General features: G+C 37.1%; 1 protein-coding gene across 1 annotated transcript; it reads right to left on the bottom strand.

Moving 5' to 3' along the window:
• Nucleotides 1–21,003: 21,003 nt before the first annotated feature.
• NETO1 (neuropilin and tolloid like 1) lies at nucleotides 21,004–94,686 on the bottom strand. Its single transcript, XM_075142177.1, has 11 exons — nucleotides 94,155–94,686; nucleotides 90,242–90,295; nucleotides 88,494–88,631; nucleotides 79,037–79,285; nucleotides 54,044–54,085; nucleotides 53,800–53,927; nucleotides 40,455–40,683; nucleotides 28,188–28,301; nucleotides 25,339–25,897; nucleotides 24,107–24,181; nucleotides 21,004–22,877 (listed from the first exon to the last, which is right to left on the bottom strand). The coding sequence occupies exons 1-10, from the start codon at nucleotides 94,180–94,182 to the stop codon at nucleotides 24,121–24,123; spliced, it is 1,602 nt and encodes a 533-aa protein (XP_074998278.1). The 5' UTR covers nucleotides 94,183–94,686; the 3' UTR covers nucleotides 21,004–22,877; nucleotides 24,107–24,120.
• Nucleotides 94,687–144,179: the final 49,493 nt, after the last annotated feature.

Here is a 144,179-nt window from a genome sequence, read left to right on the forward strand (position 1 = left end):
GGCCATAATACATGTCTTTCCATTAGGTTCGAGACGATGATAGTATGACACTGCAGTTTGTTGACATGGCAAGTGTTCAACAGCAACAATATGTAAGCCTGCTATAGCAATATACATACGTACATTGGTCTATCACTGAAACAGAAATTAAAAAGAAAGCTTGCAGAAATTAATAGTACACGCTGTTAGCTGGGATAATGGAACTATAAAGAGTTAGTGTTTTTCTCATCATTATGAATTCTAATGATAAAATTAAATACTTTAAAAAATCTTATGGTAAATTTGTAAACAAATGAAACTGCTGTACATGGAAAAATTCTAAGGATTGCCTTGGAAGGCAATTGCATTCATGGCAATTCTAAGGATTGCCATGAATGAATATCATGGCGAAGGAATCACATAATCACTTAATAGACACCCTATCACCTTCATTAAATCATAGCAATCAGGAAACAATTGTCTCTGACCATTTGATCTTAGAATAGTCAAATTCAGAAGCATAATCTTTGAAACAATATTCAAGGGAAAGTTTCTATATGTCAGTGATCAGCAGCGTACAAGTTTGGGGATAACACAGTTGTTGCCTAAACTTTTAAATATCTATATTTTTATGTTACACACATTATCCAAACAATTTTTTGTCAAGCAACACAAGCAACACAGCAAAGTTGTTGCCTTTGAAGCAGTCCCCTAAGGGACTGCAGACTGTGGATAAATCCAAGCCGATGCAGGGGCAAGGTGAGGAGTTCATTGCAATGTTAAACCTGATGGTCTGGTCCAAAGGGACCAGGGGTGGAGATTGTAATGGAAATACGTTTAAATTGTTGTAACCCATGATTTGAGTTGCATGTTATAGGAATTACTATAGCAGGAACCACCTGAACCAGTGGAGAACAAGCCTTACAAGAAGCAGTGCAAGTCCAGCAGTGACATGACCTTAGCTGGCTTTGGTGCCCAGTAACTCCACGCAACACACTAGCTCTCCTGACCTCAGTGACCACCTTAACAGATAGAACCCTAAGTCACGGACTAAATGAATGCAGTGGACATTTTGTGGACATTTATGGACATTTTACAGGGGTGGTCCATAGACTAAGGGCATGATATCTGTGTATTATACCAAACGATGAGAAGGGGGATGGTGGGTAATGAGAATGTATTGGATAGTGTGGGACCTGAGCATGATGTAAATGGTATGGAATAAGGGGTGGATACTGTCCTGGTTTTGGCTGGGATGGCGTTGATTTTCTTCCTATTAACTGGTATAGTGCTGTGTTTTGGATGTAGTATGAGAATAATGTTGGTAACACACTGATGTTTTAGTTATTGCTAAGTAATGTTTACGTTAGTCAAGGACTTTTCATTTTCCTGTGCCCTGCCAGGTGCCCAGGGGGCTGGGAGGGAGCGTGGCCAGGACGGCTGGCCCAGCTGGCCAATGGGCTATTCCATACTATATGACGTCGTGCTCAGCATATAAAGCTGGGCGAAGAAGAAGGAGGGGGAGATGTTCGGAGTGATGGCGTTTGTCTTCCCAAGTAACCGTTACGCGTGATGGAGCCCTGCTTTCCTGGAGATGGCTGAACACCTGCCTGCCAATGGGAAGCAGTGAATGAATTCCTTGTTTTGCTTTGCTTGCGTGCGCGGCTTTTGCTTTCCCTATTAAACTGTCTTTCCCTATTAAACATGAGTTCTCTCACTTTTACCCTTCTGATTCTCTCCCCCATCCTACCCGGGGGGAGTGAGCGAGTGGCTGCGTGGTGTTCAGTGGCCGGCTGGGGTTAAACCACAACATCTATTTATGAAGTTAATCTGCACTGCATAGAATTTATTTTTGAACCAAAGTTCAGTCAACTTTAGATGAAATGCAATAATGATTCTGCATTGGCAGTGCTATGATGAAAGCTTTACATAAACAAATGGAAATTTTTTCTTTGTTCTAAATAGAATGAAGATTTTTAGGCACAGTACCTCTAGTACTTGGAAGTAATTCACTTCACTAGGGAAGACTGTATTAGCCCTGGGAAAATTATAATGAAAAAGATGTAGGAGGTGGTCATGTTAAAGGTAGAGGTTTGTTTACCGAGGTAGTGGTGGGAGGAGCCCTGTTCTGAAGAATGAAGTAAAATGTAACTAGTCATCACACTAGAGCCAAAGATATTTACCCCAATCTGAAATGTTCATTTTCTAGACAGGCAGCAGGCTAGTAGCTACTTCAGCGAAGCTGCTGTATAGAATTGGAGTGTACAATTGTGTCCCTACTGACAGCGTATTGTGAAGCTATTAATTACATCTGAGAGCCATTTAAATGCAAATAGGATGTGAGTTTGTCAGTGACTAAAAACAGTCTTCCAGGCAATGGCCTTAGTAATTAGAAGCCATCTGGTACCATGAAAGCATACAATACTTTCAATATTTCCACAGGCCAAAAGGATGCATTTTATCTCCTACAACAACAGAAACACCTATGCTTATATGTTAGAGCTCTGACAATTAATATGCAAAATCAGATCCATCTGCTATTTTTCCTCTGGGTCACTCCTGGAAAATAAATAAATGAGAAGCCTGGAAGAGAGAGTGCCATAAACTACAAAAATGAAATTTAAGAAGAACACACACAAACAGATGAGTACCTGACAAAATGAAGGAGCCTTGTTGAAACCTTTACCTCCTTTTTACCTGGTAAGATTATGAAAGACATAAAGCAAAAGATAAGTTTGGTAGCTCACCTGTCAGATCTCCTTATAAAATTATGTTCTGTATTTTCAGTGTGTGGTATGTAGAAGTGGATTCAAAATAAAGTAATTTATCTAAAACCTCTCTCTTCTCTGGCCCTTAGAAGCTCGGGGTTTAGGATTTTAATGCTGCAGAGACTGTAATGAAAATACTCTGGGCTGTCAGTCTAAACTTAAACTACCCTTCATCATCTTTGTTTCCAGGCTAATACACACTAGAGAATATATAGGCAGGCTATTCTCTATTAAAAAAAAAAACGAAAACATCACACCTTCAGTGCTAGTTTGGGAGATTAAGTGATAGTTGAATACTGACAATAGATAATTTGAAATTTAAATTAATAGTTGTAGTAATTGTCGTCTTCAACATCATATCCACATGACATTTACAATTCTCAACTTCATTTGGCAGTTTGTAACAGTTGACAACAATACAGAACTTCAGTTCCAGAATTTATTAGTGATAACAATTTATAAAGGATATGGAAGAAAGTAATATTAAGATATTTCATTTTGAGAGTTTCAATAGTTAGAGGAGTAATAGGAGAGGCTCACTGTAGTCACACAAAGGACACAGTTTTTATGCACAGTGAAACTGTTGAAACATCCAGGTCTGTGTGTCTATCAAAAAAAAGAGGTGGTGGTTGATCCACAGTAGTTCTGATCAGCTTGCATGGAAAGATTTAATAGAGCCAACAATGCGGTTGCCAGGCTGAATAAACGTCTTCTGCAGATCATCATAGAGCCTATACTATCACACAGCTGTGTTTCAGGGACTGAAGCTATTACTACACCCTATTGTCACATGTGCCAAAATCATATGTTTATTTGCTGTTCATATAATTCACGGAAGATCTTCTTTCAAAAACTTCTCTCAAAAATAAAACACACCAGAAGTACTGAATCTGAGTCGTCAAAACAGTGAATAGCAAATGTATCAACTGTGTGTCAAGAGGGTGTCTGAGTGTCTATGTGTCTGTCTGTGTCTGTGTGTAGCCCATTTCCATAGCTCAGTTAAAGAACAGTGTTTTTTCCTTGCATAGGTGAATATGGCAACAGAGATTTTCTTTCAAGCTCTCAAGACTCGTGATTCCCTACATAATAGTACTTTGGGATACACCAGCTCTGAACAATGAAACTAATTTCCAATGACATAAATCTATTTGAGACTATCAACTGTGAATCAAAATCATTATTCTAATTTCTGGGTGTAAACTCTCAGATTGAGAGGCATTGATATAGTTTCTCTTCTAACATGCATGGCTTTCGTACAAAATCACTCTAGCACTCATAAAAGGTGTCTCTCCACATTAATGGATTGTTTTATAGCCTTATTTCAATCATTACATGCGGTATAAAGAAATCAATACTGTTTGCCAACAATGCTTCATTCAATATCCCTGTGTGTAATAGCTATTTAAGTAATTAATTTTCATATCAGTGTCCATTTGTTCTCTTTTTGTATATGAGAGGATGAATTATTTTTCTGTATGCTTTTGAGTTATTGTCCTAAATAAACCTTAATCAATGAGAAAACAAACCTATATAGATGTTCAGTTCCCATAAGTTTTGGTCAATTTCCTTTGCCAATTTGCTCGTCAGAATGGTTTTCTAATATTCAGCCATTTCACCTCTATTCTCAGCTAATGCGCACACATTAATTTGATATGATAAACTAGCAATAAGATATTCCTGATGTATTTGAAACAGTGACAGTTTCATAGATAGCTACATAACCAATATCACTTAAAAGATTCTTAAAAATAAGGCTGCGGCAATTCTTAGGTGGTCTGTAGATAACATAAAGTTCTAGAGATAACATGTAAAGTTTCTGCAGAACACTCTGTCTGAGCTGGGTCAATATGCAATTTACCACAGCACACTGGCAGACTTGAATGAATTCTTGCATTTCATATTTCTGTGTTATTTCAAAGAAGAAAAAAAGAAAAAAAAAGTGATTTGTTTTAGGTAGACAACAGAAAAGGAAGTTTATTGACATCTCTGTAATTTGGTCACTTTGAATTATCACACTCTGTAAAACATATGCAGATTCTTTTTCAAACTGGAGATGTAAATCATCATCCATAATACTAAATACAGTCCTTCTTTCATAGGACTTCACTCACACAGCTGATCCTCCAAATTCCCATTCATACATGCACATGTATTTTCCTTGCATGACTTTTCTTGCCAAAGCTGTTGAAAGGTTTATAGTCTGTGTCCTTCACAGTTTGTTAGATCAGCTTTACTGAATTAAAATCTAATAACATAGATGACAGAAATAATTTACTCAGTATAAAGGAAAACAATTCCAAAAATTTTCGGCAGTGTTATCATAGTATTTTTCAAGCATATAAACAGGCATGCTACCAACATTCTCTTGCAAGTTAGGAAAAGAGATTCCTTACAGCAGGCAATATATTAACAGTTTTAATTAGTGTCTTTACATGAAGTCTGAGAATTAGCAATAAGAAAATGATAAACTGAAGAGACTATATCAAATAAAAGAACAAGTGAGTGTAACATTTATTAAGAAACTATACAATATAAGAGTAACCTTCAAAAACCAGTAGCCCAAAGTCAACCTCAAGACCATATTTACAATTTACATATGCAGATTTACAGTTTGGTTGCATTATAAACTACTAGTCATGCCAATCTGCCCCACAGAATATAACTTGGTAAAACTTTATAGTGCACCTTTCCAGTGTTCGAAGAGAATTTTTGCCCTATACAACATTGTAAACTGCACAAATGAGGTCAAATAGGGTCACATCAATCAAGGGAGATATGAACTATGACAAGAGTTACCTAGTAAGAAATGTAGCTTTTTATAAGAAAAGAAATTATCAGGTGGAATAATGATCCCAATTATGATGCATACTTTGACCACAAAGTTTCCTGTAAAATTCGCATTAACTGACAAGATTAATGCATTCAATTTGTAATGGGAAAAGAAATTTGGATTAGATATAAAAGCAAGAATTTTTGAGGAGTTCCACTATATCATTCTATTTCCAAAACAGATTTTTCAAGCAGCTCCATCTCCATTTAAGTCCCGTTGCAGTCAGCCAGGGGACTCTACTTTTACAAAATTATTGTAGAGGATGGAACAGCCTCAGAAGTGCCAACAATCTGCCCCTTACTATTTGTTCACTAGAAATGATTAGTTTTGTCAAAGATTATGCTAATTAAACACTACAGATAACTCTTTTCAGAGGTGCCAGAGAGAACAAAAATTTCAGAGACATTTTATTTCTCTCTATGCATCTTATTATGCCTAGGAAATGAGGACAGAACTCTCTGTTAAAAAAATGATTTTTGACTGAATTTTCTACAAAGTACCAGAAAGTAATTGCTTCAGGCTGTTGGCCAGAAATGGAAGATATGAGCACCCTCACGTGGAAGGATAAAAAGGAGAAAGAGGTACCAGGAGTGTCTGGATTTGAGATGTCTCTGAACATCTGGCAGAAATCTTTCAGGCTCCCTCTTCTTCCCTTTGCAAGTCACTTCTTTTAGAGCTGTGGAAATTGCAATTTGCAGTGTCCATGTCCTCTCACTGTTACAATAAGGATTGCTGGAATTCCAAAAGCTTTCTCAGCCACTTCACTCTTGAACCTCTAGCCTTGATTACAAGCTTTTTGTTGGTCCTGATCACAAAGTTTTAAGGTTCTCAGTTTGTATCAACTGAGGAGGGAGGCAGAAGCAAATTATGTGCTCAAATGTATACATGTATTTTTGAGTCGTTATATTTATTCCTTTCATAATGAGTGGAGACAGAGAGGCAGTTTTGGGGCATAGTTCATCAGAATGACTTTAAACAACTGCATGAGCATGATAAGATTTCTGCTACAAAAGTACTATCTGTAGAGGAAATCTTGAGCAACTAACTCAAACATAGAGACAGTCCTGCAGATGGTTGTCAGACATCATGTAACTAATAAAGACTATGAAGCCAAAAGCCTTGAAGCCATTGCTCAGTCTGTGCTCTCAGGCATTCAGGATTTCAGATATTTACATGACTTGAAATAAAACATTGTCCTTGGAAAGTACATGGGTTAAAAAGGTAGGGGAGGATTTAAATTTTCCCTACTTGTTCTTCAATTTAGGAAAATTTTTTAAACTTATTCAGGAAAAAAACCACAACAAGAACAACAACAAAAAAGGAACTTTGTAATCCCCTACTATTTGTTCTTTTTAAAGAAATCCTTTAGTTTCCTTCAACTTTGTAGCATATTTAGATCCCTTTTATAGAAATTTTGAAAATGGTCACTCCTTATAGAAATATCAATGATTTTGTGTTGGTACTATGAGTTTTCATTACAGTCATTGTGACAGAAAATGAAGTCTCTAGTGATATCATTGCTTTTTATTTCTGAATATCAAGGATTCACATACTAGAGTTCTGGGAGTTTTAAACTTAAATTCTCCCCTTTCCCTTGGGAACTAAGAAACACTCAGAAATTTATCTGCATTGTTTCTCATAATTTAACAGTTTATTATATGAACATAAATCCCTGTTTTCTAGATCAGGTATTCTGAATGTGACCAGCAACACTTAGATTTTAAGGGTTTTCTTTACTTTTAAGATACACTGGGTGGTCCCATGAGCAGTGAGCCATACATATAGCCACACTTAGGCATGAAGTATGAGTATACTATCGTCTTCAGTATCTTCTAAGATCTTAGGAAAGGATGCCACTTGCTTAAAGCCGACTTTCGCTGGGAGTCTATTCATTTTAGGAAGTAAAGGCCTGATCCAAACCCCGCTGAAGTCAATGGAAAAAGACTCCCATTGACTACAATGGGCTCTGGATCATGCCCTAAGTCCAATCTCTTCATTAATGCAGGATTAATAACAAGATGTCTTTCCAGTAGCCTGAGTACCTAAGGTCCCAGAAATTTCAGCTGAACAATTTCACTTTAGATTGCTGTCCACTGGAATTTGAAAGGTGAAGCCGAGGTCTTTTTCAGTGACAAGAAAACCTTAACTGGGGGCATTTTCAGTTCCTAGTTATATTCAATCCCACCAGTTCAGTCAAAATCCTTAGGCAGCCTCATGAGAAAACAGCAAGAACAAGTGAAGCCAAAGAAATATATGTTGTTCAGTGCATGCTTCGGAAACACGGTGTAGGCTCTGATTTGATCAATGAACAGATGCATGTTGATGCTTTTGGAGATATCTGCATAGAGCCTGACTGCACAGGACAAATTAAAAGATCATAGCACAGTTAACTATATAAGATTTTTGCTTGTATTTCTTTTTAAACTAACAGACAAAGCGAGATACAAGGTTTCTCAAAGTGTTTTCTCAGTTTGCACAACAAAGCACAATCAGTTCATAAATAATGAAAAGTGGTAGAAAGATATTAACATTGCAAATAGTAACAACACCCTTAAGTTCTCAGAACTTGCAGATGTGAATTGTAAATGTTATATTAGTACAAACTTTGACAGTCAGACAGAAAATGGATAGAATTACTGTAGTATTATTAAATCAGATACAAAAATATATCTGTATTATGATCAGTTTTATATAAAATAAAAATCTGAAACAAACATAGTTTGTGCTTTTACTGTTTAAAATTTGTATTTCTGATAAAACATTGGACAGATCAGCCATTCCAAAAGATCTCTAGCATTATTCATTGCTCACATTTCATTAAATTGCCATTAGCAGTACTTATTATGTTACCTTCGTTATTCATACTGACAAGAATGGCTCAAAAGTTGAAGGATTTTCTTTTTGTAATGATTACTGCTTGTTCCACTAAAAAATATCATCCAGGCTGCCATGCACTTTGTAATAAATATCTTTCTAAAGTTATATTCTAACGCTCAAAAAAAAAAATCAATGTAAGTTTACCATAATTTCAATAGGATTTACTATTAACAGATCAGCACATTCACTGATCTATAAATGCTTGAAGACATGTCACCATCCTCTCACTAAGCCAGTGAAATAGATCAATTTAAGCTAAGTTTTGAGCTGAAGAACTGGTTTTGCCTTCACTTTTACTTCCGATATTTTAACAGAGTCATTTCTGCAATACGTTTGACCACTTAGATTTAGCTTTAAGCAACACAAAAACCTGCTGACAACATTTATATTAATTAATTTTAGACATAAAGGAAGCAGATCTTAAATCTCTACATCAAAATGCCAGTTTTGCAGAGGAACAGATTTATTTTGCATATGCATCAGTACAAACTTGCTCATCCAAGGACTCTCCCAAAATACAGAAAAACCTCAGGTTTGGATTCATGGTATGAATCACCTTAGAGTCATGTATTTCTCCCCCAAACATTATAATAAAATGGTGTGTGTTTTGGATCTCTTTCTTTTCCTTGTTCAATCAAGGAAAAAAGATTACCTGATTATTTTTCTGTAAAATAAACATGTCATTTTACAAATCTTGCCAGTTTCTGGCAAAAGAAAATTTGCCTTGCTCTACAGCATAACTTTAATCACGTCTAAAACTCACATAGTCATGAATGACATCAAAGAACATCTGATTTGAGATAAATGTCTGTGACATTTATTTCTTTTTCTTCTTCATCTAAAAAGTTCTGGCCATATACAGTACTTCAGCTTAGAATCTAGTATTTAATAATACAGAAGCTAACCCAAGTGCAAGCCTGTTGAACAAATTAAGTACAAGACCTGTTTTCAGTTTGACTCAATATCTTTTTCCATTCCTTGATTCCTGTTTAAATTGATATCTAGTCAGTACTGTTTCGTTCAAACCATAGTCCTATGACAACCTCCCACCACCTGGATCAGCTGAAAAAAAAGAAGAAAATTCATGCTGTTTATATGCTGTTAACTGGAGCCAATATAGACAAAATAAAGTTTCACATTTATTTTTTTAAATAAAAGGCACTAATTTGCTTTGATATGGTTTTCAATTTATCCAAGGATGTCCATTTATCATTTTCCAAATGAAAGGTATGGCTATAATCAGCAAGATCAATAGACATTAAAGCTCTTTAAGCAAGGTTTAGAAACTGGTTGCTCAAGGCATGTATAGCTTGGCTACTAAAATTAGCCTGGGTCATTGGATTATAAATAACATCTTGATCTATGGCTCCCATTTCATTTAACTAAACAAATGTTAAATTCCTGCCCCTAGAGTCTCACAGTGACACGGCCAAAATTCAAACCCTGGAAGCTGTCCAGGATGTACAGTGCATAGAAAACATTCCCCATTGATTTTCAGACACAATGAAAAGTTATTAGTCAAGATAAAATGCTTTGCTGGAGAGGATTTCACAATACAATGCTGTATTGAGAAAAATTCTTTTTTGCCCTTACATCTACAGCAAGGAACTTAAAACATGCAGGAGGATGCTCAAACATCCTAATCGGTGGGAAAAGTTAATGCCATGATGACATCCAATACATTGTTTAAGCTAGTTTTAAAGTCAACAATTAGACGAAGGTATTTGTACATTCTTTTCCGCAGTTCTAATTCTTTCAATATACATCTGAGACAGAAATTTCAGATCAGTGTGTAATGTTCCCTAGAGACCTAGAGAAATCGATAAACAAGGCCATAATGAATTCACAAGACAGTTTGGTCATTAGAAAACCTTGTAAGCAGCCAACAGTTTAATTCTTAAAAGGAGTGGGAATCACTATCATGCATCTAACACCCTAGACTGTGTAATTTAGGTTTTTAGAATAAAAAAAGTTAGTAGACGTAATTACATTGCACACCATTAGAAATAACTTCTTACTGACTTGACAAGTCAGTAGATTGGGTGGGATTTTACTTTCTCCCCTTCTATCCCCCTATAGTTATTAAATCCAAGTAAAACTTTAATTTTTCATTAATTTCACATGCCCTACAAAGGTCTTCAACTATCGTCTTACATATACCAATATGCTGTCTATACCTGCACAGAAGAGAGATAACTAGTATCTTTTTGGCCTCGCACATAGGGCCTAAGTCAGTAACTGTATTGCAAAATCTTCACTTAAACCGAAGTTATGATTTTCAAATATTTACCTGAAAGGAGGGCAATATACATTCATTCAAGTATTAGCCAGGCAGTACTACTGGTTGATACACTGCAACCCAACAAGTACATGGTCACTAGAACAAATCTGAATGAAAATCAAGCAAAACTATTCCCATTCTCTTTCCCTTCTTCTCTCCACCACCCAAGTAAATATATTCCTCCTTTATAGAAGAACATACCAGCATTCAAGTATGTTTTTAGAGGTGTTGCTTTGCCCACATGTCTTCCTTCATGCTCTTATCTGAATCTGTAGTCCCCGAGTATCACATTCTTTTCACCTGTATTGTCAGGCATAGCAACCAATGCCACAGACTGGATCAAAAGGCATTACTTTTAGTTGTCACTGATCTAAAATAATAAGCACTGATCTGACAGGTTTAAAAAGAAGAATGAATGGATATGAATGTAATGAGGCTTCAGAAATGAAACCAGCTATCAGTAATATTAATCTTGTTTTCACAATGGGTGTTCTGTGAAATAGAAAGGAGGTTTATTTTCTCGGGAGAGCCTTGGTGAGAACAAGGATTCTTATTAATCAAATGATTATTTTTTTTTTTAATTAAAAGAGGAGAGAGAGTGCATGCTTGCTCTCATATCCCTTATTTATAATCTCATTTCCCAATTCATCCTCATGCAAGCACATTTGGTAGATTAGGCCTCCACTAGAAAATAATCATGTTCATATTTTTTCTCTCTTTAGAAACTATCAAAACTGAAGAATATCCTGAAAAGTTTTAAAATAAAACACCCCCCCTTTACCTACACACAAAGGAATTCTTAATTAAAACTTAATGAAGGACAGAAGAAAAAGCAGTAACACAATATCAAGGGACAGGTAGACGAGAAGGAAGCATTCACCCTGAGATATTTAATATTTTAATTGGTTATCTGGAAGAAATAAGAAACTGCGAGTTATGAGTCTGATTCTAACCTTATTAAAGTCAGTGGCAAAAAGCCCGGTGAGTTCAATGAGGCCAAGATGAAGCTCTAATTGAATTAGGAACTGACTTCAGATAAAATATGTTATGTTCTTCCCTTCATCTTCCCATTTTAGCAGAAAGGAGTAAGAAAGATTTATTGAAATCTTCACAGAGGCAGGTAATTGAGTTTGTTTTGACCTGAATCAAGAGAAATAAGTACTCATGAGGAAAGTAACTTTGACTATGAATTCATTGAAATAACAATGCTGGACACCGAGCTTTCCGATAGAAACTGACTGCCCTACTGAAGCGTCTAAAACCTGTCCTGCACTAAAACCTGAGGTGTCTAAACACCTTGTTGATAAGGTAGCTCTACTTAAGCACAATAAATATTGAACTTTTCTCTGAAAAAAAATGTGCAGAATTAGTTGAGGGAAAAAGGCACATCCCCTTGGGCTTACAGTCCCTTCAGCCAGTCAGCACTTTTGTTGTAAGTTCACATAAGGTGTAAGTTCACATAAGGTGTAAGTTCATATAAGGAGGAGCTGCCCAAAGAAACCTTCACTCCCTTTTACTGGATGCAAGACAACTTATCAGTTGTTACTGGTGAAAGGGCAGTAATAATAGACCAGGAAAAGACCTCCATTTCCCTTTGCCAACAACACCACCTCAGGGTCTCACTCCTCCAGCTGATACTGCTTGCTGCCACCTCTTTGACCTTGGTCATCTGTGGGAGTGACTGAGCTGAGAGGAAGGGGAGTCTCGGCTATCTAAAGCATATGTTGGGGAGCAGCCCTTCTGTAGGGATTTTCTTCCAGCCTTCAGAAGAGCTGAAGCTTCCAAATTCTACTGGAATAGCAGAACTGAAACATGGAAAGACAGATACAATATCAGAGCCTCCCTTCAATTGGAAGGTTTCAGATAGTGTTACCTAAAGCTGTGAATTCAAGTAACTTAATGGAAATAATTCTAAAACTAATTGCCTGCAAGTGCAACACTCTCCCTGTTCTTGCATAGTTCTCTGTTAAATTACTCTTGTGAGAATTATTCCTTTTCTGTTTAAAGACAACTATTCATTAGAACAAGAGGGAAATTAAAGGGAGAGGAGTAAGGAAGAGTCCAACTCCTTGGCCCAGTGTTTAGAGGCCATTTTCTTTCACGTGGGAGACTAAGCTTGAAACCTCCCAGATCAGTTTCAGAAGGAGAGACCAATTCTACTTCATGAAAACTAATGCAGAAGAGCAATCACCTAGTAATAAATTAGAAGAATGTCAGACAGCTTGAATCTGCCTCTCATATTCTTTCTGATAGCAGCAAAAGAAGTACTTTTACAGAAGAGGGACTTTATTTACAGTGCTTTGGTTTCTGATACATTAGGGTTAAGGAGTCCAACAAACCTCTAGAAGTTTTTCAGACAAGGCTGTTTCCTTCCCTACTCTCCCTGCAGTGGCACAGGCTTGGGGCAATGCCAAGTACCCATCATTCCCTTTGGCTCCTGCTGCATTTATCTCAGTAAGGGTTCAACCCATCCAAGATCATCTTGAAGTAAGAGTCGGCTTTGAGACATTACGTACCTTTGACTAACAGCTTTTAACATTCATTAAGAGTGACTGAAAGACATAAAAACCAATAACAAAACACAAATAAAGTAAGTGTGGAGTTTCTTTAGTCATGATCTAGTAGAACAGATGTTTTCTAAGCATCATGACATTTTAGCAGCATCTTTTTTCCCCCCAGAATAAAACACTACCAGCATCTTCAGAAAGCGAACTGATAAATCTTTTTAATTTATGTTCATCATCATAGCAATTGAAATACATTTTGTAATGCCAAGCATGAAATATTCTGGAAATGGATGAAAACCTGCCTTTGTATTTCTCTGTCCAACCTGTTTCTGCAATATCAGTCCAAATACTTGCAGCATTAGCTTGGGCACATTTGCAGTTTTCAGCAATCTGATGACTGCTTATTGCTGTCTGGGGACATATAAGCTCTTGTGTTCATAATGGAGTACCCACGTACCTGGGACATATGCATACTAAGTGATGGAAAGCATGCCATGTTAGAAAATTGATTGCATATGTCAGAATATGCATCACATTTTTACAAATTAGTCTGCATTAAACTCCACTATATGCATGACTGGGCGGAGGGGAGAGATTCATGGCTTTTGTTCAAACTTGAGCTTCCTGCAAATTTTTAATCTAGAATGTATTTCCTGTTGAAAACAGCAAAAGGAAAATGCTGTAATATTCTCATATCATGTTTATTGGATTTATGCATTTTATGAAACTTCAATAACGATCTTGGGGGAGGCTTGCGTAAGCATCAGCATTACATGTTATGATTGAAAGCCTGTATCAGCACAGAATTCTGCCCAAACAATACATCACCGAAACAGTAGATGTAGAAATAAGCATTACTATTATAATGAAAGAAAAAAATCTGGATTATGCTTTTGTTCTCCCTTTTTCCTTCACAATACTTGTTATCATTATAGACATCAGCATACGAAAAAGGACAAATTCAAGCTCCTCAGAAATAACTCTGCACTGCCTTTTCCAGGGTTCTGTGGATTGGGTCCTTGAATGTGACTTTATATTACATCATTACATTTTTCCCCATTTTCCAAACAATGCACTATTGATTGCAGTACGGGCTAGATGACATAGCTATGCAATGTTTTGCTAGGCTCAATAGGAATTCCATAGAGTAGTTCCTGTTTCTAAATGATCTATAAAATACGTAGAGCAGAGGAAGGTGTTGGAACTGTCTGGCTAACAGCTTTCAAAAGTATTTAAGAATGTAAAGAGTTCATAATTCTTAGAACTAGATGAAGCAAACATATCTCAAATGTTAGCACACAATGCCTGATCCATGTCTAAAAACTAACCCCATAAACTCATTAGAGGATTTGCAAATTGTCCAAAAGGAACAGAAATGGCTCAATCCATGGTATGCTGTACATTAATTTTATGCACAAGTGTACAATGATTTATTTACTTACCACTCTTGGTGTTTTGGATGTTTTCTTAGCAGCATCCTTCGCTTTCTACTTCCTCTTGTATGTACTTTGAAACTGAGGATAATAAGGACTGCTTTCACACGGCAAAAATACAACTATGGCATAAACCTAGCTAGTTGGAACTTTAGGTTTTGTTTCTCCGTTAACAGTAGAAGGATCCATGTGGCTATAGTACTCAGATTGTTCTTCTCATTGAGAAAATGTATTAGCAATCTTCAGATGCAAAGATTTTCTTCTTTATTCTGACTCAGCTGGTACTCATCACTAACAAAAGTCAGCTCCAAACTGGATAACAGTTCCTGAGAGGCTTGGAGAGCTTTAAAACTTTAATAAATGTTGGGTGGGTGCAGGATACAAAAATTTAGATCTTCATAGCTTCATGATCAAGCTAAATGTCATTTGAGCCATAACATTCAACAAGAAATACTTCAGATAAGTGTTTATCAATGAACATGTCTCAAGAATGCTAAAGAAAACCCAAACAGAGTGATAGAATGTGTTTTAAATTAAATTAGCTACCCTGTTATTTCTACTTTGACTGCTGAAATATACAGACAGCTACAAACAATATAGATATAGATATATAGTTAAGGCTTAACTAGACCAAGTTCTCCATCACCCACTAACTTCTGTTATTATCATCATAGTTGGAGGTGGGATTTGCAGTGCTAACAAAAATGACAACAGGTTTGTCACAAAAAGCATATCCTCTGAATAATCAGCCCATTTAGTATCATCAGCAACAGAGGGTGGTGAGCCCACCCTCACAGACTGTATGACAATATCCTCATTCAGGAACTAGACAAGAGCCTCAGTAAGAAAAGAAGTTTCCTAGTGACTTCATTGGATATTACCCCCTTGGTATGTAGCAGCTTGAAACCATATGCCTAATAGTAAGGAAACCAAACGGAGATGTTAAGTTTTGCAGTATTTCAGGGTAGTATTTAATAGGTTCAGAATCGCACACAATACTTAAAAACATTTTCAGTACCATGATCTACTTCTGTTGCTTCTTAAAGATTGCATTTTATACCTCCTATTTAAATGTTTTGTTCATCATAATGCACAGATTCTAGAGAAAGGAGCTGTGCAAAGTCTGTTTGACTAATTCGGAGATAGAAGAACCACTCATTTGTCAAACCATTAAAAAAGTTCCTAAATGTTCCCTTTCTTTTCTCCATATACTCCAAACAGATGTGTGTTTAAAATTTTATGCTATATAAAGTTTATGTCCCTGTTGAGATTTCCATAAGAGTTTATGCCTGTTGCGATTTCTGTCTTTTGATCAAAGCCAGTTGAATAATAAAATCTTAGAGAACTAAAATCATGCAGAGCTTCCAAAGTACTTTCCTATTTTTATTTTTATGCATCTTGGATCTAATAATTTTCCAGAAGCACATGAAGTGATTCAGCTAAACTCTAATGACATCTGATAGCCTTTTTTAAAAAAGTTGTATATTATATGTTATCACAGCAAATATTTTTTCCTTTTGAGTCCCCACCAAGGTAAACTACTAAATTTCAAAAGAGATGTTCATCCAATAGACATATACAGAGTACAAAGTTTGCATTAAAAAGAGGGAGGAGGAGTAAAACTAAGAAGTCTAGCTGAATTTAAGAAGAAGAATCACAGATCTGAAAACCCTAGTGTATGTAATAATAATGTCACGTTATCTTTGCTCTCTTCTGCTATGAACTGAAAGTTTTCCATGTTAATATCACTCTCTTTTACAATCACCAATGTGATGGTGATATTAACAAATGGAGATGCCATATTCATATTATTTCTAATAATTTAAAATTTAAGTTATTACTAGCTAACTAACATTCAATATTTGCCTGGATTGGTGTAGACTTTCCACCAACACACTAAAAGTTAACAAGAACCTTTATGTCACTAAAGTTACTCTCAAATGACAGCACAAGTCTCTGGGCTTGGATCTTTGCCATGCAACTTATATAACAGTTGAAGAAATTCCTCCTGCAGGCAAAGCTGTAATGTACTCTTTCATTACTAAGGAGGTGCCAGATACGCTCAGAATATCAAACAAAACCACCTCATGGGTGTTTTCTACACCAAAACAATCAGTAGAATGTGGGTGTGAAAAAGTTGGAAAGGAATTAAATTTTTTTTTTATTTGGCAAGGAAAACTCAAAATGCAGAGACTTGGCTCTGAAAAAAAGAAGACAGTAATTCTTTCTGGCCAGCAAAATCAGTTATATTTTAAATGTCTGTCCAAAAATAAAAGATATCATCTCCTTGTTACAGATTTTTAAATGTTAGATTTATAGTTTTAAAACGGTATACAAATATAAAATTGTTCATATTCCTCAGCTGAACTCCATTTTATGATAATATGAAATTTGTTACAAAAATGGGGGTTAGGATTGGGTTTGTATAGTAACCAAGTGTTCAGCTGCTAGTCTTGTAACTGTTAAAAATATTATTGCTGCATTGATCATTGTGAAAATATGCTTACTTTAGATTTCTGGTATTCTCCTTCATTGTTTTACTTCGTTTTCTAACTTACATAGATCAGTTAAGTATACAGCATTAAGTTTGCTTTGAATCACTGATTTGTCAAACAAAGGGAAAGAGCAACTCACCTATATTTTCACTGATGTTGAAAATTCCTGTAGCACTAAGGAAGAAATGAACTCTCCTTCCCCAATGTAAATTGTGTTCTGTGTTTCACTACAGACGGTGAAAGTAATTTGCTTTCAACAAGCTGATTTTTCCTAATTAAAATTTTCACTGAACGCAGAAAAAAGCAGGATCTAAAGGGATGATGTTAATAGAGCCCTGCAGTTTTATTAGCAAAATCTCAGATGGAAGGTGTCTTCATTTACTGATGCAGTTGATGGAGCTGAATGTTTCGTTTAACCCAGATACATGTATCTAGGATTTGTGCAAAAAACCCAGGTTTTTTCTTTTTTTTTTTACAATAGCTGCAGCAAGTGCCATGGATGCCTTTCACATCCAACTAAATTAAATGTGAAATAATCACTTTCCAATGAAGCCACCATTTTAGAAATAGTTGAGTGCATTCACTATGTCTCTCACTGGACCTGGAGAGGACAGACTGAAGAATGGCAAACTTAAAAGGTCTAAGTAACTAGGTATTGCAGAGCTGTCCACTGCATGTGGCAGCACAAGGCTACCCCTATAGGCCCACTAAGTCCTTGTCTGCCTACATTTGTGCAAGCAGCTGATAAGTCCTTCCAGAGCCCTGAACAGAATTGGTACTCACAGTTGTGGTATCCTCCTCCCTGGGATAAAGAAGAATTGCACTCCAGTCTTCCCTTACCTGAGAATGAAGAGATGCAATGCTGCTGCACCGTGTTGGTCAAGCCTGTTATTTTGGTAATGAAATCTAAGCAATCTTGTTCTTTCCGTTTTTTATCATGCGTTGCTTAGATTGTCTCTCTACTCCTAGTTATGGTTTGTTGTTTGAAGGGGATGGCAGCTTCCCTTTTTTCCCATAGTGACCTTGTTGGGAGATTGTGGATCAGCATGACTCCTTTTCCTGGGAAAGAAAAAGGAGGGAAGAAGCACCTCCTGCTTCTACTGGTAGCTGGTGTTCTTACCTTGCTGATAATAGCTCTGCCACACCAGTGGCAGGTGTTTGCCAGGCTATGCAGCTCAAATGCATTTTAATAAGCATATGAAGGAGGCTAGGACAGGGATTTATGTTGTGTGGAGGGACATACTAATATAAATACAGCATAGGAGAAAACACAGAAGTGCTTGAAACAAAACTTGGTTTGACAATGATGCAAGTATCACTGGGAGAAGAAAAGGGGTGGAATTGAGTTTCTCTTTACAGCACACTGAGGTATGACTATAGCAGGAGCAGGCGTGCCAACCCAGAGGTAGATGGCCAAGAGAGCACTGATGCACAGTCATTAAAATACAAATCCGGTATCCCTAATAAGCCTGTACTCCAGTCCATTCCAATGCATCTTCATAGCTTTTGTTGTGCTGCATAAATTAAAGGTAATTAAGATACGCTGCGATCACATGTTTTCATTTTGCTGCTTATAGGTAAGGTAAGGTTAGGATGGCTCTGAAGTGATAGATGGGAAAGAGCCAGTGGGTGCAAGGGTAACACATGGTCAGTGAGCTGGTAGGATTTCAACATTTTCAGTGAATTTGGAGGAGTGAAGGGAACAGAACTAAACTCACTGTGGACAGAAATGAAAAGCAGCAGTGATAAAGATGTAAAACGGTCATCAAAGAGTAAAGAGAGATGATGCTAAAGTAATGATGAGTGGAAGAGCAGTGGAGCCATGAGTCCAGGACTTCACACCAAATGTTGAGTCAGGAGTGAGGACATAAGAGACCTCCAGATCAGTTACAGACTTCTGTATTAAAAAGAGTTTCGAATGGTGCAGCTTTCATCCTTTGTATCACTTAGCTCTTCAGCTGTGCTCCCTCAGCTGGAATATCTTTGTGGTAGCAGGGAGATTGCACATAAAGTAGAAGACAAGAAAACACAAAAGGCCAACTTCTTGTTTGCAGGACAGTATTCTGTAAAGCACAGGTATTACAGCTATCTTTTGGAGTTGGACATGGACAGTACATTTTTGTTGGTGGTTAAGGAATTTTTCTGTCCTAACTGTGTCTGTAAATTTGTGAATGGGTATGAGCAACAATCCTTCATACTCTTCTTCTAATTAGCATACCTTTCTTGGTTTCTTTTCTTTGTCTGCCTTTTTTGTGTGTGTGGTAACAATTTCTTTTAAGCAGGAAACCTTTCTACTTTCTCTTATTCCCTCCCATTTGTTACATCATTGCTAGGTTCAAGACAATATCTCCAGCATAAAAATGGAGAAATATAGAAGGATGAGGTACTAACATTTCTCAGAGCCTTTTTTTTTTCTTCAAGCTATTTTTAGAGTTAGGAAGATAGAAAAGATTTACACTGGGAGGGTTTACAAAATGGACTTCCTGAGATTTTTAAATGATGCTGCAGAGAAGACTTCACAAACTGAAAAGGCCGTATTTCCTGGAGCAGAGAAAAATGGTTGGGAGTGGTTGTTCACACTATAATCTAAAAAAAAGTATATACATAACACTACACCCATGGGAATAAGAAAAATAAAAAAAGCAAAACTATGAACAATACGGCAATGCACTGTGATAATAAAAACTCATCTTTAAAAAATATGTAAGAAAGAAGCATACTGTCAACATGGCTATACATCACACATATTGCACCAGTCAAACCAAAATGGTCTAGTAACTACCATTCTTAGTTTTAGCTTAAGGCAAACGTGAGGTAAAATGCATGAAGCTAACACTACCAGCTCAGCTAATCCACAGTAATTTACTAAATTGTTATACAGAATATATGTATCTGTGTTAATTTAACAAGCCAAACCTTCTTTCCATAAAATGGAAAAGGTGTAATAAAGTAGGTTAAATTTCATTTATAGTATGTGGTCAAATACCAGTTTTGAGTATTCTCTTTATAGCTAATTGAACTTGTGTGAACTTGAACTAGCTAACTTGAACTAGCTTGTCTGTTTGAACTACCTTGCTTGATCTGCTTTCTGTTTTTAAAAAAGTGGCTTCATAATAATAAAAACTACTTATAGGAAAGGCAAACTGTTTACTTTCAACAACAACCCCTTTTATTTTAATATTTTGAGTTTTATAGATCACATTAAGATATCCTACTATTGTGTGATACCAAACAAAAGTTATCTTTACTGTTTGCAGTATAGTGGGCTAGGTTATTATTTACACTGACTATATACAGAATATAATTACTTAAAATGAAATATTTCAATTGTAATATTTTAATTGGGTTTGAATTTATTGCTGTTTATTTTTTTAATAGATAATTTTATAATTTGACCCTGTTCCGCCAGTATATATATTTTGTTCCTTACAACGGTGTTTTTGTTTAAGAGTATACCTAGCTATTAGACAACGTTTCTAAAGGAGTTTCCAAGGTCGAGTAAGCAATACCATTTTCACTTTGTTTGACCTGCTCTATTTACACAGGTTTTTATGTTTCTCACTCGTTTTCCCTGACGCGATTAAGTTTTTTTTAAGAAAGCAAGGATGTGCATGCAACATAATTATTCATACCCATATCTTCTCCAGCTAAGTTCTCTCAGTCAACACCTCACTGGAAAAATCATAAAATGGATTTCATTGTGTGCTTGTCAAGGTGGGACTAGACCAACTCTATGTTTCAGTGGGATTTAGGCACTTTAAATATATAGCAACTTTAAAATCCAAGGCTTCAATATTTTCCTGAATTCATTCAAAGCTAAATTCACATATTTAGATTTCTCCTTGTACATTTATTTATACACTATCTCCATTAGCAAATATTTATAAATATACATAAATGTGTGTGCATGTATATGCATTTCTTTCAGCAAGTCTTTCATTCTTCCTTGATTTTATAACAGATGCATGGATGCATCCATTTTAAGCATGGATGCGGCAAATATCTTAACATAATATACTTAAGAAAGGATCATGAGATAGGACTTGGAAAGATTAAGGAAAAAAAAAGTGATAAAGTATATGAACTTGGAAAAAGATGCTGATATGGAAATAAACTGTTAGTGCATGCTAAAAATCGATGCAACTGAGAGATGACTCAATGACTCTCCTCAACTGCAGAGGACAGAGGATTGTTTTTTGCAGCTAATATGTGATAACAAATAAAATAATCAAGGTAAAATCAAACATTCCAAATACAGTGTACAAAAAAGGAGGCAAATACCTGAAACCTTTCTTCTTGTGTAATTCCTAAATCACATTTTTAGAAATTGTTTTATAGAAATCAGATTTCCTGTATTTTTAATTATGTAAATTATGTGTTATATATTTAGATAAGTGATATAGATCACTTTTTTTTTTAATGTCAGTCTTTCAGGTTTTCTCTTTTCCCATCTATTTATACTTTGGGAAGATCCATGGAATTCTTCCCACTTTTTCAATAAAACTAGCAAAATTTTTGTACAGGAAAACCTAACAACCATGAATGAAAATGTATGTTTAAGAAGGAACTGGGGTTTGTTTTGAAACAAAATTTGGAAGATTACACTTTAAACAGATAATGAAACTATGATTTTATACATTGAGTTCTTAAATGAGGGGCTTTTCAACTTTACATAATTGTGGCTTTTCAACCTCCAATAATTCCTTAATAACTCAACCTCTCAAGCTTGATTTTGATGTTGGTTACTAATGTTTATAGCTTGAATTATGAACATCATTTTAACTTGCATAAGGAAGTGGTTTATATCTGTATCTCTAAAGTTGGAGCCCAGCCATAACATTTGTATAACTGATAAAAATCTGCTACTCTGTCACACTGAAGCAAACTTCTTAATAATTGTCATGGAAATAAATTAATTAAGAGTACAGAATTGAACACGAAGTTTATCAGAAACCTTTTAACTGAAATTAGGTGATCAACTTTATGTATTATGAATTCATTTAAATCTTAAAAAAAAATGTATTTTGCTTTTCAATAAGTGAGGGATGAGTGACAGCTGATTCTCTGATGTATCTGGGTTTCAAGTTCCTAGAAGCTAGATTTTGAGCTTAATCTTCCTAATTACACAGGATTTGTAAATTTGGTAAAAGAAAACGTTGCCATTAAACTCAAGGTAAGAAATTATTATACATTGTTTTATGTATCTTTATATAAAAAGTTACAAGTAGCAAGCATATGACACAGAAATGGAACAGTAACATCAATAATCGTGAATGCATGCTTTTTACAATGTATCTAGTAAAGGGATTTTTGCCAACTCAAATATTCAGTAACATACATGCAGATTATTTTCTCAATGTCAAATTCAGTCATATTGCTAGATGCTTATCCAACAAACATTTCTATTGAAGTGATTATGAATAGCTAAATACCTGATTTCAATAAATTGTTCCTGAAACTGGGAATTTAACTTGCAATGAAAAGAAGAGAGAAAAAGAAAAAGAGAAATGACCGATAAGCATGATAACCAGAGTCTTATTGCCTTCTAGTAATTTTACTCAACACTGTTTGCTGAATTTTGTCATGATATGAGAATAGCTGGTCAGAGAGTCCATAAAACCTCTAGCTGGTGTTTCCAAGGACGATAGTTTCACATTTCATTGTAGCATGTTCAAAATCACCCAGGAGCGCACTATTCTCAAGCAGTCTATATAATGAAAACAACGTACATATAACAAAAGTTCAATGTAAATCTTCTTCCACATATCACACAACATACAAGTAAATAACAGACATAAAACATATTAACTGAAATAAAACTAAGATTAAAAAAAAAAAAAACAAAAAACGGACAGTCTCAGTTAGGAGCTAATTTCTTCTTCAAGTTTGCAGCAAATCTCCAAATGTATTTAAAAACTAAAGAGCACTTGGTGGCCAGCAACCAAATTACAAAAGAAACATATTATTATGCAATGGGATTATCTTGCTAAGGAAGTAAGATATGGCTGTACTTCTTAGGTTTGGATAAAGGCAATGAAATGAAATTAGAAACATATCCACTCTCTCTTTCAGACAGCCGAAATAATTCACTATAGATTTTTCCATTCAGAGTTTGCATGACTGCATGAATAGTTGTCTGAAAGCAAAACAGAGTTATATTATGTTCTCTCTAAGAGGAAAAATACAGAAAAATATTTACCTAAACTATCTAGAAGCAATAAAAGTGGATTCTTTTCCAGTAAAATTGATGTATACATATATACACATATAAACATGTATATACCCATAATCTATGTTTATATTATATACACATATATAAATTGACAGACTAGCAGCTATCTATAACTTCATTATAAACATCTGAGATTATGTTTATTGAGATTAAGTGTTGATAACAAATTACACAAAATGAGAAGCTTAGGAAAAGACTCAAAAAAGGAAGATGATTTGCAAACATTAACATTAGTGCTACAGAATCTCTACATTTATCCATACTACCGCATACCCTTCCACTGACACTTCACAAGGTTGAATGAATAAAATGAACTGAAAGCATAGTTGCACATCTTACTGGCTTGGGTTAGATTGTCAAGTTTTACATACTGTTTCACATGCTGGGACTCTCAATTTTATTTTCATAAATAAAAAAATAAATGAAACACCAGAGCCATGCAAAGCATCTGTCTTTATAATGTATTTGGAATGAAGATTATATTTAGCTAGCAGATTATTATAGTGCTGTCAAGAATAGGAAATAATAGATTTTGCTTAGTTTACAACGTTAAAGTGGTCATCTGTCTTTCAGTTTTCTCAGTATTCAAACCTGGCTCTCTCCATACAAGGGACATATAACTTGAGAACATGCATTTTAGCAATATAACAAATAAAATGGAAAGCAACAGACGGTTCAATTGTTGTATAGGTATGTTTACTTACCTCAAGTTTGTCTCTTAGACCCTAGTTGTGTTGTACTCAGACTCATGTTTGCTTAGAGACCCAATGAGGCAGAACCTGGAATGTTATGGCTATTTCATTCAAAATAATAATGTTTGCATAGAAAAAAAGAAATATATGCATATAGATACTTAATAAACAGTACACCTTGATAATCTGATCAATATTCACGAAGTAATTTACAATGGCATGCAATTAGATTAAAATAATCAGATAACTTTTTTTTTTTAAGAGACAGAAATGCCTTAATGTGCAAAGAAAATATGGAGGGCATGTAAACAGTCACAAGAAGTGCATAAATAATGCATGCAAGTGGAAACAAATAGATATTAAAAGCTTCTGTGTTCTTTTTCAAATAAATTGTTCATAAATGTTTCTGCTTTTCTTTTTCTTTTACTTGTAAACTTTTAATCATTTATATTTACAGTCATTCAAAGTGCAATACACAGTAGAAATAGCTTTTTTATTAAAAATATCATGCTTGACTTTACTTTTTTATTGATTAGAAAGATTCCTTTTAACTACATTCTTATATGTAAATATATGAGTATTCTCTATGAACTATGCTGTCTTATGTTCTAATCAATATATATATATGTACCTTAATATGACAAGCCAAGATACTGTGATTAATAATGGAACAGATACAGTAAAGTTTTGCAAATATTGTCATTCATTATATAAAAGATAATGTTTCATGAGAAAAGGGGTTTCCTACCCCAGGATTGTGTTTCTCATTATTGTGCCATGCATGAAAATGGATACATGCATTTTTTATTTATTGATGTACTGATTTAGAGATGTTAGACCAACAGTGGATGATACTCAAGGCCACCTCAGTTACAAGGAAACCACAGGTATGTGGCTCTTTCAAAAACTAGATTCACACAAAATCTTCTTTGGTTTTTAAAAAGTGTGTCTTTTCTCTCTTGACCTGTGTGGGTATGCATGTGGGTATGTGTAAAATAGTAAAAGAAAAAGAAAGATATAAAGGTAAAACTGAGATACAGGATTCTTCAGGAAACAGGAGCAGAGATGAGAGAAAGAGAGACAGGAAAAGAGAGATAATATAATGGTATGTGCTATCAGGAAACAGAAATTTAAACAACAAATAAAGAAGAAAGAAAGTATGTCTTTACTGAATAAAGAGTGAATATGTTTGGGCAATCAAGTCCTTACACAATAGTCTTCATCAAAAATCTATTGATACTGACCGCTGAACAGCTTTATCATGTCTGGACAGCCTGTGACTTGTGGTTGGTAGCTCTTCAATTTCGTCTATCTCACACGCATCTGCAGCATCTTGTGAGTAGCTATGCTTCATGACAAGGATATTTCTCCTGTTCATGGGCTGAATGAGTGGTTTTACAGGCTGGGGTTGTATTTCTGTCAAGACAGAAGCATCTCTTGTGCTGAGGTTACTACGGCTGCCCTTAACGCTAGACACTTGTGATCCACAGTGATGGTCATGAATGCATTTTGAAGATGATCTCCGCAGTTTATGATAATTTTCAAAGTCATCTGCAACATCAGCAAGGTCAGCTGTAGGCCCTGTCCCTCTGAGAGTGCATAACTCGTAATGAGGAGGCTCAAATACCTCCTGGAACACTGTTTGATCAAAGTCTGTTTTCCTTTGGACAAATTTTTTACGAGGCTGCTTGATCTGTACTATAACAGAGATAACAATGAGGATGATCACAATGCAAGAAGTCACCCCAATTATAGTCCCACTGGTATTGGTAAGTTGGTCCAATAAGTTAGCTTTTCTTTTTTCTGTGTGACAGGAGAAAAAAAAATAACACAGTGTTAGTTCCAGTTCAAGAACAAAAACAACCGTGATGGGTTCACAGATTACTGCAAAGCTGAGCCTAGTCTATGTCTGAGTTCACTTAATCAATCTCACTGATAAAAAGAAAAAAGGAAGAAATCAGGTATTTGTGAAAGCCAAATAAACAACACACAGGTTCTCTGTGTGCCTATTCACTTGGAAAGTGATTTATTCAGGGTATATTACAAGCTTAATTAAATGAAAGAATTATTTACATTTTTTTATAAAAAGCAACCCCCATAACAAGCAGATGGCTTTAGTGTCACCTCTGAACTGTGTTTGCCTGCTAAACCCCCCAAGATTGTTACAGATGTTCTCTTCATTATCTTCTGTCTCTTCCAGTAAATATATGCAACTAGGACATTAGGACCAATGAAAGAGCAAGACTTTACAGGATTTAAAAAGAAATTCTTCTTTGCATTGGGAACTTCGGTGAAGTCCTAATATTTATGAGCTGACTGGGACTGTTGACAGTATTCAATGAAAAAGCTAAATCAGGAGAAAATAGAAAAGTTATTCAAATTGAGATTTCAGAAAGGGAAAAAAAAAGTGTGCAAGTTATTTCTTTTGTTCCTGACCTATTAATTACCACAACTTTTCTAAACACCCATGAAAATCCAAAAGCTGATCCTACCTACTATCCTTTACTCAGGGGCCTCTAGGAAGTTAGCCAGCAAATTCAGCATTGTGAATGACGAAAAACAGAAAATATGCAGTAAAATAATAAAAAGAAAACCAGTTTCACCCTACTGTTGCGTATATTTCTCTGTGATTTGCTTACAAGTGGCTGCAGACATGAGACAGTGACTGAGCCTTATAGAAATCCAAGCTGAAAACATTTGCATCAGTCTCTCACAGGCATAGCAAGAGCTAGCACATTGGCAACTGTGATTAAGTTTCAACACCCAGTTTAGTGTAATTTTTCCTGGTAACCTAAAACATATCAAAGGACTGAATAAAAAGCCTTTGAAATGAAAGTTATTGGCACCAAAACAATAACATCCATCTCTTCATAATCTCCTAAATACCAAAAATGAACTTTTCAGTGCTCCCCACTGCCTACTCTTGTAGATTCACCTGGGGTTTCTCTAACTGACTGACACAGACTCTGGGGAGGTAGGAGAGTTGGAAAAAGCAAAACAGCAGCAAACCTCCTTTTTCTACTCAGAAAAACAAGAGAGGATAAATGCACAAGACCCAATAAAAGATATTTGGCAAATGAAAGATGAAAATCATTCTGGAAATTAAAGAGTGGGGGAGGTTTCCTGTTTTCTGCTGTGCTGAAGAAGTAGAGAACAGATAATTATTTCCCAATCGTATGTTTCTTTGAAGAATACTATGCCATGCCACAGTTTTGCTGCGTTCTTTTGGAGTATGTTTTCATTTGTGTTTTACCCTATTGCACTGCTTGTCAGGATTTTACAGGCTTCAGCAGACTTATGGGCTGACTGCTAATCCACCTCATTCTGAATTTTTTCTCGATTGGTTCCTAAATTTGGCATATCCCATGTTTCCAGGAACAAATCTGCAGTAATGGGGGGGAGGGGCAGGAGGGAAACGAACTGTCTCCTTAGCCTTCAGTGTAAGTTAGTTAAGCTCTTTTCCCTGAAGAAAACACAGATGCTGATTTTTTTTCCCAGAAACAAAGAGCAATATTTAGAAACCGTTGTCAGCATCTGGTTAGGAACGTCAGTCCCTACCTATGAAATAGACGTTATGCCTGATTTCCTGTGCTTGTTCCTTGCTCTTCAATTTCACTTGATGATAGGTAGATTTGGTTGCTTTCTTACAGTGTTAATTCCACTTCACATTGGCTTTTTAGCCCACCTGGGCTATTATAGGCATGGCATGCAGCTAGAAGACACCTGCTACCCATATCTTACTCCACTACAAAGGTAACTATGACAAAGGAACCAAAATATGACTTTTAATTACATTTTAAATGGTACGGGAAACAGAGACCAAGTGATCAGAAAGCCTGCCAGAAGGACATAACCAGCCAGAAGGACATAACCAACACAAATCCACACCAAGCAAAACAAATGCAAACACTGAAAGTAAAATCCATCGGTATTTTTACCTCTCTTCATTTTCTCTTTTGCTTGATGTATGCTCTCCCTGAATTACTCTTCCTGAGCTTTGACCCATCTGGTGCATACTTAACAAGAACCTAAGGATAGTATGCTGTATCCCAGGCAGTCTAAATGATTTGACATTTCCAATTCTACACATTACCTTTGCAGTGGTTTTCATCCCAAGGATATACACAATTCTGGAGTCCATTGCAGACCAACGTATTATTAATACACATATTACTGTGGCAAAAGAATGTGTTGGCTTCACAAGGGGCTAAAAACAAGAGAGAAAAAGCTGATATTAAGTAGTAAATCATTCAGCTCTTCGCAACAAACACATCTAGGAGTGATCATAGAATCTGTAATAGGAAAAAACTATACAACACAGGTTCCTTGAGCATATTTAATATTCAACATGCAGCATTGAGAGCACTCCAGTCGCACACTGTTTATTATTCTGTGGCAAAAGATTTTCAGTTCTGTCTAAGATGATGGACTTTCCCATCATCTGACTCTCATGGTTGTAGTGGGTTGGCCCCCCATACATTCGTGGGGGGTCATTGGTGTGTTACCACCAGTTTTAGCCACAGATCCAAAACCCTATGGGTTGCTATGAAAAAGTTAAATGTATCCCAGCCAGATCCGGTGTATGGGAAATAATCTGTTTTAAAGTTTGTTGCTGAAACTCCAGTTTTATAAGAAAACTTGTGTGACTCAAAGAAGATATGTACTTTAGTGCCTATATCAATGGTGCCTGAACAGAGAAAATAAAATTATTTTAAAAACCTTTTGGTCATAAGAAAGGCTGCAGTAAAAAAGTACTCCTTGGATCACAAGTGTGAAGATTAAAAAAAGCAACAGTCTTCAGCGTCTCTGAAGCCCATGGTCTAGGAGAATCATGCAGATTAAAGCTGCAGGATGAAGGCTTTACTGAAGGCCATATACTACTACTGTGAAGAAGCAGCTTGGAAGCCATCAGAAGGAATTGCACATGCTGCTAAACTGTGCTACTTACTCAAGTGTTGGGAGATCCTTAGGTGTTGGGGTTGTAAAGATATTACTCCAAAATTATATAACACAGTAAAGATGAATTACTCCTCATATTTCTTTTATAAAAAGCCAAACCAGAAGATCTTCCTCTGTTTAAAAAAAGAGCTACAAACTTTATCAGTGTTAAATCAGTAAAAATGAACGGTTTATGTATTTTTTTAGCTCAAACAACCCAAAAGCATTATTGTAATTATTTTTAAGGGAAAGTTAAAAAATAAACTAAGACCCTTAACTAATCAGAAAGGAGTTATGATGCTTATATTATTGATACTTAGAATTTGATGTTTCATGGCAATTTTTCTCCTCTGCAACTTTAAAAGCAGTTCCTATGACAACGTATATGCATAGTGCAGAGACTGGCTCAGAGCAGATGACTGCTTCAGTGGTTCGCTAACTAAGGACAGTACAAAGGATTTATACTGTAGAACTTAATGACTCCATATATCATGTCAAGAAATCCACTTTTCAATAAGTGCTTAAGTTCAGATATCCATAACTGACTAAAATGGCTTCTTCAGAGCAGTTATGGTCTGTTAAAGAAATAGTAAATGCCATCAAAACTTGTACAGACCCCCAAATACGCAACCATCCACTCAGATATAACAGTATATACGTAAACTGTATCTCTTGGGTCAATGCAGAAGACTGATCAGCCAGACTGGTTCTGCCCACTGTTCAAAATCTGGTATACCATCTCCTAAGCTGCAGTGACTCTGGTCAGGTGTTAAGTTTGTTAGAGGAAGGATTTTACTTTAAACTGGACAGAAAGAGCGGAACCGCACTTGTGCATATTAGCAAGGGAGGGTGCTTTGGGACAGTCCATATCTACCTGTTGCTGTCATTTGGGGACAGTGAGGGCTGAGCCTGGAGAATACTGTGTCACATCATGATGTGACACATCATATAGGGAACCCACCAGAGACACTATCATCCTTTCACACTCTAGCTGCAATCTCTGTTTCTGGGCAAGGCGAGGATCTTTTGGGACTGGTTTTTCCAACACACAGAAAGAGTCTCACTGCCTGCTCTAAGCAAAAAAGTGAAATAGAGAGGGAGAGAATTTACGAAAGGGAAACCTAAGAAGACCTAGCCACCCATTCAAAATACACGGTAATAAGTAGGAACTGCACAAGAAAAGACGACCCAAATGACAAATGGAGAAAGCACAAGGGGTGACAGGGGAGCAAGGAAAAAAAAAGAAGTGCAGGATTAAGAAACTTATGTTAATAAAACCATAAAGAAGAAAAAAAAAAAACTACCAAAACACCAAAAGACATGCAGAGTGGCATAAAAGGCCTTGGAAGTGAAGTGGTGAAGGCAGAGTGCTGTGTCTGAGCAGGCAGAACTGCCTAGACTTGCTCTTGCCACTTTAAAATCAGCCTGATTTAATCCTGAAAGCAACAGCAAAGAAAGGATTAATAATCAAAAAACAACCCCCAAAAGAATAGAGAACAATTTAAAGGAAGGAACAACAGTTGTGAGAGGCAGAAATGAAGGAATTTAGAATAGTGGTGGTAAGTAGCAAAGGAGAACCAGAGGAAGGTAGTAAATGACATTAAAGGAAGAGGAAGAAAGAGAGAACTGCACAGCAGAAATAGATGACACTTAAGGCATTCTGCACTGAAAGGAATGACAAGAGATTTTATATCAAATGAAAAATATTAGGAAATGTTTCAGAAATAAGAAAGAAGAAATAAGAGCAGTACAAAAGATATTTTTTGCAGATTTAAGAAGAAGGGATAATTATGCAAAGTGATGGCAGGGAGATCTGGAAATGAAAGGCAAGAGAAAAGAAGAAGAAAGAAAGAAAATTTCAGTTTCTCTAAATTGTGCTGTTGAACTATGGAGGAAAGAGATGGTATGTGAAGAAACGTCAAAACTAGATGAATAGTGAGGCAGAGCAATTTCAGAGTAAGTACAGCAAACTTAGCGTGAGAGAAACCCAAGTGTAAGATTAACGCTAATGACAAACCGCCCCCTCTTGTTCATGTTTAGAAAATTAGTATCGTCAAGTCCTCTCTGTGATCCCTTGGACCTGGATTAAGCTGGACAAGAAATCAATATAGTTTCCCCACTCTAATGAAGGGTTTTTTTGGAATAAATGAAAGCATCAAGGGAAGCTGAAAACTTCTCAGTCCCATTGTACATCAGAGGAATTTGGGGTTTTGCCCTTAAAGAGGCACAGCAAAGGGGTCTTGGGATGCTGCATCAAGGACATTCTAGTAACAGTAAAAAGATAAATGAACTGGTAGCAAACACGATTCTTTCACAGCAAGATGGATCTAGTCCTGATGCTTTCCTGAAGCTGTTACGGAACCCAAGATGGGAGTGGAATCAAGCAGACAAGGTATGTGCCAGCAACACTTGATAGCTTAACCTAAGTCTTGAACATCATCTATGGCAATTCCTCAATATGTAAACATTTAAACCTGAGGAAAGGTTGTGGATGTTTCCACAAAAAGAAGCTACTGCTATCATTAGCTTCAACTAGATAAAGCAGCACCCAGCAGAAGCCCTACTCTATCAGTCTACGGTCTTCCCCATGAGTATATAAATGCCCTTTATATGAGAGAGCAGCAGGAATGCATAGAGCTCTGCCTTGGGTTGGGCGATGAGCCAAATGAGAGATTTTGGGTCAGGATTAGTGGGCAGCCTAGTGTTGGCCCACAGGTACCAATATTGTAGTTGGTGTCTGTCTGATACAGACTACCTGATCAGGGACCAGAAGCAGATTAAACCTTCTTCAGACAGTTGGGAGAAGCCTCACGTTCAGAGGCCCTGGTCCTTACAGGGGATTTTAACCACCTGGTATCTGTGGAGGGCAACACAGCAGGGCACAAGCAATCCAGGAGGTTTCCAAAGTGCATTGATTATAACTTCCTGATACAGGTAATCAAGGAGCTGAGGAGGGGAGCTCTGCTGGGCCTCATGCTTTTATAAACATGTGAATGTCAGGTGCAGTCCTGGCTGCAGTGATCATGAGGTAGTGGAGTTCAGGATGCTGCAAAGAGGGAATAAGACAAAAAGCAGGATCACAACTCTGGGCCTCAGGAGAGAAAAATTTCGCTGTTGGTGGGTCTGCTTGGAAGAAGGCCATGGGAGGTGGTCCTGGAAAGATAAGAGTTCCAGGAAAGTTGTTTGATTCTGTTAAGATCACCTCCTCCAAGCTCAATAGTTGTCTATCTAGACAAGCAGAAGGCAGCAGTGAGCCTGTATGGATGAACAATGAGCTACGGATTAAACTCAAACATAAAAAGGACACATACAAGAGGTGGCAGGAGGGACAGACGACCCCAGCAGAAATATAGGGGCACGGACCAAAGATGCAGTGATACAGTTAGGAAAGCTGAAGCCCACCTGGAGTTGAATCTGGTGAGGGCTGTAAAGAGCAACAAAAAGGACTTCTACAGGTATGTCAGCTGCCAAAGCAAGATGGGAGAAAATGTGTGATGCTGAATGGGGCAGGGGACTTTGTGACAAAGGACATGGAAAAGGCTGAAGTACTGAATGCCTTCTTCTCCTCCATCTTGTTTTTGTGGGATTTGCCTTTTGGAGTTCCAAGCACTTGAGATGAGCTTGTTTCTCCAGGAGAAAGCCTGGAGCAATGAAGACTTACCCTCGGTGGAAGAGGACCAGGTTAGGGAATATTTAAACAAACTGGACAGAAATGAGCCCACGGGGCCTGATGTAATGCCTCCAAGAGTTGCTTAATGTCATTGTGAGGCCACTCTTCATTATCTCTGAAAGGTCATGGTGATGGGGGAAGGTTTCCAAGGACTGGAAGAAAGCAAATGATCCCCCATCTTTGAGAAAGGCGAGAAGGAGAATCCTGAAAGTTACAGGTCAGTGAGCCTCATCTTGATCCCTGGGAAGGTGACAGAGCAAATAATCCTGAAAATCATTTCCAAACACATGAAGGACAAGAAGAGTGTTGTCTGCATGGACTTATGAAAGGGAAATCATGCTTAACCAACATGACAGCCTTCTGCGACTGGATGACTGTCTTGGTGAGTGAGGGGAAAGCAGTGGATGTTGTGTTTTTCTACTTAAGAAAAGCTTTCAATCCTGTTTTCCCTAACATCCTCATAGACAAACTGATGAATATGGGCTAGATAAATAGACAGTGAGTTGGACTGAAACTGCCAAGCTCAAAAAGTTGTCATCAGTAACGTAAGTCCAGCTGGAGGCCCGTCACTAGTGATGTACCCCAGGGGTCAGTACCGAGGCCAATACTCTTTAACCTCGTCATTAATATCCTGGATGATGGGACAGAGTGTATCCTCAGCAAGTTCACAGGCAGTGCAAAACTGAGAGGACTGGTTGATAGATCAAGTGGTTGGGTGGCTGTACAGATGGACCTCAACAGGCTGGAGAAACACGGACTTCAAGCAGATCAACAAAAGGAAATGCAAAGCCCCGTGCCTGGGGAGGAATAACTTCATGCACCAGTACATGCTGGGGACTGACCATCTGGAAAGCAAGTTTGCAGAAAAGGTGCTGGTGTGCAATAAGCTGACCATGAGCCAGCAACGTGCCTTCGTGGCAAAGGTGGCCACCAGTAGCCTGGGCTGCATTAGAAAAAGCATTGTCAGCAGGTTGAGAGATGTGATCCTTCCGCTCTACTCAGCACTGGTGAGGCCACATCTGCAGTGCTGTATCCAGTTCTGGGCTCCTCAGCACAAGAGAGTCATGGATGTACTGGAGTGAGTCCAGCAGAGGGTCACAAAGATCATTAAAGGCTTTGATCTGAAATATGAGGCATCTGAAATATGAGGAGAGGCTGAGAAAGCTGGGACTGTTCAGCCTGTACAAATACCTGATGGGAGGGATTAAAGAAGACAGAGCCAGGCTCTTCTCAGTGGTGGCCAGTGACATGACAAGAAGCAATGAACACTAAATGCAATACAGGAAATTCCCGTTAAATGCAAGAACAAACTTCTACTTTGAGGCTGACCAAACACTGTGCAGGAGCTGGTTTCGCAGAGAGGTTGTGCAGTCTCCATCATTGAAGATATTCAAAACCCAACTGGACACAGCCCTGAGCAATCTGTTGTAGCTGACCCTGCTTTGATTGGGCTAGACCACATCCTAGAGTCCCTTCCAATCTCAACCATTCTGTGACTCTTGGAAAAGATGGCTTTGTAATTAGATTAAAAGTAACAGCTGGGAACACACAGTTATGTTATTTCTCCTGTGTCCCAAAGCTGCCTTGAGTCAAGCTCTGCCAAGGTACTGGCCTAGAAATAAGTGAGATGATAGTGTATTCAGCACAATGAACAATTCATAATGATTATAACACAAGCCAGCAAATTAGAACTATACATATAATTCAACCTGATGTATTTTAATAACTTTAAGTCTTTGATGAATTGTTGGATTTTTACAGCATGAAAACACTATCATTTAAATTAAATCACCAGTTAAAGAAAAAAATTATTATTAAAGGTTCTTTTTCCAGTTTGGATTTGAACTAATAATTATTTTTATGTAAAATTATAGTTTATATAAAATAATATATACAAAATAAAAGAATTCAAACACTTTAATTCTACATTATTTTAATGATAATATTTTCTTTTTAAAAATTTTTGTGCTAAGTGTAGGTTTACCTTGTATCTTAATACACAAACAGATTTTATTGAATTAATTATAATGTAATGTCCTTTGCAACAAGTATTTATACTGAACACAAGATGGTGCACTTATCCTAGAAGATATATAAGCAAGTGAGTTAACAGGAATAGACATGATATCCCAGAGTCTTTTCAAGTTTAGGAAAGCTATACTTTAAAAAATCCTATAATAATAATCCTATTTCCTTTATCTGGCATGTAAATATATTTTGTTGCTAGTACAAGTTAGGAGATTGTTATAATGATCATATTTCCAGAAGGTTACCATCACAGTATTCAAAAAAGCCTGAGTTTAGTATTCAAAGGTTACTGCTTTCAAAATTTATAAAAATTGAACCAATGGGGTTGTCTATGTTTTCTTATTATTGGAAGGTTTTGGGAATGCACATGGAACAAATAATCTATACTTTTTCATTTATTAATGCAAAATGATCATAAATTCTTTTAATCCTGAAGAGCCCTAAGGCAGAGAAACATAAAGAACATTAATAGTTCTTCCATATGCCATGTTTACAAAGTAACGTGAAATAAAAGCAGTCATATTTTATATTTAAAAACAAAATACTGCTTTCACTGAGACAATAAAATAATCACAAGTAATACATGCACATTTATACTATAAAATAACAATATTTATAAAGCACCATAGCAATTAAATATTCTGTGTGTTATTAATAATTATTATACTATTGTGATGTTATGACATTAATAATAAAATACATTATCTGTGTGTGTTGAGCATGATTTTGTTGGGCATTACAGGATACTTTGGGTATAAAATGCAAACACGACCAGATCAAAACATTTTTACAAGATGAAGTCAAAAGCTGACATGTTACAGACCTGGTGTGAAGCCTGGCTGTCCCACTTCAATGCGGTGCTTTCCCCAGTGTATTTACACTGTTTCTCAGCACCACGCAGTTAGTGTAACTCTTTGCTTCTAGGGTGTGAACTAGCTCTGAGCAAGCTAGCTTGGGTGTCGACATCGTACTTCATTGAACCGTGTGGATTTACCCTTTGAGCCTGTTTCAAGACAGGGATTCAGTCCGGGACTCCTTAATCTTAGATGAATGCCCTACCCTACTTGCTATTTTTAGGCTTCTCTCTCTTCCCCCCTTCCCTTCTTGTCATAACATTTTTGAGAGGTCTTGCTTTCTCCTGAAGGTGAATGGGAAAATTCTGAAATCTTAACAATGGTTAGATGTGAGAAATATTTTACACTGAACTCGTTAGATATTTCACACCTACTCCTCACGTACTCAAGATAGCTCATTGCATCATGCTCTGTAAGTGAATTCTTTTGGATCATTTGGATTTTCCCACTGTTCCTTACTGAAAAATAAAGTTTTCTTTCCTTCACAAGAGAGAGAAAAATGAAATTCTTCAGATGTTCCTTGAATCGCCCTTGAAACAGAGGAAGACGTTTTCTCTCAGCCTCTCCAAGAAACAGTTCATCAGTCATGCTGAGAGACTGTTTCATATACTTTATTAAAATTATAATATTATTAAGATGGTTTTAGTACTGTACGCTACAAGTATATTACCTAAAGTAAAATTACTTATCTTTTCATTTGCCACTAATGAAAAAAAAACCTTATTAAAAAACAGCTATTAGAAACTTGAAAATGAAATGAATTTTCTTTCTCAGCCACCTTCAGACAGCTCTGTTCAAGATAAATGTAACTTTTGTGGATAGTTAATACCAGATACACATTGATAATCTAGTCTTTAAAAAACACATCTCTGTGGTTTCATGGGGTTTTTTTGATATACGAACTCACAAGAGAATGGCAGTTCAGGAGCATGTGCTCAGAGCTCCAGTCTGTGTTCAGTGTATACACTCTAGGCACCACAAACAGTTATTTTGTTCAGGGTCAGAAAGTCATTGGGGTGCTTAGCCAGTGAGGGTTTTTCACTAGAGAGAGCTGCAAATAGCACAGAGGGGAAGAAAATCACAGGTGAGTGCTCACCAGTAAGGAGGCAATCCCAAAGTTTTCTCTTTTATATATTAGTGTGGAAGCAGGGAGCAAAAACAGCAAAGCTGAAATCTATTTACACTCCTACGTTCTTGCAAAGGAAAACCATCTCTTCACATGTGTTGCATTTATCACTTTGTTGTTCCCTTTCTCAGTAGTTCCCTTTGCATTACCACAATAAACACAGTCATTAATACTGCATACCTGCAGCGCCTTTTCCCCATTAGAGAGTTGCCCATGCTGGGGTGACGGTTGGACTCGATGATCTTAGAGGTCTTTTCCAACCTTAATGATTCTATGATTCTATGATCTTCAGGAATTCTGGCTCTAAACAAGGACTTGAGTGCTGTTACTCGATAAAGGTGTGCACTGCTCTTCTAAACATGGCCCTAGGTTTCCATCTCAATACAGGTTTTGTCAATAAAAAGAAAATAAGAATGATAGAACCTGTGCTCCTTTAGGAACGCACGTATGACAGGGCTTTAAAAACAGGCTTAGAGCTCAAAGGGGCAACAAAAGTAGGAGAAGGAATGATATTTTTCTGTTCTGGGTTTGTGATGCAGGGTTACGAACAGAGAAGGAAGCAGTGCTACCAAATAGAAGTCAGAGGTAAGAGAACGAACCTCTTGCCTGCTGTGCATACAGAGGGATTTTCTCTTATCCCATATGCCCTGGTTCTATGAATCTGCTTTTAGGTTAAAGCGTAGGTGTGTCTGCTCAGGAGCAGCTCTTTGAAGAAGCTCTAGGTGTAGCATGTCTGTCATTAATCAGGCTGAAGATCACTCTCACAGTCTTGGAAAATGAAATGAACAGTTAGATAGCGAGTGAAAAAACAAAGACTCATTTTACAAGTCTTCTTACCAGATGAACAGAATCCTTTTGATGATACCAACTTTCTTGTTTTCCTTTTTCTGATTCTTAAATTAATTTATTGGATACTTGAAATCTATTGTAGACAATGACTACCATACACAAAAATATGATTAGACATATATGCTTAGAAGATATATTAAAGATTAAAAAGGTAAGGACATAAGCAGAGAAAAAACATAATGATAGTTGGAATAGCTAATAAAGTTGATCATGAAATATCAGCTCATAACTCTAAATTATCAGCTATTAAGAATTAATTGTTTATGAAGTGTTATTTAGAGCTCTACTACTATTTTGATGATGCGAGAATGACTTCTGATTTTCTGGCATAGGAAATTTAACAACTTCTTGCATTGTATGCCTTTCCTTTAGACAGATTTATAGCACTGCTGCTCTGCAGAGCACCACTGCTAGAGGTTTGGAAACTTGTAAGACCACTTTTTAGATGCCAACAAAAAAGACATATATATTTCAAATGTAATTCGAGCACACTGATCAAACCGTATCAAAATAATCATATAAGAAATCTCTTTAAGATTTCTCTGTTCTACACAAATGTTACATCCCCAGGAAATGGCTCTATAACAAGAATTAACACTGAACAGACTTACTCAGAAAGAAAACATTCCTCAGGCTAAGTAGCCTGTTTCTGCAAAAAAACACTTCCAGTTCACAGAGCCTTGTGTAAGAGAAGACTCACAATCTCAGCAACTTAACTCCACACTAAGGAGAGGAACTTGGGGAGCTACAGATCACAACACCTCCTGGTCATTCCCATGGCAACAGTAAATACAGGAATTTTACTTTGTCACTCTTTGCCATGCACATAACCACAACATAAATATTATCTTCTATTTTGTTTCTTTCTCAGCTCTAGGTGAACAAAATAGCTTTTTTCCTCTTTCTTTGTCCCCAAGTAGAGACACAGGTGTCTGTTCCCTGATGCACATCTCCCTGAATGAAGTCTGACATTCTTTCTCTTCCATGCAGATGATCTAATTATTCCCACACGCAGCTGAAAGACGTTGCAGTTTGCATGCTGCGAGCTGTGCCTCGCAGTGCACACACCGGACATCTGCCCCAGCTGACTCCTGACAGCCAGCACCAGTCTGCAGCATAGGGCAGCACTTACGGACAACTGGCATGGCACAGAAAGTACAATCTGCAACACCTTTAAATCTTTAAAGTCAATTTCCAGCATTAAAAACACAGTTTCTTCTACTATTTATGAGCAGGCTCTGTATACATATCCCAAGGCACAATTTAGCCCTTTAGCACAATTTTCAGCTTTTAGCACGCAATGACTGTTCAGAATAAATTTATAGAAAACATATCATGTTAATATTTTCAGCTTCCCAGCCAGACTACCATGCAGTATAAACTATCATCTGTTTGCAAGAACAGAGTAGCTCATAAGATGTAGCATGTCAGGCAAACATATTAGGAATAGTATAAGAGAAAAAACTACATTTTTCCTTATTTTCCTTTAAAATATGAAAGCCTTGCAAACACACACTTATTCAAACCTTCAGTTCAAGTTAGTCATCATAGTGCTTCACTCTCCAGTTCTTTATACGCTGTGAACCTCCAGTGTCTATGCAGTTGTTTCTAAGGTAACAGATCAGGATGCCTTGTGAAAAAAATGAATCAGATCTTGAATATTCAAGACATCTCCAGTTGCAGAAATGAGAAAATGGCAGTATCATCTCAACTGAGGGTTCTCAATATCTTTTAGACCCCGGCCTGATTTACAGACAAGAAAAATATAATCCACCCTAAGGCTGCAGGGTAAGAGTAGGGCGGCATATGCAGTTTCAGGCACGTAGACTGTCAGAAATTTTTAATCAGAGCCATAATTAAGGAATTACGGAGGCTGTTCTCAACAGAGTCTCATTGCCTCATTGCAGGGTATACACACACAGAATACAGATGAAGAATGTGTTTGGTAGGATCGCACCTTCATTCCAACCACTGACAGCTGCACAGAAATATTCCTGTCAGACATGTGATGCACAAACCAAAAAATACATTAAAAATGAACATGAACCAGCATGTGAAAATAAATGCATATAATCCTTCCACAGGGGACCAAATATGCATTATTTCCGTCAAAGAAAACAAATCAATATCTTTCACAGGTGATTACCTAGTCAATCATTTTCAGTGAATGGAATTATTGGGTTTTGTGGATGTTTTTTTGTGATTTGTTTGTTTGTTTTTTTTAAACTGGCTAGAACTACCTTTTGTTTCTTTCAAAGGCTGTTTTGTTCATTATCTGAGTCCAGAAATCATATAAACATATGAATGCAGGCAAGGCGCACAGAGAGAATATTAACCAAAATATCATGTAAGGCTTTTAGAAAACTTCGGTTACTACAAAAAATTAACTAAATTCTTTGCCTAACGATATCTGATATGTATGTTTATTGATATATGCATTCTGGAATATGCACAAATGCACCCACCATTTGTAATAAAATAATCATGAGGTATTTTTCAAATGCCCATCATAATGAGATCTAAAAAATCACATTCATAGAAAAGGATCAGGCTTGATAAAAACCTTCAGAGCTGTATTATTTTCCATGTTGTGTAAGGGAAAACTGAGACACAGTGGCCCGGTAACTTGGAGATAAGATAAAAGTCACGGTCATACAACTGGACAGGTCATGACTACTTGTACCTGTCTCCCTGTCTCTGAATCCTGTGTTCTATCTACTGTGTTACAAATTATTGCACACTGTAAGTGCTTGGAATAAAAACTGTTCTGAATATTTACTTAGCTTGTTTGGGAACATTCTTCAGTGACTACTCTGCATGAAGAAAACATTAACAGTATTTGGGACTTGTATCATTTAACACACTGAAAGACGGACGCATTGATTAGGGTCTTACGTTCTTGGAAAGATGTGAAAAGCATCTGGAATCGGCTGCTTCGACTGCCTTCATCTGCCCACATGCGGATTACACCGAGACCTGTCCGCAGCATTACATCATTAGCAACAGTGCTGCAAAACTTCGCTTTCAAATCCTCCACGGAGCTGCTTCCGTCATAGACAGCTACAAAATTCCTTTTGCATTCGTTGGAATTCTGCATCTCGTAGTCCAAGAATCGCAAATAGATCTATGAAAGAAACAAACAACAAAGGCAACATGTACAGACATTTGAGAATGACTAAACAAACTTTAAACACCTTTGCTCTACCTTGTGGGTGAAAGACTACGCACCACCACCATCAAAATAATTTTTCTGTAGCTGGTGATCCATAGACCACTTCTATGGAAGGACATTAATACAGAAAGTAGCACTGTTTATACTTCCTGGTATTTTATCTTGCTTCAAAGTAGAATCTAGCAGAAGATCTAGATATTTTTGTTCTCCTTTGCAGTAAGGTCCTAATTTCCAAAGATATACCCCTCTTTGAGAAGTATGTACAACAGCCCTTCAAGCTGAAGGACAGACAAGCTAGAAATTTCTTCCTTCGCTGGCTGGCACAATATTGCTCTATTACTTGCCTGACATGGAAAATAATAAGGCAAATAATTGCTGCTCCCTCCCCAGAGTCAATATGTGTCATCTTTGTGATATGTCTCAGCTACATTGATTCAGGAAGTGAGAATGTGGGAGCCAGGCAGAACTCAATCATTAATCTTTTTATGTTTCCTCAAGCAATTTGGCCACCATCTCAGCTTTTCTAAACAAAGCCTTATGGTATACATCTTCATAATTCAACAGGGTTGAAATCAAGCGTATTTCATGGAAACTGCTAGAAGCCTGGAAAGTTTTTTAGGAAATGTCTCTTGCATACAAGTTAAGTTCTCTCATAAATGTAATTGATGTATTGCCCTTTGCAAAGAACTCTTTAAAGAAAGAAGAAGGGGTGAGGAGAAAATGCTGTTATTTAACTCTATATGGACTTTAATAGGGAAAACCACTCATTTTAAAAGCAATTGATAATACAAGCAACATCAAATATTCCAGTAACAGAGAAGGCAAGTAATATTTTCAATAGAGACATGAGACATAATCAAACTGCCAAGTGTACCCATGAGACTTCAGGAGAATGATACAGAAAGGTGAAGTAGGGCAGAAATAGCATAAAAAGCCAGTAAACATATCCAACATCCAGCTATATGAATCTGCACTTGAAAAAATAACCAAAAAGAAACTCCACTGTATTAGACATCAGATATACGTCTGTACAAACAATCTTGTTACCTTCAGGTAGTTTTTTACATGCACAGAACAATTGCTTAAAAAGCTTATCTGGATTTGCATATAGTACACAAACATAGTATATCCTAGTAGCAACAGGACTCACCACTTTACCTCATTAATATACTAAAGCTCTTACGGTTTGAGAATTATGTGCTATTAAACTGTCTGCCACTGTTCAATAATAGCTCAGATTTTTAAATGAGCCTTTTTAGGTAGTGTATTATGGTACATTTTCATTCTTTGCTATGCTTTGCAACTGGTCTCTCTGGAGAGAATATTTGTAAACCAATTTTTACTAGCATATGAAATTTGGTATACTAAGTTTCATTTTGCTTGCTTCATCTTTTTCTAGTATTTTATTTCTTACAGTAATCCTTACTTATGTTTCAACATTCCCATCCTCCAGAAGAACTCAGAGGAATATATTTCAATTAAATTGCAGTTAAGTGAATTCTACTTTCACCATGTATCCTGGTTTTTAAATACTATAAATTAAGGAAGCTGCTTGTATTGATCTCTATAAAATGGAACAGTTAACAGCAATACACAAAGCAATATTCAGATGGCATTATCTTACATCAAGGAATAGTTTTTATAGTATTTTTCATTTCATTTACTGGTTGCTCCACTCCTGCAGTGGAATGAAAAATTACTAGAATTTGGTCAGCCTGCATTACTGAAATTTTCTTACAGTATCCACCACTTTTTATAAATTTGTTGTCTTGAAATGTCTTGCCATTTCCCCTCCTACTGGGGGACATGCAGTTTCCATTCCTGTTAAAACAGGTCGCCTACTTCCTTGGCGAAGTCATACTTAAAGTCTAGTTTTGAATTCTGAAGATTTGCTGAGTGCAGAAAATGCATTTCTGAAGTTCCTCTGCACTGGCTACATCCCTTTACAAGTCTCTCTTTCATTCTCTACTCTTCCTCCCTTCCCTGGGTGCTCAGGCACCTGGGCCTTTACTCCTTCTTGTGCTCCAAATCCTTGTCCTTGGTGTTCTCCAGCTATTCAGAGCATTTCTGTCTTGCTGATACCGGACCACTTTAGCCCCTCAGGTAAACCTCATCTTCAGTATGGCTCCTGTTCTCTTCTGTTTATACAGCATCAGCCATGGCTACCAGGCAGATGGCTGACCTTCGCTGCCAGCTACTTCCTAGAAACTGTTACACCTCTGATAGGAAGTGTATGAAAACATGCAGAAATTAACTGGAACCAAGCAAAAATGAGCAGCAAAAGGCCAGTGAGAGAACTGCAGACAAGAATTTTGGACCAGTCAGTGACTCGAACGCAGCCATGAAGAACTGTGGTGGGCAATGTGAGATGGGCTCTTACTCCTCATTCTCATGGTTTGATAAGACCTTCTTGTATTAGCGGCTTCTGGGGTCCAGTGGCACAGTCATGCTATGGTCCTGCCAGAGCAAGATTACACATGAGGGAGGGAGGTATGGGAAGAGGCAAAGCCGTGATACCCACACCCAGCAACTGGCCATAGCTGGGACACACCAGAGAGCTGCTTCTGTGTCCTAGAGACCAGTCGCTCCTGCTCAGACAAGCATGTAACAGGCATTGTGAAACCCTGGCACCCAGCCTTTCCTGTGAAGCTGCTGATATAGTCCATAGTCCATCTCTGCATAACATTTCACTTAGAACGGGGAGTACTAAGCACCTCGCTTTTCTTTCCTCCGCTAACAGAAGCAGCCTGCTTCAGATGGGCGCTTCAGTGCTTGCCAGCTTTGTCACAGGTAATGCAATAAAAACCTTCTGCAGCTGATTATATGCAATATCGTATACACATGACTGTTTTCCAGAAAGCAAAGCATGTCAAATAAATGTCTCACAGGAAAGCACAGAAGGCTTCCAACATATTATCGTTATGAATCATTACTTTTATGCCATCTATGCCTATCATATGTATACAATCTATATGTTACAATATACCATATATAGATATGATAGACCATACAGATATAATGCAATGTACGTATATCACATTTTTATCTTATTCCACTCTTCAGGAAAGCTCTTACCTACTCCAGAAAAAAATTATCTTGATCTGACTGCAGAACAATAATAAAACTATACTTTACCTAATGGGGAAAAGACCTCTTATGCTTGTTCACTTGTTCTCTATTTCTGCCTTGCTGTCTTATATATATAAATTTATATGTACATATATATATGTGTGTATACATATATATAAGAAGCACACATGTATCTTGTATAGGGTATCCCATTTCAGTACGGAGATGTAATTGATATCAGTTTGCATTCTTACAAGAAATGTGTGCTAATCCTCACCGTGGTTATAAAATACCAGCTCTCACAGCAATTTCCAGCATTCATCAATTATTCCTGATCTCTTCAAACAGATTGTTCATATAACAATACAGCCAAAGTCTTATTTCTATGGGCTTATCATTTGACATTCTCTAGTTTCTGGTGCATGCTAGCCTTATAAAATAATAAAATATTTCTTAGAGTAGCAGTTATAAATGCTGATAAGGAATCAAGAGAACAATAACTTAGCATTTCACTTTGAATCTTTCAGTGAAGAAGCCAACACTTTCAGTTCTTCCCAAGCCTAAATTCTGTTGTCGGTCATATAAGTTCATTCCTGTGTGTGATAAATTCATCTAAGATCATAACATATATAGACTTGATAGGTATTGGAACCACTGGGAAGAAATATTTGACTTAAAAATCTATGTCCATGCTTCAGAAGAAAGATGGCACCTTCTCCAATGGCATGAAGTTTCATAAATTGGAGAAAATAAATTCCTGATATTTTGAGGTGAGCTGGAGTTTCATTCTCATAGTGTCCTTTGGAGATGACTATTCCCAGAACTTTATATAAAGTGATGAGGACTTGATACAAAGCTCACTGAAATCAGTGGGTATCTTTCCATTTACTTATTTGGATCAGACCTATGGATTAAGACTGCAGTGCATTTTTAAAAACTGGAAACTGATTACACAAACTGACAACCTTATATTGGATCAGATTTTATTTTAAAGAGCTGGAATAATTTAATTGCATCTGAACACCTCTGCCAATTTTTATGGTTTTATTACTATATATTTGCCATTGTTCCTGTCACTGGCTGCAAGACCCACACTGGCAGAAGAAAATGACTAATAAATTGAGTTCCCCAGGGAAAGAATAAAACTGCTTATATGACAAACTGTTATCTAATGCAAAATGTTCCTGATACATAGTTTTCTGAAATCAGTGGCAATATTCTCATTACTTTCACTGGTGTGTGAATCTCACTGAAATAAATTAAGCAGAAAGCGAGAGAAAAATTATCAATATTTCTCATTATTATTTCACTTACTGAGATCTTAGTCATTACTTCTACCAGCAGTGGATACGAAACTTTGCTCCCCCAAAAGGAAACAAATGAACAAAAATGAGGTCACAAACTCAAATGCCACCATCTGCCTTCATTAAGCATTTTTTCATTGATGCCAATGGGAGCTTTTGGAATGATAACATTTCTGTAGATACTGACACATTATATTAACATAATCGGGACATTCTTATTGAAGAGAACATCTTATTTGAAAGAAGCAGCATAACCACCATATCTTTTTCTTTCACATTTTTATTATAAAGTTTTAATAAGACACTTTCCTCAAATCATCAGTTCCACATTACTTAGAAGAACAGGCTGCTAGTGCACAAGTATTAGCTTTTACTGAGTTTTGAGATGTCACTGCAAATGCCAATGCCATTAGCAACAAAACTGATAAAGCCTCACTGCAACCGTGGCATATACAATTTACACTCGGTCACATTATATTTTAAATAATTGTCTTGTCACCTTTAAGGTTTGTATTGTCATGATAACAATGAAAAAGGAAATGCTGGATAAGTTTTACTATTTTTTTTAAATTTGAAAACAACAGAAATCTCTGACTGCATTTATTAGAAAAAAAAAGAACTACCGTAAACTACGACTAATATATCACCTCAGTAAAATGGTCAGATTATAATCTCTTCATAGTGAATCACTTTTGATGAGTTCTGCTTTTTAATCAATCACTGAAGGTTAGGGCTGACAACATGATTGATCAGGCCAGTCAGGAAAAGCTTCAAACCATATCCCAGCATATTAGACCTAATATATGTGCACAGACATTCAGTTCCTTAAAACCAAACCAAACAAACAAAAAGCCATCGTTCAACTGCCAACAGGAATTTAGATGTAAGACAAAAACCTCTTCTTCATCAGGGCCTAATGTCCAGATTTCACATATTCAGCTTCTAGGTTCAGTCAATTCTCTTGTAAGCGCAGGACTGGGTTAAATGGTCCTATGTCTTTCCCTATTGCTCAGTGATCAGTTACAGTGCCTGCTTTATTCTGCATCTTGTTCAGCTCTATGTGATTACCAAAGGACTTTCAAGATAATACCTCCAGTATTTAGGCCTGGGAAGCTCAGTTTTTAAAGCACATTGTGCAACACTAACTTCCTTCAAGTCAAGAAGAAGATAACAAGTATACCAGACTAAAAAGCATATTACTAACAATGCTTGAATTTGACTTGTAAAGTAGCCTGTCCTGTTGTTTGGATCCTAAACTTTTTTTTTTTTAAATCAACATTACTTCAGCTCAAAAGTGTTAACAGTACGTGTTCTGTTTGGTTTTTTGTTTGTTTGGGGTTTTTTGACATTTTTGGGCCTGCTGTTACTAGTCTGGGACCGTGCTGTGCAAAGAGAGAACTCCATACCTCATATTTTCCTCTCTGTTAGGGCTTGGACAATACTGTCTGTCAAAGGTGATGAACTTATATGGTACTTCTTTTAACATCCTGCAATTCACAGCGAGGCTCAGACATCAAAATACCATTTTCCTGGACAAGCGAAGCTCTTTGGATTTCTTTGCTTTGTCCTATTTGTTTCTTCAGACTTCTGTGAGTCCCCAATAACGGATATTTATTCTAACTGTCAACTCATCCTCATTTTTCTCTCGTACAGTGGCAAAATGCTCGCAAGTGACAACCCTTACACCTCCTTGGTGCTATTCTGCTTTTTAACACTGAAAACTATAGATCACATCCTGATTCTGCTATTCTCTTTGGCAAATGTTTTATTACTTTCATCAGTAGCATTTTTAAATCACATTTCCTAGCAATTATTTGGTTTGAGGATGCTGAGGTTGGTTATATTTCTATACCTGAATGGAATAGATTCATGCTAACTTAAAAGTGTTTTTTTTGTCAGTGCTACTCTGGCATGTATATTACCATGCCTGCTAGAAGAAATTCTACATACACGATTCTGTACAGGCACTTGTCTTGCATCTTCATCTAACAAAACTGTTTCAAAGAAGTGATTTTAATAGTTTAACATAAGTAAACAATATTTTCTACTTGTTTAAACATAATTTGCTCACCTTGTTCCAAGGATGGCATATAAATGTGTTGGGTTTTTTCATTCATAATATTATTTATATTATCTGTATGTTAGCAAGCTTCAGAGCTTCTTCAGAGATGGAGCTCATTTGAAACCTGTAAAAGTGTCTCTGCTATTAGGTTTTTCACTCTCTAAATTTCACTTTTCAGTAACATTTCAGGAATCATCACTCAAATGACTTCTATCAAATTTTAGTGTACTAATTAAAGCTTCTCTTCCACACCTGATTAAGAAGCCTCCGAAAATTAGGGATATGCTAGTCTGCCAGTGCTGACAGCTTAAACTGTTTTTCTTGCAGGTATCATCCAAGAGCACAAGTTTCCACTTCACATGTGGGAACAGAAAATGTTTTGGTTTAGTCAGATTGGTTTATACAGATTTGTAGCTCTGCAATTTGCTTCACTGCATGTTTCCTCCTCACTGTCTAGGAAATGCATGCACAACAACCCAGTCTCTCTCCAGACTACATTCAATCTGCAGTCAGGCACCCGGAACCAAAACCATCATCTGTCCATTTGGTCAGGTATGTGGATACAAGGTCAACCATGAAAACAGTGACAAGTGATTTAGAGCCTCTACCAGGTAGCAATACCTACCCTTTGTAAATATGCAAGTGCCTTGATCCCACTTGGGCTTTTGGTCCATGCCCAGCCTTGTGCCTCACTGCCCCAGCCTCGTGCATCACCGAGCTGCAACCCATCTTGAGCTGGTGCTGGCCCCATTGCCACGGGTGAGCCCAGCCACCACCGCACCCCAGCCACCATGGCTGGGCCTGCCTGGCTCTCCTTGTCAGCCATGTCCTGGCCCTGTGGTCACCCTCACCCTGGCCCCCTCCTGTGTGCTCTGCATCCCCCTCCCACTGCTGCCCAACAGCGCTGCTTGAAACAACCATCACCTCTCATAGACAGCTCAGGTTGAAGGATACTGCAATAATATGTCAAAACTAGATGCCTGTTAATTAATCCTTTCAGTTTCTTAAGCTTTTTGTTAAGTCTTGCATCCTATAACCTGTAAAGATATCTTCTTTGCCCAGTAGTATGCTCAAATGGGGTGGGAGAATCAGACATCAGTTTGCCTAACTAGGTTACAACTTCATTTTATTTCTCATGGTGTACATACGGAGGGTAGCCTCACTATTTGCTCAGTCTAAATGTACCTCTTGCTCATTCCTCCTGAATAGATGACTTCCACTGGACCGGATTCAAATTAGTGCTTGTCTGTCTGTAGTTTGGATGCTCTTTACCGAGCTGCCCAGAGCTTCTGATTATAAGCACTGCTTACTGTTTTTTCCCAGCACCAGAACAACATCTTTGTAAATGTTTTATTACTTTTAGTGTCAAATTCTGCTGTCTTTTTTTTTCTACAAAACCTCTCAAGGAACAAGCACGACACAATGGTACCTTGCTGGGAAAGTTACCCACCAAAGGGAGCACTACCTGAGCACAAACATGCTTGCTTTCTTCCTGGGGAGCCTTGTCAAACTCTGCTGACATATCGAATATAGAAAAACTCTTGTCGTTGATATTATCTTCCAACATTTCAACCTTAACAGAAAGTGAGAAAATGCTATCATTCTTTTCATTTTCTTATTTTCTATTCATAAATAGAGATTCTTTGCTTATCCACCGCTGTAGCAAATGATATCTCTGAAGTTTTTCAAATCCCAGTGCAATAAGCTTATCCACTTCCTTCTTTGTGCTTTGTTCTACAGTGAAGAATTTTGGGATGGGGAGGTTCCTCCAGCACTTTGCTGTTCTGGATGGGTTGGCACATTCAGGCAGCAGCTCTCTCCTTCATTTTCCATTCTTGCTCTGATTACTGATTGAAGTCAGCTTCTACACAAACTGCAGAACCCCCAGTATTTCTGAACTCCAGATTCACAGCTATCTTACTCAGCAGGAACTGACTTTGAATGATTACAAGAAACACACACTTTCATAGAATCATAGACTCATAGAATCATAGAATCATAGAATCATTAAGGTTGGAAAAGACCTCTAAGATCAGCGAGTCCAACCGTCAACCCAACACCACCAGGCCCACTAAACCATGTCCCTAACCACCTCATCTACACGTCTTTTAAATACTTCCAGGGATGGTGACTCAACCACTTCCCTGGGCAGTCTGTTCCAATGTTTAACCACTCTTTCAGCAAAGAAATTTTTCCTAATGTCAATCTAAACCTCCCTTGGTGCAACTTGAGGCCATTTCCTCTTGTCCTATCACTAGTTACTTGGCAGAAGAGACCAACACCCACCTCACTACAACCTCCTTTCAGGTAGTTGTAGAGTGCAATAAAGTCTCCCCTGAGCCTCCTCTTCTCCAGACCAAACAACTCTAGTTCCCTCAGCCACTCCTCATAAGACTTGTTCTCCAGACCCTTCACCAGCTTCGTTGCCCTTCTCTGGACATGCTCCAACACCTCAACGTCCTTCTTGTAGTGAGAGGCCCAAAACTGAACACAGTATTCGAGGTATGGCCTCACCAGTGCCGAGTACAGGGGCACAATCACTTCCCTACTCCTGCTGGCCACACTATTTCTGATAAAAGCCAGGATTCTAGTGGCCTTCTTGGCCACCTGGGCACACTGCCGGCTCATGTTCAGCCAGTTGTCAACTAGCACCCCCAGGTCCTTTTCCGGGCAGCTTTCCAGCCACTCTTCCCCAAGCCTGCAGCGTTGCATGGGGTTGTTGTGACCCAAGTGCAGGACCCGGCACTTGGTCTTGTTGAACCTCATACAATGACCTCAGCCCATCAATCCAGCCTGTCCAGGTCCCTCTGCAGAGCCTTCCTAGCCTTGAGCAGATCAACACTCCCACCCAACTTGGTGTCATCTGCAAACTTACTGAGGGAGCACTCGATCCCCTCATCCAGATCATTGATAAAGATATTGAACAGGACCAGCCCCAAAACTGAGCCCTGGGGAACACCGCTCGTGACCAGCCGCCAACTGGATTTAACTCCATTCACCACAACTCTCTGGGCTTGGCTGTCCAGCCAGTTTTTTACCTAGCGAAGAGTGTACCTGTCTGAGCCATGAGACACCAGCTTCTCTAGGAGAATGCTGTGGGAGACAGTGTCAAAGGCTTTACTGAAGTCCAGGTAGACCACATCCACAGCCTTTCCCTCATCCACTAGGTGGGTCACCTGGTCATAGAAGAAGATCGGGTTGATCAAGCAGGACCTGCCTTTCATAAACCGATGCTGGCTGGGCCTGATCCCCTGGTTGTCCCACACATGGCTTGTGAGTGCCCTCAAGATGAATCACTCCATAATCTTCCCATAATATTCCCCAGCACCGAGGTCAGGCTGACAGGCCTGTAGTTCCCCGGATCCTCCTTCCGGCCCTTCTTGTAGTTGGGCATCACATTGGCAAGCCTCCAGTCGTCCAGGATCTCCTCTGTTAACCAGGACTGCTGATAAATGATGGACAGTGTTTTGGCAAGCTCCTCTGCCAGCTCCCTCAGTACCCTCGGGTGGATCCCATCCGGCCCCATAGACTTTGCAACCAGTCACTGTCAAATATAAGGCTCCAAGTCTGCGTATAGATTGAAGTCAAGTTTAAACAGCCTTCTGCTGTCTTCTGCACTTCCAGAAAGTTTCTGTTCTGCATGCATTTTCAGCATTTTATTTTTTGTATTATAAGGTAATCAGTGATGGCTCTTTTTTAAGTGTGTACAAGAAATTTGCTGTTCTCTGTCCCATGCCAACTTGCTGAGGATAGCAGCAATGTTACACCCAGACTGTCAGTTTGAACCTCAGGCTTAGAGATCTCAAGTTCATACAGCCTGGCTGATCTCATTGCTCATACATTGAGCTCAGACTTGGCTTGAATCTGGAATTGCAAACCAAGGAAAGGACTTGCATTTTGCTTCTGCAGACAGTTTAGATTGGATGAGCTTAAGCCAAATGAAATTGCAAACAGCCCACATTCTGTCACAGTTTAATTAAGAAACTAAAGATGTAAAGATCCACCCAAACTCTGTCTGAGAAACTCTAGCCTTTTAGGCATAATTCCCAGTAACAAACTGTGCAGGAACATGTGGATTTAAAGATGTCTGCTGAGTTCTTACTGTTCTTAGCAGGAGAGCCTGTTTTCATAGGTGCAAGCTGCCATTAATTAGAACGATGTCACTGAATTATTGCACTGAATATGTCATTAGTTCAAGGTTAGATAAGCACAAAGGAAGCTGACTGTAAAATATGGACAATAGAATCCAGTTCAATTGAATCAGGCCCATAAACAATCTTACTATAAATCTTACTTCGTACAAGATTTAAAATTTTATCCACTAAATCCTTCCTTAATATCTGAAAATATTTTAACCTGTCCCAGTATGGCGATACCATAACCATATGTGTGTGCGCATGTGTGTATACACACATGTATATATTTGTATATTTTTATATATATATATATATATATATATGTGAAAACCAGACTAAGAAAATTCAAGTGCTAAATTGGACTTACCCGTCTAAGATGAATCTAGGTTTGAAAACGGTTTTTTTCTCCTCGGTTGCTGAAAAAACTTTCAACTACACATGTTAGGAAACACTGATTTATATGCTTTTATATTGCCCTGTCTCTCTACCCAGAGAATTCTGTAAGATGGGAGCAGCAATATTCATCAAGAGATGACCCAGCCCACTCCTCTGCCTAAAGGTAGGATTAATAATGTATCTCTCATTTTTCGTAGGTTATTACCTAACCTGCACTTTAAGACTACTAGCGATGCTGGCTGAACAAAATTCCTTAACTGCTCATTCATAATCCCCTCCCTGCCATTTGAAATTTTCTTCCCTAGTATCTAACCTGAATGTTTCTTTTGGAGTGCAGGACCATAACTTATCCTATAGACATGGACATCAGAGCATTCCTTCCTCATTGTAAAAGCCTTTTATTATCTGGTATCATGCTCCTTCACAAAATCTTCTAGATTACATTAACTAACTTTCAGTGTTTCTCCAGGTTTTCTAGAACTCTCTCATCGCTCTCCCTTCCAGATGTAATTCAGCTGGCATACATTTTTTGAAATGCAACATAACTAAATGCAGGTATAGAAGTTCATGAAGAATTAAACAATCTTTAATCTTCTATTAACAGTGGTAGTGTGGCATTCTTCTGTTACACACTGTGTTTATGGCTATGTAGATACACAATTTGTATTTTTACATCAGGAGGGAAGTGTGGATAAATCCTACAGGTACATAAATATGGGATTTCTAGCAGGACTTTGAATCATATAGAACTTTAGAGTTAGATCAAGTAAGAATATCACAATGACATTATCTGACCAACCATGCATAAACAGAAATTAAGACTATAGGACAATTTTATTGGCTTATTTAGTTGTGCTGATTCTAATAAGCACAATTCTAATTTTGTGTTTATGTGTTTTCTTTCTACTAATACCTAAGTATATAACATATGCAATAATCATTCGTCAGTCCAGTCATTTCATGTCTATAGCTACTTACTGTAGCAAAGTGGGAAGCTCATCTACTTAATTGAAAACCTCTATGAATATTGAATTTATCCAAAAGTAAAAAAAAAAAAAAAAATTATATTAAAGTATATTCTGGAAATAATTTATCTGTAGTCTTTATAAGCCAACTATTCAACTCCTCTCCTAAACTTTCATAACAGGAAAATGCTGATAGTAATGACTTTTTCTCTTCTGGAAACCCTTCCTCTTGCTTATTCAATACCAAATGTTGGAACAGTTAGATATATTCAGTACAGTCTGCTCTGAGATTATACAAAAAAACCCCTTATCCGTTTAAAGATGACAAAGGTTAGTGGATATATAAATTCTACCTTGTAAAACCTTTCCAGTCCAATAAAAGAGCGCTAGAAAAAAATATAATGTGTCTTTAACACAGTGAATGAAAGTAGGTGGGAGGCACAAAGCTCTTCCAATTGCAAAGAGAGGAGAAACGGTAGTGTAGCCAACAACAATTAATCCATATAATAAGTGATAAGCCTTGGATAAGAGAAGAACTCAGACAGAATCCAAGAAAAGAATTGTTAAATTCATTGCAGCCCTCTCCTGTTTGTTACAAAGGCATAGCTTGCTGACTGTGGTGGGAGAGAAATGAGAACACTATCTCTTTTTGTCTGTGGCTCTAAACCAAAGGAACTAAAGGTCTCATACAGAGAATCGTCAATTTACCTTGGCTCCATTTTCACAGTTCCCAGATGAGAAACGATGATGACCTTAGGGAGCCAGCAGTGTCCCCTTAGTAGTCTCTATATTAGGTATTTGAAATATATTGAAAATTAAGGTGATAAGATAACCTCCTGCTTAAGAAAACACATTGATTCTTTAAAAATATGAGCAAAATTAAAGATGAATTTAAGAAAATTACTTATGGCACAAGAAGAACATTAATGCTGCCCACATCATTATTTATAGAGAAAGTAAGTTATTTTGGCTCAGGTGACAAATTACCCTTCCACGGCAGAAGGAAAAATATAGTTTACAAGTTGAAGCTGTAAAGTTATTAAGCAAGATCTGACTGTACTAAGAAATGCACAACATATTAGAAAAGTCAATTTCTTAAATTAAATGGTAAATCAGCAAGTGGATGAAGGACTGACCTTGGATCGGGGTGGTGCTCGGATGTACCATTTACAGTCTACTGCTTCAGTTTCAGAAGCTTTTCCTTCTTTGACAATTTGTACAGATTCCACAATTCCTTCAGGTCCTCCCATCTCAAACTCACAAACTAAATAACAAAATACCAGAAAAAATGAAACCTGAACAGCAAACAAAAATATTTTCTACATCAGAGTGCAAAGGTCTCCAAGTTAAAAAAAAAAAAACAAAACCCAACATACCAACCTGGCAATGGTTTCAAAACACCAAGGTCCTTAAAATCTGGATCTTAAAAATTGAGAAAGAGAAAATTAGTTTTGTTCAATATCTTGGCTATAGTGTCAATGTGCTGAAATTTTACAATGCACTTCAGTGAGATAGTTATACATATATTGCTTGGAAATGAGAAATGTTTCAAAACTATGGCAACACACTAATTATTAATGCAGAAATTATTAATACTATCATACCAAGTTCTTTTTTTCTGTTATGAAATCCTGCTTTTCTCTGTCTCTCTCTTTCAGAAGAGTGAGTTCAAAAATATTTCTGCATACATTAGCAAGAACATCACACAGCTAACTACGTGATATTTTAATACATCAGTCTAATGAAAGAGGATATATTTACAGATCCATTCAGAATCCTTTTGGCGATTTTGTGTTTTGCAGTATAACATTCAACTTAACTAGGGAAATCTAAACTTCATTCTGTGTTTATGCCATCCCTACTGCCAAAGAGGAGACACTTTCTTTGTCAGAAGCACCCATTTGGTCTTCCTGGAATAAATACCGTAAGGATTTACCATGGGATTCACTGTGTTAACAAGATAGTAAGTCTAATACATGTGCTATTTTCAATCAGATAAGTATGATTATATTTACTGTCTGAGATACTTTTATCATGCTTTTATAGCCAGATATAACACATAGATGAAATGAGTTTGGTCTTAGACCTATCTTCAATAGACAACTATCCATAGACAAATAAACGTTTCACAAAATTTGGCCCAGTTTGAGGACACTGTCCAAAACCAATAATGGAAAGAGGCTAAAGTATTTCAAGAGAAGATGATTTCTTCAGAATAGGCTGCTCTTGCCTGGGAGATTTTTATCACTTGCACTGCTTTTCTACCTAAAATGAATGTTCTGCACTCTTTTTCTCATTTTCAGGAGAAAAAAAGAAAACAGAAAAGAAATCCACTGGCCTTTACTTTTTTCCTGGAAAGTTGATAAGATCTGGTCTTCTGAAATCAACGATAAACACTTATGTACAAATACTCTGCATTAAGTTTCTCCTGAGCCACATACATAGTGCTCAGGCTTCGAAAGGATTGCACAGGAGGAAAACCAAGGTAGAGTTTGTAGTCTACTCATGGAACGGATCTTATTGTTTCAGGATTGGGTCAGTGTAGAAAAAGCTATAAACAAAACAATGAAGAGAAAGTTTGGAAGTAGGAAATGTATCAAATGAAAAAAAAAAACAACCCACCACCAAAACTGCTGTTCCCCTCTAGCCTTAGTCGAGTCAGGACAGTAAGAATTATAACCAAATAATAACCTGAAAAGGTTTAGTGCTGTATAAGCAAGATCAGCCATTTTAATCTGAACAGTCAGAGTGTGTTGACTTCAAAAATCAGAGTTGTAAAATCACTTTTTAAAACTGTCCCTCTATAACCAGGCTGCTGTTGTTCTTCCCAGTTATCTTTTACCATTGCACTATATAAATCGTGAGTAAATACTCATGAACTTAAGGGACTGCAAATATAACTGAGTAGGCAATTAACAATAATCGTTAGGCAATTTTATAGATCAGTAGGTAGATATGATAACCAACAACACTAAATGTAATTAAATATTTAGTTAATGTACTCAGATGTTGATGTCTAGCGTGAAAGCAAGATACTTAAAGGAAACCCACTTTGACTACTGGTTCAAATTAACAGCCAAACGGTGTCTAGTGTAACCATTACATTTCTTCTTTTTGCTGAGTTTGCAAGGATCACACTGATTTACTGAAAACACTCCACCACATTAGCAAACTACAGAGGAGGAAAGAAGGAAAAAAAGGTCCTGACAAGACTTCTCCCATATGAAGGAATTTTCATATAAAGAAATGCTAGTAGCAAGACTCCAGGCTGAAGTGTAATCTAGACCATGCAGTTTGACCCACAAAACAATTCTGAAACTATGTTCTCATTTGTTAACAATACAGTAACTTTGGTAATAATGCACATAGAAGTGCACAATCTGTTAAAATTATAGAAATATGGTAGATCTTGCTCAGTTTTGAAAAATAATCTTTTTGCAACTTTTCAACATCTCAAGAGTGATAGAGAAATAAAATCTATGACATCTAAGGTTATACGTTTAATTAAACATTAATAGTATACTAATATTATTATAATAAAAACAACAATCTGTAAATAAGGTATTATCAGAGATGCTGAAAATTCAACCATGTTTAAGCATATTTACCCAGCAAATGTTTGTTTTTTAAATAGTCTACCATTAAACAGATTATACTTTAGCAGCTCTTCTATATGTAATTCAATCAAATTGTTATTACCAGTCTGGGTGAGTCAGAACTCTTTTAATGATATCTAAACACTGACTGGCTAGATCTTCAGATAGACAGATAGTCTTGATGAAAATCATATTCCCATTAGGAAAACCTCCCAAGACAGGAAAATTTTGCTGTGAAAAATAAGATTGATCAACTATAATGAGAGAGAAAAATAGGAGGCAATAGGCCTTGAGGGGAATGCAATACATGTAAAGTTTCTATGGGGATCTCCTTAATGGGGAAATGAAGTATGTAAAAAGAAAGCCAGGAATTTTCATAAGAAATGTGAAAATATGTAAAGGTTATATAAATGGAAGACCTTGCATCCAAAAGCTCTGTGGCTCTTTCCTGAAGCATTGAATGTCTCTTTTAAAACCAACCAAAACCAACAAAATAAAGGTTATCCAAAAATTTCCTTTGGTAATATATTACAACCTATTCCACAAATAATAGATTTTATGCCATGTTTAGTTACTATAAGCTTTTACTATAAGTCTCTGTGAAGCACAGCATTACACTTCTTATGAAATGCAAAAATCTGTGCCAGGTTATTCAGAGTTACTAGCAAACAAGCAGAATGAGAAATTTCAGAGTGGCCCAAGGAGAAAATGGTTATAATCTGTAATTTTCTTAACCAGTAAAAAAATGCGGTGCATGAGCAGACAGTGAGGTGGACTGGAAACTGGCTGAACAACCAGGCCTGTGATGGTGGTGATCAGCAGAGCAAAGTCTAGTTGGAGGCCAGTAATAAGTCGTGTTACAACGGGGTCGATACTGGGTCCAATCCTGTTTAACATCTTCATTAATGATCTGGATGATGAGGCAAAATGTACCCTCAGAAAGTTTGCTGATGACACAAAACTGGGAGGAGTGACTGATACACCAGAGGCTCATGATGCCAGAGGGGCCTCAACAGGCTGGAGAAATGGATTGACAGGAACCTTATAAAGTTCAATAAGGGTGCAATGAAGTTCAGTGAAGTGCAAATACCTTCACCTGGGGAGGAATAACCCCATGCACCAATAAATGTTTTGTCCACTCAGCTAGAAAGCAGGTCTGCAGAAAAGGACCTGTGGGTTCTGGTGGTCATCAGGTTGAACATGAGTCAATAATGTATTCTTGCGGCAAACAAAGCCACCAGTATCCTGGGCTGCGTTAGGAGGAGTGCTGTCAACAAGTTGACAGAGGTGATCCTTTTCCTCTACTTGACACCGGTAAGGACACACCTGGAGCGCTGAGTCCAGTTCTGAGCTCCCCAGTACAAAAGCGATATGGAGCTACTGGAGACAGTCCAGCAAAGGGTCATGAAGCTGATTAAGGGACTGAAGAATCTCTCATATGAGGAAAGATTGAGAGAGTTGGGACTGTTCAACCTGGAGAAGAGAAGGGTCAGAAGTGATCCTACCAATATGTAGAAATACCTGAACGGAGGGTGCAGAAAGGATGGAACCAGGCTCTTTTCAGTGGTATCCAGTGACAGAACAAGGGCACACACTGAAACACAGGAGGTTCTGTCTGAACATCTGGAAACACTTTTCCACTGTGAGGGTGACTGAGCACTGGCACAGGTTGCCCAGAAGGGTTGTGGAGTCTCCATCCTTGGAGATATTCAAAAGCTGTCTAGTCCTGGTCCTGGGCAAGCGACTCTAGGTGACCCTGCTTGAAAAGGGGGTTGGACAAGATGACCTCCAGAGATCTCTTCTAACCCCAGCCATTTTGTGATCCTGTGATTCTCTAATAACTAAACACCGGAATTGGCTAATATTGAAATAACTATTCGAAAGACAAATCTAACGTATTAGCAGAGGTTAGACAAATCTCTATCACAATGCAGACTTGTTTTAGTGGAATTTGCTTTGAGGCATGGCAACATATATATCCAACCTGGAGAAATCTGTAATATTCAAGACTGGTTTCAAATGAATCCACTAGGTCTTCATGGGAGCCTCTAAAGGTTTTGGATGCTGGCACTGGGATCTATTCTATAAAAGGCCCATGGAAACCATGCTATATTTCTTTACTTTTAGTTTCACTGTTAATATGCAGCAAGCTGCTTTTCTAAGCAGCTGGCAAGCATGGAATTTAAATGCAAAAACAAAAGGAAAACTGTAATGAGTTAGGTCATGTGATTGCTCAAAGATCTTATGAAATAAAGAAAATTGTAAAGTAAAAAGGGATTGTAGGTTAACTGGATCAACTCTTCAAAAAGTATGTAAATGACTTTGTTTACAAGTAAACTGCAGCATCTTATGCGGTTACCCAGATGTGGAATATCCACACAGAAATATATTTACCCACCTATGCATACATGTATGCATGCACTCTGTCACTCTAAGTCACTTGCACAGAAAGTGAAATTGTTTAAAATTCTATTGCTTGAGTGATTTCTTTAAGAGACACATAGATAATATCTAACAGAAACAGGGAAAATGCGTAAAGTTCAAACTAATTACTAGCAACAAGATATTCTGTTGGTAAGTGTTATTACAAATCTATTTAAAAAGAACAAATTTTGAATAAAAAATCCACAGTTATCAAAACTGTTCAACTTGTCTTCCAAGACAGATTCTGCAAGGCTTTTAAAAGTAATTTTAAGTCATATAGAAAAATTACAGTATTTTCTTTCTTACAAATGCACAAGTGTGTCAGTAAACCTCTCACATTTTATTCATCAGTTTTTTTAGCTTTTCATATAAAGTTCATTTGGACACTTTCTCACACTGTCAATGTCAAACCTCTTGCTTGTACTGATAGAAATAATAGATATCTCACTCTTGGAAGTAAAATTATTTAAGACAACAGATGTTTCAATATCTCTTTCAAAAAATGGAAAATTGAGCTGGTATGTTCCTTAGCATATCTGGACTAGAATATACTCAATTACACAGATTCTTTTATATCTGAAGTATGGTATATACAGTGAAGAATATGAGCAACTAGTGTATGGTCAGAAGTCAAGATGAAGGAAATGAGTACTGCAAAATTCTGGTGCAGATATGAGACCTGACTGTGATTAATTTTTGAGGTATTTTGCTTTCTTTTCTTCTATAAATGAGAAATGAAGGAATTATTTGATCAAACTATACACTACAAAGGGTTGATATTTGAAACATAAAAGAGTTTTTGCTGTTTGTGAATACAAAAACTTCCTTTTTAATGAATATATACACAAAGTAGTCACAATAGGTAAAAACTGTATTTCCTAATGATAAATAGGGAAACTATCCATTTTTACTCATTAAACAGACAGCTGTCAATACATCTTTTCATTTTCCTGTCTTTGAATTACTAGAAATAGGCATTCAACTTCTATCTATCAATATTTAAGAAATTTTAATACGTGCACGTGGTTCTCTGTCATAGAACTTATTAGAGAACTGATTTTACATGTAAATGCTTATGGAAAAGTAAAGAGAATTGCACTATTCAGAAAAGTTTATGAAGACAGGTTCTTTTACAATGATTTCTGGGAGCCTAAACCAACCCTGTCCTCTTGAGGGGTGAAATATAATACTCTGCAAAAGCAGAGCTTGCCAAACTCAGTACAGAACAACAGGATTATTCTAAGGTATTTTATGTGGTTGCCTCCTAGCATTTGATGATACAATGAAAATACTGGAAAATGATGACCAAAAGATTTTAAAAGCATAAAAATCTGCTCAAAGAATCACTAAAGCAATTCTAAAACAGAAAAACATTTCTATAAGTAAACATTTTTTGTGAGGTGTACAAACAAAGGGGAGTTAGTTATTCTGCTGGGGAGAGTAAAGGAAAAGTACTAAGTAAAAAAAAATACTAAGTGAAATAGACGTGCAAAAATACACAAATTATTGTCTTGTTAGCTGAAAATGAAATTTGTTCTGGTGAATCTTTTCAGCTCTGTAGTTTTGCTGAAACTTCCCTATATATGTGTCTACTTGTATTAAAGATACCAAAAGATCTTCAGAGAAAGCCTTTAGTTTGCTAGACACCCTGAAAAACAGTTCTATAATAATTATAGCTGGCAATAGTATGTGCTTTATGCTGCTCTTTGTTTTCTGTGTTCTTTCTTTTAAGAACAATATTGTAAGTAAGGGCAGCTATTTTGGAGGCTACATATTTATAATCTAAAACAATGCTTCTCAAATTTTTCACCCCTTAGCAAAGACATGAAAGAACTCAAAAGTAGTAAGTGCAAATGTACAAGTGAGTATGACTTTTGCTGTTTCACCTTGAAGTTCTACCTGTTAGATCAGGAAGAGCCATATGAAGACAAATAAGCCAAAAAAGATTTGTACTTTGGAGAAGTTTGAGAAACTCTCATTTTGAGGATGTAGCTCTATAAGGAGACACTACTTTGTCTTGCTTTTGGTGATCTGACTCACAGTGAAGTACACTAAAGCTACTATTTGTTTTAGGAAGAAATGTTATAAATGAATGCTGCGAGCAGTAGGTGAAGTAAAATCATATTTAGAAAAATGCAGTCAACCTGTTCTAGTTACTTTAACCAGATTCCTTATATTGTTGAAATAACACAAACAGCTGCCCAGAAGTTTGATTTCTAAAATTTTTTTTAGTTTTTTCTTTTGTCACGTTTACTAACTCAGGTCATGCTCACAATCAAAGTATCTTTATAGTGTAATTAATATATTATACTGATTTACAAACTGCACAGCTATGGTGACCTCAGTAAGATGAGATATACTGCAAGTATTAGCAACAGCCAGACATTTGTATACCAAAAGTTAATACTTGTTTCTTTAACATCTATTTTGGAAATGAAAAGGCAGTACCATCAGAAGAAGAAAATCCATATCTTTGTATAACTTCTTGCAGTTGGTTAAACTGAGCAGACAAGAAGTGCCTGAATGAACTCCACTGGAACAGGCTATATGATTACAGAGGTTGCACCTAGATTTCTTTTTTTCATGCACACAATGGCAGACTTTGAGATCTTAGCCGGCTTGCCTCTCTTGTCTACTCTGTAAACTCTTTAGAGTAGGTTATTTCTCCAGTGTAAATTTTGTATGGGTGGGAACTGTTAGAAGGTAAGAGGACTCATGTGAGCCTGGGTCTCATCCTCAAACAGTGTTTGGACTATTTGATATGTACACCTAAATCCGAGAAGTATTTCTTGGAACTGACCCAGTGAGAAAGGAGAGCAAGAATGGGCAACAATGTCATACTCAGGCTGCTGAGTGGAAAGAGGAAGTCTGGGAGCTTTGATGATATGTGTGGGATTATTTGGCAGGTGATTTTTTTTATGTTAAATATTTACACTAGCAGCTGAGTGCTCCAATTAGGCATCATATTCCCCTTATGCAGCACACTGTGTGTGGAAACACAGGAAAAAATGATCCTATGACAAATATTTCAGGGGCTGCATATACCTTTATCTGCCAGTTGCCCGGAAACATGTGAAACAAGACTGAATGAGCTCAGGAGCCCACTTTGAGCAATGCAGCCTTGCTGTGACAGTGCAGCTGACTTGACCGCCGCAGCGGTCAAGGGCAGTCAAGGGCAGCACCTTGTAGGCGTCTCCCCAAGATAATATCCCAGTGGCTTCCTGTGATTGACTAATGGTCTCTGAACTTGACTATGAAGAAACATGTGTAACATAAAAGTGCTATGGAGCTTTTCCTGAATGATGTTGAATACTAAGTATGGCCTAGTCGTACAATTTCAGCGCAATACTACTAAGGCTTGGGATTGGTCTCACTGGTTTGTTACAGATGACTCCTAGCCCAGCCCACGGAAATAACTCTTTAAGTTCATGGCAGAAGTATAGGGAAAAATGATCCAGAGGGTTTAGCCACAAATGATTGCTAGGCATTACTTCTTCAGATTGGATCAATCTATACATGGCAGTTGCTTGCTACTATTGAGTAGTAAATCTGCATATCCTTTTCAGAAAGGCCATTCATGCCGTATCAGTCCATGGAGTGGATTTCCCAGGACAGAGGGAACTTATGGGAATAGCTTGGTGGTATAAAGTAACCTTTGTTATTTTATCATAGGAGAAATGCTTTCTCCTACTTTTACCTCAGCACATTCAACAGAATGAATACATTCACTGCAATGTTCCCAATTCTTTTGAAGAGCTACACCTTTTTCAGCTATTATAGTCAACAGAATATATTACTTTTGCTATTTCAAATAGTACTGAATAACCTGTAGTTGACCACACATTAAGACACATTTCCAATACAAACAGAAAGGTCAGTGTAGTGTTTACACCTACTAACATTCCATTGCTAGAGCTGGCCACGCCAGCTATGACATGTATGCTACTGATATCTTTTTGAAGATAACTACATCTCACATGAGAAACTCAAATATCTCCTCTAGTTTCCACATGTGAATAGTTCACCATCCACTTTAACAAGAGATTTCTTGCACAGTCTCAAAATATTTTTCTCTTACAGCCTAGCAAAGCACCAGGTGGACTTTCGCTAAAGTGAATAACCATGTCAGAGAGCACTGGAAGGGAACTGAGTTCTGTTTGTAAAAACAACTGACTGCTTAATCATCTGGCCGTATAACATACTAGAAAGAGATGAACCAGATGCAATACTCCAGAAAATATGATCCTTAGAGTGGAAACAAGTGAAATAGCCATAGACAGAAAGCCACTCATTAGTTTACTATCTAGCTTTGCAATTGCTAGATTTTTGAAAGTTACTAGATGAATTGTGTCATAGTGCTCTCCTATAACAAAGTCTTTGGATGATTTTAAAAGCCAATGTCACAGGATGTTTTTAAAATGTATTCTATATCCAGAGTAGAAATCTGTTGGTATTTAGGATCAAAGGGAGAATTCTAGGTTTTCATTCCCACTGGATACTGAATACTATCTTTCTAAAGGAAAAATAAAAAACCTAGAATTTATCAAAGGAAGAGTGAAATTAATTTGTTAAACCAAATTGTCAATTCTAATTGCAATTATATGTGCCCACAACAGACATTTTCAGTGAGCAAGAAGAGGAACTCTAAAAGCCATATAGCTCAATGAACACCAAGTCCCAGAAACTACTGCGGGAAAAATAAGTCTTCTGTCCTGTCCTTTTAGCATCCATAACAATATAACTTTCAATGACACCAGAGCTTTCCTTCTCATTCTGCTACTTTTAGGAGGTTTCCTGCCTAGAAATTGTCCTTTCAGGGAGCACTGGGCTGTTGACCCAAGCAGTTTTCCCAAATGTACAAAGCCCTCTCTACAGAACAAGAAGATGGGTTTTCATCAGCTTTAGCCGCAGAGTACACTGTGGAGTTTCCTTGGAGATATTCTTGCACTTTCTTTTGTTTCTTCATCTTTTTAACAGCATAGGGTAGCTGTTTTCTCTGAGGAAGAGTTTCAGTATAGTCCAGTTGTCAGAAAGAAGGTAACTTTGTGTGTTAAACTGTGAATTCCTACTGAAATTACCCACAAACATATGAATTTTACATTTTATTATACAAGATAACATTCAGATACTTAAAGGATATAAATAATATATGGGAAGGGAGCAATAACCCTTCCGCTCTTTCCAGTATCGTGAAATTCAACTTCTCCTAAGATTATGGAGGGAAAACATTTTGATAAATTTTTGGTTAAGTAAGGCTTTACAGCTAGGTTTTTGGTCTTAGAGTTCATCTGCTTCCTGTTGGTTACAACTTCATGAGAGTGACGTTCCCTTTTGTTCAAATAGATCATTTTTCTCCAATTTCATGCAATTAAACATGCCAGAGAACAGTCCAAAGCATGATTAATTGCTAATACTGATCTAGCACAGACATAATCTGTTAGAAAGAAGACACTAGGTCAGCTGGGATTTTTACTATTTTGATGAAGAAAGCCCTACTGTATGCTTTACTATGTATTTGACTAAACCAAACATAATTCATACCAACACTACCCCAAAATGGTTTCCACTTAAATTAATGAATAGAGATTGTTGCTCATCAGTAACAGTAAGACACGTTTTGCTATATGCCCACAGGAAAAAATCAAGAGGATGAAAAATTCTAAATCATAGGGTATTGTCTTCAACCTTTTTAACTTTTTCTTTAAACAGCAACATCCTTCTAATGAATACTCAGTCCTCTTTGAGTATCATTTATGTCACATGCTCTGTGTTCACTAGCCAATTCTCAAACTGGTTTGTCATGAGCATGAGCAAACAAATGAGTCTGTGGATAACTGGAGATCTGTAATCTAGAGTTTGAATAGAGTTAGAGTCATGTCTATAAAAACTCAGTTACCACTGATTTTTCCTCACCCCAGAAACTCCAGATCCAGCTATCCCTAAACACTGATTATATTCAGTATAGATGAGTAAGTTTTTAATTCTATTATCATAACTTGGGAATTTAGATTAAAAAATTATAGTTTCCATGGAATGTAACAGATTTGCAGTTTTTCTTCTCTATTCAAAAGCTACTAGTCTGAAACAACAATCCGATTTCCACTGGATTTACTCACAATTTTAATATTGATTCTAACAGAAGCAGGTTTAGGCCCACAATCTGAGCTGAATTTAGCAATTGATTTATTGAGTGCTACACTGATTGACTGGCTCAGCCTCATACAGAGAATGAAAATTGGTCTTTTACATCACATTCACCATGAAAAAGCCACTTTGGAAAGGCAGTGTTCATAAGTCCTTATGTTTACTTTATACAAGAACCAATATTGCCATTAACTGGCTGAAGGGACTGGGAAAAGAACAGCAAAGTGGGTACTGGTTAGAGATTGTCCAGTTCTTCCGCTGATGTGGTAATATTTAGAAGAAACGAGGTATCAGGGCAGTTTTCACTTTCAGCAGCAGCAGGTAAAACATGATCGTCAGTCACAGCACTCGGGATTTTTAAGCATGGGTCACCCGCTTATCCAACAAGCAGGCAATAATTAAATTTCATTTGACCAGATCAAGTTTTTGACTGCCAAACAGCTGGATTTTTCCTAGCTTGATTTGAAAGAGTCATTTAAAGCTCTAGTAATAAAAAAATAAAATAATCAAATATAAATAAAACCTTTCATTTAAAAGTACTTGGTAAATCATTGATCTATATGTATATCAGAATATCACTGATATGCAATATTCTGGAATACAAACAATATTAATGCTACAAATGATTTTTGTGGGGAGAACACATACAATTACGGAGATTCAAATTACACAAACCTGATTTTTAAACTACTAAGCCACTATGCATTTTATTTAAAAAAAACCCACAACCTATAAACTTATTTTATATAATTTCAGTATGGACTTTGTAGTTGTTAACAGTTAATAACCAACTGTCTAATCCACATAATGAAATCAGCATTAAAGAACAAAGTATTTTTAATAATTTTTTGTATTCTCTTTTAATATTAATTTTCACACAGAGTTGAGAAATGAGCTACAGGAAAGAAAAGAAAGGGAAAAAATCAAGAGAAAACAAGAAGTGGTATCATACAATCTTTTATTAACCCACATACTGCAACCAGCAGATTTGATAACATTGTTTCTTGAGCTTCAACTATCAAATAACATCTGGCAAATGATGTTTGTAAGCCCTGTTACACAACATCTTCTGGCTTCTCAGTGTCATCTAGGGGACTGATATGTGACTAGGATAATACATTTCACGCTGCCTGTTTCTGTCATGCTAGTACAAATTTTTAATAATGGATGTGCCACAGACATCAGTTTATTTGAATCTGAATTCTCAGAAAATATTTGGCAATTCTGTTCTCATCATCTTACCCATGACTCAAGCAATGTTTCTTAACACAAACTGCTGTGGTTTTTTGACATCAAAGTATTCAAATAAACTTTCTGCATCTCTAATGTGTAATGATCTCTGAAGAAATATTTTCAAAATGTTGATCAAAAGCATTTGCTTACTTATTTTCATAATTTTGCAATGAATTTATTCCTTTCAATGGCATTCTCAATTGTTTGGTAGATCTCATCACCCTGAACATTAAAAAAAAATTTTAATCAGAAGTCCATTTTAGACTGTGTAGCATAGACCAAAACATTTTGTCTCACAGAAGTTAAATTCTCCTCTACAAATCTATTTGAAGAAACACTAATGTCAGACACTCATTTACCTAGTGAATTGCAGACTATGCTGTCATCATGTAAACAATGTGGATTTGACATAATAGAGAAGAGTCTTCAGAGTAAGAATAATTTAAGGGCATTGGATCTCTCAATTTCGAAAGATGTTTGTGTACTTGAATATTTGTGGTATTTATTATATCATGCATTTTTAATAAGAAACAGAAAATGTCTGTCTTCAGAATTGCTCTCTAAGGGCAGAAGTAATTTTGCTAACAGTAATGTTACCTGATTTGATTATGAATGACTAGCATCTTTTTAATGAAAGGTTCTCAATTAGACTGTATGCCCATACAATTGAAAGCACCCTTAAATCAGATCGGGTATATCATGACAAACTAGAATGCAAGACTAAACCCAATCTGCCTGATTATGCATCCAACTTCATTGGTATGAATAGAAGTCTCATTCTTAAACCAGAGGAGAATTTGGTCTGTTCAGCTGAAATCTTTTCTGTATTTTATGAAGTTGTAGATAATGCTTTTATGCATCAGATTTTACTAGTTAAATAAACATTGGACTGCAGCGAAACCACTTTGGGAAAAAAATTTAAAAATTTAGGAAGACGAGGGGTTAATGAATCCTGTAGTCTTTATTCAGTAATTATAAATGCAAGCTTTGAAATTAATTTTAAGTATTTCCTTATAGTAATAAATTTTTTTAAAAATCACATTTTTATTAATAGAATGTAATTTCTAGCAAAGAATCAAGTTTTGGTTTTATTTATTTTTAGCTGAAGGGAAAAGAAAAAACAGACAATACAAATATTAATCTAAATTTGAATCTTCCTAAATCCAGTTCTTTTGCTTAAACGATTGTTTATTTCAACAGACATCTCACCCCCTAAATGTCTTTATGCTTGGTCCTAAATGAACCGAGAAAATAAATGAACAGGAAATGGAGGCGCTTTTAAATGTCCACAGATTGCTGAATAAATTAATAAGTAAAGAGTAAATAAACTCGTGATAAATAGTCATAGCTGCCAACAACATATAGAATGGAAGACAGACACCATTCTTTGGAAGATCTGCAGCTGAGCTAGCTCAGGCTCAAGAGATTCTTCATTATTGGACAGACATGTAATAAAAGCAACTACTCTTTGGTCCTGACTTCTACTGAGTTCCAAAATGAGCTAGAGTGAGGACATGAGATTTTGCAGAAAGAGCAAGATACTAAAGATCATCTTGGCTTTCCCTAGGTACCTCTTGTTTGTGGAGATGTTGTCTGGGAGCTTAGCTTCCAATTTTAGAGAAAAGAACACATGATAACACAAAAAATCACAGGCCTCTTGTCCTATAAATAAATAATTGTCCCTTTCAAAAAATTATCCTTAAATACTGCTCCATTTTTATTTTAAAAAGCCCATTTGGCAATGGATGCACTACCATAAGTTTAAGTAGTGGGAATGTAGTAAAAATCTACTGGAAACTTTATTTTATGTTTAAAATTTAAAATCCAAGGAGTGGATTGCAGAACTAGTATCATTTCATTTTACAACTTGTAAACCTGATTGACAAACTGAGTTGGACCAAAAAACTTATCTGAATGAATTCAGTTCTAAGCATGGTTGAAGAAAGTTATATATTTTTACATACAGAAAGTAATTTCATTTCAGACGATACCAAGGTGGTTTTTTAGGGACAAGGATATCTAGAGGAAGAATAGCACAGGAGACAGAAAAATCACTAATCATTCCAACAATTATTCCAACTAATTCCAACAAAAACGCAACTTACTGTAACAGAATATGAAAACAAGTGAAAACTGGGAGTTAGTGAGCCTACTTAAAGCTATATTACTGTGATATTGATCAAATAGACAAACACTGAATTGATATATATCTACCACATAATTTGTGTAAAGGTAAAAAACTAGTTTTTGATTCATGAGAAGAGTTGAAGAAATAGTAGTTCAGTTCTCCAAAATAAACAAATATTTCATTTTGACTTAGTTCAATAGATGAAAATGTAGAGGACAGTATTTAAATGTACTTACTTTTAAGTAAGTACCCAAGCCTAGAGATTGCCCAGATTTAGGCACATGCTTAAATGGAGGCTTCCTGAAGTTCTTTGCTAAATTGGGACTAGATTTAGTGGCTTGTCAGTGCAGCATTTGAGTATAGTAAGCTTAAGCAACTGTTCTTTGGAATTATCCTTGGGCATATCAGAAAGTAATTTCAGAGATTTTTGATGGATTACGTGTTAAATTATAGTAGTTATTATTCTTATTTGGCCCGAGGGCCTTAGTGAAATGAATAGCTTTTACAAAGAAAAAAAATAAAGACACCTAGCATTTGGACTTGCCATAAAAAAAAAGTGTGCAAATTGAAAATATCTACACATTGAACATAAATTGAACAAAAATTACTTACTGGCTTTCCCAAACAAAAGAAAAGCATTAGGTGTGCTAGTGGCATTCTGCATGTAAAGATAATTTCAAAGATTTGCAGGAATGAAAATCATGTAACAATTTTTTTTTATTTCAAAGCTAACTAATAAAACACCTACAAGATACAGTGTAAATTACATTATTTGACATTATAGAAACAGACCACAGGAGGCTAGCAAATTTTGAAACTTTAAATAGGGATGTCAGACATTTGTGGCATCCTGTATTTGGTGGCTGAACTTTTTGTCAACCTTACCCTGTTGACCAGAAGACTATGTTACTTATGAGATTTTAAAGGAATATCTCTACACAATGTGAATTAATACTATAAGGAAAAAAAATCTTTAATCTACTCAGCATTCACAAACATTAAACAACACTCACAACAAACGTGCCCTTTGCATGAACCCATTATTACCATTATATACCTCTTCATTATAGATTTTCATATTTTAAAGTTTGGATTCTTTTAAGATTGGACTTAAAAAATCCAACTTCTCACTTCCTCAATTTGTCATGATAATTTTTAGGATAATATACCTGCACTTATTGTATACATAACATCAGTTAACATTACTGAGATGAGTTTTGTTCATAACTCCTTAGTGTATGTATAAGGTAAAGGTATATATGGTAAAAAGATCTTGTCAGTAGCGTGAGGTAGGTTATAATTGTACAAAGAGAGAGTGAAAGAGAGAAAGGGAAAAAACAGATAGGAGTAAGTCTGGGTGTTCAGAGGCTTGATTCAAGCTCTTGATTTTCCACCAGGTTTGTGTCTAGCAATACATACATTGGCTAGAATTAGCCATACAGATGACATCTACCCCTCACAGAAATCTTTGTATTTCTGTTCCTCACATGGAAAGGACTATGCATGATAGTATTTCTCTACCCCATGAGAGCAGTATGATATTAAAGATTGCAGGCTCTTTGATATCACAAAATAAGAGAGAAAGAGAAGACAGATCAAAGGCATAGATACTCTAATGGGCCAGCTAAAAGTTTATTTACAAAATAGTTAGGACAAAACTTCTATCAAAGTTGAAGGAAGCACTATCTTACTTTTAGACCCGAGCACCAAAGAAGCTCAAATGTGATATGTGAGATGAAAGAATTACATAGCCATTGAATTACATTGCATTGCCTAACAGACAGTAAACAAATCAATATTGGTCATAGCCATCAATATCACAAAATATATATAAAGGTGACAACATACACCTACTAGAACTACAAATATACAAAACAATATTCGATAACATTCACCTCAGTACTCGTAAGCAAAAGAGACTGTGGACTGACATCTTTACAAAAAATATGAATACTATCCTCAGAAAATGAACCAATACTAAACAGTTAATGAGTATACACACCAAAGACTAAGAGAGGACATATTTTGAATTTGACACATTTACTAATTTAGTAACCATTGCATACTGCAAAGATATTCAATTCTAGAAACAGAAACATGATTGACTTTTCCAAAGATTACAGTGTGCAGAATCAGAGCTACTAATTATTGTGCAAGAACTCTTTTTATTAGTTACAGAGGACTGGGATCTTTCTAACAAGGGGTTTTGTGCATTTCTTTAAGGGGAATTAGCTAGAAGCACTATTCAAAGAGTAAAAAATCTGTTACAGAAAGCTAAATATGTTAATAAAGATCCTTACTTATTGCTGTTAGAATTGAGAAATACTTCATTAAATGAACAAACAACAAAAAAATCAACAATCAGTTACTTGAACCTATGCAAATATCAAATTAACAAGTATGGGTGACTGAAAACAAGTGATATAAACATGGTTTTGTATCTAACATAAAAGCAACATTTTCTATATGGACAGCTAAAGAATCAGACCATTTGCAACTCTGTGGCTAGAATAAAAAATAGTTTCTCTGCCTAACAGAAGGGCCACAGTCATGTTGATGAGACAAAAGCATCGAGGTGATTGTCAAGATTTATTGGCTATACCTGTAACACCTCAGAAACCTGTAGATACTATACATAAAGATGAAAATTCAACGGCTTAAAGAATGGATAAGTAAAGAAAAAGAATTGCTTCAATGTCAGGAGAATCTCTGCAGACATCCACATTGCCAAGGTCACTAAGAGAAACTATTACAGACAGCAGTGTTGCCAGGATGAGGCCACAACACAATCAGCCAGAAGTGCATCCCAGTAAGAGCTATTAGAAAATCTGCCAGATAAGGAAGTCAGATGATCTGGAACAACTTTGAAGAGTATTCAAAAACTCCTTACTCATTACATATGAGGCATGAAGTTTCTCATTTTTTCCCTGAAGAAACAGGTGTTAAAATGTTTGAATGAAAACTATCAAGTAAGATACTTAAGAACAGGTTTTGGAGGTGCTATTCTGAATACGTGTATTAGTAGTGAAAATCCTCATTGTAAACAAGTTATTTCCAAACGCTTGTGGAAGGTGACTACCCAGGCTTTCTGTTCGGTACAAATTCCATATTATCTTCCCTGCTCTGCCATTTCCAAGTGCTTCACAAACATTATAGAGAAATCAAGAATTAATACGGAAAACAAATGCCCAGGGCTCACTAGTTATTTCCGCATTTTGCAAGTGTTTAAAGCAAAGGGTAATCGCTCTGTATCAGACCTAAGGTTAAGCTAACTCAGTAGAGTATTTGCATAAAGTCAAAAGTGTATCCTTAGGGGAAAGAGCATAAGAAAAAACTACAGGCCACTCAGTCTCACCTCTGTGCCTAGGAAGATCATGGAACAGATCCTCCTGGAAGCTATGCTAAGTTACACGGAGGACAGGGAGGTGATTCAAGACAGCCAGCATGGTTTCACCAAGGGCAAGTCCTGCCTGACCAACCTAGTCAGGTCTTCTGTGATGGAATGACTACATCAGTGGACATGGGAAGGGCTACAGATGTTGTCTAACTGGACCTCTGTAAGGCCTTTGACACAGTCCTCCACAGCATCCTTCTCTCCAAACTGGAGAGGTATGGATTTGATGGGTGGACTGTTTGGTGGATGAGGAATTGGTTGAATCGTCGCATCTAGAGGGTAATGGTCAATGGCTCAATGTCCAGATGGAGATCAGTGACGAGTGGTGTCCTTCAGGGGTCCGTATTGGGACCGGTGCTGTTTAATATCTTCATCAATGACACAGACAGTGGGATCGAGTGCACCCTCAGAAAGTTTGCAGATGACACCAAGCTGAGTGGTGCGGTCGACACGCCTGAGGGACGGGATGCCATCCAGAGGGACCTGGACAAGCTTGAGAAGTGGGCCTGAGTGAATCTCATGAGGTTCAACAAGGCCAAGTGCAGGCCTGGGTCAGGGAACCCCCAGTATCAGTACGGTCTGGGGGATGAAGGGATTGAGAGCAGCCCTGCCGAGAAGGACTTGGGGGTACTGGTGGATGAAAAGCTGGACATGACCAAGCAAGGTGCGCTCGCAGCCCAGAAGGCCAACCATATCCTGGACTTCATCCAAAGAAGCATAGCCAGCAGGTCGAGGGAGGTGATTCTGCCCCTCTCCTCTGCTCTGGTGAGACCCCACCTGGAGTATTGCATCCAGCTCTGGAGACCTCAACCTGTTGGAGCAGGTGCAGAGGAGGGCCACAAAAATGATCAGAGGGATGGAACGCCTCTCCTATGAGGAAAAGCTGAGAGAGTTGGGGTTATTCAGCCTGGAGAAGAGAAGGCTCCAGGGAGACCTTATTGTGGCCTTTCAATACCTAAAGGGGGCTTATAAGAAAGATGGGGACAAAGTTTTTAGCAGGGTCTGTTGTGACAGGACAAGGGGGAATGGTTTTAAACTGAAAGAGATTTAGACTAGATCTAAGGAAGAAATTTTTTACGATGAGGGTGGTGAAAGCCTGGAACAGGTTGCCCAGAGAGGTGGTAGATGTCCCATCCCTGGAAACACTCAAGGTCAAGCTGGGCGGGTCTCTGAGCAACCTCATCTAGTTGAAGATGTCCCTGCTCACTGCAGGGGGGTTGGACTAGATGACCTTTAAAAGTCCCTTCCAACCCAAATTGTTCTATGATTCTATGAAGAAAAGGACCATATTTAAGGAAAATCTTCTCCTGCCTCTAAGTTTTAGTTTTAATTGTTCTGTAACAAGTAATAATATAAACTATTTTGAGAATGATGACAATGGAGATGTAAAAACACAGCTTAATCTAAAAATATTGGTTTTCTAGTATTATTTGTGAATGCACGTCTAAACTTGCTAAACGTTCCTCCCAGGTGCTTCCAAAAAGACAGACTTTTTGTCAGAGAAATGTGGTTCCTCTGTAAATAATATTTAGCAATGCACCACCATAATCATCTTTATTGGTGAGATCACCTACATATCAAGAAAGGTATTTCTTGTGGAGAAATTCCTGTACTGCAGTACAATATCCTACTAAACCTCCTCTAGAAGTCTGTTGTTCAACTTGTGGAACAGATACAGAGAAGAGATTCTTGGAGAGATGAGGGGTGGTTATGATGGCAGGGGGAAAAAAGAGCCTATGGCATAAAAAGACAGTACAAGGATTTGTCTTGTGTAGACCAGCAAACTGACATCTTAAAAGAGGTGACTGCCATCTCCAAGCTCATGAAGCAGTGGCATATAGTTCTAGTGAGAAAAGAGGTTTCAAAGCTAACAAGTAACGTTGGTATAAGAAGAAAAAGACATAACCTGGCTATGAATAATTTTAGGTAAGAAATCAGAACATCATTCCTAATAATTTGGATCCTGGAACAGATCTTCCGTAACAATGGCTGAAGCAGAAAATACCCAAATAAAATTAACTCTGAAAGTCTTTTAAAGTCTATCAATAGAGGGATATGAATTTAAACATTTATGACATGAGTTGAAAACTTGCTGCTTGCAGTCCCAAATGTGAGAGACAACACTACATGACTTGGAAAGCCCCGTCACTCCACTATTCATACACAGTCAATACAAATGCAAATCTAATGTCTCTAGTTAATGCAGCTCTTGATTTTTTTCTTTCTTCCAATGTAAGAAAACATAAAACCATATCTTATATTTCTATTGCTCTTCTTTTTACAACAAAGTTCAACAGGGAAGGAACTTAAGTGTTCAACTTCTTTCTGTTGGTAATATGATATTCCCAGCATGCAGAGATTTCTAAAACAGAAGTTCTGTAGTTGCCTTTTGGGTATTGTAGAAAGAAAAATGTAAGTAAGTGATAACAAGAGGTAATATGGGATCTGAGACTCCCATGAGATCTTTTAGATACTCATTTGCTCCACATAAGGAATTATTTCTCACTTGAAATTTAAAATAAACGTATTATCCCATTACATTCTCACATTTATGGTACTGATATACTCTGGACCTAATCCTACAGTTCCTGTAAGTTAATGGAATCTTTAGAACAGCACAACACAAATCAAATTCCCAAGAAAAGACAATATTTATGTAGCTGATCATGATTTTCAATGTAACATGCAAATGCATCATCCTAGATGTTACAGTGAAATTCCTTCTCATTCACAAGACCAAATGCCCTAACACATTGTAAACAGCAATGAAGTGCCTGACTGTTGCGCACTTGTAGAACACACTAAAAGTTCATAACTCAAGGAAACTGCTTATAACAATTCAAAGTGGTGAGGGCTAGAAATCTCAATAAATAAAACAAATTCACGATTTTTTTTTTAAGCATCAGAAGGTTCTGGCTCAAATGTTTAAACGAAGGGTTATAATGAGTAATTTCTCATAATTTCAAACCAACTCTGATCCCAAAGGAAAAAGATTGACTCATGCAAAGTCACATGGCTCTGAGATTGTTTATTGTTTCTCAAAAAAACTGAACTGGATTACAAGTTGGTTGAAAGTTGTTGTCACTGTTGATGTTAACTTAGAAGCAATCAGATCAAGTTCAGAAGAGAACAGGAAAATAAATAAACAAATAAATAAAAGCAAGTGAGCAAGCTCCCACAAATATTCATCTGTCCTAGATGCCTGGGAAATACACCTTCCTTAAATACACACAAGGCAGAACATAGACATTAGATGGCAAAATGATTTGATAATATCTTATCCAAGTTCTCTAGAACTGTGAATGAATTTAATAAATTCACATTAAATTTTTCATTAGTCCTAAAACATGGAAATTCCCCAATCAGGGTTTTTTTCCCTCAAGATAGCTGATGTCATTATTCTATTACTATGACATTCTACAGCTACTTGTACCACTGCAATGGGGATGTAAAAGTACCGTTATTCTGATTAGATAGTGTTTTACACTCCAGTTTTCGGGACATAAGAGTATAAAGCTTTTTTTCCTTTTCCATTATCAGACACAGATGGCTTCTACTAAGTGAAGGAACTGAAAGTAATGATGTGCTATCTTAAGCCACTGTCCTGCAAAATCAGGGACCAGGATAAACAGAAATCTGATTATTCTAGCTGAGTAAGAAAGCTTAAATAAACATAGCCTCTCTCTGTCTGAATCCTTGTCTACACTAAAAAAATGACTCATTTTAAACAATGGTTGTCAAGAATAAGTCCCCTCGAAGTAATACTTGAATTTTTCTACACAAAACAGTGATTCAACACCATTTCGGAAAATGCTTGAGACATAACTTTTTAGGAAAAATGAGCATAACAGATGAGTCCAAGGACCCAGAGATGTGAAATGAAATTTCAGGTGTAGGCCTTTCAATGGCCCAAAGAATGACAAAACAAGAGGAAGAAAGAATTATCATGTGACTTGTCTCGTGTGTCTTTCCCTAGACAATCATACTTGCATTCAAAATGAACAAGAGCAACCTGAAAATATTGTAGTCTGATATGTTATTTCTTTTAAACATGAGATTTGGAAAAAAACAACAAAATGTTTGTATAAATTTATGAAGGTTTCACAGTTTTAGATAGTTCCATTTAGAAATGATCACAGTTAATCAGCATTTAACAATAAAAAATAAAATTAAAATAGTATATAGAAAGTAAATATGTTTTGTTTTGCTTGTAAACTCTCATGTATACAAAATGGTTGAAAATTTACTTTACATCCAAACTGCATCATCTGGTTATTACTGATATTCATCTGTTACAATATAAAAGAAAAAGACAACTTCTTCTCTTAACCCAGAGTTTTGACATTTAAAATACTCAATCCTTATACCATACAGCTTCATTCAACCACATCTTGCTTAACCCTACAATTTATAAAATCACAAAAATGAAAGCCTATATTATGCTCTTAATAAGGAACTTCTCTGCAAAATTTTCAGTAGTTTTACCATTTATTGGGTGCGTTTGTGTTGCCAGGTTAAACCACGACATGTGTAGTTCTGGATTTGTCATTAAAGTTGTTTCTTCTGCTAGTTCTTACCTTTTAGAGTGCTGAAAAGTGCTCTGAAAAAAAATCTATTTAAATGGAACAAAATTTATGGCAAGAGAATTATGTTTGTTTCAAGATGCCTGAAACCCCAGCCTGTTGAGAGACTGTTGAAACTCCACTGTACTTTTGCATCAGTGGATGGAGTTCCAATAATTTCAATACCAAGGAGTCAAAGAAATCATTAAACAGAAAAGTTTTAGTAATTGCAAAATATTAGTCTATTCCTTAGGATTATTCTATATAATTTCTTTTTTTAGGACTTAGTCCAAACTAGTTTTAAAATGCCTCAGGTGACAGGGCTCTTTCCATTTGCACAGACTAATAGATCTTCACTGGAACATTTTTCCTGATACCTTAATTGATCTTTTTTTCAACTTCATCCTGTTAGCTGTTTTTGTACACCCTGGAGACATAGTAAATAATTTCTTTCCCTGCTTCTCCACGTACCATTCAAATAATAATAAATGGTTGCAGCTTCAATTTAGTCAAATTTACTTACTTAATTTTTTTAAATCCTGCTACACACCCACACATTCAACATCATATTTCTTGTCTTTATCAACAAACCATCAAGATATCGAATGCAAAGTGGCAGTTGAGGAACATTTCAGGGGTGGATGGGGACCACACAGGTGGGGAACATCAAAGATTGCTGATACTAGAGAAATAGCTCTGTTGCGCTTGTCACTGGGATGGGGAAAGCCTCCTATGCAGGCTCCAGTTAGGCAGAGTGTGCTGCTTGTGCCAAATAAGATGGATGCAACAAACTCCATCTCCCCTGAGTGTTCAGCTGCTCTAGACACCACTAGTTTCCAAACGAGTCTTTGCTTTGGATCATTTTCTTGATATTCTTTAAAGAGAGGTTAGCTGAAAATTTTCTTCTGATCTCTCTTTTTTCATAATTTAATTTCATATGTTGTCACTACCCAAGATGGATCCAGATGGTTTAGGCGACAATTTCTGCAAGCAATTCCTCTCTATGCTACTCTTTTATACACTCTTGAAAGCGATCACTGTTTTTGAGGAGTTGACAGTGATCCCTTCCACTGCACACATTTGGACAACAGATCTCAAAATGTCAAGCCTTATCCATGTCTACATAATAACGGATTGGTCAAGTAATCATGCGGAATGAGAACTGCTTCCTGTTAGTGGTGGTCAAGGAGGCAGTAGTGCTTCTTTGCATTTGTCAGATTAATCATATTATCATTTTGGCCAATATTCCTAGAAACACTCTATCATTTGCAGAGCTTCCTATTGAAATCTATGGAGGAAAAAAAAAAAAAGGGAAAAAGAAGAAAGAAAAAAGAAGAAAGACATAGCTATTCCATCTGAAGTCTGGAATAATTTATGCTGCTATAGCAATTTACCAGCATTGATCTCTGTGTAGAAATCCACCTTACATCAGTAGAAAAGGAATGAGGATAAAATATGGTCCATGAAACTGTTTTTCACTTGAGAGTTTTTTGGACAGAATAAACTGCAGATTGTGCTATGAACACCTTTTCAACCATAATACATAACCCTTTGAAACAAGAAGGACATGAAATCTAAAGCAAAGAACTTTTGGCAGAGGTGGGGAAGAAAATGGCAAAAGCCCACAGAGCCATGGTAAATGAGAGACACAAATTTAACTCACTTTTCAGAGAGGAGTATATGTGGATATAGCAAAATTGCATCCATTTTCTTTGCATTTACAATAGATACATATATCTGGCTATCAGGTTATTTGCTACAGAAATTCTGTGTTCTGTTGCTGTTTGAACCTTCTAAATATATTTACACCCTGGAAGACAGTATCTTTGACTTAAAAGAAAATTGAACTATGCTGGGTAATTTTATAACTATTTTCCTTGCATTAGAGAAAGAAAACCTCATAGAAGAATATTCAAGTAGTCCTGCTGTCTTCTATGATGCTATTGGAATAATTAAGCAAGCAGAATTTGGGGCCTGTTAATTTTAGCATATTTTCTAAGGAATATTGTTCCACCTAATACAACAATTTAGCTGAAACAATAGTGACATAACTGACAAAATTACATAATAATTACAGTGCTTTAGAGCGAGCTATATTAAGGTATGACTCATCACTCAATACATAAGAAGGTACAGAACTACGTCAAATCCAGCAGTGCAGTGCAGTATAGTGTAGCTGCAGCCAAAAACCAAAATTTAAAATCAGCAATCTTTTGTTAATAAGTGGGGGGAGGAGGGGAATTAATGGAAAGTATGACTATAAATTTTGTTTTACTTTAATGAATTAAATATAAAAAGTGACAATGAATAATAGTACAATTACAATTAAGATTTAAATCTTTTTTAGAAAAATATTTAATACATTTTACTATTTGAACCTCTCACTTCCTCTGGCAATACTTGTACTAGTTTGCTTTATTGAAAAGGGAGAACTATTCCACTCCTCAGTTGGGGAAATGATTGGTGAAGTGGAAAAACAATGATGGAATTTTCTGAGATAATTATATTTTTTTATTAGAATACTTTATCAATGATCATTTTGAAAGAAAAGCTGCACAGTGTAACAGTCAAGCATAAACCACATAACTTCCCATGAAACATTTTGAATTATTTTCTATAATAGAATTAAATTGAAAATATTTTTTTAAAAAACTGCAGAGGCTGAATATATGCATCTTGGACAAAACTGTATTGAAAGTTCTTCCTTAAATAAGCCTTATTTGTTATGTAAAAGATATATATACCTTCCAGCATTTTCCTATCTGTTAATACTTACATTGATAATAAACATAGTCCCAGTTAAAGATATTATTCAACAGCACAATTATACACCATTAGCAAAGTTACTAAGCTAAGCTTTTTCTATCAAAAATTGTGATGGTCTGTACTCACCAGGTGTAAAATTATACCGAGCAGAAAACCCGATAGATTCCAGCTCACCATCAGCAAAAAATTTAATCCATAGGAATCTGCCACTGGATTTTATCATAGGTGGATTTTGCTGTCCACAGAAACGTCCAATGATTGGGGAAAAGCCAAAAGGTCCATCTCGTACTTCAATATGGTCAAATTTACACTCCCAAGAAGGCTCTATGGAATATTTTTCATCAAAGTGTAGTTCAATGCATTGTCTAGGTGCAGCTAGAGATGAAAAGAAAATTATCTTATTATTTTCTAAACCAAGACCTTTCAAACCTAAAACAAAATTGAAGAAAATCAAATATATAAATTTTGTATGCATCTTTGCTTAAAAACTTGTTTGAAAATTCATACATATGTATTTTTATAGATTTTACACCATCAGCTTACTTGTCTATATTTTTACTTTAAAAAAGTGCTCAGCAGTTCTTAGCAAAACTAAGAGGGGTATTTATGATGTAAAACAAAATACAGTTTAGGAACAATTAGTTCAAAAACAAAATCTTTCCAAGAAACTTATGCATCTGGAAAACTAGTGTTTTCTTATATTTGGGGGGGAGAGGGGGGGAATGTTAATCAGCATACTTTTTTACCTAATGCTCACAAAGGTGAAGAAAAAACTGATCAGAACTGTGCTATAGTAAGAAGGACAAATTCTGTTCCTATACGTGTTGCAGTCAATGACAAGCTTGAGTGCAATTGCTTATACTCAGAATTACTTATCATCTCATTTGAAACATAAGGACAAGTGTAGCGAATTCTCACTTAAGAAACTAGATAAGGATGAAGCAAAATAGACATCTAACTAAAGAGCAAACAATATTCTACTGAAAACCCTGAAGAAACTTTATAGTGGTCATTTAATTAGACATAAAAAATCATCTTTATTCATAGGTACTAAGGCTAGTGTCAGAATGATCTCTAAAACAAATATTCCCTGGCATCTCCTATATAAAGCAAAACAGTTACTGGTTGAACTATGCAATTTTCTTAAAAGGAGAAGAAAAATCACGTTTTGTCTACAAATTTTACAGATGCAACATCCCTGGGGTGCACTTTTCCTACGCTTAATCCTGTCCATAGCAAAAAATGTATGCCTTCAGTGTCTAGATCATGGTGCAATATAGCCTTTTGCTGACAAAGCCTTCTGCTAAGACAAGGGTTTGTTGTTTGTCTAAGCTAAGACAAGGGTTTGTTGTGCCACTGCCTGCTATGCCTCTCATGGATCATGTCCTACACTTTACACATATTAGAAGAGGTTGAAATTGCTATGAGCTTTTCACATGAGTTACCATTCTTTTCACATGAAAACACGCAAGATCAAACTCCAAGCTGAGTTCATAAGCTTAACATGGAAACTGCTGCCATTCCAGCAGTCAGTATCCTTCCATTTCTTTCCTCAGGAATAATAGGAAAACTATCAGTGTGACCAGAACCTAGATCTTGTATGTATTTTGAAATGTTTTAAATTGAAGCTTTTGGGATGAGCTCATTACTTACATAAAAAGGGAGACTATTTAAAATTAACTAAATAAGAAGATATTAGGTAAATCTTATAATCTTTACATAAGAGCACACAGTCAGATCTCATTTACAACTATTTCATGTAAATAAATACTGTCTCATTTTATAAAATGCATTGAAGAAGTAAGTTAATAAAACACGTTATTTGAGAAGAAAGGTTATTTTAATAGCTTTACTTTCAATGTTAATATAATTGGGTGATTGATATTTATTGCAATATTTAATTTAGCATAAGAAAGAAACCTTACCTACTGTTCTCAATTTGAAGAAATTCACATTTAGGGAAGTACTTACTATTGGCTTGTTATTATTTATACCAATTTACATGAAATTTGTGAATTTTGTGCCCATACATGTTCAATAGCAAAATCAAAACCAAAAACTTTACACATAATTGCACCAAATTCACAGTCCATGGAAATGAAACTACTTTGAAAGTATGAAAAAAACTTCCAAAATTAAAATCAGATAATAAAGCTTGTAAAGAAGATCTTATTAATGTTATCATTGGTGAGGTTTGAAGACCAAAGTAGATCTTTTAGATTACAGTAAAAGACTGAATAACTGGAAGACATCATCGATTAATTTTATTCAGATGTTCCTCCCTTGACTTCACATATTTATAACAAATATTGATTTAAACTTAACTAAGCAGTACTTGGGCAGAAGAGAGCAATCAGCACCTTTCAATCTGGCATCATATTTTATATGCTCTTATTCCATTTAAGGAGATTTGTTGAGAACGACTCATCATTCACCTAGGGACTGCCGAGTCAGGTATCAGAAACTCCACCCTGACAATGCTTTAGGTAATCTTAATGCTCATTAAGGCTTGAAAATCTTATATAGTCACTATTCAAATATTATACTATTAACCTATCTAAAGTTTTACTGTAATGTTTTAATGTTGCAAACTAGATATGAAGATGAATTCTGCTAGTATTGTTATTGATGTCAGACAGCATCATACCACAGTGTATGGCTGCTCTATTTTCCATGGCAACAAAGAGATACCTGCTTCAAAAATGGTTTACGCCATTAACGTAACACATTTGTCCTTTGTAAACTTCCTGTGTTAGGCCTTCACTACTCTATTTCATACCAAGAGGAGGCTTACAAAGTGCTGGCCCATAGTTAAACCCTTAACAGGTCTTCTCTGAATCCAAGACTCATGTAACATATGATAAAAATGGGTATAAGGCCCCCTCTGAGTTATAGCTCAGTCATTTGATGTGATTTTGGTGTTGAAAAGGAGCCCTAAACCCAATTATAGCTTCATCATAATATAAAAGGAGTCTTTGTGGGTAAAAGAAAATCAGGCCTACAGAGTTACGCATGAGATCTATTGACTCAGTGAAAGCATGGCGTGAGAATAAACTGCACAATTTCCACAACCTCCATGTAGCATTCTGAATCTCACATTGCACACTAGTTTTACGATCAGAATATTGCTATAGTTTATTCTTCTCTGCTTTTATTTATTTTTCAACAAAGTCAAGACAAGGCTTCTCCTAGTGAAGCTCAGTTCTTGCTAGAGGATCAGAGAGAATCACAGCAGCTCAAGGAGCGCTCAGGAAAGAGTTTCTACCTTCCCCCAAAGTTCCCATGTGTAGAGGCTGCTCCACTTTAAGAACAAACTGACTCTTCATTAGCACCATTTCTCCACTGCTGAATAAAACAAAGCTGGGGAATGAGTTTGGGGGCTGGACCACTGACTGTTCACAGTCCGTAAATGTTAAAATCACCTCCTGGCATCATTTTGGCCATGCCAGTCAGAACTGCCAAAACCCGTTCTCAGGCATGATGTGGTGGTTCGCATCAGTTAAGAACCACTCACAGCAAGAAGTTTGTATTTGTACTCTTGACTGGGAAGGTGAAACGAGTTAATCTGTACATGTGTGATTGTGCCTGTCAGCCTTAAGGCCAGTGAACATTTCCTGACCTGTTTTAGGTATTAGTATAGGTACTGCCTGTGTCTCAGCCTGCTCTGCAAGCTAGTCCAAACAGGATGAGGTCCTTTCTCCTAACTCTCCTGAGGAATGCAACACTTTGTGTTTCTGTAACTGTGAGGACTGTGATGATCACAAAAGATTGGGCAAAGGGAGGAAGGGGTGCTGTACATGCATCCATGTACCTTTTCATCATGTGCTTTTAAATGCTCCTCTGTGCTTCATCTTGTACAATATTTAGAGTCAAAGGTTAAATGTTTTGTTTGCAGTAAAAGGTTAAAGGTTTTGTTTGCAGTAATCTACCTAAGAAACAAAATTATTGAAATCGTCCTGGAAATGACCATAAGGGATGAAAACACACAATTCAAACTCCCACCTTTAACGTCCTTTTAGCGAAAAAGGTATTGCTTTGGACTTATAATGTGGCTTTAGCAGAGGGTTTCTTTGCCAAACACAAGCTAAAACAAGCAGGTATTGTATACATCTTGTGCCACATCTTCTGCAACAAAGTCTGTGCGAATGTGGTCACAGTAAAACTTACAGAAATACATCGAGAACAAGTCCAGAATAATGACTAATAATAATGTATGTATAGCTACAGAAAAACAAAACAAACCAAACAAACAAAAAGCCCAGAATGTGCAATTCTTCCCGACTGGATTGGAATCTGGCCATCTAATCAGAAAAGGAGGGATGGAGTGGTCATTTCTAGTATCCTTATTCACAGGTAAAGCCCATTCACAACTTCAGAACTTTTTATGTGGCTACAATGTCAGGGAAAGTTGTTGTCAAATCCAAATGAAATATATTGAAGCTGTCTCATAACATGATTTTACTTCAAATCTTCAAAATCTTCCATATTTAGCTTCCAATTATCTTTCTTCAAAAATGTTTAATACCATGGAAAGACTACTTAATGCTTGCATGTCTTGTCATATTTTTCATCTAATTATCTTACACAAGTGCTGTCTGGAGATTTTATATTCAATGAAAAAAAAGGCATTGGGTTCCAACTTGTGGTAGAAGAACAGTTGCAGCAAAAACACACAATTAAGGTTTTAATTCTGATCAGCCTCTAAGACTGTGTAACTGACAGCTGAATTTAAGTGAAAAATCTGTTTCAATTTACCAGACTGCATGGAAATGAGACATTGAACTCAACACCTACCCCCTATCTATCTGAGCTGCTACAGTACTAATAGTTTTCAATAATCCTTGGTCTTTCTGGTTGTCCAGCTATTATTGATAAGAAAGCCACTTATATCCTCCTTTTAAAAGAGGATTCTTTGCTTGTTTTGATGAAAACTTTTTGAACACAAAAATCACTGTGAAATACAGAAGGACTTTCAGCAGAGTTTTTTCATACAGTGGTACGTGTCCATTTTCTAACACCTGTGAAATATCTAGGATTAAAGAGTTTAATGGTCTTTAGTTAAAACATGGAAGACCTTCAAGAGAGCTAACTCTAAATGTCCACAAACATATAAAGTGGAAGATTTATTTCATATCTCTGTAAAGCAATTCTAGTCCATACCTATATTTAATTATTAAATATATTTATTATATATAATTATATAATTATGCATATATTATATATTATATATAATTATATGATTATATTTAATTATTAAAAACTGAAGAATAGATAAAATCCTACAAGTATTTCACTTAAGGATTTCCAAACCAATTCTTAAGATATATTGTGTAAAGTATGACTATCCCACTCCCAAATATTTTTAACACAAACAAAAGCCTTTGCGCCTACAAAATCTCCTGTGGGAATTTCCCTTTGGAGCACTGTCCCGGTTTCGGCTGGGATAGGGTTAAATTTCTTCCTAGTGCTGTGTTTTGGATTTAGTATGAGAAGAATGTTGATAACACACTGATGTTTTCAGTTGTTGCTAAGTGCCCTCCTAGTCCAAGGACAGCTCCCGTGCCTACTGACTGAGCTAGGTACACAAGATGGAAGGGAACATAATCAGGACAGCCAGCCCAGCTGGCTAATGGGGTATTCCATACCATGTGACGTCATGCTCAGTATATGAAGGGTAGGCGTGATCCAGGAAGTACCGATCGCTACTTGGTTATCGGTCAGCGCGGGTGGTGAGCAATTGCATTGTGCATCACTCATTTTGTATATTTTATCATTATTTATTATCATTATTTTCCCTTTTCTGTTCTATTAAACTGTCTTTATCTCAACCCACGAGTTTTTCTCACTCTTACCCTTCCGATTCTCTCCTCGTCCCGCTGGGAGGGGTGGGGGGAGTGAGTGAGCGGCTGCGTGGTATTTGGCTGCCTGCCAGGTTAAACCACGACAAGTACACATGCTGAATTTTCTGCAGTCTGGCAAAGGCTAATGCTGCCGCTGCTGCTGTTGTTCCGGGCAGCTGTGAATTTTGCCAGGTTAGAGTCATGAATATGCGAAACAAGGGTGAAATCGGGCCCAACAGGGAATTTAATGTGTACGCTCAGCTATTTCCTACATTTTCTATATGCCCAGTAAGACTGAAAAAGAAAAAAGAACAAATGCATTTTGAAAGGCAGATGGGATTCACCAGAAGCTCCTCTATAGCATAATAATTTTTGTACTGAGCCCATGACTTCTGGATGACCTAAAGGATTGCTTTTAGAAAGGCATCCAATCTGGACTTTAAAATTCCTAGTTGTTCCAATAGTTAATTATCATTACTACTAAAATCAAAGAAAAGAAAAAAAAAAAAAGAAAAGAAAAAGGAAAAGAAAAAGAAACTTCTAGCTGTTTGATCTGCTTACGCCTTTGACTGCTAGGATAGAAGCCTCTGCAGTCAGAAATCCTCTTCTCTTTTAAAAACTCACTGTCTATGATCATGGCAATTTTTGCCAGCTTCTTTACTTCACCAAAGTAATTTTGAAATGATAAAAGGCTTGCATACATTTAAGATGAGCTACAATGTGGGGAACAAAATTGTATCATGAGATGAAATTCAATTTTATTACAACACACTACATGCTGGAGTCCTCACTCAAGTCCATTAAAGTCAGTAGGAATTGAGTTTGAGGGAAGCCATCAGAATTTGCCCTAGATTGTGTTTGATAGCAAAAAATGAAGGAATGAGAGCAAGCAGGCAGGAAGGAACCTGGTGGTTCATGTATTTAAACTCGCATCATACAGCTGTCAGTATGGTATATACAGTCCCGATATGCTGAACTCTCTAAGACATACAAAGGGGAGATAGCAATGTGGGAATGCTATTATGGATTGTATCGACAGACTCCCTAGTTTGGTACTTGGTATTCAACGGCAGCCAGAAGCTATTTGAAGCATATTGGAATCTCAATAATAAATATAGGAATAAGATGCATATGGAGATGTTTCTCTCTTACTCTAAAATGGAATGGATGTTTATGTCCTGGATTAGCAAGGATTATCCACTCTATAGATTGTTATCTGACCTCAAAGACATTGCTATTAGTAAAATGATTAATCCTTTTTTTTGCAATCCTTTAGCGTCAATATCTTATGCCAATGAGTTCCACAGAGTATAAAAGATATGGGGAAAAGTTTTCACTTGCTAGCCTTCTTTATTATTTTCTGCCATTTTTATATGTTGTAAAAAGAATATGGATAAATAATTGACTGTAATTACAAAATAATTTTGTTGTCCTTCAGTGTTTCTCCTTTTGTTTTTTTTGAAAACTGCCACTTTTTAAAATATCATTGCTAAGACATCTTACTACAACTCTGTTTATCCTTGTGACATTTTTCAGACATGACTATTCCTGATCTTCTTAGAAGGTAGAAATAGACACAGGGAGATCAGAGCTGAAAATGTTGTGCAATATGCATGGTTCTCATCAAATTATATACCGATAGAGCTGGGGTTTAAAATACCTAGTTGCAATCCAAACTGTTGATTTTGGCTGGACAGGAAGCAGAAAATATCAGTGTCATAAGAAAATATGTGCAACTGGTTTTTGCCAGATTTTTCCCATACAATATAACAAGATGTCTCTTGAGTTCAGATTACTCTTTTTACCATACATCGCTCCAAACTTGTCAATGTGGAATTTCATCTTCATCATAGAAGTTGGTTGATTAAATCTTTCCTTGGTAAATAGTTCTTAGACATTTCCAATTTGGCTATTCTAAATCAGGTTATTGCAACAGCATATTTTGCCACCTTTCAGCTTATTAACTATATTTTTATAAGTACTTAATTACTATAATAAAGACAATAAAGAGCTTTCAGACACCTTATTACTAAGAGGAGGAACACCATATGGCCTGCGATACTGGTCTAGGGTTTACAAAAATGGTCTTTTTTTTTTTTTCCACACCCTTTCTCTTTAATTATAAAACATGTCTCTGTGTTTCAGATCCTTGAAGATAAAATAGGGTTACTTCTTCCCAGCCTCACAGGAATGTTAGAAAGATAATTTGATCAATATATGCAAAAAGACCTGGATCTAGCAACATAAGTGTAACAAAAAATATAACTAAGTAGTACATACGGAGCCTATGCATTTATCTTCTTTTTTAATTTTAATTTTAAATCAATTACCAAATGATGAAAGAACTTAAATGTTTACCCCACATCTGCTTAAATTTCGGACTCAAGTGGGAAGACTGGACAAGCATAAATTTTCTTTAAAGGGCTGGTTTGACTCCATGATTTACAATCACTTCTTCTGACTTCAGTCAGTTTACCTAGCATTGAAGTGGAGTTCAGAGATCTCAGTCATTTTGCTGTGATTTTTTTTTTCCTAAACAATACATACAACATTTACTATCCATCATTTCCCTGAAAGGTTTTTATGAAATATATTTCTTTTAGTAACTCAGCACTAGATTTGGAAAGACAGATTGGTTTCTAAAAGGGCCTAGTGGGGTGTTCTAAAGCAGCTAATTCAATTTTAATCAGCTATACACCTTTGGAAATCTTTCCTGGTACTACCTGCATCTTTAGTAAAATAAATATTTCTATAATTCCTGGCTCCATCATTTGTAGTTAATAATTCTGTCCAACCAAACATGGATAGAACAAGCATCAGTGTTGTATTCTGCATTTATTCACAACTCATGAATGAATCTTCTTGGTTCCAGTGACTTACCATTCTGTACCCGATTCATCTTTTCTGCTACTAAGCTCTAACAGTATCTAATCTCTATTACTTTCCACAGATTCATTTTTACAACAATCCATTCAACATCTGTTGTGCTAAGACTGATGAAAAGAAACCGCGTAACTTGCTTGTAACACACCTCTAGCTTTTCTTACATCACCTCCATGTCTGCAACTGTCTACTCTTTAAAAACTGCGTCTTACAGCTGTTTGGTTAATGTTTATTCTTTCCTGGGTTTGTTTTTGGTTTTGTTTTATTTATTTTCATTTCTCATGAGCAATTGGATGAAACATAATTGAATGAAATGAAATTAAAAATGAATGAATGAAATTAAAAACTCTCTACATGGATTTTTTTGTATGACTTTCTTTACTGTACTTTGCCTAGCTGTGCTTGTCATCCCTGGTTCAGCTATGACAAGTTTAAAATACTTATATGAAAGTCAAAAGTATTTTCATTTCCTGTGTTCACTTTTTTTACTCATTTTAAAATATTCTTTATTCTGTCATGTTACAGTATTTTAGGTTCTATTTGTTCTCTGAATATCCTGAAATAAATTATACTGTGTTTATTACTAAGTGACTCATGCATACTTACCACCTGAACTAATTTATGAGTGATATCAGGAAATAAATCAAGTATTTTCCAGTATTTCTTGGTATGCTGTACAAAATTTTTAAACTTTACAAAAAAAGAAAAAAAGAGAAAAAGTGCAGAGATAGAGCTTCTCTGAATCTTGAGAAGATTTAGCATGATCATATAGGCTTTACCTACTCTTCACATATAATAAAATAAAATGTTTTTTTTTAATACAGTTGATAATAGAATATAAAGATTCTTTGGCTGGTCACCTTCTATAATGTAGACGCACTCTCTGTCAGGAGGATACTTGTTGGGGTAATTGGGAGAAGTGAAGATGCCTCCTTCTGCATATTTTGTCCAAGTTCCACACTGCACTGGTTTCTGTCCTTCGGAAGTAGTTTGCTTTTCTGCGAAATGATCACATTAAGCATTATATAATTAGCTCACAAATTATTATGTCACTATGACACTTAGAACTCTCTTACAGAATAAAACAGTCCCTTTTGTCAGTGACCCCTTTTTTCTGTTGAGATTAGGAGTATGATCATTGACCTGGGGGAAAAGGAGGCTGTTCTTTAGGAGTACAAACATATAATTCCTACTCAAAACATTTTTTCAAAGCAGAGAAGAGGCTTGGATGTCTAGGGGAAGATACATTTATATTGTTTTTTAAATAATAACCTTGTAGGGAAAGCACGTGCTCAAGAAATGGGAGACATGATCTTCTCACTTGTATTATCTCAAAAGGCTCAAGCATGTACTCTATTAGCAAGCTACGTGCCATAATACAGGAATACATCAGAGTTGCAAAAACAAGATAAAAACCACAGAATTATGATGGAATATATGAATTGTTTTAAATTTGCAGCAGCTTGACTCTATATTCACTGAACAGAGATAGACGGGGGAACTCCTGGGTTCTGGTTCATAGATTATTTTTATCTTGCTGTTTGCTGTAAAATTAATAAATAGCTCTGAGGCCAGGAATCACAGCCCAGAACTTTCCTCCTCTTAGGTGAATCATCAGAGAGTAGAGTCAGACTTTCTTGTTTTCTTTCTTCCTAGCCCTGAAACTCTTGCAGTCCTTTCTGCACATTGGCAGAGAGCCTGGAGACAAAGGTTTGAGTCTGTCCAGGCTGAAGAAGATGATCACTTCCTGGGCATCATGCTTTAACAAGTAGGTTAAATAAGATGGATTCTTCAGAGGGAAAAATACCCAGGCTGGTACTAAAAGGAAGGATAGTAAGTTCTAGACCTCACACAGGTGTCCGAAGAGGACTCCTGTGTTTTGCTCGGAATGAGGTATCTATATCCAAGGAGTGTCCCACCTAACTTAAGCCTCTGATGTGTAGAGCCGAGTTGTTTGAGGCTCCCTCTTATGATCAGTGGAGGGAGACAGGCACCTTCCAAGGATGATTTTAACCACCTGAGATCTGCCTTATGCTCTGCAAGCATTTCTCTTTCTTCCTGGTCTGTATCCAAACTGAGTACGACACGGATCCTAACTTCCTGAAATGAATTCAGGCCTGCAGAGACTGAGCATTCAGACACAGCTTCAGACCCACACTGTGCTTAGCAACTCTCCCTGCTTGGCTATCACCACACTTTGTATCCAAGGCTTTTAAGAACCTCCTTCTATCCCCACCCTGCACAAATGCACCCATGATACCCCATTTCAGATTTTGAATTCTACTTCAACAAGCCAAAAGATCTTAAGTGTAGACAGCTCAGTGCCCAAATTTCCCAATTTGAAAATGGGGGCACTTTGCAGTCTTTAGTTAGAGTCAGGCTGGGTCTTCAGTTAGATCTAGTTGTGGATCAGGTCACTAGCTTGTTTAAAAAAGAACCACTGGTTTTTGTGTGTGTACAGGCACACTAATACTCAAAACAAATGAACAAAGGACAGACACTGGAAGTAGGTGAACTACTAAAAATCTCAAGAACTAAACTAACAACTTAAATCCATACTTTGGACTCTAATATAATGTCTGAAAAAAAAAGTCTGAAGTTTACATACCTGTTCCTTTTTTGGTTGCCCCAGACAAGTGTAGGATGATTAGACTTGCTACAACTGAAAGAGAAATATGCATTAGATATCACGGTGTGATAGTGCCTGCAATCAAATCAATTGTAAACACCTATCTGAGAAGAATACAAATTAAATAGAATTACTGTAAAAGAAATGTTTCATGTTTACTTGCATCTTTAAATTGTATAATTTTATCATTTTGTATAAACAAGTTTCTTTGTGATCTGTCCCTGTAAGTATTTATCTTTGTAAATGTATCCAAATAAAGAGGAGATCTTTTGGGTTTAAAACAAAATCCCCAGGTACTGATGTTTCCTCCTATTTTTTTTCTTTTTTTAATATTAAAGAAAAACATTTTACCAATATTTATTTACATCATAACTTGGGCCAGTAATAGAAAAGTGGCTGCTTTTAACATAAGGAGACAAAGGCCTGCTAAGTTTCAGTGCCACTGGACTCACCAATGTCTCTCCCTATGGCATAATAAAATTTGAAAGTGAGTACTGGGAGTATGAAAGAAGTGAAGGGTTGGGTTCTTCACATCCATCAAAGCATTTGCAAATCCCCAGTGAAGTAAATTATTGTGTGTGCTTAACAGTCTCATTAATTTAGTTTGTTTGACTTGTCGAGAGGGTGTTGCTTTGTGCTGCAGTGAATCTGCAGCCCATTTTACAAATAGAAATCTCCTATCTCCAACCATGATAGGACAGCTATGCCTCTTGGGAACAAATGTGACCTTTCTCAGATGGACTTCAACCTGGAAATAATTCCTGAGTTTCTGGGAGTTTCTAAATATAACATTTTAACTAGAAAAGGCTAAGAGGCAAAGACTTATGCCAGTCATAATGAGACTGCTTTGGAAGATCAAAGTGACTAGCTAGCTACCTGATGAAGAAGTCATGCACTGATGATAGAATTTTCTTGTCATCATCCGTATCTTCTTCGGCTATTGGAGAAAGTGGGATAGCAAGAGCATAAGAAAACAGCTCCATCAGTTCTTGGAGTGCTCGGGGTTTTGACTCCAGCTAATCTGGCGTTAAGCCCGGACATAGTGCCCAGACTGCACTGAAGTTAAAGTGGAGATGAAGTTGTGTGTTTATTCTGAGTATTTTGGATTGATCAGCTGCCATTTGTATTGTTGACTATGATGAGGAATTGGTGGACCTGTGGTCTTTAACAAATGTAATTGAATGGCATACTTTCTTCTTCTTATCCCCAAGAGACACCAAAAGTTATCATGGGCTAGTAACTATCTACCTAAATGATCCTTTCAAAGATGGTGCTTTCAATCATTTTCAGCTTTTATACTGCAAATTGTGTGCAATTTTTACCCTGAAGGAAGCCAGTCTCCTTATTTCCAGTATTCTGATGGCATTGAGATCTCTATTTCTATGCCTTTCACCCTTCCCGTGTGACACAGTGTTTGAGGCATGGATGATGGCTACCTTATTAAGCAGGGAAAGGCTGAAGTTCTGGGAAAATGAAGGCTTGGCAGCATATTCACTATTTCTTGGTCAGGCTCACAGCCCCTGTGTCTTTTTGAATCCCTCAGCTAACAGAGACGGATGTTGGCAGAGCTGGTAGTTAAAAACTCTTCTGTGTCATGGGCATTCAGTGAGAACATTACATCTTCTACTCAGATCTGAATGCTACCGAACCATTCATGCCCTTACTCTCCTCAGGGATGGATTGTGGAAATACGTGCTAGCTGGGATTCTGCCCGACGGCTGTGTCAGAATCTGAAGGCGATGCAGGATTCGCCCATTCACTAAGTTGCTCATTTACTTTAGCTGTGTTTCATGCAGTGAACATACTGCATCTATGACTGTAATCCTCACCAGTCAAAACCTAATTTCTCAATAGTGTAAGGTGGATTGGTGTTAGAATATGGAACCAGCTGCCGGCGTTCTTTCTGCCCACAAATTTATGGAAGCTATAATAGGACACACAACAGCCAAACAAACCCCATGTGAGAAATGTTTCTTCTTAGGCAATTAATATAGTTCATATCTGATTCTTATAGGTTCATTTCTAGCACCTTTATCTATTAGCTCTTCCCTCCTTTTCTATATGGAAAAAATTAAAGTTCAGAGAAGTAAAGAGAGTTGGTCCAAGTCACAGAGATATTATTACCAAGATGACAGAAAAACCACAGATCTTTTCAATTCTAGCTGTAACCGCTAGAAAGTATGCTTCCAAGTCGTAGAGCTGTTATTCCAAAGCAGGGAGCTTTACATATCATCACGTCAGAACTGATTATTAATAAGGAGTCAAAATAATCTTGATAATAAAATATAATAGACAAGAAGAGGCTAAGAGACTAAGTTTTTTCTGAACATATCATATCTAACATTTGGATAGATGAAGTGAAATACTTCTCCCGTATTTCAAAAAAAGGGAAAGCCTCTTGATTTAGTGGCATTAACACCAGCATCACCAAAATCTGTATATTGCCAGAAAGTAATTAAAAGTATGGGCTTTATGGCAAAAGATAACACAATATTTTTTACTTAAGCAGTCAAGGCTGTCCATTTTATTCTATGACCCCTTGCCTTTTTCTTTCTCAAGCCACAGGAGAAGAACAGTGCTTCTTACAGAGAAAAAAAAAGAAAAGAAAAAAGAAAAGAAAAGAAAAGAAAAGAAAAAAGAAAAGAAAAGAAAAGAAAAGAAAAGAAAAGAAAAAGAAAAGAAAAGAAAAGAAAAGAAAAGAAAAGAAAAGAAAAGAAAAGAAAAGAAAAGAAAAGAAAAGAAAAGAAAAGAAAAGAAAAGAAAAGAAAAGAAAAGAAAAGAAAAGAAAAGAAAAGAAAAGAAAAGAAAAGAGAAAAGAAAAGAAGAGAAAACAAAACAAAACAAAAACAAAAACAAAAGACCCCAAAGAGTTCAATCATGCAATCTTCACTCTCTGAAAACTGTCACTTGGGAAGCTTTGACAGTATGGCAACAATATTGTGATTATCTGGGTTTGGGAATCATTTTAAAGAAGTTTCCACCAAATTTCTTGTTGTGCTGTCTCTGTCTTCCACCTCCCCCTTTCCCTGCTAATCACAAGTGTAATTATAATCCTGCTTTCTAGTGCCACTCTGATTACGCATCTTGGCATCTTTTTCGATCTGTGCAGTTTTCCATTACAAGCTGTACGTTAAGAGACTCCTCTCTTGGCCAGGCAGCTTTTTAGAGGCTGTGATTTGGCATAGGCATGGCTTAGCCTAGCGAAGAGTTGTTGGACAAGCAACACCTGGCCATAGCGCTGCTATTTTACAGGTGTGGATGTAGACAGAGGTGCTGGAAGGAACTGTGGCCCGTCAAGCCCCTTCAGTAGAGTGAACCCTCTGCAAAACTGAAGCGGGAGAGGGGGTCCTATCCAGGCAGCCTGAGGCCCCTGGAGCGTGTTCGACAAATAATTGTTACATTTCGGTGCCTCCATGCTGCTCCTGGAGGATTTCGCCCGAGGGGGCCGCCCCGGCCCCGCAGCCCTCCGGGATCCGCGCCCGCTGTGGCCGCCCCCACCGCGGCGCTCGGCGCTGCCCCGCGCCCCCTCGCCCCTGGGCCGCCGGTTCGAGCCTCGGCTGGGGCTGCACCGCATCGCCGCGGACGGCGGGAGCCGTTCCCCCTCTCTCCCCCATCACGCCGAAAGCCATCAGACGCGTCGCGCCCAGGTGAAAACCTCCAGCCCGCAGGAGCGTGGCCCCCCGCCCCACAGCGCTGACAGACACCGGCTCCCCTCCGCTGCACCGCAGACTGGTGGGGAAGGGGGTGCTGTGTGTGCGTGGGGGGAGTTTACCCCCACGCCGCGGAGGTCTGGGCGTCCCATTACGCTAGTTGTGGAGGCAGCGGAGGGCAGGAGCCCGTGCGCGGCGGCGGAGCTCGGCCGGGGAGGGGACGGGAAGGGGGAGATACTCACTGTGAAAGAAGCTGCGCCCATGGGTCATGTCTGTTCCGTACACAAGGGGCTTCGGTCTCCACTAATTCCATTTAGATACGGGAGGACTTCCAGTGGCGGGGAGAGATTGGAAGTAGGAAAAGAAGAAGAAGAAAAAAAAAATCCCGAAGCCCACACACAGCAGAGCGGAGCAGCCCTTCCTCTCACTCGCTCTTCCTCACCGCCTTCAAATAATCACCGCCGGCTCAATCCCATCACACCCGAGCTATCACCAGCACCACCATAAGCGTTGCATCGCGGCGGCGGGCAAGGCGGCGGCGGCGGCGGCCCGCGCATCCAGGTGCCGGCGGGCGGCGGCGGCGGCGGGGCGAGCCGAGCCCCTAGTCACCAGTTTCATACAAAACCAAAAGCAGATCGAAGCATTTCCTGCAGGACTCCGAGCCCAGCGACTTCCAGCCCTTCGGCTTCTTGTGATGCATTGAAGAAGGGATTAATGGGTCCGTCATCAGCTCCCTGTGCTTGCTCCTCTGAAGGGGTGGGGGCGGACGGGAGGGAACCCAAAGAGGAGGGGTGGGGGGAAGAAAGATTTACCAAATAGGGGATTTAGTCATATTTGTGTGCAATGCGATCCTTATTAGAGAAGAAATCTTTTAAAATCGAACAAATCCATTTTTGCAAAACCCTTTGCCTGCGTGTAGCGTCGTATCAAGTGGTAGCAGCGGCAAGAGGCTGAAAGCACATTGCACCGTCTGAAATCCTCTCGGGAATGGATGGAGCAAGATAGAGATGGATGAGGATAGAGAGATGTCCCCTCACTTCTCCAGTCCAGGGCAAGAAGCAGAAGAAAATCCTGGAGACTCTTCCATTCATTCAGTGCAGGGGAAGGGCGGGAGGGTGGCGGTGGTGGGGAAAGAATGATTTCAAAACTGGGAAAGGAAGAGTAAGAGGAGAGGGATCGTTTCCCCTCCCCTAATCAGTTCATGGACAAGACAAAATGCTCATGTGTTCCTCCTTGAACTGTACCTGCCAAAGAGAAATTGAAAAGATTTTCCCCCTTGAGAGGCGACTTCTCCATTTACACACCCCCACACACGCACGCACACGCACACACACACACGTACAAAAGGGAGCAATAAAAGTTTAGCTGCTAATCCTCTGGCCGCAGATACAATGATTGCCTCTTCCAATCAGCCCAGAGACGACAGAAAAATCTGTCCCTTTCTCAGGCTTCTCTTCCTCCCCAGCTACATCCCACCCCAAACACCCATCCCTTTGACGAGGTTGCGGAGGGCTAGTGGCCAGGGCGGGAAGGGAGGGGGGAGAGTAGAGTAGGGAAAACATATTAATAACAGGAGTAGGGAGAGAAGCTGAAATGATCTCAGCGAAAAACAAGAAAGCAGGAGGAGTGGGTGGACGGAAAGGGCAGTGTCCCTTCTTGGCCCCGGGAGCCGGCCCTGCAGGGCCGCGGCAGCCGGCAGCCGCCTCCCGCAGCGCCGCGGCGCCGGCACCCCCCGGCCCGGGCAAGGGGAGAGCGGCGGGGATAGGCAGGGGCCGAAGCGCACCTATGGGGCGGCGGGGAGGACAGAGGAGAAAGGAAGATTTGTGCCACAGAAGTGCGAGGGGAGCAGAATGGCATCCCCCGGCCCCTCTGCACCGCTGCTGCGGCGGCGAGGCTGGGGAAGAGCCGGCGCGGGAGAGGCCGCCGCCACCGCCCCCCGCGGTGGGCGGGGGGGGGGGGGGCAGAGCCGGAGGCCCCGGGCCCCGGGGCACACCCAGCCCCTTCCCCGGGCTCCCCACGCCGCGGCCAGCACCGCGGAGGTAGGGGCGCCCCCACCCCTCCTTGCCCGCACCTGATGCTCACGCCGTTTGCAACCAGAAAAGTGCGTCTGGAAGCGCGCAGCCGGGGCGGGGGGGTCGGGAGGGTGTTGGGGAGGAGGCTGTAAATCAATTGGAAATAGAACACAGCCCGGGATCCACCTTTGCGCGGATGAGGAAAGGCAAAGGGGAGGTGAGCGCAGGTCAGACGGCGCCGATGGCTGTTTGCAGGCGGTCCCCGCGGCCGGGCGCGGAGGGGCGGTGCGCACCCGCGGAGCCGGGCTGCCCGCCGGGGTCGCGTCCCCCAGCCCGGAGTCTGCCGGCTACCTGGTGGGTAGCAATAACGTAGTCAGGCGACCTGTTGTCTTTAGGGCAGCTTTTTCATGAGGCGGGTGCCTTTACTCCCTTTGGGACAGCACTGAACAGCACAACTACTATTGCAGAAGGTGAATGATGAGGAAGCCTCTATTTTTTTTCGTGTGTTTTAACAAAGAACCTCAGGGCTTTTTTCAGCCTGTGGATCGTCTGCTCTGTACTATGAAATCAAGAATATATCTGCCATCGATGCTTACGAATGCAGTCAGTCAGCAATAGCAGCATGCACATTAGGATAAATCTGAGGTGATCTTGGCTATCAGAATTCATCCGTTCAACCAGCCAGCCAGCCAGCCATCACCCCGGCCAGCCTGACTTTGAGCATTTAAAAATCCTGCTGGCTGAGAAGGGCACGGGATTCAGCTACAGGGCTCTGCAGTAAGCTCCTCATAATAAGGAATATAGAAGATAAAAGACTCCATGAAGGATTCACCTATGTTTTATGTAATCTGTCTTACCATTAGCAACATTGTCTGCAGTTGTTAATCTTAATGAACTGTCCTATTCTGCTTTCTAACCCTCTCAGCACTTTCTCTGACCTTCCCTATTCTCTCCCGCCTCAAGTTAAAGAACTTTACTTGTGCAGTAATTGAAAGTCACCTGATTATCCATAGGATAGACTCCTATAATACAGATGTGCAGTCTGCCTTAGTCCAGCAACAGTAGAGTAACTGGAAAAGGACCGTGTTGAAAACAGTCATAGGAGTGTTTATAGACAGTCAGATGTTTCTTCTGCAGGATGATGCAGACATCCATATGGCTAAGTTTCAAGTTATAGCTACTTTAAAAAAAAAAGGTTATAGAACAAGTAGGCACAAAACAGCTGATTTTGCTGTTCTGGGAAAATGTGCTGTGTCACATCATGTAACAGCGAGCTTCAACATTTTTCCTTTTTGGAAATAGGGTGTTTTCATCTTTAAATCTCTTAGATCTCTTTTGATTGGCACTCTTAATTTTAAGGACACCATTGCAATAATATTGACAAATAACGTGGTACATAACAGGTATGTTTAAAATAGGCCAAAATGTAATCAGTCACCATCATTATGGAGTGAGACATCCACAAAATAGCTGAGGAGTGGCCACAGTGGCCATTGCATGTTCTGCTAATGAGATCTTAAGGGGATATCTCGGGATCTACATAGCTGGATGCTAAAAGCTTGTTCAAATGCACACAGCATTTGTAAGTTAGAGACTGGTCAAAATCACTTTGTACCTCAATAGATCTCCCTCCTGTAGAGAGTTTGAAATTTTGAACTTCATATAACTCCTAAAATCTTCACCACCACCTTTTTTTGCTTTATGTCTCATTTTGTTGCAAAACCTGTTTATGTGACTTTTGGTAAATACTCTTTCTAAGAAGGTAGTAGCTCACCTGCCAGCATGCACCTTTCACTACCCTGGTTTTGTATGGGTAAATATTTATATACTTAGTGTGTACTTTTGGCATCCTTAATTAGCCATTAACCATACCCTTCCGTTTCTGTTAGGCAGTAAACTAAACAAGGGAGAAAGGGATTCACATTTAGTAAAACACAAAATGTTAAAAAAAAAAATTAATGGAAAATAATAGTGACCATAAACAATTGTCTCAAATGACATCTTAATATTGTTTGGAATCCTTTGGATTATACTTGGTAAAAGTCTTATTGATTTTTAAATGGGTTTAAGTTTTTTTAAGTTTTGCATTTTCCTTAGAGTAAGAACATTGCCTTATTTTATTACATGGAATGACATCTACACTTTTAGATTAGAAATGTACTTTTATTAGTTCTTTATTGGATGTCAGCTGAAATCTTATTTTTAAAAATAAGCAAGGCAACAAAACACAATTATGTTTCTTGATTCAGTACATACAATGTTATTCTTTGTAGTTTTAAACCATCCATTACATGGCAATCTCTTCGTATAGCGCATTCTGTCAGACTCTCTCTTTCACTTTCACAGCTGAGTTTTTCTATTGATTTTTATGGGAGTTTGTTTGAACCCAGAATATTTTATTCAGCAAGATGTGAAGCACTGCCTTCCTGTGGTCTAACATCTTTAGGCTAACCTAAGACACTGATCAGCCTGAGGATGGTTAGCATGGCAGAAATGAGATCAACCATTTGGAGACCAATTTAAGCACTATGGAACATTTTCAATTTGAGATTACAAAATGAAAAAAGACAAACAAGTACAAAAATATTTCTAGCAGTTTTGTCTGAAACAGTAGTGTACAGTCTCTTATTGAGAGCTAAGTGAAGGACTGGACACTTTTATTTAATGGACAGAAGAAAAGCTTTTGCCTCTGAACTGTGTTATGCTGGTGTTTTAATCACAAGAAAAGAAAAAAAAAATTCTGCCTTGCTTTCCCCCTTCTGTGGTTAATCTGTGTGTTTATATGACGAATAGTAGAAGTAAGTCCTGGGCAACTGGCTGTAGGTAGCCCTGCCTGCGCAGGGGTGTTGGACCAGATGACCTCCAGAGGTCCCTTCCCACCTCAACCATTCTGTGATTCTGTGATTCTGTAAGCAATGGGGGACAATGGAGCATAAAGGAGGGGAACAGTTTCGTTTTTATGGTTAGTGAGAAGAAGAAACTCCTTAATATTCAGGATTGAATTAGCTTGCTTTCATTTGTAACATATAATAGAATTAGACAATATATCTGGATTATTTTCTCCTTGAACCAGAGGAGATTATTCAGTCTCATTTAAAATGGAAAATTATTCAGTCTCAGTTAAAAATTTCCCAATATGGAAGCATCCTAGGTAAATTGCCCCTGTACCTTTCTCCATTAAAATATTTCCTGTGAAAACAGAATCTGTCTGGCATTTATACCTTTTCTCGGCCATTTCAGATAGTCTTGTCCTATCCCTGCTCTGCCATTGGCTACTGTTCTAACTACACCCCTTAGTAACTAAGCGAATTAATTCCTCTTTGTGTAGATAAAAGACTCAAAGGATTCAAAGTAACCACGAGTTACTCCCACATTCCTACCGAAAGACTCCTTGAACTGCAAGAAACGGTGAATTTATGAAACAGAGGAGACATTGGCTTCTTGGTTTATGGAGAGCAATCTACCCATCCGGGGGGTGGGAAAGAAGAAGTAAGAGTGATATTTCACTTCTCTACACTTTCTTTAAAAACAGTGTGGATTCTGTGCTGACGTATGTAATCGCAGATGCACTTTGTGTCATGATCTCTTTGTGGATGGTTTTTGTTGCTGGAATGCAGCAAATCCAAACTACAGGCTGAGAATAATGCAGCTCTACACAGTGTGACATTTGGAAACGCTAAAATGAATCACCAAGCCGATCAGCACATCTATGTTCGTGTTTTAGTTCAGATTAGAAGTGCGGTTTTGAAGTGAATCTCCCAATTGCTCCCACTTATGCATTTTGGATTGCAAAGTGGAGCAGTCCTTGAGTGTGTGAGCTGTTTTACTTATGGATGAAACTAAGCTGAGAGATGTGTTCCAGTAGCAGAGTCTGTTTTCCAACTTCTAAAGGGCATGCAGTAACAAAGTAAAACTAATGCTAAATAAATACCCCTTAAAACAGATACAGAGAAGGTGTGGAGATCTCAGTACCAACCATTTCACCTTTCAGATAAGCTCCTTTTGCACTGTTACTTATTAATGTGGACTTGTCCAATATTTCTTTCAACTGGGATAGAAGCTGAAACAAGAAAAACTGAAATATGCTCCATTATTTTTGTGATGAAACACCTAGTGAGAGGCATAATATATATATCCCTGACTGATATCAGGATAATGGCAACTTTTGATCCCTTAAAATAAAATCTGTTCTCTCATTATCCATTTTCTGGTCATTCACAGACCTCTCTCCTGTAAGTGCAGGAGGACTCTGGGTCTGCACCCTTCCAGCAAAGGCTTTCCTGAACACAACAGGGTTAGAACACCTCTTCTCACAAACTTTTATTGGAAATTGAAGTGTGTTTCCCTTCTACAAGCCAGTCTGGGTGATAATACTTAAATATGAGAGGAAAGCAGTTTAAACAAGGAAAGAAGAAAAATCTGATACTTTTTGTCTGCAGAGTTACTCAGAAGTAGCCTAGGATTTACTAAGTACAATTTGGATTTACACAATAGCCCACAATTTCAATGAGATAATAGACTTCTTTTCTACAGGATGCTTACTTTTTTTTTTTCTTTTTTTTTTCCCTTCCTCTTTGATTAGGTCTCACTCTGAAACAGAATGAATTAAAAAGTATTTGTTGTGCGATACAGGAATTGGCAAGGTTGCCTACTGTGCTCAGTTTTCTTTGCTTTATCTAGAACAGTGGTCCCCAAAATGGGGGGAGATTATGCACTCACGGGGTGCACAATATAACCCATTGGGGTGCGGGAAGAAAATACTTTTTGCACCATTAATAAACAAAACAAAATATTTTTTAAAATAGTGTTTATTTCGTCTTTATCTCATCCTTTTTAATTTCTATTTTTGTGTATGTTTTATAATGTACAAAATACATTAGTACAGTAGTACATGTATATAATTTATAAATAAATAAATATATATGTATTGGGGGTGCATGCTCAACAATCTTTTACTGATAGGGGTTCGCAATAAAAAAGTTTGGAGACCACTGACCTAGAAAACCACTGCTAACTATCCTCTCTGGAGCAAATGATACTTGCAAAAGTGCTAGCCAGGATTACAATTTTTATACTGAGATATATTTGGCACTTAAATTAAGGGTTTCAAGAAGCTTTGATTTTACCATTTCAAGAATAAGGGTCATTCCTAACGGAATTTCTTAGTACAGAATATGGGATTTTTTTTTGTAATTCACATGTTGGTGAGTTGGTTTATGAATTAAACATAGACATTGCTATCTGAAAGAGCTCAAGAAATTCCATGCTTATTATTGGCAAAATCTGGAGAAAGGTGTTAAACAGGAATATTTGAAAATATTTTCTCCTTTCCAACTCATCCAGTAAGAATTTTGTGATTACTACTCTCTGGCCAAAATAACTAATGCTAAAAAAAAAAGAATGAACAAGAAAAAATAATAAATAAACAGTTTTTAAAGAAACAACTGTAAGAGTACATGAATCTTATGGTAAAACTTTCCCAAGATTATATTCTAAATCATCAATCACAGGCTAAGAATTTGAAGACAACTGTGGAAGATAAACCATGGGAATATGCTTAATTGAAAATTGAAAACTGAAATGGCAGAAGCTAAAATTAATTTTAGAATAGAAAACTTCTATAGATAACTCTTATTACAGTAAGAAAGTGCTACTAAATTTGGGTACCACATAACATTGACTGGCCCACATTTGAGATGGAAGACTTAGATCTTTATATCACAGTTAAGGGTGACCTCTTAAACCTGATAACCATCATATAATAAATAATTGGTGTAATAAATTAAGATCTATTGCAAAATCAAATGCAACACTGTTTTCAGCAGAATGTTGGGCAAATGCATTAAAGAATTAAAATTATCTGATATTTATTATTAAGTAATAAATCACAAATATATGATTATATATTAATGGTAAATATTTTAACAGTCCTTATGTAATTACTTTATTATTAAACCTGCTATTTAATACTAAGAAAGACTATGTTACATTCAAGAACAATATGATATTAAAGGATCCAAAGAATTATTAAGAATGGTTCAAAATGCTGACGTACCTACCTATTCTTAAATCTTGAAAGTAATCCCTTGGATTGGAAAATATGCTCCTCTGTGACTCACATTTACACAAACAAAAGTTTGTGAATTTTTGAAACGTGTAAAATATCTAGACAATCTTTCACTTTTATATCCTAAACTATATTTCACATTTTTAAATCTTCCTAAAATCAAATGCTACATATATGCATAAACATGCATATGCAGAATTTTGGAATTAGGTATTCATGATAGCACTGCTTTATCTTGTGTAATGAAGACCAGAAATAAGCCAACTTTGAGGTTTCTAACTTCATTTTTTTTGAACTGTGCCATTTCAAGTATGAATACTCATACAAGTCAGAGCATTTATTTCCATATTTACTGGAATTAAAAGGAGTCCTTGCAGATATTTAGCTCAATCCCCCCAAAAAAGGGAAAAAAGAATCCTCCCCATATGATGCCAGCTGTAGAAAATGTTAATCCGAAATGAAGGCATCTTATAAAACTGCAAGGCTCCAGAGTGGAGGAGTGAAATGTAAATTGTAGGATGGATTTCTCAATAAAATCAAGTGACTGCATACTCCATAGGAGGACTCCAGTGCCCATAGATAGTCAACAAAAGCTGCTGATGAACTGTGGGAACTTTCTGCTCACGCAAGTAAGACAGTTCTGGGCCTCACCCCTGTTGCTCTGCTTTCCCTTTTGAGCCATGGGGGAATAGAAAATTCCTCCTCTATCATCTTTAACGGATTATATGCAAATATGATAACAGAGCATTCATTTACCTATTGGACTGCCACGTGTGGATAGAAAATGTTGTGGTAATAAATCATAGCCTAATGATTGATGCCATTGGGACCTCAGCACAATATGTAGATAAAGTACAGCCATGTTCTGGTAACATTAACTATTAGCTGATTCATCTGCACTCACCTCTGACCCATTTTATTCCAGCTTTCCCTTCAGTCTTTTTCCTATAACTGTATTTAGGCTAAATATATCCAAATATCAAATGGGGGTCCCACCTGAAAACTGTATTTAAAAACAATGTGACATATGTAGAGACTGTATGAACTTGTTCTTCATTGCATCTTAAGGCAAAGTTTAAAGATACTTGCATGTTTTCCTGAAGCTCATTAAATATTCTCTTTGCCATTGACAAAAGAAATTACCACCTTATTAAGACAAAACAGCACCGTTTCTCCTACCTAATAGTATGGAATCTTAAAAGGATTAATTGGAAAGTTCAAGTAATTTTTATTTCATTAGTGTTCCAGTGGAACACTGTGATTAAATGCATTTTTCCAGGGGATTGTTAATAGGACGCAATTTACATTTTAAGACAAATACTTGTTTTTACACTAGGGACGCAGGGTAGGTCGTCTTTATTATTTAAATGGAATGTTTGTAATATCATGTCATGGAAAGAAGAGCATGAATCGTGCTGTCTTACCAAAGTTTTCATTCTTGTGAGAGAGTAAGAGAGGCAGTGGCAGGTCACACATTTTGGACTCAAATTAGTTATTGTTAGATACCATGAAAATATTAATTACTCTAGACCTGGTTTAAAAAGGGCACTTATTTATAATCTCTTAGAGAAAAGGAATTTGAATATTGCATGCAATTTGCTAACTGCCAAGTCAGCATCTTTGCTATATCTAGCCCACGAGTTATATATGTAGCATAGACAGCAAAGCTACAAGTAAATAAATGATGTACTGAAAACTAGATTGAGATGACAGCAAAAGAGGAAGAGTTATACGGGAACACTGAATTAGAAGCAGAAGCCTAGTGTGGTCAGCAGGTGTAAATCAATAAAATTTCACTGAAGGTGTTGGATACACATTTATCAGTCCAAATGAAGCTTCTAGCTTCTAGATTAGCACATAGTTTAGACTTACATTGTATTGTTCTGTTCTTAATCTTGAGGTGGGGAGAAAAGCGAAGGTTGGCAGGGAACGGAAAGACTACATATATGAAGGTAAGTGTGACATACTCCTAATGGAGATACTTGGATATTCATGGTAACATTGCAGGCTTAACTTTTCTCAGGTAAAACTGCCTCATTACAAATACTTAAAAATCCAGGAAGCTCCACTATTAAATATCAGGTCAACATCTGGCAGTAGAAATCTAAATACTTCTGAGGACCTGAATTCATGTGACAGAAGTACTCGGAGACTACCTCCACCAGGGTAGGATTCATTCAGGATCATACTACCCAGCTTACACTCTCCAGGAGATGTTTGCATTTTAAACGCAGTGACCATGAGTGAAAAGAGAATCACGCTGAGATTCTCAGCAATACAAGCAAATTCATGTGGTATTGTCCCCAAAATGGGGACAGTTGACCTGGGCAGAACATGAAAAGCACTCCAAAGAGTCACTGCCCCAGCAGCACCTACACCTGTGGGGCTGGCAACTGCTGCTGCAAGGGAGTGTTTGTTAGCCTCAAATGGCTGGAAAAGACTGTTGCCTGTGTGTCTGTACTGGTTTTGAGTGGGATAGAGTTAATTTTCTTCATAATAGCTTGTATGGGGCTATGTTTTGGATTTGTGCTGAAAACAGTAATACAGGGTAATACAGGGCTGTTTCAGTTACTGCTGAGCAGTGCTTACACAGAGCCAAGGCCTTTTCTGCTTCTCACCCCACCCCACCAGCGAGCAGGCTGGGGGTGCACAAGAAGCTGGGAGGGGACACAGCCGGGACAGCTGACCCCAGCTGACCAAAGGGCTATTCCATACCATACGATGTCATGCTCAGCATATGAAGCTAGGGGAAGAAGAAGGAAGGGGGGACGTTCGGCGTGATGGCGTTTGTCTTCCCAAGTAACCATTCAGTATGATGGAGTCCTGCTTTTCTGGAGATGGCTGAACACCTGTCTGCCGATGGGAAGCAGTGAATGAATTCCTTGTTTTGCTTTGCTTGCGTGCGCAGCTTTTGCCTTACCTATTACACTGTCTTTATCTCAACCCACGGTTTTCTCACTTTTACTCTTCCAATTCTCTCCCCCGTCCCACTGCAGGGGGAGTGAGCGAGCGGCTGTGTGGGGCTGAGCTGCCTACTGGGGCCAAACCACCACAGTATCACATGTGGTTCACACAGCCAGTCCCTATCTATAATGGCACAGGACATACTGATGCCACGTCTGTCCTTACTTGGGTCTTTTTAATGCTTCCAGAAATCAGTTGCCTTATGGAGGAGCCTACTTTATTAAAGCCTGAAGTTACCTGGGGTGTTTTTCTTGTTCTGCATACATGGGGGCTTTACTTTTAGGAGACTGGCATCAAAATATTCTAAATGAGGCAAAATGATTGTATTATGCTTTGGGACAAAGTGTTAGTGGGTAATTAAGGTTGTAATTTCTCCGAGAAGATAACTATAAATACAGAGTCCTTCCCTGACTATTATTTACATCGTTAAGTTGTTACCAAGTGAAAACTTTTCTCAATTTCTAGTCTAAAATGCATGCCTCTCATTTAAGTCCTATAACGCTTCTTCATAGTTAAGAAAAATATGTTAAAACCCAGCATTTTTAGTACACATTTCTTGTAAAATGCAAACTATTTCTTTCCAAGGGCTGGACTCATTGAAAAATAATCAGCTGTCTTTAAAGTCATAGCTAGGGCACAATTTAATATCATTAGGTCAATAATGTTAAAATTAGCTTTGATTTCCATCTTTTGAATGGCCTTTCATTCACAGTGCACATATGCAAATTTTCACAGAGGTCTTCATGGTTAAACGAATAGTATGCACTTACACATGACAGTTTTTAAATTACAGTTCAGGTTACTCAGTGTATTCTGCATCAGCTTTCTAAAATTAATAGCCTCAAGTTTAGCTATTCTATTTTAAAACTGCCAAACATTATTAGTAAAGCAGAGAAGCAGTTCAAAAAGTAATTAATTCCAGGGCTTAGAGTAAACTGTTATTTTAATTAAAAGAACACTAAATACTAATGTCCTGCTTCTTTGTACTTAGAACAAAATAAAAAAAGTCTAAATCAGTTACATTTCATACATTTTAAATGTAAGTTGAAATATATTAAAGGCATATGTCCTGTTCCTGCTATTTATAAACTGACTCAAAAAAAACACCTCAAATGTTAAAGAGATCATATACCATATTTCTTGGTTATGTTGTGCCATTTTTCGTATTGATTCTCTTCCAACTTATGCTGAGTAGGAAAATCAGCTGGTACACAATAGGTCTTTTCACTATATTCATACCACATAAGATGCCAGACCTCAGTTGTGCAGTTATGACAATTGTCACCTATAGGTCCACAGAAGATGTAAGGTCCAAAACACTTCTCATCTGAAGCTGCGGAGTAGTGCTTTCTATGTTTTGTAAATTTACAACTTCTCCGGGTTGCCCAACATTTAGGATACACACAGGGAAGGCACTCTACATGTGAAGAAACACAAGTTTTAGGCAGTTTGGTTTCTACTACAATTTTACAGTCTCCCATTTGGCTATTCTGTCTCCCCATGGAGCAGTCTCAGCAGGTATGTTTGCAGTGTGCCATGGAGCATAGCATGGCTGCTCCCAAACTAACATTGATCTCACTCGCCACCAAACGGGAATCTCCAACAGGATAATCACCATGGCCTGCAAGAAGCTTGAGCTACAAGGCACCCATGGGAAAAATGGTTTATTTTCTAGAACAGGACATTGTGTGTGCCACATGATTGTATCAGCACTGCTTGGGGCTAGCTCAGGTATCTATATACGAAGCTCCTTTGCACAACATATGCCTTATTACTTATGCCTGTCATGCTTATCTCACCTTGTAGTTGAACTGCACTAATGCAATAAGCATCACCACAAAACTTCCCATGTGGAGAAAATTCCAGCTTGTGCAAGAAGATTTAAAAGACACATATTTTTGACAACATCAGACTAGGCTTGTACTTCCCTCTCCATGATACTTGACTTTCCCTATAATTTCTAATTCAATTGCTACTTTATGGCCAGGGCTCAGGGAAACTAAAAGATCAATTCAAATTTTGGGGAGGAAGACACAGACAACAGACTTACTCTTCTAGTAAAAAAAAAAAAAATATCAAAAGTTTGTTGTAGATTATAGGTCTAGCCTGTAAGACCATCAGATAAAGTTTAAGAAACTGACATAATGTTTTATCATCACTATGAAGCAAAGGACAGAAAAATACTCCCCTTTCTTCACAGATACAAGGTTTATCTCTTTGACCTTGTCTTCTCTAATACACTTTTAAAGAGTCGGACAGGAAACCTGCATCTGGAATCTGAGAAATCTTGGTTCAAGTATTTTTTTTTTTCCTGATTCAAACTACAGATTTAATCTAGGGGTGCTGCATCCTAAGTAATTATCAAGATGTTGACCATGACCTTTTGTTTTACTTATTTACTTTTCCTGGAAAATCCAATGCTGGACAGATTTTTTTTTTTCCAAAAGATGTTTTCTTGAAACTAGTTCATTGCCACAATAAGTTTCACTTCAATGAGTCATTATGTTTTAATAAAAAAAAAAAAACCCACAAACAATCCTCTTCTGTCAAACTGCTGCACTGAAAAAATCCTAGCCCTTCCAAAATATAAGATAATACATTTGCAAGCTAGAAAAACCAAAGCAAAGCATTCCACTGCATACTCAAGACAATGAGATATCAAATACTCAAATGGTGTTAGTCACACTAATTGGTGCAACACAAAAACTGTGTTGGACAGTCCATGAGGCTTCTTTAGCTGAGGTGTCAGGTAGAAGCAACTGCAGAATTAGAGACTGAAACTTCAAATCTAAAGCATAAATATCCATACCAAGAACATTATTGAATTTGGCTCCTGAATTTACATTACCACCAGAGATACCTGGAGAGGGATGTTCAATCATTCATCCCCTGCTCAGAGAATTAGATTAGCCATTCAATGAGTTGGCCATTCACTGATCCAGGATCAATGAAACTTGCTTTTGATGTACTGCACACTTGAGTAACTGTTCTTTGCCTACAGATAAAATTCTATGATGTCATAATCTTTTTTATGGGACAAAATTTTATCAGGAATATTATGGTATTATATGAGACAGAATTTTTTGCAAGCTATACTATTGTCATGTGACATGTTAATATTGGCCGAGTGTTACTGATATGAGCACATATCCTGGATGGTGCATCAAGGCTTATCTCAGGTTTTTCAGCATTTTCAATTTTAAGGTTCATTCTCAGTTTCTTATACTTTTCTAAGCTTTATCCATTTGTGTAGGTTTTTTTCTGCCAAGTATCTGATTCTATCTTCATTCTTTGGAAAAATGTCAAGAATGGTTCAGCCATTTCTCATTCTGATGTAAAGGAAAAAAATTCTGCTAATTAATTCTTTATCTTTATGACAATGATTTTACTGAAAAATTTTATAGAGACCTTATTTTAAATAGAGGGATATGAATTTAAGTTAAATTTCTAATGCCTTATACAAATAATAAAAGTAACAAAAGTCTACCCAAATTTGACCAAATCAGGTGACTGAGAAGCACATTAGGGCTATCTTCCAACCAGTAGGAAGGAAAGAGGAAAAAGATAGATATGAAAAGACTAACACGTAACTGAAAGTATACTTCTTCTAGATGGTGCTATTGCTTCGCTCTTGTGGAAAAAAAAAAATCTTTTTACAAAAAAATAGATTGTGATAAATTAATTAGGGTCTATACTATTATTATGCAAACCAGGGATATTATTAGGATACTGAATAATCTCACATATAGCATACCTAACTTCTGAATGTATATTTTATTTATGTTTTCAGGTACTTTTTAAGGTAATTTTCAATTTTATACATATTGCCATAACTAAATTGCATTGCAGTAATTAACATATTTTTAAAATTTATACTAAAATGAGCCTTTGAACCACAGAAAACTTGCCTTTTTCCATTGAAAATATTAAAAGGCTTGAAAGCCAGAAAAAACTCATATAACCCTCTGAGATCTGCATGTACATGTTACTAATCAGATGGCCTGCACAGCAATCAGAATTGAAAGAGATCTCCAAAGGTTAAAAAGGAAATGGACTAAATCAGAGAAATGTTCTTTATAGAGGTATTTACATTTATTAGCATTTATAGCATATTAATTAATTCCTAAAAATCAGAATGTGTTCCCTTCTGTTCAGATGCCTGATTTATTTATATGGATTTAAGAATAAAGGGTTCACTGGAAATAAATTGAGGGATTCAGTAGTATAAATGTTCATAAAAGCTGTAGTTCAAAATCACTTACCTGGCAAAAGTCCCAGGAAGACAGCATTGGTGTCATCTATTCAAAACATTATATGGCTCCATTACTGCAGTCTGTGAGCATCTCAAAGCTTTTATTATATTTATTTTCAAATCTTCATAGAATCATAGGAAAGTAAAGCCGAGAGGGGCTTTAAGAGGTCACTGAGTTCTCTGGCACAAGGCAAGATGAACTATATCATTGTCATTCCTTATACATGTTTGTGTAGCTGGTTCTTAAAAATCTCTAGTGAAGGAGCTAACAAAGTCTCAATGGGCAATTTCTTTCCATGCTTCAGTAACCCTATTATTACAAACAGTTGTGTTAATATCCAACTTGAATCTTTCTGGGTGCAAATCCAGCATATACTGACAAAATGCCATGGGCCAGCTGAGTGTGTTTAAGTATCACGAGACTCTGGGCTTACACTGCTCTGGGTGCAGTGGTGCTGCTCAGCTGAAGCTTACTCCTCCATTAAGGGAACTAGATTTTGCACTTAAATATTATGGTAAGTCTAGTCTTTGGCTCAAACAGATCACAAAGGAAGAGTACAAAAATGAGATATCCCAAAACATAAACTGTGCGCTTAACACTCATAGTCCCCTCCTCCAAACTGTCTGCAGAGGAACTCTTTGCCAAACTACTGCCCTTGCAATTTTATATATGGGATACTTCAAGTAATTTCTCAAGGGTTTATGGAAAGCGTTGCAGTTTCAGTTCAGTTACAACATTTATGCTGTTTGTGGTATAGGATACAATATAACACCATATACCTGAGACATTTGAGGTGCCAAATATTCCTTCCTCATTTCCTTCCTGGCTGCCTAGTACAGCACATGAGACAATGCCCCTCACTATTGCTCACCTTTCCCATTTCGGTTGCTGCTTCTAATCACAGTTTGGTTCTCATAGCCTTCTTCTGCATAAAGCTTTAATAAGCAAGAAAAAAGATAAAGGATGAAGTGAGCACAAAGGTCTTTATGCTTTATCCACAGCATATAATATTAAGGCACAGTCTAGCACAAGGACCTGTGATCAGAACATGCTTGATGGAATATAAATAATTCCCAGATAATCCCTAAATTTTCCCATAAATCTCAGGAACAGTCAGATGATGGCATTTGTGAAAATAATAAAACAAAAATCCTCATAAATCATACCAGTTCACTTTCAAAACATTTAGAAACTCACCTGTCATAGAGAAAGGAAGAAATTACAGGTGATAGCATTTCTAAGATAATTCAAAAGTTAATTCAATAACGTTCTGAGAGTTATAGTCTGCTCATCCTTTTGTATGATGACTATTGTGTTACAAAATTTATACTGTCCTTAACTTTTCTTTGAAACGCACTTTAAAAAATGGATCCAAATTCATCACTAAGTTGTCTTTACCCTTGCAAAATAAATTATTTCAATTAAAAAATCCTATTGATCAGGTTTAATTTCCACAGTAGATCTGAACTGAATAAACTTATCACTCATTTCATTTAATGAAATGCCAAAAAAGTCCACCACAAGCCACATTCACATTCTGAGTTATAAGATGAAAATTTTAATAGGATTAGCATTGGATTTCATACTGCTTTCCGAATCAGAAATACATGATGTAGTGGAAAAGGGAATGGTTTTTTTTGGTTTCCCTTGCTTCATAGTTTAATGAAAACCTGACAGGGCAGATATATAAGGCATATATATAAGGCAGATACAGACAATATATAAAGAATATGCAAGAAAACTAAAGTTTTATCAGAAAAAGAAGTAGATAAATTCTATGTGTTGGTTTTCATCACAAAGGAGGTGAGGATGTTCCCTCCCTGGAACCGTTCTTTATGGGTGAGTTTAAAGTGGAATTGGTGCTAGAGGAATAAAAGGTGACAGTAGCAATGCCAGCTTGTGAAAGAAAGCTGGATAATGATCTGAATAACTACAGATCAGCCTGAGCTCCACAGTGGGCAAAATGGTAGAAACAAGAGGAAAAGGTGAACTGAGGATAAATACTACGTGCTACAAAGAATCAACACAGCTTTTGTAGAAGAAAGCCATGTCTGATACATCCACCAGAGTTCTCCAAGACAGCAATAAACTTGTGAGAAAATGAAAGGCAATTTGCTTAATAGACCTTTCTTGTTTTTCAGTACATTCTACACAAAAGTTCATCAATAAACTAAGACATCAGAGATACCAGGTAAGATTTTCCCACGGTAAGAAACAAAACACGGGAATAAATGGTCAGTTTTCACAATCACAGGGACTTCTCAGAGGAACCTTTTTGGGTCTCTGTTGTTAAATATGTTCACAAATAAATCTGAAAATTATATGAGCAACTATGTGATATAGCTTGCTGAGAATACAAAATCATGCAGAAGAGTCAAAGCTGAATGTGAAGTATTACAAAAGAACTTTATAATATTTGGATGAAACCTCAAGAAATTGGAAGATAAAGTGGCAGATTAACACAAACGAGATAATACAAGGTAATTAATTAAAAAAAAAAAATCACCCAGTGACATACTCACAATAACAGACTCTACTTTATTATAATGAATGAAAGAGCTCTTGAAGTTTTTGTGAGTAGCTCTTCGAAAATATCAGATAGATTTTTCAGCAGGCAAAAAGGCAAAATGAGTGTTAGCCATGATCAGGAATAGAAAAAAGAACTAAATAGGCAGCTTGGTTAGAATGCACATTCTTACATGCTACCTACAGTCCTGTTCATCCCATCTCAAGAGACTTACATTAAAATGAAAAAAAATATGGATCAAAAAGATAGGAAGTGTGTTGAGAGAAATGGAGTAGCTTCTATAGGTTTGGAGGGAGACTACTGACAACAGATAGGATGGGGACCCCAGAGAATTATTAGTGACATGAAGTGGGTGAATTGGGAAAGCTGGAGGATTTTTTTCCTTTAAGAATCTGCTCTTGTTGATTGTGAGGGACAGGACATTGAGCAAGATTTTTGTTTGATGCAATGCATAATTATTTTAAATATTCTTATTAGCATGCTTTTCAGGCTCTGTTTCAAAAGATGCATGTCAAAATATTATTTGCATGCAATCTGTACGATAGGTCTAAAAAGAAGGAAATTTTTACCTAGACTTGGTCATATCACATGAATTGCTGGCCAAGTACTAGTCTGTGCTGGTACAGACTTCCATTGGGTGATGCTCGTTCTTTCAAAGCTAGCTGTTTCCCTGTCAGGCATCTGGTTAAACCAACTGCTACGGAAGACCTGAAAGATTCTTCCTTTTCTCCCTGTGTATTCTCAAGCAGGTCACAAGGACTTGAAGATATTCGGATTCTCAAGCTCCCAGGGAACCCTGCCAAGCAATCTTCCTCTGCCTTGATGACCACAGAGCTCTTGCAATATTCGAGGCTCCCTCAAAGTCCCAAGGTCTCTTAGTCTTCCTAAGTGTCCTTGAATGAAATTAAGAGTCTGGAGTTTTCAGGTTCTTTCCACTCCAGAGGTGAGAAGAAGGTCCTCTCTTGGCCAAACATCCTTCCTAGGGTTTCTGGAGTCCCTAATTTAACACTGAGCAGCTACAGAGTTCAGAAATCCTGGCTTCCAGACTCACTCTTAGTACACCAGTACTGTCTCACAGCCTGTGCTTATTCTGCAATTTGGGTAAAAACATGTAGCTGATTAAACAGCTTTAGTGTTTGAAATATATACTCAATTATTTGATCTGATGAATTTACATTCCCAGAGGCAAAATCTCAAAAGCTTAAATTTAATCGATATAGGGATCAAACTGTTAATTGTACAACTCAGGTCTGCTACAGGCTCCTATGAAGAGTGCAGAGAAACCTTACCCAACCAAAACCCCCAAAACCAACAGATCAACACTCATTTTACAGAACTTTACAGAAAAGTTAGAAGTTTGGCTATAATAAAAGCTGTATTTTGAGTCAAACCTTTTCTTTATTTCATAATCCTGAGTAAAATAGAGCTTGTTTAATTTTTTTCTCTTTTCATAATGCCACATTAAAAGGCCATATTTAAAAGAGAAAGAATGAAATTCACTTTCATTGTATGACTCAAGGTGCAAAAGGAAAGAAATGTAATTCATTCAGAAGTTTTGCTGTTACTTAGTCCACAATGTACTCTGCATTTATGTGTATTTTGAATACACTGAATGAATGATATTCCCAAAATCTTGCTATAACCACAATATACAATGCAATACTCTTAGCTGTACATTAGAAAAAAAGCTATTTAAATTCTTGGTTTCAAAGCCAGTCTCTCATCTTTAATCACAGCCTGAATTTCCTCTTTTCTTGACTTAACATGGATCCACAACTGATATTAATATTTTCCCCTGTGCTTAATTACAGACTTAACTGGATTCTTCTTTTAAACTAATTTAGGTTTGGACACCGCAGTTTGGATGGGAGCAAATGTTCTATTTGTATGACTGACTAAATGAAGAGAGAACAGAATAGAAACAAAAATAAAAGCATGATGAAGATGCCAGCTAGTAAATTTATTTTGTTATGTGCCTTATAGATGTCATAGATGAAAGGGAGTGTTTGCTCCATGGTGAATCTGACATTTTTGAGAACTGCATTAATAAGGTTTGGCCGTATTCCAGAATAAACAGAACTCTTTCTGAAGTGTCTGTCACAACTTTGTTTTCATTCTCCTACAGCACAAGAGGAAACCCCTTCTCCCTTGAAAATCTAACATGCCCATCCCATTTACCCTTCTTAAAGTACAACATGGTTGTGGACCATCTGATTTGAATCGCATGGCCAAGCTTGAAGAGTTGTCGTACTTTCACAAATAAAATAAACTCATTTAAAAAAGAATATGTGCCTCTGTCTTGTAGTTGTGTGTCATCAATTATAGGAGTACAGTAATATTTTTTTAATTATTAAATTGTGAAATTTTTACTTGAGCAGTAATTGTGGCTAAATAAATACTGAATGGTGCAAAATGTGACTTTACAGGGAGCTTTAAAGAAAATAATTTTCACTGGGAAAAAGCTTACACTGGGTGAAACTTTAAACAGCTGTGAATGAACAGACATCACACAGTGCATTAGAAATTATGAAGAACTTGTTTTCAGCATTAATGTAGCATTAAGCTATTTCAAAGACATCATAAGAGGAAAGAACGCTTGAATGAGAATGGACAATCATTTACCACATATTCACATTAAACATATAGAGGTACAAGGTAACTTTAGCCTTCAAAGTTGCAGAATCCTGACATGCATCAAAAAGATCCAAAACACATGCATGTGAAAATAAACAGACTTCGATAGCAGACTACCCACTTACTAAGATACAGCCAACACGACTGTGTCATCAATTGACTCCATGAAGAAAATAAATTATTATACAAAGACTTGATGATGACCAAAGCACGGCAAAAATAGGACTAGTATCACAGTCTTTCCTTCTGGCTGCCCATATTGATGGCACAGGGGGGAAAAATGGAGAGGGACATTCTGACCATAAGAGAGCGTAAATGATCACTTTATGCAAGCTACAGAAAACCTGTTCCTCTGACCTTGAGGTAGTGAAAGGCAACTGATTAGTCTTCTCTGCTTTGACACCTACACTTCACTGTCCTTGGGGCAAGCAATGTCTGGCAATTTATTTCTGCATTTTTTAGTAGCTTGAAGAATGAGATGATAAGACGTATCTAGGTTTGCAACTAATGTTCATGTGGTCGCAAGAATGTCTTACATTGTCAGATATATTAACATAAACGTTAGAGTTTCAAAATCATCAGGGTATTCCATAACGTAAAAACATTCTGTGCAGAAAATGCCTTTCTGTCTGCAAAATACCCTTGAGCAGTATATTCTACTATTTCTACGGGATAGACATTGTAAAAAGAGAATGTAGCTCTTCCAGGAGGTAATAAAAAGTCAGACAAGATTTCATTTAGCAATTACACCTGCAGATGCTCATTTTGAAATCTTTCACATGGTGTCAAATGCTGGTGGTGTCAAGAATAACAAGACAGTTCTGAATATATTGAAAAAGGTCATGCAAGAAAACAGATGTTGCTAACAGTATAGTCACATGTCTAGGGATATGAAAGTTTTGATAGTGATTTATTTTTGAGGGAGGCACCTATTATACAAGTTGTTCAAGTACCAGTTCACAGGTAAATACCACCTAGAATGTTGTTAAAGGCAGCCTAATAATGATGACATGAATGATAAAATGATATTAATAGCAGATTCTTGGGCCTTTTTTTGTTACAAGTTGAAAATAAGCGACTTGAATTTCTGGTGTCTTATGAACTACCAAGTGACTGCTGTAATCCTCTGTAAAGCTGATATAGATCATTGCCTTAAGCTGCAAGATCTGTGAATAGAACACAGCAGAAGATAATAATTGCATTCTTCTCAGGATTTATTTTCATTTTTTTATTCAAAATAAAATGGAAGCCTTTGAATACTTTAAGTGTGTGCCTTGTAAGTGTAAAGGTTAGGGTATTCACTTGGATGATAAGACTCAAAACAGTTTTTGGTCTACACTGAAAAATCTCACTCAAAATATCTTATATCTGCAGGTCAGGACCTTGAGCAATCAGCCTGAGATAACATTTTCACCAGCATAGGGAAACAATGCAATACAGCAAAGAATGTCTGACATAAGATGAGGTTACAATTACTTCTTTCTGAGCACATTTTTTTCTCAGAGTTTCCACTCTGATCTATTTTATCAAAACACTTCCAGGAGATTTCTAAAAGTTACAGCCGGTATATGTTTCTTGGCAAGAACTTTTTTTCTTTCAAATGCAGTAAAGCAAGGGTTCTCTATTACATGGTTTAATAGTCCAGAGAGAAACAAGTCTGATCATATTTACTATCAGTAGAGGGTTATACTTCCATTCATTTCAATTTTAAGTTAATCAAGATGCTGAATTGTAAAAGTACGTAAATGAGATCTGTTAGGATCCAAGAAACAGCTACATAATCTGCTTCTATTCATGTTCTCAAAATACTTTCTGAAACATTTATGATCATATGTGCTTATGACTAGGAAAGTATCCCTACATATGCATATGATGGCACAGCAAAGTTGATCTCAAAAGTTCTCCTCAGGAGCTCAAGCTATCAAGCAATATCAATACACCCAGCTTGCATACTCCGTGCATCATAATTCACATTTCACTCATGTGAATTATTACCCACGCATGCAGTTCTATTTTGAAACACATTGAGAAATGACAGGTGGAAATATTAAGAGCTATCTTCTCCCCGATCTTCCAAAGCAGCTTCACATTTCAGTTGCTAGAGTCAGTTTGGATGAATGTCTCTAAAGGAATAACTAAGGAGATCATTCTGTGTTTGCCAGCTGGATAATTGCAGTCTTAAAGTAAAATCAGCATTAAATCAGGTAGATGAAGATGTTTATCCTATTAAAGAAACACATCCATAGAAATTGTTTAAAACTTTATGGCAGTTTTGTTAGTTTCAGAAGGGTACAAGTGCAGGTACTAGTCTTAAAGCACTAATACAAATTATTGAGCCATCTTACTTTCTCTGTCCAATGACAGTCAGGAGGAATGAATGGGGATTATGGCCAAGAGAATGCCCAGTAATTTTTCAGTGACAATTAAAGCAGGTTTCTAAACTTACCAACAGGTCTTAACAGCACAAATAAAAAGATACGAAGGAATTAAGTGCCTATGTGAACAAAAAATATACAAAAATATACAAAAATAAACAAAAAAGTCTTTCTTCACCTTGTTATCCTAGTTTTTACAGCTTATGTATTTTAAGCGTCCTAACCTTTTCTTCAAAAGAAGATACAGATCTTTTGTGGCCTTACTGTCTCCCAGTTAGGGATCACCAACTTATCCCTGAATGGTTTTAGAAAAGCAGAAGTAGCATCTTCCCATTAACAAATCCCTGTAGATTGGCCACCTGAAAAATGAGTCACAAACCATCAAACATTATAGAAAGAATAAACCATAAGTTAAGGTTTTCCAGGGAGCATGTTTAAATAGACAAATCAGACAAGTCAATTCCTTAAATTGTAGGCAGACAGATTTCCAATTGTTGACTGGAAAGAGGGATGAGCAAACTCGCCTCAGTGCTATATGACACGGGTTTCTAATGCTAGAGAAATCATCTGCCATGCACATTCAAAGTTCAATTACCCAAATATGCATTGAATTTATTGCTTAATTTCACTGCATTTTCAATGCATTTGGTTTCAGCAGATTTTCAGTCAGTAAAAATTCAGTATCCTATTTCCAGCTGCATTGCAGTAATTGCAAAAACCATTTTATTATATTGTACAGGGTGAAGTGAAATACACCAGAACTCCTTTAACTTCTGCTGTTCATGAACCTCTGTATAGTAGTTTTGCCATCTAAATGTCCTTCTCTTTCCATGACTAACATAGTGGCTCAGTTCATACTGACAGTAAGTGAGGAGTCTGTCTCAAGGATTCTACATCTTTTGGGTTTTAGATTATTAGGCTTATTTCAGTGCAAAGTGTTAGCCTTTCACTGCAAAGATCTCACCACATCTTGTCATAATCTGGTTTCAGGAAAGGGATTTATCAAACCAATCAAATATAAATTTAACAAAGAGACATACTGGCAGACAATGTTTCAGCTGTTGTTGATCTCATTTATCTTCAGGCCTTTGGAAACAAGTGTAAACTTACGGTGGCATTTCTGTGCCTTGATTATTACAGGCAAATCAAACTAAAATTTGAATATCCCTGGTTTGTACTTACAAAAAATATTTGCTTATATTTATTTTTTTCCCTATAATATTTTGATAATTATCTTGTCAGATTGTTGCACATGCCAAAGAAGGATTTTTTGATAGTACAATTACATGATACGCAGTATAAGTTCTCCACAATACCAGGCAGTAAAGTGCTCTTTTTTTAACACATACTTTTTCCTCTTTCATATTTTTCTGCTCTTAGATAAGCTGCAATAGCACTTTGCTAGAGCTACAGCAGATGTATGGGATATGAGAGGTTTACCTTTTTTGAATCAGATACAAAAGAAACCTGGAAGCTTTAGAAAAAGGAAAAATAAATATAAAAAGTGAGTGGAAAAGTGTACTTTAAAATATAACAATTTTCTTTTTTTAAGATTGTTAAGATATTAACAATTAATGGGTTCTTCTTGATTTATTCCCTCAAGTTGGTGTTACTACTTACTACTTTTGTAGAATCCTAAAATTCTTCAGCCTTTGCAATCTTTCCTATTATCCTGATCATTTGATCAAGAGATTTCTTAACCTCAGACAATTACTGTTATGTTACACAGCAGATCCATGGAAGCTCCTCTGTCTACAGTGAGGACTGCGGTAGACATATATTGTGACAAATGAAATGATAAAACTGCGTGGCTTGATTAAAATCTTGATTATACTGGAATAGTAGGGAAAACATGATTTCGCTGTTTACCTTTCTTTCCAATCAACTATCGTACAATATATTTTAAAGGCAAGTTGTTTAATTTGTCATGAAAATCATGTTCTTTTATAGTTGATGATAAATTCATAATTACTCTTTCAATCTAAGATTTCTGTTTACTGTCCATTTATATAAAAATACGTGTGTGTGTGTGTGTGTGTGTGTTCATAAATGAATGACAGTTTGTCACTGACATCAGAAAGTCTGGTTTTCTTTTGCACAGGGAAACTGCTTTTAGACACAGGTCGACACCGACCACTGCCAAGAGGAAAAATTACTTAACTGCAAGTGATTTTCTTTGTCTAGCATTGTCTCTCCATACGCAAACTCTACGGCCAACTTCTTCTGAATTGCTGTACTTGCAACTGTAGGGTAACAGGGGAAAAAAACACATGGAATAGAAAAAAGATGCTCTGAATTGACATGGAAACTCTTTGTTCAGTCAGAGTTGAAAAGAATATGACAAGATGAGTTTAAGGATACTCTTTGTTCCGGTTAACTAGTCATATTTCAGATGAGACTGAAATTATAGAGAAGATGAAAAGAGATGTTAGTCAGTTACTCTTCAAAAGACTTTCACGATGGTTAAATTGACTCTTCTGACTGTTAGTGTCACAAGTAAGGATTGTGCATGATTTAATGTGCCTTTTGTGAAATACATATAAAAGCTGGTCCTTGCTTTCTTCTCAGGGGCGCTCTGGTAGGAGCTGGGCATTAGGCAGTGAAGAGAGGGAAAGAGAATGGACTCCTTATTTGTTTGGCAAAATATATAGTGGCCTTGGGGCTTCAAAGAATGTAAGAGCTGGTATTCACACCATAAATCGCATCACTTCTAATTCAAACGTCTTGTTATATCAGTAAAAATAAAAAGTGATAATTCATCAAGAGCAAGTAACAAGATAGCTATCTGCAATAAATGTCCTTGCTTTACTATTCAAGAATAACAAGAGATCTCAGTGAAAATACTAAGATTCACATTTTTTTCATTATGTAAAAAGTTAGTTAAATATAAGCAACCATCCCATTCTTTAAAATAGTTAATGGCCATTCAGACTCAATGAAAATAGGAAGAGGGTTTTGAGAAATTATTTGCTTTGTCAGTCATTCTGTAGGAATTAATATCCTAAATACAACCTCTCATTACATCTATACTAGATTTCATGAAAGCTATAAGCTTTTCACCTCTCTCTATGATCATCGGTTTGAACCTTTAAAGCCTTTAATGCGATATAATACATGTGATTTCACTGTAGTGAAGTAGAGTAAGTGCAAGTCTGAAACAGGACTTAAGTTTATATCATCTGCTAACACTGCACAGAGAGGTAATTTAATGTTCAAAGGAATTACTTACTGCCTTAAATCAGACTCCAGCCTGGCTGTACTTGGCAATAATAAATGTGATTTCTCGTGTATCCTATGACAAGCTGATTCTATTAGCTGCATACAACTACCATAAGTGTTCTTAACATGGCCAAGGTCTTGCTTTGCTCCAAAATGATGGAGTGCAATATCTAAAGTCTATCATCGTAAGAAAAATGCAGTTTTATGCTTTCAGTCAGTCATAAATGGCCAGCAACAGATTTTAAAATCAGAATTTAGAAAACAGAAGGGCATAGAAGATGGTGATGGGGAGGAAAGATAGGGAAGAGAAGGGAAGTGCAGGAGAGGACAAGACAAGTCTTGGGTCTCATATGTTCCAGGTGAGCTCTCCAGGTGGATTGTAGGTGGATTGTAGTTTGTGAGAAAAGCATGCATCCTCTAAAATTTTGGCTAAAAATGTAGAGAGTTAGCTCTGGTCATGCCTTTTGAACGAGGAAACACACCTAAATCACCAAGCTGTGAAAGTCGTCCCTTTGGCATTAAAACTTGGCACTTTGGAAATTCTGGAACCTCTGCAGCTATGAAGTGATTTTAAGGATCTAAACTTTGGATTTAGACATCTAAAATGGCAATTACCAGTGAAAAATCTTTGTCTCAGTAGCCTTATCTCTGCCTTATTTTAAGACATCAAAAAATCTTCAAGATAAATAAATTCTAGCAATCTCCTTTAGGGTGCTGTGGTCTTTGAAAATATGTTTACATATTCATTTGAATTGATTTCACCATCTGTTCAGATATGAGTGGCTGCTAAATGATGATCTGCATAATGATACTTAAAGTTTCCTTCACACGTTGGAAGCTTTCATTACAAAACCATCTTTGGCTGCTGCCCTACAAACTAGTAGAGTCACTTACTGAGAAGGGCAGGAAAACTTTTTAAAACTAGTTTTGTAAAGGTCTTTAAAAGCTGTGAAAAAACTGAATACATAATGCAGTTAGTCTAGCTCTTATTATATTGGATGCATTTGCATGCAGTGAAGTAAAAACTTACTTAAATTAAGTAAGTTGTTCCTTAATTTGAAATAAAATGTTCATGATTACACAGCTATGTGAACAATTATAGAAAACATCAAAAAGGTGTTTATATGTAGATTATACAAGTGTAGAAAGGATATTTGGTGATCCTGGAATTGTTTCATTTGAAAAAAATAGTGACCTACAATGTCCTGCATAGTTTTTATCAATCAATAGCCACAGTAAGTTACTGACCTGTCATATTTTAGAAGGTTTGTCAAGTAGTGACATGCAAAGATTGAGGCATGTTGCCCTGGCATTTCACTCGGCTATTCTGTGACTGGTGGGTCAAAATTTAATGTTATAGTCCTCCACCTTTTAATATGAAAATGCTAATTTCAGGTGATATAACTTAAGAATGAGATGCAAAAGCTAATTCTGGATCCACTAGACACCACTGGACAGTTTTAAGTGGTTCACGTCTGGCTGCATAGTCCTAATCTTACATCCAGTCACACACATAACTGATTTCCACTTCTAAGGTTTTAAACTATGCTGAAACCCTCTGAGTTTCATTCTTCCCAATGCATCTTTTCACTCCTTTTACTTTACCTATGACATGCTTTAGATACATGATCAGATTTTATTCTCAGAGCTATTGTTTCTGACTTCTTAACCCGTGAGAAAATATTCTGGTCTTTGGTGATGAGTAGACAGGGCAGGCATACATTTCCCACTGAAAATGTTGAGCTAAATAGTGCCCTGCTGTAGTAAGCGGACTGCTTTCAAGAGTCTTACAGAGTTTGAAGTGACTGTTGGGAATGCAACAAAAAAAAAAAAGAAAATGTGCCAGGGAGAAGCAACAGGAAGATTTAGCCCAAAATTTAATGAAAACATCAGACAGCATGAGGTATAACTGTCTCCATAAGAAGAAGCCTTGCCTTTTCTTCAGCCTAGCAACTCAATTCTGCCTTGTGTGACACTGAACCAGATGTAGAAACTGATCTGGCTTTATTTTTTTATTTTTCTTCTTGATTTAGTTCACCAGTTAACTATCAACTCATGGTGAAAGTCTGATGTGGGCAATGCCCATCCTCTCAAGAAATGTTTGTTGGTTTTGTTTAGGGAGGGACTGCCAAGGTCTAAATGAAATTCAAAACTGAAAAAAAATCTGAATTGATTTCTGAATTGAAATTGATGAACATCCTACAGATCGGGTTTTCCCAGCAGATACCATTTGTGCAAGCAACTGTCTCAAACATGATGAGACCTTTATTATTTGTTTATAAGGAGACATTTCTGTGTCACTTTGGAAACACCAGCATTCTAGCAGCCAAGAAAGTTTTGTCTGGATGAAGACTATAAAAAATGGACAATGTGTTATTAAACTGGTCACTGACAGAGGCAGAATAGCCTCAGGCATTCAAGGGTGCAGAATAATAACAGGAAATTTGTTATTTACAGTGTACGCTTTTTGGATCTCTAAAGGTCTTTCACAGGAAAATCTTGACAAGTTTATTGTCTGAGTCTAACCAAACCAGAAATTTAAGAGCCCATTACTGTATTGGACATAACTGTCAGGGTTTTGGTGGTGAAGGGGACACGGGGAACCTGTGTAGGAGGGGGCCAGCTTCTGCCCTGTGCCAGACACAGCCGCTTCCATCTATCTCCACCACAGAGAGCAATAGATGCACTGTGTGCCAAAACGGAAACAAATGTGATGAGTTTACGGTGCCTCTGTGAAACATTGAAGTAATGATGGTAAACACCAAGAAAATGATGCCAAAGGAGGGACACTGGACAATGGAGGAGATGCAAGAGACAACATCAAGGCAGGGGCAAGAGAGAAGCAAGAAATATGCCAGGGCAGGAGGGATGGTAAAGCAGGAAAAACATCAAAGCAAAGCTAACAACCCCGAGCAGGGCAGGAGCAAAAGAGCCACCCAAGCGGGGACAGAGAGGAGACCCAGGTAGAGGCATGACCACAAAGGCACTGTGGCTGGTGAAGGAACCCACACTGGAGCAGCTGAGTAGGAACAACAACGCACTGACCCCCATCTCCTGCGCTTCCCGTCACCTCCCCAAAGGGACTGAGTGTAACCTGCAGCCAGGGGGCTGAAGACTGGGAAGGGGGGAGGAGATGTGTCCAGATGGAAGCTGAGATGTTTTCCCTAAGTGTTTATTCATTTGTTTTTATTTTTCCACACAAGAATCAGTAATGAAAAGTTTGCTAATCAACAATAAATTAAATTGATTTAATTTCCCTGGCTCAAAACTGGTTTTGGCTAAGAGAGAATTACTAAGAAAGAAGATTCTACACTTATTTTTTCTGCAAAGAGAACAGAAACTATTAAGAAGGGTTTTCTCTTTCCTTGAGTATCAACTTTGGTGAATGCTACTTACCTAAGTAAGAAGTATATTTCTTTAGTTATTTTAAGCTCAAACACCTAAGACATCATTACTGTAATTCTTAATTTGTGAAATATGTTCAATAACTCTTTAATCTGATTTAAACAAGCAGTCATAGGGAGAAAGTATTTTCAGAAAAAAAGTAATTCTACATTCTCTCTAGTTATTCTAAAATATTTGCCTGAAAAAAGGCAAAACAATGGGGAATAAATTTCCTTGTGCCTGTACAAATGCTGAAATTGACTGAGGCTACATGAGCATGGTCAAAAAGTTAATTAAATTAACTAAAAGTGTGAGTTTAAAGTAGATTACTTAACCCCACCTACTACTCATATGAACATGTTAATTCAAAATTTAAATGGAATAATTGATTTGGTGCAATTCAGTTCAAAATACATTAAACTAAACCAAACTAAACTGCAATCCTGTAATTCTGATCAAGCATCACCACACAGAGGTTTAATGCAATTTACTTAGTCCACTTGAAAGGTTAATCCACAGTAGCTTTGGAATGTCTTTGGATACCCTTTGTGAAGAGACTGGATGGCTCACAAAGTAACAACTGTTATCTTTTTAAAGAACCTGGTTCAAAGTTTATCCAGACTGATTATACATAGAAGTTGTTCAGTGAATATATGTTTAGCAATGTGAGTGTTTCACTGATCTACCTAGAGGGTAAAACAAGGCTGAAAAAATTATTACCATGGTTGATAATAAGTATCTTGTGAGCTCACTTAGCAAAGGTCAACAACGTAGCTAACAGGAGAAGGAATTATTCTTTTACGTACTTCCAGGACAGAATTAAGGGAAGCTGACAAGGCAAGGCTCAGAAGTGGTGTATTGCTGATTCATTAAACTGAATACATTTGACCGGGAGACGTGACCCTTGCTAATTTGTTAGGTCTAATTATTTACACATATTCAAGCAGAATAGCCCCAAAACATAGAAGTCAGAGCACTTGTTGGAATTTGGGAGAACAGATTTGAAGTTCTGTGTGTGGCTCAGGTAGAATGGAAATTTGAGCCTGGGAACACCACTGTGAATCTCTATGTCCTTCTTTGTGGGAAAAAAAAAATACTTTTTTTTAAAAGAACTTCCTGAAATCTCAGACGAAACCGTTTCCCTCTTAGTTATCCCTGTGTGTGTATCTGTTTGTCTGTTGCAACTAATGAGATTTCTTTCTTCATTATATTTGATCAGCTCCCTTGATAACCTTGATAACAATTTGACAAGTAGATAAACCACGTTCTTGTGTGTGTGCATGTGTGTGTGTTGCACTTCCAGAAACCTCACTGCATCAGTGAAAATGAAACAGTGGTAGTGGTTATTCAGATCAATCACTATAACTCGACAGAGAGCTGTGATCTACACTTCTTTGTTTTGTTTTTCTTTAATTGCAGTTTAGTTTGCTGAAAGGCATTCGAGTTAAACTCTGGAAATCAAGGTCATTTATCTGCAGTTGTATTTGTCATACAGAACAAAACTGTCAGCACCAAGCTTCCCGTATGAACAGACACCAACTAATTTCTGCTTGCGTTCAAAGCACAAGTTAAATACTTTTTACTTCTCTGATCTTATCTCAAAGATAATTTCTCTTAATGATCAAATCCAATTCTTTAGGAAGATTTCGGTTGTAACAATACAGCAGGACACATCAGCTTTTCTCTTGCTCCCTTAACAACAAGCACAGAGTATTGTTCCTTTATTAGGGTATTGCTCTATTAATACTGAGTGTTGTGAAGAAATAAAATACTTTTTCTCCTATGGAACTCACTGGAGATCGGTAGCAAGTATCACATCATGAAGCAGACTACATGCTCATAAAACTGTAAATAATTTTACCATATTTCTTCCTATTTGTAATGTAATATTTCACTGCAGTTCCCGTTTCACGTAGATTTCTGTTTTGGATCCTGATCAGTCGTCATCTAAAAGTTCACACTGTGCAAAACCCCATCAAAAACAGGTACTGCCAAGTGTATTGTCTTATTTTTCTACATTTTCTTCTATTTCCACTGGGAGAAGTGGATAAAGAAGAAAGGAAGTGGGAAGAAAGTGCAAGAGAAAAAGAAGTTAAATACTTCTACTATTTCATAAATTCCAATGCCATAGAAATCAGCCCAAGCAGTTACATTCAAACCTAGAGCTGTAAGCATGCAAAAGATTGAAATTCAGAAAGGTCTGGATATAAACTTTTGTTCACCACACCATAAGTATAAAGCTGCCTAGATCTGTACTCAGTTAGATTTTAGGCCATAAGAAAAAAAAATCAAACAACAAACCAAACCAAACCAAAACAGAAAAAAACCAAAACCACAGAAAACACCCAAATCCAACCCAAAACAAAAACCACAAAAAAAAAAAAACACCCCAACCCACAAAACACACAAAACCAGAACTACCATAAATTATAGACAGGATGTTGTAGCAATGATTTCATTCAGGTTCATTTCTGAAATTTAATACTAATAATCAGGGACTACAGTGGTAAAGGTTTACACAGTGCTGTCAGTGAGCATGAATCTTTGAATTAACTTGTGTGTACTCAAGAAGCAGAATCCTATTTTAAATCTGCATCAACATAGGCTTTTGGTTTTAGTTCTGTGTAACTTCCTAAGTGATTTCTGCTGCTAACTGAAACCTGAAGGCAGATGTGTGATTCCAGAAGCTGGCAGTATACACCTTATGGATTTCCTACATCAACATTTTACAGAAATCAATTGAACCAATAAGAAAAGATGTAAGGTGCTACTAGATTAACATTTTGGAATGCTAGCATTCAAAGAACATCAAAGAAAATGACAAGAATGAGGGTTTATTTCTTGGGACTGGAAGAGAAAATAAATCTCTTGGTAATCAGGTTGATGAGATCGTGAATGAACTAAGAATTAGAAGAATAAGGACTGTTGGAATTCTTGAAAAATCTAAAGTGTTTTGTCCAATTCTCTTTGTTCAGGTTGCTTGCCTGAAATTATCAGGCCAGAAGCAAAATGAGGACGACACTTTAAAGCAAAATTTGCACTTCTATACCTAATGAGGTTTGACCTTGATTCAAGAAAACCCTTCAAACATGGTCTTAAACACTATGAAGAGCACTCCCTCCTATTCCATAACACTCCTCATTTATTATCAAGAATCCCTTCATTTTTGGTGACCTGTATCTGCTCTGCTTGCTCTCTCCAGCAGTCTTTCTAGCACTGGAAGTTCTTTTCATATTTACAAAGAATTTGGGGATATTATCCCTGTCTAGTAGTGTGGACAAATGGGAAAGAATGAGGTACATCAACTTAAGCCCAACAGGTCCTTCAGGTAATAACACTGACAAACCAGTAAGGAAACTACTTTGTAAAATCTCTCCAAATATAACAGCCCATGACTAGCTCTAGGAAACAGAGCATTTCCTTTCAGTACTCCCTTTAAAGCCTGTATAAAAATTCAGAAACATTGATCTACAGTTAAGGACTCTACAGAGACCATTTGAGAGAAAGAGCATCCTGGATATCTGTTCAGGCTCAAAGTGATTCTGATTTTAGCAGCAAATGAATCTCATGACAGACAGCTGCGTTTAAAAGGTTTAAGGAAGGCTTTTTTTTTTTTTTTTTTTTAATACAGGAATTTGGACTTTGTACTGAACAAAGTTTTCAGAGAAAATGGTTTGGCACCTTTTCACAACAAAACATCAAGTCTCCAATTTTTATGGTCCTTTAGGATACACTCCTGTCTAAAGGATTCACTCTAAGTTGCTATTTTCCCCTCCTACAGGTAACTGAGCCTTTCAGTAACTGAAAAATGAAAAAGAACATTATTCAATTTTGTACCATACTGGCTAGGAAAGGGTATGAACAATTGGTGTCCAAAAATCTATTTGACACTCTTAAATGACAAGAGAAGCAAAAGAAGTGAGAAACTTCAGTTAGTGCCTCCCATCCCATATGCACAATGGTATATATATATATTGCAGTGCTTTGAACAAGGTTGTGCTCCATATAAGTTGAATATGGGGGTACCTACACAATACAGATATGAACACTTTGTTCATTTTTTCAGATTTTTTGCTTGACTGAGAAGACTGGTAACTAAAGGAATCAGAAAAATATTTAACAGGAAGATACAGGCTGTTGTGAAGCAAAAGAGTAGATTTACTGTCACAAATTCACAAGGAGCAAGAGGTTTTTTACCATCACTTATCATGCTTTGTACTTTGGAAGGACTTAGGCACATGACCAAATTTCTCCAGGAATAACAAACAATGTATATCAACTGATCCTGCTGAAATTAACATCCCTCACCCCATCGTGCTCAGCAAAGCTAGCAAAGCTGAACAAAATATATCTAAATGTTTCCACAATTCGTGTGATTTTGATAAAGATATTATTTAGGAAATAAACAAGTTATATACACATATTATACAAAATTCAGACTCAGAAAGGAGTAGCCACGCTAACTGGCAGAGGATTTTTTTCAGAATGCCACAAATGGAACCTATTTCCATTTTGAAGCTGCTGTCTATTATCTTGTAAAAATCATACTTCTCCATAGAGATTATTGCAATATTATCACAGTTAAAAGTAGGACAGATATGAGAAGGTAAATACCAAGGAAAAAACAAATCAGAGACTGAGAAAAGAAATTAAGTAGTTCAAGAAATACATGTGCTACCCATTGCAAATACACAGTGATGCACTCACGCTTGTGCTCATTCCTCTAAATCTAGCACGCACTAGTTACTCGTTCCAGGGGTGACAGGTGGGAAGGAAAACAATCAATTACTTGTACAACTTGTTTAAAGCATGCGGTCCTACAAACTCATGTCTTTGGTTTACAAGTTAAGTAGGCGTGTTCAGTGCCAGCCTGTCAATGAATGGTGTTCTAGTCTAGAGGGGCTTCACCCCAAGGTGAAGGAGGAATATCTGTGTTCTTTGCCCACTTGCTGTGTTTCCCCTAATAAGGGCATTTTCAAAGGAGGGCCAAACTACAGTGAGGGATCACGCAGCCCAGATGGCAGCTCCTTGTCTTTATCTCCAGTTAACATTTGAAGAGAAATGTGCTAAATATAACCTACGTGGAAACAGAGGAAGGATCTGAGTTTTGTTTTGTCTCTGACCTGAAATCTTCCTGTAACCAAGACACTGAGCTGTGAGTTAAATGTATAAAAAACCTCTGAGGAGACGACAGGTTCCTCATAGACTCACAAGCCCCAATAACAGAAATTGCTGAAGTATCATTGCTCTGGACTTGAGCTTTCAAACCTTTTCCCAAGTGAGCTGGCAAGCAGGGGCTGGCAAAGGACTGCCTAACATGCCTGACAGCAGTGTCTGGACTAGGAGTCTGGGGTCCTAAGGTCAGTCATGCCTCAGACTCTTAGAAAAGAGCTTCTCACTTTATAGGAAATGGAGTCCAGTCATATAGTGAAGCTTTGATGAGAGAAGCGGAGATTTATATGTCATCATTGCTATATCTTAAATAAAACAAGGCATTTCATCCACTGCTTATAAAAATACACAAAATTGAAAGATAAGTACACGCTATATAGACAAGACTAATTTGATTGAAAATACGTAGACCCCTGCAATAGCTGTTAGTGCAGTCTCCTTACCTTCTGGTGTGGTGCTTGTGGTGTGGCTGTGTTATTCACTCAGCAATGATTGTGATGACACATTAATTTAGTTTGTTAAAAAGCCTGCAAAAGAAAAATATTTAAAGAAAGCAAGGCAAAACCTAAAACTCAACAGGAGTTAGCAAGTCTGACAGGAAATTATACAGGTCCAGTTGCACACTGGAAATACTCAAAGAATAAGGTGTATACGCCATTTTTCTGAAAGAACTGTTTAATTAAATATTTCTGCTGCATTTCTCCAATCAAAGCCAGCCTGACAGGCCAAGAAAAACAATTGCTTTTCCTACGCAGTATTAATACTCATTAGCAGCTGCTGCATCCCAGATTGCATCATATCTGTTACTACTTGAAGGTTGTGGTTTAGCACTGAAGCACCTGCAGCATACTAAATGCATCCCAAATAGTAACTGTCTTGTACAGTATAGTTGAATACTGTATGAGTAAATTGTGTCAAACAGTTGGAATTATCTAGTCTTCTGTCTGTATCTTGTCTTACATAACCTGCATTAGGCTTGTGAGTTCGGAAAGTCACGTTGGCAGCTTGCCAAGCCTCAAGAATTCATTGGGGTTTTAAAGTGCTTAATGATCTTGGCCGATATCACTGCCAAATATTTGTACAAGTGACTTTGGTTTGTTGCTCTTCAAATGAAAAGATAATCAAATGAGAGATTCTCCTAGGCTTTTTAAAGTGCTTTTTCCTAAAATTAACTAGCAAGTACAACTATCTTACTCTTTTAAACCATTATTTCTCAAGGAGAACATATTGAAGTCATAAAAATTTTCTGATTCAATACCTGTAAATTTGTGGAAATGGAGGAAATTCTTATCCTTGTTCAACCTTCATATCCTCAGCATTACACTGGAGAACAGTAGTTCTCCAGACATCTGTATGCAGTCCTAGAGGCAACAACTCTAAGCCACTATTTCATATTAACGTAAATGACATTTCCTACTAAATAGTCTCTTTACCCCCAGCACTACTGTGGTATGTAATGACAAAAATTCAAGTGGCAAATGAAAAACTTCAGTCTGCCGTTGTCTAATCTGAAAATTAGACTCCAAGATATTCACATTTTTTTTACACTTCTTAAATAGAAATTATAAATTAATTCTTAAATAGAAATGATAAAAACTTAACTGATACTCTAATCAAATTACAGTTCAGTTTGGTAATTCTTGCTTATTGCATAATATATAAAGAGTCTGGTATATGTAAAACAAGACTGGAATAGTATAGCTGAAATACTTCAGACCCCTGAATATTTGCAGTCACTGCAAGGAGAGGGCTCATCCTTAAGGAGGTTAAGCTACGTGGTAAGGCTCCAAGACCCTGCAAAGATTTTCTCTAAGTTGACTCCTCTACCTCTGTGTAAGTGTGTTTTATATATTTAAATGGTCACATTTAAATATTTCTATGCCTTTTCAGCTCAGTTTGAGCAATTGCTTCTCAATGAGAGATTTAAACCTTTGTGCACTCTACTCAGAAATAATTGTTCCTCATCTGTTTGACATCCACTGCAAAGGATGGGGCTTGTCACAATTACACAGGATGTTTGTCCGAGCTGGGATTGCAGCATCAGGGTCTCAAAGAGGTGGAATGAGATGAGGTGCTAAGGACAGTATGATCTTACTTGTGTTGTAGTTGTGTATTAGCTACTTTGTACTTACAATAAATAAAAACTTGTGAAGCTTGGCAAACTAGCTCAACTCTAGGATACAAACAAGCAACCTCACAGCTTTGTATCTTAATGTTCATTATGGAGGCTATACTTGACTTTTCTTTCTCTCATTAAAGTCAGGTTGTGATTTCCTGGAGTGAATTTTATTGAGTATTCACACCCTGGAATTATACCTCTTTTTCCAGTATCCTTTCCTATAAGTAACTGAAGGGGAATAGTTTGGTTCCTAAGCAGCTATTTTCATACTCATGGTACTCAGAGATATTTTACAAGTATGGGTTAAATACTGAAGGGGCACCAACTGTATGGAAAAATAAAGCAGTCACTATGCTTTCAACAAAGGCTGGACAACATCCAAAGACATATGCTTATTTTAGTGAAAGGGGATGTTGGCTAGAATCCTGCAGTTACTTGGTGACCTGATAAGGTAAAAGAACAAATCCAGAAATCAAATTAGATTCTCTCAGGCAGACAGTGAAGAGTATTACTCATAGCACTTCACTGGCATTGACTTTCTATAGTTTTGCCATTTATTATATTTCAGGTCCTCAGTTCACTGGAAGGTTTTTAATTTTTTGATGAGTCCTTCAGCACTTTCACTGATATGAGTGAATGAATTCTTATTTACCAATACAAGAAGGTTCCCTACTCATTCTTTTACTTCATATCATAGAATCATAGAATAGTTTGGATTGGAAGGGACCTTTAACGGTCATCTCGTCCAACCCCACGGCAGGGGGCAGGGACATCTTCAACTAGATCAGGTTGCTCAGAGACCCGTCCAGCCTGACCTTGAAAGTTTCCAGGGATGGGGCATCTACCACCTCTCTAGGCAACCTGTTCCAGTCTTTCACCACCCTCATTGTAAAAAATTTCTTCCTTATATCTAGTCTAAATCTACCCTCTTTTAGTTTAAAACCATTCCCCCTTGTCCTATCGCTACAGTCCCTACTAAAAAATTTGCCCCCATCTTTCCTATAAGCCCCCTTTAAGTATTGAAAGGCCACAATAAGGTCTCCCTGAAGCCTTCTCTTCTCCAGGCTGAATAACCCCAACTCTCTCAGCCTTTCTTCATAGGAGAGGTGTTCCATCCCCCTGCTCATTTTTGTGGCCCTCCTCTGGACCCATTCCAACAGGTTGAGGACTCCAGAGCTGGACCCAGGTGGGGTCTCACCAGAGCGGAGTAGAGGGGCAGAATCACCTCCCTCGACCTGTTGGCCACGCTTCTTTGGATGAAGCCCAGGATACAGTTTGCTTTCTGGGCTGTGAGCGCACACTGTTGGCTCATGTCCAGCTTTTCATCCACCAGTACCCCCAAGTCCTTCTCGGCAGGGCTGCTCACAATCCCTTCATCCCCCAGCCTGTATTGATATCAGGGGTTGCCCCAATCCAGGTGCAGGACCCTGCACTTGGCCTTGTTGAACTTCATGAGGTTCACTCAGGCCCACTTCTCAAGCTTGTCTAGGTCCCTCTGGATGGCATCCCGTCCCTCAGGCATGTCAACCGCACCACTCAGCTTGGTGTCATCTGCAAACTTTCTGAGGGTGCACTCGATCCCACCGTCTGTGTCATTGATGAAGATGTTAAACAGTACTGGTCCCAATACAGCCCCCTGTGGGACATGACTTGTCACTGATCTCCATCTGGACATTGAGCCATTGACCACTACCATCTGGATGTGACCATCCAATGAATTTCTCATCCATATTGTTGTTCCCTCTACAACAAAATCCTTTTCATTTTCCAAATTTCATACCTGTCACTCTGAATGGACAGTCTTTCATTTACATATTCGTATTTTCAGATTTCTTTAACTATTTGCTATCCTATACATTTTTCAGGGATTGTGTTAATTTGGGGCAAAGGGTGTTTTATGGCTCATGAACAGAATTAGCTAAATGTGTTTAACATTCCGTATGCTTTTCCATTAATAAATAATTACACCTTTTAGTTCAATACACTAGAAAGTTATACTGAAAGAGCATAAAGTGCTAGCATTCAGGAACAATGCTAGGATTACAAAGTAAGATTTATTTCAAATACTAATTTGTTTTGAATTTTTTATTTTAGCTTCAATAGAGTTCATACTTCATTGCAGTGCCTCAAACATAATAAAGCAATGTCAAGCAGTACAGAATGGTACAAAAGGTTTCTGGCATGACCAAGACACACTGTGTGAGTGCTATTGTCTATTGCAGTTTAATGAGCCTCAACAACTGTAGCTAATAGGTCATATTGTGCAAAGAAAAAAAGCATAATTAAATGCTATTTCTATGTAATTATACCATCCATTATTCATTACTAAAATTAAGACAATTTTAAAAGCCTTCTATCACCATAAATTATTAGAGAAAAATAAAGATCATTTGAGATGAAACCTTGTTTTTATGCTTTGTTATATTATGTATCTAAGTGAGCGTCTGCAGTCTATCCTGGAAAAGGAACTCCTCAACTTCCTGAGAGGAGAAAGTCCTGAGAGCACACCAAACCATCATTATCCAACATTATCACTTACACATGGAAAAGGATGCAAAAGAGACATAAATGACCCCTATATCAGAAAAACACAAGAAGTCATGCACACATTCTGTAGTATCAATAGCCATACAGGAAGAGGGTTGTACATATAACAAGAGGTGTTGAAAGCTAGGTGCATACTTGATATGCTATGAGATAAAACTAAATACCTTAATGTTTGCCAATGCTAAGCAGTAAACTCAGCCAGTGGAAGAATTTTGCAGGGGGTCTGAAAAAATCCTTGGAGAGTCATCTCAGTGCTTCTATTTCATTATTCCTTTCCCTTCCCATGGGAGTCTGGGAATCAGAATCATAGAAATTGAAGTTAATCAAAATTGCAGTATTAAACAAAATATGGAACTTATATCATCAGTAACAATGTTTCCTGTGAAACTCAGTAGCATGCAAGACCAATCACCCAAGTGTGTTAAAAGTATTTTTCAACAAAAATAAACAAATAGTCTTTCCTTTTTTTTCCCCTACGTCCCTTACTGAAAAAAACCCAGAACATTGTCGAAGTGCCACAAAAATGCCAGAGAAATACTCTAAAACTTCAAGCATGGGGACATTCTACTTGTCTGTTATTACATTGTTTAAATGCTGTAGCTCAAAATGCAGTAATGATAGGATCCCAAAACTAAATTCTAAAGTCTAATATTACATAAGGTCAACAGTACCCACAAGATAAACAGGCTGAAAAAAAAACTCTAGGAAGCAGTTTGTCAGAAAATCATCTATGTTTCTATGAAGAACACATTTTGAACACTGAGATCTAGTGAGATAAACTTAAAACATTCACACTGGAAACTTTCAAAGAGGTTTGGTTCCACCTCAGCAATTAGGGATATACCTTCAAGGACAAGTGAAGACCAGAAAATGGGTGGTAGTGAGATCCAAGTTCCTTTAATATTTTATGTTTCAACCACCTAATTATTCAGATGGTGAAGACAGGAGGAATGATGCAGGAGGAATGATGTCTTCTGACATCCTGGACACTGGCTGGCAGTGAAGGAATAAGTGAATCAAGCTGTTCAAGATATTCTTGGGAAAAAATTGTACTGTGCTATTTACTGATCTACTGTTGTAGTGCAGCTCTCTACAAAAATCTCAGCACTTGAAAGACAGACTCCAGAAAAGGAACCAAGAAAAGACTCTCAAAAAGAGACAGACAGCACACGGGCAGTACAAAGACAGTGGCACATTTATTTCCACAGTATTAGTGAGGAGATGATTTTGACTCTTAGAATAACTTGAATATAAAAGATAATGGAATTAGAATACCAAAGCATTTTTCAGCAAGTGCCAGCAAAGAGACAATGAACCCAATTATACACTGGTACTAGAAGAAGCAATGGGCATTTAAAACAACAAATAATGTGGAACAGATGAAATTAGAGAACCATGTCAAGTCGGTTACAAATGGGAAGATAGATTACATCTAGAGAGAAATGAAATGAGCTACAGTCATAAACTGAAGAGGGTACAATGGCATATACAAATTCTATGGTTAGACTTGTTTCACTGGTGGATATTAGATTTGCTAGAAAATAGCTAAACTTCAGCCAAAATAAGCTAGACAACTATTCAATAAGGTGATGTTTTCTAGGCTGACAAACAAAAAATACCCCAAAACTTAAAGTGAATATAAGAGACTAATAATTTCCAAAAAGGGAAAAATAGTAATAAACCATGTAACATTTTAGAAGACGTTAAAAACAAAAGATATTCAAAAGACAGGGGAGACAATGAAGAGAGAGAAATATTGTTCTTTACACCATAGATTAAATGGATTTATCTCTTGGTTTTAATATTAGTCTGAGACTAATGGGCCAGAAGCTTGCGTAAGACAGAAACTGCCCCACTGTAACATTACACGGAATTGTGATTTGCATCCAGTGTGACTGATTCATACCAGTAATTCAGATTTTAGATTAAATATTTTTAAGGTATTAAGCTAAGGTATATTTAGATTAAATATTTCCAGGTACATAAGGATATTTTGAAAGCTCAGTATTCTAGAGAATTAAATTTCTGCCAAGACAAAATTGCTGCACCTTGTAAAGCACTGTTAACAACTGAGAAGTTAAATAACAGTGAGTTTGTGAAACATATTTCAATGTGCTGTTGAGGTATCTTCTACTGAATTGTCTTTTTTATTGATCACTTTTATTGCACATAGATTGCCAACAAATTACAATATTTGAACTCAGAAAAAAATTTCATAGTCAGTGTTGCTATATCAAAATATCCCATTTTACTGGCTAATATAAAGAAATGCTATCATAGGAAAAAGAAATGGCACAGAAAGTTACACAGAGTGGCACCTTTGGAATATATTGACTTGATGAATATTGCATTAAAGGTCCAGAAAATTATGCAGAAAATACAGGAAAATAAAAAGTAAACTTTAGTTAACCTCTGCAGTATAGTTCACAAGTAAAGATAAATTCAAAGGAGAGTATTAGCTGCAGTCATGGTCAGGTGTGCTCTGTGCCTTCTGACTGGAATCAAAACAAGGCATGGGATGTTACAATAAGGGAAAGAGATCTTGCCTTCTCACCTTACATACTGTTCCCTATCATTACCTAGATACATAAAGATGCCACCATCTGGCCTTAAATGAGACTTTTACTACAAAAGTAGCTTAACTGCCAGTGGAAGTCAAGATGTAATATCAATCCTGTGTGGCAAACGCCCCTTATGCACTGGTCAAAATGCCGTCTTTCCTACCGACCACCAAACAAGATTTCTCATTATCTACTTTAGAGTTCCTGCAAACTAAGCTCTTCCCTAAATGCTTCCAAAACGTAATGCTCACAAGTGCTCTGAGTAAACTCATTGAAAGCTGCAAAGCTCTTCAAGGGCTGACAGAGAGCAAAAAGCACTCAAATAGTAACTACAGAATTTTTAAAGCTCCAATGGTCTAGACAAAAAGTTGCTGCTGCTGCTGCTACATGACTGCAGACCTGAAGAGCTTGATAATCAAAATGATAAGTTATTCTCTGGGTAACCTCAATTAAGTGGCTTCTAGTGTTCAGCAAATTCTTCTTAAATGTATTTTCCTTCACAGAAGTGGACAAACAGCATGTAACATTGTTTTAACCTTGTAGGAAAATGTCAGGCTTCATTAGTAGTTTTATGAAGATTTACGTCTTCGGTTAATGACACCATCTGCTTAAGTATATTTTTCCCAATTCATCATTAAAAAAGCACTGGTTGAAATGTTAGGTAGTTAAAGGTGGCTTAAATTGTTTTCATTCTAATCAACTCATGTCTGTCTTTTATTACTTTCACTTGTTGTATAAATATTTTCTAGGTTTCTCCTTCTGACTCAGATGTCAACCTTCTAGAGGAGTATCAGAAAACTTGTCAGATGTATTTATAGAGTAAAAGCAAACTGTCTTCTCAATATTTTTTGCCGTGTGCTAGAAATATTGCAGTTCATCTTAAAACTTCCATTTTAAAGCAATATCTTCAATTCCTGATTTGGGGTTGGAAATTTAGCTAGACTATATAAAATTGTTACGTTAGATGAGACTGAAAACAAATTATATAAATTCAAACAAAATTATCCAAATCTGATGTAAGTTGCAAGTAACTTAAAGTATTACTGAAGTTTGAAGGTTTTAGGGTTTAATGTCTTGTTTAATTTCATGCTCTGACTGGCTGGTTCTCAGATAATAAAACCATGACTGATGCAGAGAAGGGGAAAGGAAATATTTTTCATTGCTTTTTCTAGTCCAAGAGCAAGAGGACATCAAATAAACTAGCAGATACAAAAGAAACTAAAGAAAACATGTCTATACACCTTGCATAGAAGACTTGTGGAACGCCTTGCCACAAAACTCTTCCAGTGCTAAAGGATTCAAAAAGGGGTTGGACGGTTTCACAGGAGAGGATCTATGGCCGCTTATGTACACCATGGAATATCCTGCTTCTGTCACCAGAACTCCCTGGGTTTCAGCTCACTGGTTATTGGGAATACATTTAGGGAGTATCACTGCAAACTTGCACAGATTTGTATTTTTTTCCTGGGGCATTTGCATTGACAGAGGGGGTGCTTAGAAGGGGCTTTGATATAACCTGCAGTGGGCATCTTACATTCCTAGAAAATACACCCATCTGCTTCTGCAAGTAACAGGTAATAAAGTTATTTCTATATGGAAGGGCAGAGGCCTGGTCTAAATTTGTACAGGTTAACTAGAGTCAAGGTCTTGAACTCATCATCTACCTGATTAGATTGCAGCCTCATCTATTAACTATTTACTTACTTAGAGAAAGCATTCCTGTAACGGCCTGTTAAAAGCCATTTTGATTTCTAAGAAGTATTTTGTATTTATCCAGAAAAGGTGCAGTTTCCTGAAACACACCTAGGTTACATGGCCAGGGACTAAATGTTAAATTTCAGAATGGAAATAATCTTCACCAAAATGTGCCTTTGGGTGATCTGTCATAAACTGGTGGGTTTGGAACAGGTTTATTTATGCTGGGTCCTGGCCATTCAATGTAATCTGCAGCTTTTTTATTACTACGATTATCAACCACGAACTTAGGTGTTGCTGCAGTTAGGCATGTTGTCATCTTATTCAAGTTAGACGTATTGCTAACCTGACTTCCATTGTCCACTGCAATGCTCAGGACTCATTTTCAGACTTGACTTGACAACGTGGGATCTAGATAATAGGACTTCTCCTCTAGGCTGAGATGCAATAGTGCCAGTGACCTGTAAGCCAAAATACCAGTTCTAATCTAGCATCTTTTATTTAATTGCTATGAGATCATAGACAAGTTATTTGGAGTTCCTGTGTTCCCCCTTTCCTAGGGATTAATATTTATGGCACTGTTGGTCATAATGTTAATTAGGCATGTTTGCTTAATTATTGAGAAGACACAACCCCAAAATGAGTTATTATCACTGCTTGCTCTCTGGAGTTTAAAGTAGCAGCACAGAATCATATTCTAGAGGACAGAAGTTCCTCTCCATATCCAAGTCTTCTCAGGGGGAAGGTCTTCTCAGAGCACATAAACAATTGCAGACTGACGCTTTTTTTTGCTGCCAGAAGAAGAATCACAGGCAAGGCACAAAACAAGTAAAATGAAGCTTTTAAGAGCTATTGAAAGAATAGCTATGGTTTGAATATTTACTACAGCAGAATTGTTCAGGTTTATACTAGGCAAAAGCTGTCTTGCACCACTCCACTCCAGGGAGGAACAGGCAGTTATGAATGATGAAGTGGTGACTGTGATTTTCAGACAAAGCCTAAACAAAGATTTTTACTACCTCTTTCAAAATTACTGTGAACCACGCATATTGGTGGATGGCGGTAAGGGAGAAGAGAGAAAGATAGTATGATACCCTCTTGTCTTGCCCTTGTACAAAATACTAGTTACAGGCCTGCCTCTTTTAGCAGTGATCTACTGAGTTTCTGGCTGTCTGGACTACAGTACAACTACAATCCTGGGAAATGAGCACGGCCCATGCACAGAACATTGCTACACATAAAGAGTGAATCTGATACATCCCAAACATATTGAATTATTTCAGGACATGATACAAAGTAAATGTGTCATAGATCTAACATAACTGGAATTTGCTTTGCCATTGATATGAGGGATACACTGGAGATGCTGACCAGGCTGTACAATCAAAACTGTACTCAAAACCGACTCAGCTTACACTAAAACTGTGACTTACTTAACATCCTCCTATACATGTGAATATAGACTGGATGAAGTGCCTTGGGATCAAAAGTTCCACTGTGACTAGATTGAAATATTTCTACTATATATGTTAATGTCCTGAAAAAGCTGAGCTGTTAGGTTATCTCCAAAAAAAATGTTAAGTATTACAATACTAAGTGGTAGTGAGTGCCTTGAATTTGGACACCATTAACATAAACTCAAGTTGTGGAGTAGCTAAATGTCAAGAAAGGGTGAAATGTTTAGAGAGGCCTCAATTAGACTGGAGACTGTATCCAAAGTACTGGAAACTTTGGAAAGTATCTAGTTCAATACAGCTTCACATCACAAAATCTGCAGTTTGTTTAATGTTTCTTAGAAACAATAGAATTAGATGCACTGAAACATTTCTTTCTGTTGGTATCTCCCCCTTTTCTTTTTAGTGATATGAAACAGGTAGCTACTTTTCTGAAAGACAAAATTTGGTTCAGTTTCTGAACCTTAATGAAAGACAACCTTAACTCGATGCCTTCACTACATATTTCAAAAGTATACAAAACTTAAAATAATTTCTATGGAAATACAATGTATATCATTCCTTTTCAAGAAAAAATGAAAATGAAACTTCTTTCCTTGATTTTTTTTATGGGAGCAAGCTTTCCTTGGAAAGGAACGGTTTCTACAAAGCAGTTGGAAGTAGAACATAAGGAAACATTAGTTGTCCAGAGCTGGAGAAGTCATTGGAAGATCAAAATTCAATTTACATGATTGAATAGGGAAATACCTACCATGTATAATTTTACGTCATTTTCCTCCATGCTGTTCTAATCAGTATGCCACTTTTAGAGCATATATATGGACAGAGTTTGTGAAAAGCATGCACATAAAAAAGATACTGGAAATGGAAAATATACTATGATAAAATGGTCTTCTGAGTTATTTTCGTTGTTCTTAGATTATCAGGTACTTGGAATACATGAGCCTAATAAGTGCTGAAGAAAATTAGTCAGACTCTAGTACAATCAGCATAAATTTTTTTGAAACTTATGGATACATGAGGTCAGTGACCCACGCATATTATCTATCAATCAGTGAGACCAAAGTGATAGCATAGTCAGCTCAAAAGAAGGCCAGCAGCACACAGGAATTTTTTTTAAAGTGTGCTGTCACAGACTTTCAGAACGCAGACAATGAAATTTGAGCACTGTTACAAAAAGCAACAAACATTCCTTAAGATAAATGGTCATTATTTCTGAATACAACAGCTACTGTATTTTTTTTAAAATACAACCAATGTCCGTAGAACATTTCCAAGAGAATGCAACCATTATGCTTCTTATTCAGTGATCAAGTAAATTTATCATCCACAATTTTTCATGAGCTCTAATAAATTCTGAGCATCTACTGTCTGCTCCGGGTAGGCCTTGGGGATCCAGATGCAAAAAAATGATTCTGAGCTTTTATTACACAGTTCTTAGTACTTGGATCTCAGATTTTGGATATGAAACTAAAAAAAATGGAAAACCATCAAACAAAAACTTCTAAGAAATATATCCGAATTCTACAACATAACAAAATTAAACCAGAAAGTATTTGTTTATGATATAAGAGATAATTTTATTATTGTTCTACACGCTGTAGGAAATTAAAGCAAATAAACCCCACCAACTCCCACAGTACAGATACTTGCAGGAGCTAGATATTTTTACTATTCATGACTATTCATTTTTAGATGTTTAGAAGAGCTTAGAGGTATTGAGCACGTAATAGGTTTCATCACTTGTGAGAGAGAAAGAGGATGAGGAGAGCTAGAGAGAAAGGAATTGGACAAATTTTGTAAGTTTGGATAGTCCGGAGTAGGTACATTGCTCATCCAGTACTATTATTTTTAAGAAAATTAGTTGATTTATTCAAATAATTTAATGTCAACCTGATGCTAACAACAAGAAGCATTTGCTTATGCTATACGCTCATCAGTTGTGTGTGTCTCATCATGATGACTACTATTCCATAGGCAAACAGGGGTGATAAAAAATAGGCAGAAGGAACTGGAAAGGATACTACTTGTGAAAAAAACAGAAGTGGAGAGAGGGAGCCAAAGCAAGAGTGAGAGGAGCAAGGAAACAAACACAACGACAACAAAGGAGAAAAGAACATGCAAATTTTAAGTAAAGAATGAAGGTGGAGAGCTAGTGAAAGTCCATGCATGAAGGCTAGTCTTCAAATGAACATGTCAATAACGGATTTGCTTTATTCTTCCCACAATTAATAATACCTGAAGTATGTTATTTATACTGACAATGATCAATATAATGCTACTTTCTTAAAAGTATATCCTCTTCTTAAAAACCTGATGTGCAAGATGACAGTGAACATGCAAAACAAGGAGCACAAGATATTATTCATCCAAGAATTATAAACTACTGTGGGAGTCATTCCTTTGTAATGCCAATAACTCTCTACAAGCACAGTATAGTAATTTTTTTATATTATTCATCAAATTATTCATCCAATAATATCCATTTCCTGGATATTATTCATCCAAGAACTATAAACTACTGTGGGAGTCATTCTTTTATAATGCCAATAACTCTCCACAAGCACAGTATAGTAATTTTTATTTTCACTGGACAAAAAAAAATCAACCTCAAAAATAAGAAAACCAAACCATAAAAATTAAGAAATGCAACCTGGAATAGAATAAGGAAAGAAAAAATGCAAATTCCACAGAAAATATGTTCAATTTCTTACTAACTTTAGAAAAGATGCTGACTTTGCAAAAGCAAATGGACAAGTTTGATTAAATACATTTAACTATATGTGACATATTAACTATATATGGAAGGAAATGTACTTCATGTGTTTATTTTGTTAAAACACATGAACATTTTTTTCATTCTTTCAAAGTTAATCTGAGAAAGACTGTTCATTTATTCAGTGGAAGCAGAAGGAGCTAAGACGCACATCATTATTCCTGATTCAGGACTTGTGGTTCCTTTGTAAATTCCAGCCTGGATTTTATTAACAGAGTCAGAAGCATTGAAGCCAGACTGAGTCATCTGTTTTATGGGAAAAAGTGTAAATGCTTGGAAGATGGCCAGAGGACAGCCAATGCACAACTAGAATCTTCTTTCCATTTGTGAAATAAAGAATTTCCTTTCCAGAATTTTGTTGAAGAAATAATAGTCATTTTTACCCATTTATGCTGGTTAGAAGAAAAGCTATACCATAGCTGCAGTACAATGTTGCTTTCATGCCAGATCTTTTCAGAATATATTTCTTAATTTGTTTTTTGCTTTCATCTCATGGAGAAAGTTGTGATATATTTCATTTGGACTTGAGTAGTTCTCTTTACTAGTATTATAGAAATATAAAAAATGCATCCAAACAAACATTGGTCTGGACACAAACTGGTGTCTTCTTATTTTTAATAATACTTTTACAAGCACTATGATGGGTTTCTCAGTACTGTGCAAAGCCATACTTTACAGAGATAACCAGTCTGTTTGAAGAATTGGAAGCAATATAGACATTTAAATGTAATACAGTTCTTAATTTATTAACATATGGTATACGGGCACCTCTGTCCAATCTTCCATCGCCCTTCCCTCCCCTGTCCCACCCCCTTTCCCATTTGATTTTCCTTTTTCCTTTCCATTTTTTTCTTTTCTTTTCTGAATCCCTTGTCTTCGTATTCCATCTTTAAAATATGTTTTAGGAAGAGATGTCAGTCCATAACTCAGAAGAGTCACTCAGGATGTTGGAATCTGGTTCTGTTCTCTCCTATACCCCTGGAGAATGATTTGATCACGTGGCAGTAGGACATCACTGTCTATTACTATTTTTGAAGATGTACACTTTGCAAAGGAAAACTACAAGTTCATTGGGCTGAAAAATTTGAGAAAAAGAGAATGACACTGTTTCACTATGTATGTTTCACTATGTACTCACCTGAGAGGAAGAAAACCTGGTTTCCAATCCCTGTTCCAATTGCTTACTATTTTTATTCCAGTTATTTCTTAAACCATCTTAACACTCATTAATTTAGCTGTACTATTTTCCTGCTCTCCATGAAATTCATTTGAGAGGGTAATGCCATCATCAGGATTAGACTGTAGACGAAGGAAGAGTTGAAGACCTATGTTTTGGATTTGGGCTCCTTAAAATTCCATTTAACTGTTACACCAGACGTTGAAGGCCTTTTATGGATTAAGGCTTTAAACTTTTATACCTCAAGTCATAAAACAGGGATACAAAACTTTCAATATCTCACAACATTGCCGAAAGGTTTAATTCACTGACACTGACTGGAAACGGCTTAAAAAAACCTCGAATGAAAGGTGTAGAAGTGCAAATGTAGTTATCTTTGCAGAGGAACTGTGAACAGGATTTCTCTCAAGCAGGCTTGTCAAGTTTGACGAAATAATACTCATTGCTTGCTAGGTATGTCTACTTAATAGCTGAATGAAAACAAGACCTACTTTCCCCCCCATTTTTTCTCTTTTTTAATGAACAACTTAAGTGGGTACTCTGTCATTTCACAAAGACAGCAGACAGTTTCTATTTTCTTTGACAAACTGAATTCCCTTTAGATTTTTTGTTTTGTTTTTCTCTCATCAAGACAATAATCTTTCTCTGGATGAGGGAATAGTGAAGTTCGTCATCCCTTTGCACTTACATTTAGGAAAAAAACACCCAAAACAGAAGCTATGTTCTGAACATTAACATCCAAGTGAAAAGGAAGTGGTCCTCTATCACGCTTGATAGCATCTCTTATGTGTACATGGGATGAAATCTCATGCAATCCTTGTTGAAAAAGAATTTATACTTAAATAAGCAATGAAATTAGCAAAGTCAGCTGAGGAGATTTATAATTAACTCCTCTTAATCCATACCACAAATAAAACCACTTTTATCTTCCTTATACTATGCCCCTTCCCATCTACCTTCCTTGGAGAATGACATTTTAAAATAATAAAAATATTTTTAAATTTAAAACAGACAGTATCTATAATACACTGTGACTTATTCAATGTAGTTGTACCTTTAGCTTCCTTAATATATGTTCTCTAATGTATCTTATTGCCTTTGAGAGAATTAATAGCAAAAGAGGTTTCCAGGCTTTATTAGCCACAAATCTGTTCATTTACTTCTCTTTCAACATGTTAAGTTTATTTTTTTATATTTTTACACTACATTATTGTGAAATATTGAGAATGGCCAAAACTCTGGATAGGTATTTTATGACCAGGAATGATCAGACTTTCTTTAGATTAAAATGTTTAAAAAAGTGTATGGTACCGATACAGTATCATGAAGAA

The sequence above is a fragment of the Calonectris borealis genome, chromosome 2 (assembly GCF_964195595.1).
Source record: "Calonectris borealis chromosome 2, bCalBor7.hap1.2, whole genome shotgun sequence".
In the NCBI taxonomy this organism is placed as follows: domain Eukaryota; kingdom Metazoa; phylum Chordata; class Aves; order Procellariiformes; family Procellariidae; genus Calonectris; species Calonectris borealis.

Bases quoted from the DNA above. Each gene is read 5' to 3' on its own strand.
- NETO1 (XM_075142177.1), bottom strand. From the start codon at position 94,182: ATGACCCATGGGCGCAGCTTCTTTCACA. The intron at 88,632-90,241 runs GTATGTAAACTT...ATCATTTCGCAG, and splicing joins GGCAACCAAAAAAGGAACAG to AAAAGCAAACTACTTCCGAA. The intron at 53,928-54,043 runs GTTGGTATGTTG...TTTGTTATTTAG, and splicing joins TGTTTTGAAACCATTGCCAG to TTTGTGAGTTTGAGATGGGA.